At 33.6% G+C, this 144,179-nt stretch overlaps 10 protein-coding genes and 1 pseudogene across 50 annotated transcripts; 3 read left to right on the top strand and 8 right to left on the bottom strand.

The window, feature by feature from the left end:
• Positions 1 to 1,740: 1,740 nt before the first annotated feature.
• Positions 1,741 to 3,816, top strand: LOC137828253 (late embryogenesis abundant protein 47-like). Its single transcript, XM_068634736.1, has 4 exons — positions 1,741 to 2,312; positions 2,418 to 2,471; positions 3,099 to 3,404; positions 3,496 to 3,816. Exons 1-4 carry the CDS (start codon positions 1,989 to 1,991, stop codon positions 3,655 to 3,657), a joined length of 846 nt encoding a protein of 281 aa, XP_068490837.1. The 5' UTR covers positions 1,741 to 1,988; the 3' UTR covers positions 3,658 to 3,816.
• A 1,119-nt stretch (positions 3,817 to 4,935) lies between these two features.
• LOC137829881 (uncharacterized) lies at positions 4,936 to 50,182 on the bottom strand. Of its 5 annotated transcripts, none has more exons than XM_068636864.1 (44): positions 49,915 to 50,182; positions 49,205 to 49,390; positions 48,823 to 48,912; positions 44,615 to 44,688; positions 44,031 to 44,186; positions 43,749 to 43,869; positions 43,507 to 43,562; positions 43,154 to 43,208; positions 42,999 to 43,055; positions 42,782 to 42,883; positions 42,400 to 42,480; positions 42,244 to 42,296; positions 39,682 to 39,751; positions 39,392 to 39,455; positions 37,301 to 37,449; positions 37,078 to 37,205; positions 36,462 to 36,519; positions 36,256 to 36,353; positions 36,029 to 36,113; positions 35,817 to 35,882; positions 35,676 to 35,735; positions 27,259 to 27,345; positions 26,744 to 26,930; positions 26,490 to 26,533; positions 26,272 to 26,403; positions 26,061 to 26,192; positions 25,917 to 25,969; positions 25,789 to 25,837; positions 25,056 to 25,114; positions 24,402 to 24,541; positions 24,144 to 24,313; positions 21,738 to 21,866; positions 21,567 to 21,652; positions 20,736 to 20,851; positions 20,536 to 20,648; positions 19,960 to 20,083; positions 19,672 to 19,793; positions 17,886 to 18,033; positions 17,552 to 17,768; positions 8,833 to 9,154; positions 7,317 to 7,456; positions 6,762 to 6,883; positions 6,460 to 6,667; positions 4,936 to 5,709 (listed from the first exon to the last, which is right to left on the bottom strand). In XM_068636864.1, the coding sequence occupies exons 1-44, from the start codon at positions 50,017 to 50,019 to the stop codon at positions 5,604 to 5,606; spliced, it is 4,920 nt and encodes a 1,639-aa protein (XP_068492965.1). In that variant the 5' UTR covers positions 50,020 to 50,182; the 3' UTR covers positions 4,936 to 5,603. The 5 variants fall into 5 exon arrangements, with proteins under 5 accessions (XP_068492965.1, XP_068492963.1, XP_068492966.1 ...); XM_068636862.1 differs by having other exon boundaries at positions 17,865 to 18,033; XM_068636865.1 differs by having other exon boundaries at positions 17,895 to 18,033; positions 36,029 to 36,116.
• Positions 50,183 to 52,459: 2,277 nt separating this feature from the next.
• On the bottom strand, positions 52,460 to 60,730 carry LOC137829883 (cysteine synthase-like). 35 transcript variants are annotated; one of them, XM_068636892.1, is made up of 12 exons: positions 60,469 to 60,647; positions 60,273 to 60,375; positions 60,150 to 60,199; positions 59,954 to 60,063; positions 59,812 to 59,869; positions 58,266 to 58,529; positions 57,861 to 57,998; positions 57,681 to 57,732; positions 56,207 to 56,286; positions 55,330 to 55,381; positions 55,094 to 55,174; positions 52,460 to 52,677 (listed from the first exon to the last, which is right to left on the bottom strand). In XM_068636892.1, the coding sequence occupies exons 3-12, from the start codon at positions 60,186 to 60,188 to the stop codon at positions 52,664 to 52,666; spliced, it is 888 nt and encodes a 295-aa protein (XP_068492993.1). In that variant the 5' UTR covers positions 60,189 to 60,199; positions 60,273 to 60,375; positions 60,469 to 60,647; the 3' UTR covers positions 52,460 to 52,663. The 35 variants fall into 35 exon arrangements, with proteins under 35 accessions (XP_068492993.1, XP_068492983.1, XP_068492975.1 ...); XM_068636882.1 differs by having other exon boundaries at positions 55,322 to 55,381; XM_068636874.1 differs by having other exon boundaries at positions 55,322 to 55,396.
• Positions 60,731 to 64,923: 4,193 nt separating this feature from the next.
• On the bottom strand, positions 64,924 to 70,621 carry LOC137829886 (cysteine synthase-like). Of its 2 annotated transcripts, none has more exons than XM_068636904.1 (11): positions 70,318 to 70,621; positions 70,011 to 70,068; positions 69,772 to 69,881; positions 69,610 to 69,667; positions 68,666 to 68,932; positions 68,440 to 68,577; positions 68,291 to 68,342; positions 66,636 to 66,715; positions 65,587 to 65,646; positions 65,364 to 65,444; positions 64,924 to 65,274 (listed from the first exon to the last, which is right to left on the bottom strand). In XM_068636904.1, the coding sequence occupies exons 2-11, from the start codon at positions 70,047 to 70,049 to the stop codon at positions 65,185 to 65,187; spliced, it is 975 nt and encodes a 324-aa protein (XP_068493005.1). In that variant the 5' UTR covers positions 70,050 to 70,068; positions 70,318 to 70,621; the 3' UTR covers positions 64,924 to 65,184. The 2 variants fall into 2 exon arrangements, with proteins under 2 accessions (XP_068493005.1, XP_068493004.1); XM_068636903.1 differs by having other exon boundaries at positions 70,152 to 70,433.
• Positions 70,622 to 73,036: 2,415 nt separating this feature from the next.
• LOC137829895 (5'-3' exoribonuclease 4-like) lies at positions 73,037 to 88,090 on the top strand. 2 transcript variants are annotated; one of them, XM_068636916.1, is made up of 22 exons: positions 73,037 to 73,455; positions 73,667 to 73,769; positions 74,429 to 74,505; positions 74,597 to 74,788; positions 74,969 to 75,088; positions 75,183 to 75,245; positions 75,334 to 75,462; positions 75,555 to 75,719; positions 75,924 to 76,001; positions 80,228 to 80,314; positions 80,421 to 80,501; positions 80,730 to 80,825; positions 81,374 to 81,444; positions 83,717 to 83,845; positions 83,922 to 83,998; positions 84,091 to 84,131; positions 84,220 to 84,294; positions 85,020 to 85,171; positions 85,265 to 85,369; positions 85,453 to 85,528; positions 86,069 to 86,151; positions 87,259 to 88,090. In XM_068636916.1, the coding sequence occupies exons 1-22, from the start codon at positions 73,249 to 73,251 to the stop codon at positions 87,848 to 87,850; spliced, it is 2,799 nt and encodes a 932-aa protein (XP_068493017.1). In that variant the 5' UTR covers positions 73,037 to 73,248; the 3' UTR covers positions 87,851 to 88,090. The 2 variants fall into 2 exon arrangements, with proteins under 2 accessions (XP_068493017.1, XP_068493019.1); XM_068636918.1 differs by having other exon boundaries at positions 73,102 to 73,455; positions 74,910 to 75,088.
• A 1,195-nt stretch (positions 88,091 to 89,285) lies between these two features.
• On the bottom strand, positions 89,286 to 90,807 carry LOC137829896 (probable transcription factor At3g04930). Its single transcript, XM_068636919.1, has one exon. The coding sequence runs from the start codon at positions 90,615 to 90,617 to the stop codon at positions 89,472 to 89,474; it is 1,146 nt and encodes a 381-aa protein (XP_068493020.1). The 5' UTR covers positions 90,618 to 90,807; the 3' UTR covers positions 89,286 to 89,471.
• Positions 90,808 to 93,733: 2,926 nt separating this feature from the next.
• LOC137829897 (probable transcription factor At5g28040) lies at positions 93,734 to 95,433 on the top strand. The gene has a single exon (XM_068636920.1). It carries the CDS (start codon positions 93,734 to 93,736, stop codon positions 94,889 to 94,891), a length of 1,158 nt encoding a protein of 385 aa, XP_068493021.1. The 3' UTR covers positions 94,892 to 95,433.
• LOC137829898 (guanosine deaminase-like) lies at positions 95,285 to 97,731 on the bottom strand. Its single transcript, XM_068636921.1, has 5 exons — positions 97,524 to 97,731; positions 97,007 to 97,066; positions 96,732 to 96,922; positions 95,693 to 95,797; positions 95,285 to 95,596 (listed from the first exon to the last, which is right to left on the bottom strand). Exons 1-5 carry the CDS (start codon positions 97,555 to 97,557, stop codon positions 95,408 to 95,410), a joined length of 579 nt encoding a protein of 192 aa, XP_068493022.1. The 5' UTR covers positions 97,558 to 97,731; the 3' UTR covers positions 95,285 to 95,407.
• A 2,810-nt stretch (positions 97,732 to 100,541) lies between these two features.
• Positions 100,542 to 103,884, bottom strand: LOC137829899 (guanosine deaminase-like; annotated as a pseudogene).
• Positions 103,885 to 106,095: 2,211 nt separating this feature from the next.
• Positions 106,096 to 107,882, bottom strand: LOC137829900 (small ribosomal subunit protein eS24z-like). The gene is made up of 5 exons (XM_068636922.1): positions 107,625 to 107,882; positions 107,346 to 107,387; positions 107,051 to 107,221; positions 106,456 to 106,542; positions 106,096 to 106,363 (listed from the first exon to the last, which is right to left on the bottom strand). Exons 1-5 carry the CDS (start codon positions 107,694 to 107,696, stop codon positions 106,322 to 106,324), a joined length of 414 nt encoding a protein of 137 aa, XP_068493023.1. The 5' UTR covers positions 107,697 to 107,882; the 3' UTR covers positions 106,096 to 106,321.
• A 22,809-nt stretch (positions 107,883 to 130,691) lies between these two features.
• On the bottom strand, positions 130,692 to 134,502 carry LOC137829905 (probable serine/threonine-protein kinase WNK9). The gene is made up of 7 exons (XM_068636930.1): positions 133,946 to 134,502; positions 133,831 to 133,868; positions 133,394 to 133,621; positions 133,035 to 133,255; positions 132,700 to 132,857; positions 132,189 to 132,615; positions 130,692 to 132,103 (listed from the first exon to the last, which is right to left on the bottom strand). Exons 1-7 carry the CDS (start codon positions 134,018 to 134,020, stop codon positions 131,046 to 131,048), a joined length of 2,205 nt encoding a protein of 734 aa, XP_068493031.1. The 5' UTR covers positions 134,021 to 134,502; the 3' UTR covers positions 130,692 to 131,045.
• Between the last annotated feature and the right edge of the window lie 9,677 nt (positions 134,503 to 144,179).

Below are 144,179 nucleotides of genomic sequence, written 5' to 3' on the forward strand. Positions count from 1 at the left end.
TAATTTAGTGTAAGTTCATACACATAAACTACTTAAAATCAAAGAGTTATTGATAAAAGTACGAAAAATTATTCATGTAATTAATAACTTTATTCCATTGGGAACTTTTTTAAAATATAAGAAGTTTATATTAGAATTACAATAATATTTTATTTATGGGCAATTTAATTTGAGAGGAATATCAACTCTCATTTAAACTAAGCCAACTTTTTTACTTTCCATTATTACTTTTTTCCTCTTCATCTATCATTTTTATTACGCCAAGCACAAAGTAGAGTTTTACACCAATATATTTTATGTGAGATGTGATTGGAGTTAAAATTGACTTTAACTTTTATATTTAATTATAATAAATTTGATTGTAGAAAATTGGTAGTATAATTTTTTTTAATCATTTTAAAACTAAATTCTTATGTTTTTTTAAATAAAAATGACATAACAGTTTATTTTAATTTGAGAATTTTGTATTAATCCATATGTTTATTTTGATATAAATTTAGTAATTGTAAAATTTATAAGCAAAATCTTTATTTATATATATATATATATAAATATATATTAAAATATATTAAAATAAGAAAAATAAAAAAAAGTATAATAAGTAGTTTACTTAAATTACAATAAAAAGTAGAAAAAATAATTAATTTTATTGTTTTATAAAATGCTTTAAAAAATAAAAAATATTTAAATTATTTTGAAAATTTTAAAATAAAGTGAATGAAGTAGGTTTTATAAAATTGTAAATAAATGAAATAGAGTTTATAGAATTAAAAATATATGATTTATAGATTAATTAAAAAATAAAAATATAACAAAAAAATTAACAATAGCAAACTTTAACCCCAACTACACTGAAAAGATATTTTAATGTTTTATAAAGTGTTTTAAAAAATTTAAAATATTTGATCAACTGTGTTTATATTTATTTTTTTAGATTATAAACTTAGAATGAGAACATTTGTATTTTTTTTGTATTATAAACTTAGAATGAAATTGGTGTTAATGCTTGCTCTTGTTAAATATTTTGCTACATTTATATTTTTAAAATCGTGCTTTTAAAAAAAAAAAAATTTTATAAATCTACTTTTATTTATTTACAATTCTATAAATCCTACTTTACTCACTTTATTTTAAAATTTTTAAAGCAACTCATATATTTTTTATTTCTTAAAACACTTTATAGGTTAAAATGTTTTTAATTTATCTCATAAACTATTTTTTAACTAAATTTATTTAAAAATATTTATTATTTCATGTTAAAAAAAAGCACTTGAACTTAAGTCGTCACGACTCTACTCTAGTGTAAAAAATAACACAAAACTCTCCACAATCATGTAATTATATGTGATGACTTCATTTAAAAAAAAATATAATTATGTTTTAATTTTCAATCAAAATTTTATTTTTATTATGTAACACGAATTCAACCTTAATTTTTTTTTTATTCAAACTGATTTTTTCTATGAAAAGTAGGAATTCAGAACCAAAAAAGTCTTGTAACTTGAAGAGGACTTCGTTAAACATGTAATATTTGTTGGAATTTGTCCATTAGTGTAAAATTAGTATAAAATTACAAACATTTATGTAAATTTTGCGTTTAGAAGTATGTGTGGTTATATTTTCATATAGAAGTGATTGAATATTTGGTAATTTAAAAGAAAAATGAAAGGATTTGGTTTTGGTCTAGCAAATTCAAGCGTCATAAAGGAAGAGAGGACTTGGTCATGGCAGAGACGGTGCAGACGACACTTGTCTTTGGTTTCTCAAACGAACGTCAAAAACCAATGGTTGGTTGAGTTGAGCCACAAAAAACAAGTCCTACCGTGTTTCTCTCTAACCTTTGCCATGTGCCACGTTCATCACTGCATGCCCCATGCCCGCGAGCACAATTTGCCTTCATCGTACCTCTTATCTCACCAATCCACACCTCTTTAAATCAAAAAAATAATACAAAAAGGTTTCACTGAGATTGGTGTCGAATTAAAGATATGAGTCAGGAACAGCCAAGGAAGGAGGATCGTCAAGAAGAGGCTATCAAATACGGAGACGTGTTGGATGTGCAAGGAGATCTCAGAAGCAAACCGGTGGCACCGGTTGACGCCGCGATAATGCAAAAGGCGGAGAGTCAGATGTTTGGTAAGACCGAGAAGGGTGGCGCCGCCGCGGCGATGCAATCCGCGGCCGCGAAAAATGAGAGAGATGGGGTGGTGGGGCACAACGATATGAGTAACGCCGCCGCTGGCGGTGGTGCTAGTGTGACGGAGACTGGTACTCCGGGGAGGCAAGTGACGTCGGAGTCCGTTGGTGATCAGGTTTATATATTTTTATATATTATGCACACACGTGAAGAAACTTTGAATTATTTTAAGAACGGTGTTTTCTTTTGAATTCTTATTTTTGATTAATTTGTTCCGTAGGTTGGTCAGAAATCAGTAGAGGAAAAGGAGAAGAAAGTTAATAAATTGGTTGAGGTATTAATTAAATCTTTCAACACAATTTCCTATGTGTTTTACTAACAATTGATGGTTTAAAACTTGTTCTCTGGTAATCGACTTGAAAGTAAGAGAAGGAAGACATAAAATATATTCATTTTTTCATTTTCTCTTCTATTTTGTCATCTCTTTTAATTTCTCTGTTCTCTACATCATATTAGCATCTTTCATATTATAAAAAAAATTGGGTTGAATGTTTGTCATTAGTCTTCAAAATCTGATAAGTGAATAATGTAAATCCTGAGATGAATGTAAGTGGAAGAAATAATGATGATGAATAGTAATAAATAACCTAACAGAAAGTTTAAAAAATGGAATGAAAAATAAGAAAGTAAATACATGAATATAATTCTGGTAAAAATTCGGATAATAATACTTACAACTCCAATTTCTTATTAAATCATATTATAACTCCCAATACTCATTTATTATACATATTTATTTAAATGCATCAAACTATCATTTTCTTTTTTTAAAGCACAGGGAAAATGCCTCTTTTAATAAGGAATAAAAGTGTGTGTGTGTATGAAATGCATGAATTGATGTGTTAACTAAGTTTTTGACGTTTAAAATGTCACTAACATGAAATGCATGAATTGCTTACAGGTGGTGGAGCAATTTAGCAAAAAGGCGCCGGTGAATTCGATGACGTCACCTTCTCTTGTTCAAGACATGGGGGACGGCAGCGGTGGGATCACCATAGGTGAAGCACTGGAGGCCACGGTTCTCACGGCCGGAAAGAAGCCGGTGGAGTGGAGCGATGCGGCAGCGATTCAAGCTGCCGAAGTGAGAGCCACCGGCCGCACGAACATTGTCCCCGGAGGCGTTGCTGCGGCGGCGCAATCAGCCGCGACCCTGAATGCTCGAGTTACAAAGGAAGAGGACAAGACGAAACTGGCAGATATTCTGGCGGTAACCTGCACTTAATTAAATCAGTTGTCCATTAATTGCGCACAGCATAAGAAAAACAAATATGAATGTGGTGAGAGTTATTTTGTTGCAGGATGCGACTTCGAAGTTACCGTCAGATAGACCAGCGACTCGGAGAGATGCTGAAGGAGTGACGGGTGCAGAAATGAGAAATGATCCCAACCTCACTACTCATCCTGGGGGTGTGTCCGCATCCGTCGCTGCTGCTGCTAGGATTAACCAAACCAATAACTAGTTCCTTCATCTCACGTACCATATATGTATATATACTATCGCTTTTGCCTTTTTGTAAGTGATTCATTTTTCTTTCTTTCTTTCATGGAGGACTGAACAACTAAAAATGTGACTCAACAAATCGTCTGTCCAAATGTTCAGAGCTCGCCCAATTCTTTTATCTAACTGTGCCTACTTTTCTTCAAAGGAGTGCGTTCACATTTTATATCCTGCTTCCAATATGTAACTTCATGAAATTCTAATTTACAAAATAAATAAGAAATACGCCTTTACTTTTTTTTTAAAAAAAATATGGCGTTTTTTTTATTCAGACAAAATTTTACTTAATTTTGAGTTAATTAAAATGAACATGCCAGCAACAACTTATCATAAGGATACGATTAGAGTGTTAGTAAAAATGGTTTTGATCGATAAAACAAGCCTTGGTTGAAAATTAAGCGGTTAGTAAAATATAAAATAAAAAAAAATTGCATGATTTTTTTAATTTAAAATAATTTTTTTTTGTAAACATAAAATTATATTTTTACTATTACGATCTATGAAATTGTTAGACTAGGTATGATTCATCATACACGGATTTAGGTAAACCTAATACCCAGTTACTTCACATGACGGGGTTTAACATGAAGAAATCTATGTGTGCATTGTTTATGGCTATCTAATATTAAATAAAAACGCATGTTAAAAATTTATTATTTTTTATGCATGTTAGCTATTATTATGGTAGATGTAATGCCAACTTATTGTTTCGCTCGATTTAATTGGTGTACTGATCCTCATTATGCACACCTCAACTGTTTTTAAATTCTATAACTTTTAAAAACATTAATCACTGGGCATTTACATGAAACAACTAATTAGAGTTACTATATATAATTTGTTATACTTATCAAAATATTGCATTACTTTTATAAAGCAACTTGAGAAAGCTTTATCACCTTTCTCCAACCCAAGAAATGTACAAGTTGACCCTATAATTTCCTTTTAGAAAACATTTCAAATACCAGTGAGACCAAACTTTTGAGAGCAGCTATGCACCGATCGTAAGTTGCCAATTTAAAATAATGGTGATAAAAGTGGGAGAGCAACTCCTATTGGAGATGCTTTCAGTCTTTATGTTTTAGAAACCCCAACTCTTTTTCCTCTTTCTCTTCACCAGTGGCTTCAATTCTTTTTAGCAATCTATATTTTTTTACCAAAGCCTTCTTTATTAAGAAACATGATATACTGGTTTAAAGACACTAGCATCAAGAGTACAATAATTTTCTCAACAACAGCATTTAGGAACGTCGATAGAATTCAGACTATTTCTTCTCGAGGAGACATGCTCGATCCATGAATTCCGTATCCGTTTGTTTATCAGTCACAATAAAGGACATATTATACATATCATTAAACATTTAAAGGTGCAAAAAAGATTAGCATTAAGAAACAAAAAATTAAGGCCTGGGCCCGAGTTTAAAAAATTGGGCACAACATCAGACTCATTTTCACTGTGATTTTGTACAACAAAAATTGGCAAGGCAAGGGGCACATAGATCCTCTCACTAGGACCATTTTCACAGTTTCTTCCTCCTCCTTTGCTGTTCCTTCCTTTAGAATATCTGATTCTATAAACCACACACAATTCTCTCAGCTGCTCTGCTCCATTGATTTCCCAGATTTATAACTCTCACAGTTTAGACCCAAATAAATACATGGAGTACGGAAAACTTTGATCTGTCGTAACTTGAGGTAGGTCATGGGTACGTAGCTGATAGAGCCGAAAGGGTATGGATGACGATAATTTATGGCAGGCAAAAGAAGAGAAGACTGGGAAAACCTCCTATAAGTGGTTCTAGTCTAGTCTACAGAAAGAAAAAATATACAATCCTAGTACGAGGGTAAAAGGAGAAAAGCTTGGTATTTTCATAAGCTTAATTTTCAATGTAAACTTATAAAATTGGCTTATCTGGAAGTATTCTTTTCACTCGGTAAGCTGAGCTTTTCCAGAGACAATTCCTTGGTTATTAACTGAAGGAGTACTTGCACTAGCTCCCGTATTCTTAATTCTCTGTCCATCAAAAGAACAAAATTTAGACACAAGAGAAGAAATAACAGATGAAAAAGAGGAAAAAGAATCTATTTTCTCACTACCGGAAATAAAGGTCGTTTAGCAATAAACACTTGATAGATTTTAAAAAGATATTTTGGACACGTAAGCCAAAGTATGCTTTCTACCATTATGAAGTGGCCTAGTCTCTTTTGAACCAGCTTGTGCTCTTTGAAGGTCGTTTTGGGATTGTTCGACCGCTTTAGAAGATCTTTTTAGTATTCAGTATAGTATCAATATTTCGTAAAAGGCATGGATAGGATAAAAAAAAAGAGAACTGTGCACCTTTTGTTTATATTGTGTATATAAAGTTTTTAAGAAGTCTGTTTAATCGGTTCTGGAAGACAGGCTTGTATCTTCACCACCTTATGTGTTAAAACTAATGACGTCTTCTGGGGTTTTCTTTATTTGTTTGTCAAAGAGATTGTCTAGCACTTTTCTAGTTGATATATTTTTTTCTTGCACGATGATTACTATTTTGTGCTGCTGGAGAATATCGTTCCAACATACTTTTAGTAAATCGTTTTTTCCTTACTTTTTTCCGAAGATGAGAGAAAAAAAATTAGGGGATAAGTAAAAAAATCATCAAAGAATATTATGAAATTCCATTTCCAGTCCCAAACCAGCCCACGTAGATCCAATTGCAAAAAGATTCCACAAGTGTGCATGCCAAATATAAGGGATGGTAACTCAAGTTTATAGTTACTTTACCTTGATGTAACAAGCTCACAAAATGAAGATAACAACACAAACAAATGGGGTCGGTTGTTATGCTTCTCCTTGTCCTCTGCTAGGCCAGTTCTCAACAAGGGGTGTAAAGGGAGAACAGATACTGCATCTGGATGAATTACAAGATGTGCCAGTTCTTGGAGAACATAAATAATTTCTTCAAGTCTTGCTTTTGGTAATCGACAGTCACCTGCAGGGAAAAGAAAATAGTTAAGTAGGCAAAAAGTGGTAGATGAAATGAAGATTCCATAGGAAGTTGATTATCTTTCATAAAAAAAGCACACCTAAGCCGTTTTCATCTGTCAGAAACCTGCCCAAAATGTATTCACATCTGGTCATGAGCATTGTAATTGAGATTTTGCTGACTTCAGTTCTTGTCATATTCCAATTGTCTTCATTAGAATAACTAACAAAACATTATATAAATTGGTCAACATATCAAGATAATATATCTAGCAAAGACTAAAAAGCAGAGAGAAAGAAAATAAGGAGTTGAGATCAAAGAAAGTTTAGGAATTGAATAATTCCTTTATTCAGGTCTGTATTACAATGATACAGCAGGAGTTAGCAATCAGGCACCCAAATAATTCAAAATATTTTTCTTCTGATAAGACTATAAATCATGAATTCATTAGAAAAGAATGTCCTGAGAAAGCAGGCAACTGTATACAAAATTGCATGATAAAGGTAGATTACTAGAAGCATCCATGACAAGTACACCATCTCACAGAAGAGGAACAACTGACATCAAGTAAAAGATAACTTACACATTCAGAATTTGGACATTATTTATTGAAAAATTTCTAATTCGAAATAAATAAGCTTTCAAAGGCTGGCACCTGCTCAAAGAAAACAACTTCTGTAAACAAGTCAAAGAAAATCTGCTGCAGTGAGGAGGCATGAGCTCTACAGTCTCAACAGGTAATGAGCATGTGCGTGATGCACATCGGTCCAATGTGGAGACCAGCCGCAGCAGAATCTGAGAACATACACGTTGTTAGAACATATGAAAAGCAACCAATAGTATATTAGTTATCTAGAATATTTTAGAGTATCTAAGTTTATCTTTTGGATCAGTTTCCCTACTTCATATTTCATAATTTGTTTCTTATTTGATTAGGATTAAGAGCCTATTATTAGTATAAATATTAAAATCTCTTCTCATTTCCCTCCCACAAGCCTATAAAAAGGAGAAGTTAAATGTCCCACAATAACAAGAGTACATAATCCCGGCGTGCAAGAAAAGCTTAAAACAAGTCCAATTCGGTGACTTTTGCAGAAAACTAAGCAAGCAACTTTAGTACCAAGAAATAAATTATCAATAACCGAATTAATTATTACCCAAAAAAGTCACATAGGAAGGGACTAAATAATAGAGCTAGCTCCAATAAACAAATTATAAGAACTCTAAATATGTGGAAGATAATCCTTAATTTAGAAGCTGATTTTGTATAAGTTGAATTAGGTCAATAGTCAAATTCTAAAATGGTATCCATTAGAGTAAATAGATTGAAAAACAAAAAACCTTTTTCAGTCTTTCTACTCAGAGTATCAAAGTCTATCCTATGAATTGTTGATAAATTTATAAAAAATTGAAAATATTTTGGGTTGTAACTAGACCACCTATAAATATCTAATCCTATATTTTCAGATGTCTAGTCTTCAACGTCAAGAATAATCGATCAGTGATATGGTTGCTAAAGTAAATAATTGAAATTTATAAATAGTTTTAACTATTTTTATTTTTCATTTGTGGTAGGAATTTTCGGCATCAATTTTATTTCAACACATCTTTTTATAGCTTTATGTTTTATGACACAAAAAAGTTAGCAATGTAATTCTTTCACGACAACTTTTTAATTGTAAGTATATCATATTATCATTGTGGAGATAAGTTATATTTACTTTGAGGATATGGGTAAGTGACGGGGAACCTAATAGAAACTGATGCAGACTTATGGAACAATGCGATTAGCTCTTAAAACTGTATTCCTCTGTATCAAAACAGAAGAAATAAACGATACTATATATAACCTTCCTACCAAATACTCGTTCTGGATCTAGGTACCTCCCAAAAATCTTGAGTTCATATTTACTCCCTTTCCTAACCTTTCTATCTTCTATGTAGACATCATTTTATTCCTCTAGTTAAATTTCCTATAAGCTACCACCAATGCTTAGGTGGGTTGGTTCCATGATCCCCTTGTCACCCTTCCCAATGTACACCTTAATGACTCCTAACAGTAGCGCAAAAAACTATGAACGGTGCAATTACTTTTGCTTATAGATCCATGTGTGGTTAAATATCAAACTATTTAAATACTAAAGTATCTTACACATTGGTAGAGAACTTACATCCGTAGGTGTGTCAACTGGCAACTTAAGGACTGTATCACCAAGAATATTTAAGATGGACATCTCAAGGGACTCATCAGCCTCTAGCACCACGGCTGAGAGGGAATTTGAAGGAAGAGCTCGTCCACAATATCCAACTAGGAATATTTCATAAACATCTGCAATCTCCTTCCATATTCTTGTTCTGACAGGTTTACTAATGCTTGAATCTGGACCTCCATTGGTTAAATTGGTGATGTAGTCAACAAGAAGACGGTTGAATGCTTCAACAGCTAACCTCCAAAGTGCACTATCTGGATTGTCTCTTCTTGTTGTCATACATCTGAAAAGTTAAAATAATATTATTGTAGCAGCATACTTATGATTCTATAGACAAAAGAGCAATATATAAGTATATAAAGAGGTGGATATCTTCAATCCATTAGGGTTGCATATTTTATTGCATAAAAAATGAGCTGACAAAATGGTGAAGAGTTTACATTGGTCAATTCCAAGAGTAAATATTAGGAGGGGCAACCTCAAAAGTTGTTCATGAGTAAGTTGGAATGTACTTCTCTTTTCTTTCTCACTCTAACAAAACTAAATCTTACATAATTTGATTTCAGATTATCAACTTCTACTGTTTTCTCATTCCTTTCCTTCTCACTTTAACTCTGGAAATAGAAGAGTTACATGAATAAAAAATGCCAAAAATATTTTCAGTTTTGAAGGCATGCAGATTATAGTAACTCTAAAAATTTGAGTTTGATACTAAACTCGATCTTATACATCATTTTGTAAGATGAGGTTTGTCCAAACCTTAGAAACACTACATTGGTAATATCTCTAGTTGATATGATACCTAATCACATCCTCTCACAACACAACATGCGGGCCTATTAGAGATATAAATGTAAATATTCATTTATTCAACTTGTTGATTCCAATGAAGATAATTGGAATCATCAAGTTTTTTAGCTATAGAATTGGGAAAATATTGGGAAGCAGAAGGGAGAGAGTTTGAATTGGCCTTGCGGAACAACCCCTAGCTCACGATACCATATCAGAGTTTTACTTATGAAAGAAAACACAGAAAAAATTAACAGAAAGAGAATGGATTATTATTCAACTGAATGAGAAAGAAGATACAAGATGAGCATATATAGGCTCAAGAGGAGGTTACAACACTAACAAACTAATCATAGTAGAAAAACAGATAACTAACATCCAGTTGAATAATTGAATGTTTACATTTATAATAACAAAGTATATAAGTACTATTGATCGTCTCAAAGCTCGTCTTGTGGCTAAGGGTTATACCCAATTTTTTTTGTTTAGACTATGGTGATACTTTTTCTCCAGTAGAAAAGATGGTTTCAATTCGCTTATTCAAAGCCATGGCTGCTCTTCAACAATGGCCTCTTTATCAACTGGATGTCAAAAATTCCTTTCTTAATGGGGATTTGCAGGAAGAAATTTATATGGAGCAACTTCCTAGCTTTGTTGCTCAGGGGGAGTCTTCTGCATTAGTATGTTGTCTCCACAAATCCTTATATGGTCTCAAGCAATCTCCCAGGGCTTGGTTTGGAAAATTTAGCAAAGTTGTTCAACAGTTTTGTATGACTCGCAGTGAAGCAGATCATTCGGTGTTTTACCGTCACTCGAGTGTTGGGTGTATCTATCTTGTAGTATATGTTGATGACATTGTTATTACAGGCAGTGATCAACATGGCATCTTACAGGTAAAACAACACCTTTGTCAATACTTTCAGACCAAAGATCTTGGCAAACTCAGATATTTCTTAGGGATTGAGGTAGCACAATCAAACAATGGTATTGTTATTTCTCAGAGAAAGTATGCATTGGATATTTTGGAAGAAACTGGATTAACGAATTCAAAATCTGTTGAGACACCCCTATGGATCCTAATGTCAAACTCCTACTTAGTCAGGGGGAGCCTTTCTCAGACCCTGAGAAGTATAGAAGATTAGTTGGAAAATTGAACTATCTTACGGTCACTCGTCCAGATATTTCATTTGTTGTTAGTGTGGTGAGTCAATTCCTTAATTCACCATGTGTTGATCATTGGAATGCAGTCATTCATATATTGAAATACATTAATGGTTCTCCTGGAAAAAGGCTTGTTATATGGTTACAATAATCATACTAGATTGTATATTATTCTCTCAAGTTTAGAAGGAATAATATTTTCTTCTATTTAAATTATGAGGTCATTAGACCTATATATACATGAGTTTGCTAGTTATTTTAGGAAATATGGACAACTAATTCTAGAGAAACAAATCCCTATGATTGTGGGATTGTTTCTAAATACATAATCCTAATATTAATAGTAAGATACAGCTGTGATACAAAATAAAAATATAATAAGGATAAAATATAAAACTTCCTAAACAGTTTTGACACTCCCCCTCAAGCTGGTGAATAGATGTTCTCCATTCCCAGCTTGGATATAATTCTTTCAAAGTTACTGCAGTTCAGTCCTTTGGTGAGTATGTCTGCAAGTTGACTCTGAGTGGACACATATGGGGTGCAAATCAAGCCACTGTCTAACTTTTCCTTGATAAAATGTCTATCCACCTCGATATGTTTAGTTCTATCATGCTGTACTGGGTTGTGGGCTATGCTAATTGCAGATTTATTGTCACAATATAATCTCATAGGTTCATCCCACCTTATCTTCAAGTCTTCCAATATAATCTTCAGCCATAGAAGTTCACATATTCCTTGGGCCATTGCTCGAAATTCTGCTTCAGCACTTGATCTAGCTACTACACTTTGTTTTTTACTCTTCCAAGTCACTAGATTTCCACCAAGGAAGGTGCAGTATCCAGTAGTTGATCTCCTATCCACAACTGACTCTGCATAATCTGCATCCGTGTATGCTTCAAGACGAACACTTTTGTTTCGTTTGAACAAAATCCCTCTTCCTAGAGTCCCTTTTAAATACTGCACAATTCTAAGGGCAGCTTGCAAATGTGCCTCCTTTGGTTGGTGCATAAATTGGCTGACTAGACTCACAGCAAAAGCAATGTCTGGCCTAGTGTGAGATAAGTAAATAAGCCTGCCCACGAGTCTTTGGTACATTTCCTTGTCCACGGCATTATCCTCCTCCGCACTTCCCAACTTTATATTTGGATCAACTGGAGTACTTGCTGGTTTGCAGGCTGTCTTTCCTGTTTCTCTAAGCAAGTCAGTAATATATTTTTGTTGAGATATGAAGATTCCTTTCTTGGAATGGGCCACTTCAATTCCCAAAAAATATTTAAGTCTCCCTAATGTCTTAATTTCAAATTCCGTGGCAAGACGTTGACTTAACGTTTGCTGCTCCTCTTTGTCATCTCCAGTTATTATAATATCATCTACATACACCAATAATATTGTTACTCCTCCTGAAACTGAATGTTTGATAAATAAAGTGTGATCTCCTTGGCTCTGTTTGTAGCCCAAACTTGTCAAAACTTTGGTGAATCTTCCAAACCATGCTCTTGGGGATTGTTTCAGCCCATATAGAGCCTTTTTTAGCTTACAAACGGTTCCAGCAGCAACCTGTCCATCATAGCCAGGGGGCAACTCCATGTATATTTCTTCTTCAAGGTCTCCATGTAGGAATGCATTCTTCACATCGAACTGCTGCATATCCCAATCATGATTTGCTGCTAATGACAATATTACTCTGACCGTGTTCATCTTAGCAACCGGAGCAAATGTCTCCAAGTAATCCACTCCATAGGTTTGAGTGAATCCTTTGGCTACTAACCTTGCCTTGTAACGCTCAATAGTCCCATCAACCCGATACTTTACAGCGCATACCCACTTACACCCTACTGGTTTTTTTCCAGTTGGTAAGGTGACAAGCTCCCAGGTCTTGTTCTTGTTTAGTGCCTCCATTTCCACATCCATGGCTTGTTTCCATTTCCTGTCAGATAATGCTTCAGATACAGAGGAAGGTGTGGGTGTAGAGTTTAAGTTTGTGAGAAAGGTTTTATGGGTAGGAGAGAATTTTTCAAAGGATAGGAAATTTGATAGAGGGTAAGTGGCTGTTGGGTGCAGGTTCTGGTTCCCTTTCTAAGGGCAATAGGAAGATCCAGGTTTTGATCCTCCTGTGCTTCTGAATTTTCCAAAATAAACTCATTAGAATTATTGGAATTTCTAGGATTAGAAACTGTTACCTCATGTAAAGATGGTAGGTTGGATTCTTGGACATGGATAGATTCTGGAATGACCTTTCCTCTTCTTGAATATACCAGATTTTTTCCGAATTTCCCACCACCATTAGGTGCAGATTCAACTGCTGATTCAGGTGCTTGTTCAGGAGCTGATTCAGGTCTTGCTGCTGGTTCAGGTGCTTGTTTTGTTCTTGTCTCAGTTTCAGGGACAGCAATGCTATTTGTCCCAATTTCAGGTCCAAATGCCATATTTGGAAGCATGAGAGGCTCATCTTCCTCTCTTACATTCTCCCCCAGAAGATGAGGCTGGTCTTGTTCGTTGAATGTGACATCCCTTGACACAAAGAATCTCTTTGACGGGGGGTGAAAACACTTGTATCCTTTTTGTGTGGTTGAGTACCCTAAAAATACACATTTGACAGCCCTAGGGTCCAACTTTCCCCTTTCATTACTATGAACATGCACAAAGGATACACACCCAAATATTCTAGGTTGGAGTTTATTTGTAGGGTTTAGGTGTGGGTAGAAGGAGGATAGGACTTCCATGGGGCTTTTTGATGCTAAGATTTTAGAGGGTAACCTATTGATTAGGTAGGTGGCAGTAAGAAGGGCTTCCCCCCAAAATTTCTTAGGGACATGATTTTGAAAAAGTAGAGCTCTAGTTTGGTCTAATAAGTGCCCATTTTTTCTTTCTACAATCCCATTCTGTTGGGGTGTGTTAACACATGAAGACTCATGAATTATCCCTTCCTTTTGGCAAAAAGAGTTTAGCACTAGGTTAAAGTAGTCCTTGGCATTATCAGACCTAATTCTCTTGATATTAACTCCAAATTGATTTTTAATCATAGACACAAACTGAACAAAAATGGAGCTAACCTCAGATTTATGTTTCAATAGGAAAACCCAAGTCACCCGTGTACAATCATCTATGAAGGTTAAAAACCACTTAGCACCTGAGATATTAGGAATATTAGCAGGACCCCAGACATCAGTATGGATAAGGAAAAAAGGGAAATGACTCATTTTATTACTAATGGGAAAAGGTACACGCTTGTGTTTCGCAAGCTCACACACCTCACAATGGAGACTCTCCACATTTAAATTCTGAAACAAGGAAGGGAAGAGTACTTTTACAACTTAAAATGAAGGGTGTCCTAGCCGACAATGATATAGTTGAGCTTTCTCTTTACTGGTCATGGTGGATTCAGATATGAGAGAGTGACTATTGATACCAAGATTAGGATCCTCCATGTAGTATAGGCCATTCCATTCTCTAGCATGTCCAATCGTCCTCCCTGAGTTCTTGTCCTGAAATACACAATAGTTGTTATGAAAAACAACGTTACAAGAGAGATCTTTTGTGAGTTTCTGTACAGAAATCAGATTGGTGGACAATTTAGGGACATGAAGGACATGTTTTAATGTTATAGATGGGCTTATTTGGACTTCTCCTTGACCTGCGGCAGTTATACATGTTCCATCTGCTGTGGAAATTTTCTTGTTGCTAGGACATGGGATATATGTGGAGAAGTATTTAGGTAGAGGGGTCATATGGTCAGTAGCACCTGAATCTAGTATCCAGAAATGGGTAAAGGGTGTATCTGAAGCAGTAAGTCCAAAAGAAAATGGAAACTTACCAGAATATGTTAAGGAGCACATACCTGAGGGCTTCTCCAATTTACTAAGGAAGGACCTTACCCTTTCTATCTCTTCATGATTCAGCAGGACAGATTCTTCTCCTTGTCCATTAAGGATGTGTGCTTGTCTTTGTCCTTCCCTTTTTGGAGGGCCTCCTTTTTGGCCCCATTCTCTGCTTGGGGGTTTTCCATGTAATTTCCAGCACTTTTCCCTTGTGTGGCGCGGCTTGTTGCAGTAGGTACACCAGACTTCCTCCTTTTTCTCTATATTGGAAAACCCGCTTTTCTTCTGGTTAGTTATCATGGCTGTTCCTCCTTCAGCTTTCATTGCTGAGCTTTCAGTAGTTGGGGTCTCCAACATCAGTCCTCTCCTGCTTTCTTCACTTCGAATAATGGCTACCACTTCATTAAGCCCTGGGACTTTCTCTTTTCCCAAGATTTGGATTCGAACCTGATCATATTCAGGATTCAGGCCTACCAAGAAATCATAGACTCTATCTTGTTCAATATACTCCTTAAGGATTGCTGAGTCTTCTGAACATTTTGCTTTTATAACTCGGTAGTGATCCAATTCCATCCATAGGGACTTGAGTTGATTGGCATATTCTGTAACAGATTTGTTTCCCTGCTTGGCAGCCACAGTTTTCACTTTTACATCATATATTTGAGCAGCATCCTTGGCCTTAGAATAGGTTTGTTCTACTGCCTCCCAAATTTCCTTTGCTGATTTAAGGAACATGCAGGTATCACTGATTTCTGGGACCATTGAATTCCACAGCCATGCCATGATCATGGAGTCTTCTTCATCCCATGATTTGAACTTGGCATCCTGTTCATCAGGGGCAATATCAGTTAGGTGACTGACCTTTCCTTTTCCTTTCAAGATGGTTCTAATGAGTTGAGACCATTTGAGATAATTTTTTTCATTTAATCTATAAGCAGAATGAACATTCTGCAATTCTCCAGCAGTTTGGGATCTGTCCCCAATAGGATTCACGATCTCAGTGATCTCAGCCATCACAGTGATGAACAGTAGCGGCGGTGAACAGTAACCGTGATGAACAGTGGCGTGGTGAACAGTAACCGCGGTGAACAGTAGCCGCGGTGAAGGCTACACAGCAATGAAGGCTGCGATTAGGCCAAGGTTGTGCAGCAATGAAGGCTGCAGCAAGGCTCAATGTTGTGCAGCAATGATGGCTGCAACTTAGGGTTTTCAGGCACGGTCAGAGACTCCTAAAGATCAGGAGCTCTGATACCATCTCAAGTTTAGAAGGAATAATATTTTCTTCTATTTAAATTATGAGGTCATTAGACCTATATATACATGAGTTTGCTAGTTATTTTAGGAAATATGGACAACTAATTCTAGAGAAACAAATCCCTATGATTGTGGGATTGTTTCTAAATACATAATCCTAATATTAATAGTAAGATACAGCTGTGATACAAAATAAAAATATAATAAGGATAAAATATAAAACTTCCTAAACAGTTTTGACATATTCAAATGCTGATTGGGCAGGGTCTCGGTTTGATAGAAGATCTACTTCTGGATATTGTGTTTCTATTGGTGATAATTTAATTTCTTGGAAGAGTAAGAAACAAAATGTTGTGGCAAGATCTAGTGCTGAAGCAGAATATAGAGCTATGGCTTCAGTTACTTGTGAGCTTTGTTTGGCTTAAACAGTTATTCAAAGAATTGCAATTTGGAAAAGTCATTCAAATGACACTCATTTGTGATAATCAGGCTGCTCTTCATATTAGCTGAAATCCCGTCTTTCATGAAAGGACCAAACATATTGAGATTGATTGTCATTTCATTCGAGAAAAGATTGTGTCTGGAGACATCAAGACCGAACTTGTTAATTCTAATGATCAATTAGCAAATATTTTCACTAGATCTTTTCGGAGGCCTAGAATTGATTATATTTGTAACAAAGCTTGAAGGGGAGTGTTGAATGTAACGGGCTTAGCCCATAGTTTATATTATTTTGTTATTATGTTATTAGTTTGTTATTATTCTCATCTATAAATAAGGACCCCTATGTGTGTATCTTACACAAGGGATATCAATCCTAAATGCATTTTCTTCATTCTTAATAAAGATATTTTTCTATATATCCTTTGTTGAGGAATGGCTCCTGCAGTTATGTTGAAGATTGATTGTCACTTTGACACAGATAAAGTCATGTAAGGGAAATATCTTTTAGTTGGTCATTATATAATAACATATTAAGAATGAAGAAAATGTATTTAGGATTGATATCCCTTGTGTAAAATACACACATAGGGGTATTTATTTATAAATGAGAATAATAACAGACTCAATAGCATAATAACAGAATAATATAAATTATGGGCTAAGCCCGTTACATTCAACAATCTTAATTATATCTTAGAATATTTTAGGTTACCTTTTAGGATTAGTTTCCTCATTTATATGTAAAATTATTAGAATATATTGTATTGCCATATTTCCTTATTGTCATTTATTAGGATTAGGTTATATATTCTTGTTAGTGCTTGTACCTTTTGGGAATCATTGAAAAATATTCAGAATCCTTTCCTTATATTTTATAAGATAAAAAGAGGAGAATTCCTACCGGTGAAAAGAACTTCAAGGGGCACACAAGAGTAGCATTCACCTCAAGCTGCATTAAAAGTCATTTTTCTTTTCCCCAGTTTCCAATTTAATATTTTCAAAATTTCAATTTAGCAATTGTTACCTATAGATTCTTGAGTCCACTCTCCATGGAAATGGAATCTCAGCATTTCCTGGTTGCAGCGGAGAAAATATCTCTAACTATAATTTTTTTAAGAAAAATCTCAGGACCCTTATGTGAGTTATCCCATTCTACCCCATAACAGTGAGCAGATAAAATACAATAGACATTAATTAAGAGAAATTACTACCTTCCAAGACTTTGAATAATTTCAGGGTATATAATATGTTTTTCAACTGCAGGTGCCTGCAAGAATAGCTCTACCAGCACGGGAACTAGCTTTTCTGCAAATATGTAACTAGGAAGGCCCGTTATGGCTACTGTAGATCCAGAACCTGGAGATGCTGCTACTTCATTGTGAGATATTGGAGTAGAACCATTTGGTACATCATATTTAACCTGATAATCTGCAAACACAAGCATAAATGTTACACTTAGTAAAAAACTAATTTTTTTAGCATAGAAACAACCAGATACTTCCATAACTAAAATAAACTCAGAACCTCTAGCTTGATCTATTTTACCATCCTCACTATGTAAATGAGAATCCTGCCTAGGAAGATACTGTAGAAACTCTCGAAGAAGAACAGACCACATAGAACAAATGTGCTTTGTTGGACGTAACAGTGGCAAGATTTCCAGTATAGTTCGCAGCACTGGTGGGACATTCCCCTAGAAAAATGAAACATCACATTAAGAAAGTTCCTACTAAAAACGAATGTAGTTGCTTGATCTAGTGCTAAAGCTAAGTACAAGGCAACAAATTCATCAGTCACATGCGAACTTGTGTAGATCAAAAACAAGTTCTCCAAGAGTTGAAATATTTTGAGATTCAACAAATGAAGTTTTCTAACAATAAGGCAACACTTCACATTGCCTCCAATCTTGTATTCCACAAAATAACCAAAAACAAAATTTGATTGTCATGTTGTTGAAGAGAAGTTATTGTCCAAATAAATGAAGTTCTAGGTGTTTTGACCAAGTCCTTAAGGGGACCTCGAATTGAGTTCATATATTCCAAGCTTGATGTGTAACCTATGTTTTCCAACTTGAGTGGACGTGTTAGAAATGATTTATTATTGTCTTCTAGAATACTTTGTAAAGTTGTTGTCTTGACCTCGAATAGGCTGTAGTTTTTGTTATCAACCTTTGCATTTAAGTGTTAGATGGTTTTCTCTATTTAATAGATCAACTAAGAGAGAGATCTCAAGCTTTATTCTTCTCCTAATCCATTATTCTCAACTACTACAATTACAACTACTAAATATGTTCTTTGAATAACAATGCAAGATACTAGTTAGATGAAAAGTCATTCATATATGTTTCCACCGAGTTTATGTTGTTTGCGTAGTTGGTTGATGACAATTTTATCTGTAAAAGCAAAACAAGATTTGAGATACCAAATGCCCTTCTAAAAAAAGACTACAAAGAAGTCACTTGGGATGGGACATATTAGATTATTGGCATTAGTTGTATAATAACATGTACCTTCTCTTTTCTTGTTCAGATTATTCTTGTAGTTGCTATTGTAGTTTTTGTAGGACCTTGGGCCATCTTACTTGGCCATGTTGTGTCATCTATATATAGATGACTCTTCCTTTTGTGTCAAACCAATTCTTGCTGAATCAGTTAATATTCAGTAAGTTTGAGTTGTGATTTTCTCTCTACCTCTAAAACTCATCAGGAAAGCACACACTCATTAAACTTGTGTTATTTCTTCTAATGTGGTTGTTTGTTGGTAAAACCATATATTACTTTTCTTTTTCTTCCACTGTGAAGAACAAAATAAAAAAGTAGACAATGCACAGGAATACCTCAAGTTACCACTTCAAAGAATGCCTGTAGCGTTTTTACAACTAACTATGCTGCTATGTTAAGAATTACTAAGGATGAAAATAAGATTAAAGGAAGATTTTGAAAATATACAAAAAAAGCAATCACAAATACAAAATATGTCAAGGTCACAACTTATTGGTAACCATGTGTTAAATTTAAAGTGCATAACAGTTACAGTTTAGTGACAATAGCATATAATTGCATTGTTGATTTAACTTTTCCAAGCACACAATAGGTTTGAGTTTTCAACATTGAAGTTACATGTACTCTGTAAAGCATAAATGTGATAGTTGTAACATGCAGTGGATATATATATGATTCATGTTATGTATAGGATATTTGCTTGTTTAGTATTTCCCAGTTTTGTTAGAAAAACAAATGAAGATAATAATAACAGTTCCAAGTTCCAACTTACAAATGAATGAGAGAAAGCAATTAATAAATATTAATAAAGTTAATAGAAAATGGACTTACAAATTCTATTTCAAAGTTATCATTAGTTAACATGGCTTGCTTCACGGCCAGATCTATGATTGCTATCAATTGTGTGTATACGACATCATTGAACAATCCTTGAGCCTGCACATAAAGCTCTCCTGATACATGATCAAAATATAAAGTAAAATCAGTCTTATATGAATAATACTATCTAAAGCTACTTGACTGTGTATGGTACAAATAGAAACCTAAAAGAATTACTGTTAATCCATAAGCAATGTAGATAAAAAAAATATCTTAGTTAAATGAAAATCAATATATTACCAAGACAATGCAAAATCTCCTGCGTCACCTTATCAGCAGCGCTGCCATGGTAACTAGAAGGCTTTCTCAGAACAAGCTCGTAAACATTAATTACTGAAATAAGGTAAGGCATTGGCATATTTCCCTAATTCACAAACTTCTGTCAGTACTTAAAATGAGTATATTTCAACTACTTCAGCGTTATTGTTTTTTATATTTGATAATTGTTTAAAATTTTATTTGGATAAACTTCTCCAAAAACACTTATAGGAAAAAGAAAATAAGAAAGAAAAGTGAAATAAACATCTGTATAAGCTAAAATCAGATTATGCACAAGTTAAAAATTAACTTCTCAAAAAGCTAATATGAGATCATTTCTACAAATTATCTCCTACATAAGCCAATTGTAGCTTTAGGAGAAATTCTTTTTATTTTTCCTACATATTTTCGTCTTGTAGAAATGGTTTTAGAGGAATATATTCAAACAGACTCTAAAAGTCAACATGGCTAGAGTCAAAGATGGTTGAGAATAAATTCAGCTACCTATTCTTCATCCACAAAAAGAAAATCAGCTCTAATTCAAACCATTAGCCCTACCTTAGATGAATGGGAATTAACAGTTGTTTGCAAACAATTTATTGCTGCAAGTGCAACCTCTTTACTACCATTTAAAATGCTATTGTCAACATATTGAAGCAATGATTCCCAGCCTACATAAAACAAAATTAAATCAGGACTGCTTGTAAATTACACCAAATGAAAATACCAGATACATCATCTTTCAATAGTGAACCCACCAGACCAAAAATTACTTAAGCTTGTGAAAAAGGGGAAGAACATCCGTAATATACGTGCTATTCCACCAAAAACAAGCACAAGAGTTTCATCCCACTGCTTCTGAGCCGTGTTACGACTGAAAAATTCATTAGAATGCACCCATATATCAAGTGATTTGGAAAGTGTTAGGTAATTACAGTGCACTATAGTAAAAGGTGTAAGCAGTCATCATAGTATAAGCATAAAGAAAGGCATAGATGTCAGTGTAATATTCACCGTTTCAGTTGTGGATAAAAAAATCATATTATATCTTGACTTTCTTGTGCTTTAACACATGGGCCACCATCATCCATTGATTTCATGAAAGTTGTGGCCTGTCAAGTTTGTTAAGTTGTTATTTATTGATTTTGACATGTTCTTTGTTGAGTTTGTTACTTTATTGCTAATTGTTCTTGAAGCTCCTAAAAGTAGATAGAACTTGTTTTGGCAAAGTTTAAGTCTTCAATTTGACAGGTTTAGCTTACTGACTTTATTCAAAAGTGGAAAGCTTATGTAAGGTCCTGCTCAAGGAAGAATGTCACTAAATATAGGGAAATTTAGAAGAGTTGTTGGATTAGGAAAATAGGAAGTCCTTTGTGTGTCCAAACTATGGGTTCAAGAGCCATAGTTTATTCATATTATGAAATTATCACTAGTATAAAGATCGGGACTTCAGGAATCAGCATTATGCACACTGTTCCAGACTATTTTCAGTGAAGTCTAGTCTGCCCTTACTTTTTTCCCCACTGTTCATTCTCAAACAAATATATCGTTGAGGCTACAAAATGAGTAATAGTGTGAACGTCAAATACCTGTGATGTATGAGCATGTGAATTGCTTTTCCCCCTCGAGTTCCAAGTTCTTTCCCTTGCCATTCATCCTTTGAAGATGTAGCAGCCTACTTATAAAAAATCATATTCAAAGTACATCAGCTTATGATGAAAATAAGTTTTCATTTCAACTTCCAGTAGTTTCAGCTTTACCATATGAGAAGCACGGTCCAATGTAGGAAATACATAATTCCAAAGACAATCTTCCCACAAGCTCTTTGAAAGCTTTTGCCCGTGTGTTCCTAAAGTTTGGAACAGTGTCCTAACAGAAGAATTCCTAACCTAAAAAACAAAATTTTCAGTTCCAGAAAGCTTTAACATCTGGCAATAGTAGAGAGCAATTAACAAGTTCTGTTTTATTGTCCAAATTTTCCTAATTGGTATAGTATTAGTATAGAGCAATGGATGCTTGAAGATCTATTTAAATGGTTGTAAGTTCTAACACTATTTAGGAAGAAGAATAGACAATGATTAATGATCTGTTCTTGGTTAGGCAAGAAAACCTAGTTGTGAAGCACAAGACACTAGGAATAATGCATAGGTTTCCACTATTTTATTGTGATTTCTTTAATTTTCTCTGCAACACTTGCAATTTTTATGGGAGACTACAGCAAAAATTCAACAATAGTTGTTCCTTTCCTTAAGTTAAACCCATCAAAATCAGAAAATTAATCACTTAGAGAATGTTCACTGCTCCTAATTTCACCCTCATGTCTGCAAATCTCCCGTACTCTCACACAGACCCTCTAAACCTTAAATTCTTATTTCCCACCCTTCCCATTTCCAACCAAAGAGTTCTGTTCAGCTTTCTATAACTGCATGCGATTAATTTTTTTTATAAATATTGATGATACTCTGATGATTCATGGTCGTGGCAACAAATGCAACATCTAAATTTCACATCTAACAGTAGCAGCATTCTAAGCAACTGAGATAAAAAAAAATTAGAAGCAATAAATGAGTGGTTCCAAACTTAAAATAAAGAAGTCAGTTTCTATAGCTTTATCAACCTGGGAAAAAATGTATGTCAACATTTATGCAACTACATGAAGTCTCATCTGATAGAGCTAGGGTCACTCCCTTGAATTCGAGGTCAAGGGAAGAAACCTCCAGAAAACAGATAAGAGAGAAGATAGGAAATAATTCTTTTTCTTGTTCTTATTCCTTTCATCATAGTAGTATTTAAACAAATTATCTAACGCCAATCATTGGCAACCCGCAATACAATGAAACAGCAAAACAGAATTGGATTGCATATCTACCCCTATGACTCAGCAGAAAAACAGAATTGTATATGACTCAGCATAATTCTCCTTCACACATAGTCACTTAGGTAAGTGGGTTTTCGGGTCATCCTAATGGGTCTGGACGAGTGGGCCTCTGCATTCCTATCACTTTTCACAAATGATTAAGAGAAATGTTGCGTGTTCCTTTTCAAACAAAGAAGAGAAACATCCCAAGTACCAAGCCCTAGACGAAGCATGCTTCCATACAAGAAAGATAACATTAGGATTTAGATGTGACCATTCATGTGCTTTCACTCAATAGCTTAAGATTTTGGGGTAGTTGATTCAGGACATAGTATTAGATCCTTGTTGCACATCATTGTAAATAAAAGTTAAATTTCAGCATAAGGTTGCGTTAAGTCCAAATGGTTCTGATCGGTAAGGATATGTTAGACATACAACCTATCACACAATTTCCCCTAACAAATTAAACTTTTGGGATAGTGTGACCATGATAGGTATCTTCAAAGAAACATCCACCAGGTGAGCAGGCTAGGCTTAGAATAAAAGAAAAAATAAATCATCTGAAAAACTAAACAGGGGGAAAGAACCTCTTCAGTCTGTCCTCTTCAAAAATTGCTCATGACTGTCCTTCAGCCAATGTTGTCACAATACTACTTATATCATCTTAGAGCAAGGAAGAAATTGGCTTTATAATAGCACTTTCGAAGTGTATCAAAAACTAATATAGAGTAACCAAGATTCTAAAATGGGCCAGTAAGAAAAAGAGAGTGGGAGAGATTCATATCCACATAAGTGGTACTCTCAATGAAACTTAATTGCTAAAAGAATTATATATCTAAAGAAGTAAGCATTATACATTTTCTGAAAATGTAGCTTGTGTTTTTATTTCTTGTATTTCTCAAATCTAATAGAATCAGATTATAGATACCACTGAAACTTACAAGATGGCTTAACTAACCAGCTAACAGAAAATCAGTTGTCTAATAAACTGTGCTAACTGAATACACAACAGAATGGTTAACTAACTTCCTGATATAGAAGAGACCACTAAGTTAACAAGCAGAAAACCAGTTGTCTAATAAAACAGAATATATCACAGAACAGCTAACTAACTTGCTGATGTGGCAGAGACCACTCAGTTTAGAAAAAAAAGTTTTTACTCTTTTTCTCTGTTACTCTGTTAATTGCTAAATAGAAAATTGGCAACATCTTAGCACATAAGATGTGTTTTATGAAGTCCTCCAGGTAGAAACAAAAAAAAAGTGGAAAATTTAAAAGTAAAACAAGATTAGAAATATATAAATTGTACCTCTGGTCTCTCATCTGCCCCAAGGTTTTGAAGTAAGGAGAAAACAGAGAATAGAAGCTTCTCGAAATCAACACCATCTATAGAAGAAGTCCTATCTCTCACAATATTAGAAAAAAGTGTAGGATCCTCCGTCTTTTCATTGTCTACCTGCTTCACTATAGAATTAACACCTGAAAGGTAGAACCATCATAGAAGAGTTTGTATAATTTCAGAACATCGACAGGTTAAAAACAGAAGGCTTGACAACAGAATATGAACCTGTTTCCTTTTCTTCAAAAGGTCCATTGAGAAGGCCCTTTGCAATGAAATCAGTCATAGTCCACAGAAGTCCAACTGCTGTCAAGCTTATGTTCAACTCGGTCTTCTGAGCACTGTATGCTCCAGTCACATCAACACACCTGTAATATATGTATAATACATATTGAACAACAGAAGGAGCCATACTAGGAGCAAATATACGTGTATTGTGGGCACAGGTATGCACATACATGCATCCTAGTATGTGTAACATCAATGCTCTAGAATTTGAGCTAGGCTTAATTCAACACACATTCCTCATACCCAGGATTTAACATCTGAATGGTGGAGGTTTGCACTAGAAAAACCATAGGGCCCATTAGATTTGTGGACAGCTAAGGGTGGCCAATATCTATGATAAGCTAGGATACCATATTCAATTTGGCCTAGGCCTAACTCAATTCCAAATTAAGAGACGAAGATTGTTCAAAGCCTTTATAAGCTCTTATTTAGTCATGTCTATCGTCAATGTGAAATCTCGACAACAACATTCAGTAACACCAAATCTTATTTTTTCTAAGGATTGCAGCCTGCTATGAAATCTGAAAATAAAAGAAATCATATATACACATGCATGGAGTATGCATGTAGGTAAGGTGGAACATGGGATCTCACACTTGAAGGCAGTCCGTAGGTAAGGTGGACAGTCCATCGTTCATTATCACTCTTAGGTTCTAGAGAGAAACAAAATCAGGAAAATTAGTACATATGATAATGTTAGAGAGAAAGAATAATACTAAAACCTTTTTAAAAAATGGAGTATATGATCACTAGATCAGATGTGAAGCTATAGCTTGTCTTACCGAAAACTTAAAATAAGCATAAAGTATAAAAAATGAGATTCAAGACATGGATTCGTGACTAAGATTAAATCAACATGATAGTTGTGTGGAATAAATTCATAATAGATGATAATTTGAAATCCTTCCTGCTTTTTGTAGATTAAAAAGTAACAAAAACTGATGTGATGTTTTGTCACATATTGGGGTGTCATCCTAGAGGGATTCCAATCCATGCTGTGATGTTTTTGCTTATCTATTTTCATTGAAAAGAGAAAGAGGAAAATAAATTGAAGGAAGGTATAAATAAAATTAAATAGAAAAAAAAAATATAAATAAAATGGTCACAAGTTTAGAGGGAAAATTTGAAGGAAATTGCAAGACTAAATGGAGCCAGAAAGCCCAGAAAGACAAGCAGTATAGGCAACATTAAGTTATGTATTCTCAGGATTTAATAACGAGTACTTTCCATAATCATGATCACAAAGTAACAGGAGAAGTACTAATAACCAACTCAATATACCAATAGCCCTGTTGAGCAATAAATGCTGCAAACTAAATCAGTATACCTGGAAGCCGAGAGTAACAAGATCCTTCTCCGAAACATCTGCTACATACCTTACAATAAGACAATGGTACATTGATTAATCAAAGGATTACCAATAGAGAGGTACATTATGGGCATAAGAAGGCCAACCTCAACATTTCAAGTATATTAGGCCAGCTGTAATAAAGTTTCTCTCCATACCTCTGAAAGAATTTGTATAAATTAGTATCATGTAAACAATCAATGAGGAAATAAAAATAACAACAAAACTTGACCAACTAGCAACAGCATTACCTCCAAGACATGCAAAAGTATTTTCAAAGATCCAACACGAACATCTACACTTTGTGTAGAAAAATAAAGAACCTTTAGTGGAGATATGACTGAGCATTCAAGAGACTTCAACTTGTCGATATTGACTTCCATCTGCATATTGTGGACAAACATTAAATCGTCTTTTAATAAACTATGGGTAGCTGGCAATAAAAATGGTAGAAGGTCTCACTTCCTGTGATGTTTCAAGAGACTTGGATTGTTTGTAGTCTTGGAACCTATCAGAACCTAAGACTGCAGATATAGACTGATCAAGTGCATCAAGTGCCATGTTTTTCAAATGTGGATTAGAATTATCAGCTAGCTGAAAAAGCATGTCAAAATATCAAGTCGGATGAAAATGAAACTTCCATTGCCACATCATAGAAACAGTAAGAAAAAAAAAGAAACCTCAAGAAAGTGACAAGTGACTTGATCCCAAAATGGCTCGACTCCTGTGGTTAAAAAGGACAATATAAAATTTTAATACCTTCACTCAACAAAAAATCAAGAACAAATATTCATAAAATCCAAATTAGTAAATGGAACTTAAATATCACAACTTAGAAGTATCTACCTAGGAAAAATATGACATGAGAATGAACAATTAAACAACATCCAGAATACAAGATTTACTATCATGTATAGAGTTATTGTCTACATACGGTGAACATTATTCACAAGGATGGATATCATTCTTTCCACTGAAAAGCTGATGCTTCCAATTTTTTGACTAGTTGTTGGTCCCAAACTGCTTGAAGTACCGGACATGCATTGATATGAAAGTTGACACAATGCACAAAGGAGAGACTTTACAGCAGATATATGCATCAGAGCAGAGCTCTCAAAGAGCTTCCAAACAGAAAATAATAACAGGTCAGATCAACTGGCTTGTACATTCCCCACAGAAAAATGTAGAAAGAAACCAAATAAACACTTAGGTACTAATAAAAACAGAATCAAAGCTTAGATAGCAATAAAATCAAGCTTGCATTCTCATCATTGAACATGAAAAAGAATTTAAAAAAAAAAAAAAAGATTTAACGAAAAGAAAAGATATTTTGAAAAGGAGTATCATTAGGACAATTATAGTGACATCCAAGCTCATCATAAATTGAGTGTAGCAGTTGAAAGTCATCTTTTAGGTTGATTTCCAAAGAACTAAAATAGGATTATTCACCTGAGAGTTCAAAGACGAGAGTATATTGAAGTCACTGTATTGCATAGACAACTCCCTTGTCAACTTTGGGACAGGGGTGGAGACCTCCTGCAGATTTAATGGTCACGTACTTTGTAAATTTCTATATAAGACACACCCAAAAGAAATTTCCAACAAAACTATGCAGCATATGAAATTTAATTTGATTAACATTTGGGAAAATAAAAAGTCATATTAGAAGTAAGAATAAAGAGAGTGCATGAAGAAAATAAATCCTCATTGCAGAGTCTTAAGCAGTGCACTTTACGTAATGTAACCTTACAAAACCGGCTAGTAAAGTGAGGCTTACACTTATTTATATACTATGAATTGATCTTATTTCTAGTCGATATGGGATCTCGAACACAAAAGCACAAAAAAGAAATAGAAAAATCAAACAAACAAGTTAGACAATAAAGCTCTCTAATCACTTCATGTATTATTTGCTAAACAACACATTAGGGAGACCTTAAACCAACAGTAGAGAAGCCAAAGAAAAATCACATCCTAAAAAGAATCATTACTTGTTAGAAGAAAAGCTTCTTTGACACTCCACAAAACAGCCTAAACAACATATTAATATGGACCTATTCTATTATTTGTTGTACAAAACCCCGGAATTTGAGTTTTGTTGTCTGTAGCTCTCCCAACTTGCAGCAAATCATAAGAATATGATTTTTTTGAGATTTTGGAAGGTTACAAAACAAGCATTGAGCTCCACTTTTTTAGAGGGGTGGATTTAGAGAACATGATTTACGTGAATATTCACCAGGACTATCAAGAATCCACTCTATTAAGGTTAAAGAATGTTAGATATTATTAGATATAATTAGATATTATTTGATATTATGAGATATTATAGATATTGTTAGATATCTCATATTTATGTAATGGGCTTAGCCCATATGTTTCTTTTTCCTATATAAACATAACCCTATGTGTTCAATATACACAAGGGATTTACCCTATTCTTTCTTTTCCTTTAATATGGTATCTAGAGCATAAGGTTAGAGTTTAGGGTTTAGGGTTCAATTTTTATTGGTGAATCCACTATTCACTGGAATTTTCCAGCCACCACCCCACTGTCTCGCCGTACCCGCCTCCGGACCTTCGCCGGACCTTCACCGGAACTTCGCCGGACCTTCGCCGGAGACGCCACCGGAATCTCGTCGGAATCGCTGTCGGAGCCTTCATCTTTGTTGCTCCCGCCAATTAACCAGTGACTGGATTTGTCCTTATCTTTTATGGCTTCTTCTGCTTCCGCTGCCACTATGGCTTCTTCTTCAGTCATTATGCCGGATTCATCTATTTATACTAATTACGTCAATGTTCATCTTTCCATTGACAAATTGGATGGAACCAATTATGACACTTGGGCATCAGATATTAAATTATGGCTTAAGAGTCAAGGTTATGTTGATCATCTTACTCATCCTACTCTTGCTGAAAATGAGGTTGTTCGTTGGTCGAAAATTGATGCTCAATTATGCATTGTTATCAAATCGACCATTCACTCATCTTTAAAACAAATTTTTCGTACCTATGAAACATGTTCAGAAGTTTGGGAACAAGCAAAATTATTATACACAAATGATACTCAACGTCTTTATGGTGTGTGTCAAAATCTTCTCACAATTGTTGCTCCCAAACGTCTTGATGGTACAATGGCAGAATATCTAGGTAAACTTCATGCTCTTCTTCATGATTTTAATGAGTTATTACCTCCTGCCTCTACTCCTTCTCAAGAACTAGAACAAAGATCCAAGTTCTTCATGTTATTGGGTTTACATGGTCTTCCTGATGATTATTCTCACGTTCGTGATCAAATTTTGGGATCTCCTATTGTGCCCAATTTTACTTCCACTTGTTCTACCCTTTTGCGCGTGCCAGGTAAACACACCGCTGATATAACGTCTCATGTTGATGACTCTTCTGCTTTAATATCTCAGCATAATGATCGTACTCGCCCTCACAAGCCGGGCAAAGGGCGTCACAAGTGTGACCATTGTGGCAAACTTGGCCACAAAATTGACAGATGTTATGCCTTACATGGTCGTCCTCCTAGATCTGTTGCGGTTGCTCAAATTGCCCCTGTGCAACCTTCTACCATGGACCATACTTCAATTGATACCCCAAGCCAGCCTGCTATTTTCAATGAATTTCTTAAATGGTATGAGGATCGTCAGAACCCTAGTTCCACGGCTTCTGTTGCACATTCAGGTACATCTTTTGTTGGCCTCACTCACTCCACTTCCCATGGCCCTTGGGTTCTAGATTCAGGTGCCACTGATCACATTACTGGTAATAAATCTTTTTTCTCTTCCCTATATACTACGGGTTATTTACCTTCAGTTACCATGGCCAATGGATATAGGGTACCATCACATGGTGTTGGTACTATTAATCTTTTTTCATCTTTATCTATTGATAATGTTCTTTATGTCCCTGGGTCTCCATTTAACTTATTATCCATTAGTCGTCTCACTCGTTCCCTTGACTGTGTTATTTCTTTTACCAAAGATTCTGTTACTTTACAGGACCGGAGTTCGGGACGGATGATTGGCACCGGATGTGAGCCTCATGGACTTTATCAACTACAAATCTCTGCACATGTTGGCGCAATTATGGATTCTCCATCTCTCATTCATGCTCGGTTGGGTCATCCTAGTCTTGCCAAGATGCAACAGCTTGTTTCAAGTTTGTCTAATGTGTCTACTTTATCGTGTGAGTCGTGTCAGTTAGGGAAACACATTCGTAGTTCTTTTCCTCGTAGTGTCTCACAACGTGCTTCATCTCCTTTTGCCTTAGTTCACTCTGACATTTGGGGACCAAGTCGTATTAAGTCTAATTTAGGATTTCAGTATTTTGTTACTTTTATTGATGATTATTCAAGATGTACTTGGGTTTTTTTAATGAAAAACCGTTCTGAGTTGTTTTCTATATTTCAAATATTTTACAATGAAATTAAAAATCAACTTGGAATTTCCATCCGAATTTTGCGCAGTGATAATGGACGTGAGTATCTTTCTCATTCTTTTAAAAATTTTATGGCTTCTCATGGTATTCTTCATCAAACTTCATGTGCTTATACACCTCAACAAAATGGGGTAGCTGAGCGCAAGAATAGACATCTTGTTGAAACAACTCGTACTATTTTAATCCATGGTGATGTTCCTCAGCGTTTTTGGGGTGATGCTGTTCTTAGTGCATGTTATCTCATTAATCGCATGCCATCTTCAGTTTTAGATAACAAAATTCCTCATTCTATTTTATTTCCACATGACCCTCTCCACTCTTTACCTCCCAAAGTTTTTGGGTCCACATGTTTTGTTCATAATTTTAGTCCTGGTCTTGATAAATTATCTCCTAAGTCACACAAATGTGTCTTTTTAGGGTTCACTAGATCACAAAAAGGATATAAATGTTTCTCACCGTCTTTAAACCGTTATTTTATTTCAGCAGATGTCACCTTCAGTGAATCTTCCCTTTACTTTAAGTCTTGTCCTTCTCCTTCAATTTCTTCATCTAATCAAGTTAATATTCCTCTTGTTGTGCCTAGTGCTCCTAACAATTCACCACCGCTGCCAACTCTTCAGGTGTATAGTCGTCGTCAACCGTCTCATCGTCCATCAGCAGACTCTATTCTGGTGCCAACACCTCATCCCCCTCCGGCTCCTATAGTTGAACCTCCGACTGTTGAACCTGATCTTCCTATTGCTATCCGTAAAGGTATACGTTCTACTCGTAATCCCTCTCCACATTATACTGCTTTGAGTTACCATAGACTATCTCAACCCTTTTATACCTGCCTTTCGTCTATTTCTTCTATATCCATTCCAAAATCTGTAGGTGATGCCTTAGCCCATCCTGGTTGGCGTCAGGCCATGCTTGATGAAATGAATGCGCTTCAGAATAATGGAACTTGGGAACTTGTTCCTTTACCATCTAGGAAATCTGTTGTTGGTTGCAGGTGGATTTTTGCTATCAAAGTTGGTCCTGATGGTACTATTGATCGTCTCAAAGCTCGTCTTGTGGCTAAGGGTTATACCCAAATTTTTGGTTTAGACTATGGTGATACTTTTTCTCCAGTAGCAAAGATGGCCTCTGTTCGCTTATTCATAGCTATGGCTGCTCTTCAACAATGGCCTCTTTATCAACTGGATGTTAAAAATGCTTTTCTTAATGGGGATTTGCAGGAAGAAATTTATATGGAGCAACCTCCCGGTTTTGTTGCTCAGGGGGAGTCTTCTGGATTGGTATGTCGTCTTCGCAAATCCTTATATGGCCTCAAGCAGTCTCCTAGGGCTTGGTTTGGAAAATTTAGCAATGTTGTTCAACAATTTGGTATGACTCGCAGTGAAGGCGATCATTCAGTTTTTTATCGTCACTCGAGTGCTGGGTGTATCTATCTTGTAGTATATGTTGATGACATTGTTCTTACAAGCAGTGATCACCATGACATCTCACAAGTAAAACAACACCTTTGTCAACACTTTCAGACCAAAGATCTTGGCAAACTCAGATATTTCTTGGGGATTGAGGTAGCACAATCCAATACTGGTATTGTTATCTCTCAAAGAAAATACGCATTAGATATTTTGGAGGAAATTGGGTTGATGAATTCGAAATCTGTTGATACTCCCATGGATCCCAACGTCAAGCTTCTACCCAATCAGGGGGAGCCTCTTTCAGATCCTGAGAAGTACAGGAGATTAGTTGGAAGATTGAACTATCTCACTGTTACTCGTCCTGATATTTCCTTTGCAGTCAGTGTGGTGAGTCAATTTCTTAATTCTCCATGTGAAGATCATTGGAATGCAGTCATTCGTATAGTGAAGTACATTAAAGGCTCTCCTGGAAAAGGTTTGTTATATGGTCATAATAACCATACTAAAGTCGTTTGTTATTCAGATGCTGATTGGGCAGGATCTCCATCTGATAGAAGGTCAACTTCTGGTTATTGTGTCTCCATTGGTGATAACTTGATCTCTTGGAAGAGCAAGAAACAAAGTGTTGTGGCAAGATCTAGTGCAGAAGCAGAATATAGAGCTATGGCCTCGGCTACTTGTGAGCTTATTTGGCTTAAACAGTTACTTAAAGAATTGCAATTTGGAGAGGTTACTCAAATGACACTGATATGTGATAATCAGGCTGCTCTTCATATTAGCTCAAATCCAGTTTTTCATGAAAGGAAAAAACATATTGAGATTGATTGTCATTTCATTCGAGAAAAGATTATATCAGGACTGAGTTTGTTAATTCAAATAATCAATTAGCAGATATTTTTACTAAACCCTTACGAGGACCTAGGATTGATTACATTTGTAACAAGCTGGGTACATATGATCTATATGCACCAGCTTGAGGGGGAGTGTTAGATATTATTAGATATAATTAGATATTATTTGATATTATGAGATATTATAGATATTGTTAGATATCTCATATTTATGTAATGGGCTTAGCCCATATGTTTCTTTTTCCTATATAAACATAACCCTATGTGTTCAATATACACAAGGGATTTACCCTATTCTTTCTTTTCCTTTAATATGGTATCTAGAGCATAATGTTAGAGTTTAGGGTTTAGGGTTCAATTTTTATTGGTGAATCCACTATTCACTGGAATTTGAGTTTTGTTGTCTGTAGCTCTCCCAACTTGCAGCAAATCATAAGAATATGATTTTTTTGAGATTTTGGAAGGTTACAAAACAAGCATTAAGCTCCACTTTTTTAGAGGGGTGGATTTAGAGAACATGATTTACGTGAATATTCACCAGGACTATCAAGAATCCACTCTATTAAGGTTAAAGAACAAAATGAGAAAGATTCTAGTGCTGCAGGAAGTGCCTCATTTAGGACAATGGTGCCATCTAGCAAAAGCAAGAGAGATTTCAACAGAGATTCACTATTGGGTATTGTCATCACACAAACTCCTAAGGAAATAGAGATTCGAGTGGAGATGGATAAATCCCTAATCCGAGAACGATACCCATAAAACAGCCACACTGTGCAACATAGAAGTACAACTTTAAGTTATATTTAGAACGAAAGAAAAGATGTAATGCTAAAGTACAACTAGAAAAAGGATAAGATATCCTCCAAAACAAAGAACATGAAAAGCAAAAAGAAACATCAAAAGCCATATTGGTCACCAATTGAATGGAAGAAAACATTAGAACTAATATTTGGGCAACAAAGAAAGGACAAAACAGCACTCGCTTGTGTGCATTGGAAATTTTAGTGTTAATAATGGTAGCTCTTAAAAAGTAGACTTTAAGCCTAACTCAGCCTTATAAAATCGGCTTATGAGGTGAGGTTTATACTCACTTATATATTATGAAATATCCTTTTCTTTGGTCGATGTGAGATCTCTAACACCCCCCCTCGCGCCAAGACTGCCAACTCGTGCGTGGGATTATATGATGGGTGGTCCGATAGCAGCACAATAGCAGGTGGCCTGATTAGCCCAACAATATCTTGCTACGATAGACTCTAAATGGCTTTAATACCATATTAAAAAGTAGACTTTAAACCTAACTCAACCTTATGAAATTGGCTTATAAGGTGAGATTTGCGCTCACTTATATACTATGAAATGTCCTTATCTCTAATCTACGTGGGATCTCCAACAGTAGCCAATAGGGGGATATCCTAGTTTCTAAATATGGTGTGGGTTTTGGGGAAAGGCAGATCCAGCAGAAATTCCAGTCCTAGTGGTGGAGAGATCTGTCAAAGGTGAGTGGGGAAGACGATGAAGCAGGATGGGTCCAAAAAGCTCTGTGTTGGAAGGTTGGATCTGGAAATAAAGCAAGATTTTGGGAGGACACGTGGGTTGGAAGGAATAATCTCTTATCCCAGTATCCTAGACTATTCTCGCTGTCTCTGGATCAGGGCTTGACGGTGGGTGAGGTAGGAAGTTGGGAAGAATCAGTGTGGTGCTGGAGATTAAGGTGGAGGAGGGAAAGGTTTGAATGGGAAACTACACAAGAACTTGAACTTCTTAGGAGTATATCCATGAGTTCTCTTAATAGGGAGGAACAAGATGTCCTTGAATGGGGTGGGGATCCTTCTAGTGAGTTTATGGTTAAGTCTGCGTACAAATGCTTGGAAAACCATGCGCCAATTTGGCCTGAGGGCTTTTTCAAACAGTTGTGGCAGGTCAAAGCACTCCCCAATGCTCTGACCACTGCATGGAGGGTCTTGTTGGACAAAATGCCAACTCGTAGTAGTTTGAGTAGAAGAGGAGTGTTAGTTGGAACCACGGGATGCGCGTTATGCCAAGGCTCGGTAGAAACCTCTCACCACCTTTTTTTGGAATGCATAGTAGCACAACAGGTGTGGTTTTTGTGTCTAAGGTGGATGGGGATTTTGTTTGTCCAACATAAGGACTTGAAGGTTCACTTTGAAAATTTTCACCTGGTACACTTGAACACAAAGCAAAACCTTGTGTGGAAAGGTTTGTGGGTGACAGCTGTGAGAGGAATATGGGAACAAAGAAACCTAATCATTTTCAAGCAGGGGAAGCCTGATGCGGAAGAGATCTTTCACCGGGCACAACTCAACTCTTGGCTTTGGTTGAAAAACAGAGTACACAATTTTAACTTCTCATTCTCAGATTGGATCTTAAACCCTGAGCTATGTGTAAAGAGTTATAGATGAAGCACTCTGCTGTCAAGAGGCAATCCCTGGATCTGTGGTAGTTGCTCGGTTACAGGCATGGAGTGTGGAGTTTGTTCGTTTTCAAGGTGGTGTTGTTGAGGAAGCTTAGAGGCTTGTTTTATCAAAGCCCGGTTCTGCCATTGTAAGGAGGGGTGAAGGTATAGGTGACAGGCAGGTTACCCTTGGCTTGGTTGAGCTGGTGGTTACTATACTGGTCCAGGTCATCATGGCTTGTGATTTTGCAATAGCTCTTGTATGAACTTTGGAGGTATTGGCATTGTTGATATGCTGGTTTTGCTATAAAAACACTGCACTCGGTTTTATTTCTTTGGTTTGAGGCATATGCTGCTTTCTCTAGCAGTTCTCCCTCGCCACCAGGCTTGGTTTTGTTGTGTGCTGGTTTTATGCAGATTCAGGTTTTGGGACTGAGTATCTTTAACTAGTTTAAGGTTTTGAGTTAAACGGTGTAGCACTTAACTTTGATCTAATTGTTGAATGCTTAATTAGGAGTTTTTATGTATAAGGGTTGGAACACCCCTTAAGTGTTTCTTTTAAATTCTATTAATTCATTGCTGATAAAAAAAAAGAGGGAAGTGAAAATCAAACTCATAACCACTTGAGCAAAAAAAACTCAAGAACCAATTATTATGTAAAAAGCTTCATGGAGAAGGGCCCAAAATGGTTTTGACCTATATCTGAACCCAATTCATGAGTAATAGAACAACAGAAAAAATTACCTGAGTACTGGCATGTGGAGAATGAATTGCCCGATCTAAAGCTGCCAGAGTTTCCAACACCTGCAAGTATTCATGATGACCATTCACTCAGAGAGGGGTAGAAATGTACATAAAAGAAAACTGCAGAAAAATAGAACATACCAGAACCCAGGATGGGCCGAGAACATTATGCAGTCGATGAGCAATGTTGAAAAGAGTTCTCAAGGCCTAGTTCACATGATCAGTGTGGATGAAATGAGTAGTGGCAATGACAATATAATATACAAATTCAGAGAAAATGAATAGTTAAAAGACCAAATTACAGACAAGTGGGGGAAAGTACACATTGTTATTCAAAGAACTAGAAGGACCACCTGCACATTCTTAGGAGTAAGCACAACATTATCCCTCTGATCAATCAATAGTTCTGACCGTTTTGATACAGGAGACGGCAAAGCACTGCTAAAATCTCAAATTTAAGCAAAAATCTCAGTACTCTAAGCTTGAATTCATCAAAAGCACCCTAATAAAAGAAAACAAAAACTACTAATCTTAATAAAAGAAAACCAAAACTACTAAGAACAGATTTAAAACATTATACCTCCTTCTTTCTGTTTCAACAGGAAAATTGATTGTAAATTTGCAAAGGGATGCAAGAAAGGAGTTTAAAGGTTCAACAGCTCGGAGAATCCCACAAGCCTGTTAAATTGTTCAATCAAATATCCTTTTAAGTTCAAAAATGATTTCAGATGTTATGCAAAATAGAAAAAATTAAAAAAAAAGAGTTAAAGGCAGAAACTGAGTTACCTGAGTAAATGCCTGGTATCCCTTTAATATTTCCAAAACAATGGCCTCTCCAAGTGACCTTCAAAATAACCTCAAGTCAAATGTTAAGGAATATATTGAAATCAAAACAAACAATATACAGTTAATTAAGAATAATTGTAACCAGGATGGTATAAAAATCTTAGAACGCTAAACTATGTTTTATAGAATAAATTACTCATAAAATCCAAGTTAAATGTTAAGGAATATACTGATGTCATAACAAACAATATATGGTTAATTAAGATTAATTGTAAACAGGATGATATAAAAAAATCTTAGCACACTAAACTATGTTTTATAGGATAAATTACTCAAAATCCAGCAGATTATTGAGATCTGACCATGCTGTTCAAACATAAAATTTTCATATGAATCGGAGAGAAGTTTAGGCATTTTATCTGTATGACTAAATACTAAGATAACACCAACCATGCTTATTCGTTTCCAACTGTCCTAAAATTTTGCATGCAAGATCAACATGATTACTTAATCAAATTGTACATAAATGTTAAATGCTATGACTTGGTTAATCAATGGTGCAAGACCTTACCACCAATGTATTTTTTTTTAATTTTGTGTACGTAGAAAAACAAACCTTGATAAAATAAGGGATAATGCATCAAGTATTGTCAACCACAGTGAGTCAACCATTGAGATGCAGAGAACGGCAGTTTTACCAGACCATTTCACAGGTGGATCATTATCACATCTAGGAGACTCAAGCTGGATGGACATATAAGAAGTAGGTCATCAAGTAGCATACCCAAAAGAAAAAAACAAGATGGAAATGCATAAACAACAAAAATTATAGAGATTACCTCTCCAATATCTATGGCTTCGTCTGTTAAAGTTGCAACAGTGAAGACAACCCCTAACAGGCCTTCAACTGCCAAAGTTATCGCATGTGCTTCACTGGCAACCAGAACTGCAGCATTGGATGCATCATTATCTAGACTCCATTCAATACCTGCCAGAGTAAAAACATGTCACCCATGAGTAAAAACATAATTATCCAGAATCCATTCAAATACAATTCTGTCCCACATCACTACTACACTTAAATAACCACAAGGGTTATGTAAAGACAAGACTTCTAGTAAAAATATCTTCAATCTCTCTATAGTAACCAGGAGAAAAATATCTTTAGAATCTTCCTATTTATTGTAGCATATTTAATTTCCTTCCTTTAGTATCAGTAAGTTCAATTGTTACAAATAGAGGTGATAAGAATGAAATTTGTGCAATTGTTATCAATACAATAAATCTTTATTTCCTTGCATAGTTCAAGTTTATATTTGAGTTCCCAGTCTCGAGAGCTTTGTTTCTAGTGCCATGTAAATAGTTGTCGTTGTCAACCGCTGTCACCCCTTGAGGTAAGTATCAAGCAAGAATGATGCACCCCACACCGACAATCACAACGTCGCCAATAGAGTCACCACACACATTACAAGCCACCAATAGTATCAATGTGTGTAGCCTGTGCGTCTAGTTCCAAAAAGGCTTGAACTCGCAACCTTCGACTGATAAGACCAAATGTCTGAGGTGAAATTCATCCCTTTAAGCCCTAATGATCTTCCAGATGTGATGGATCCCAACCGGTTTGATGTCCTAAATTATTTGTAGTGGAGATAGTACATTCAAAGAATTTTGAAGGGATGGTCAAAATTAGACCACATCGATGGTCGAGGACCAAGGTCAAATGAGTCTAATTTTGTGATTTGAGATAATGAAGATTTTTTTTCGACAATCCATCTTCTAAACTAGAGCTCGTTCGATGATTCATCTTTATCTCTAGCGCTCATCTTTCCTCACTTTCTTCATGACCCTGCTTTCATATTCGTTGTTCTTGTTTTCGTGTATTGTTCTTCGTCACTTCATTTTCATGGATTGTTCTTCAAGGTTTGCATTCATAAATTGTTCTCTCTGGTTTCGATTTATTGAATTACACTTTTGCGACATCTTTGTTCCTATGGCTTCCGCTTTGCAGTCGTTTCCAACCTCAATCGCTGAAAAACTTGATAACTCTAATTATCTTTAATAGTAACAACACATTGAGCCGATAATCAAATCACAAAGTTACAAAGATTTGTTGTAAATTTGGTTGTTCCGCCTTGATATCTCACTTAAAATTATCGTACTCCTTACAATTTTAATCTTGAATATGAAGCTTAGGAAGTTAAAGACCAAACATTACTTGTTTGGCTTCAGTCTGCTCTTTCAAAATTCGTTCTCTCTCGTGTGCTTGGCTCCAATCACTCGTACGAGGTTTGGGAGAAGAAAAAAATTCAACTCTTTTGTTTAGGAGGATACTTTTATCCTCCTCCCCTCTTTACAATTTTCCTATTAATATATTTCTTATTTTATAAAAAGTTTTCATTTACACAAAAATCATTCTAGAAAATTAAACTCGCTGATCAAATATGATGTCATAATCATTAAGTCAAATAGGTGTTAAAAGTTTGAGTAATTTGTTTAAAATTAAATTAAGAATTCAAAGGAATAGAAGAGGATACAAAATAGAGGAAAGAGCAGCCTCTTTGAAGATGTCAATCAACAAAATATACAAAAAAAAGAACATATACAACACTAGCACATAAGAGCAATCAGCTAAGACGTGTTAACAATAAGAAAAACCACACTCTAAAATAAAATAAACCCTAGGAGCAGAAAAATCTAAGAGTTGGCATAATATCTTACAAGCATTTTATGGAAGCAGGAAATGATATTAACAAAGTATCAATTGAAAGAGATAGAACAATACAAAACTATCTACAGAATTAGTATCAGACTACTTGGAGTGCAATATGAAGCTCTTGGGTAAATAAAGGCGTCAAAACAAATATTGACTTCAAAAAAGAGATAAAAGTGACAATTATTCTTGTTCAAAACTAAATACAATAAAAAAATACCTTTGACTTTGCTACTAAACATTCCAGCAACAGCAGCCAAGCTCTCCTCACTTGATTCTTGAACCTACAGAATCATTTAAAGTTTCTTCTAACCATAAAATTTATTTTCAAATATAGAAAAAAGAACAAGACACCAAACCAAATATATTAAAGTTTAAGAGCTAGATGAAAACATGTATTAATTAAAGTTAATTGAAGGTGACAATACCAAAGCAATACAGTTATACAATGACCATAAACCTTACTCAAAAGTCAGAAATAAATAAAAGCATATGCAGTTAAAATCAAACCTGTACATTTGAAACAACCCTAGCAAGTGCTTTGACCATTCCCTCCACAACATTTGTATTCTTGGGGTGCCTGTGATGCCAATGGATGGCAACAACGAATACATAATATTGAACTTAGGTCATTTTCTAGTAATTCATGTATATTTATTACACAAAAATTTGTCAAATGCAGTCATTATAAATGTGGTAAACATGGCTTCATCAATGCCCAATTAATATTTAAAAGGGTTTGGATATAGTACTAAACTTTAAAATATTTGCATTGGACCAAGTGGCTAGGACAACTCATCTAAGAAAGCACAACTAATATTTATTGATGCCCATGCTATTGATTACTACTGAAATGTAGTATTGAACTTGGGCCATGTTTTACCATAATCATGTCTTAGTTCATGGTTTTCTTTTCAAACAATGCTTTCTCTCTCTGTTGCTGCATAACTTCAAGTTTTTAATGCACAATTTCTTTGGTCATCACCTTTGTTATCATTTATTAGTTCTAATGCTGTTTCCCATGATTGAAAAAAATAAATATAATTTCTAAATTAGAAATAAATACTACATATCATTCAAGATAGAAGTTAAACGCAAACATGGCCCAATTTTCCCCAAAAAGTTAAACGTAAAATAAAATAGCAATTGATTACTTTGACAATATTTTAAGTGTTATGATTCTTTATTTTTATCCTATTTTCAATTTTGGGAAATTGATTAATTTTTTTAGAATTTAAATTAGGTTCTAAATTAAATTCATATGAAATTATTATAGGGATGAGTATAAATTTAATATGTTTTTAGTCCCTACACTTGTCCAAAACTCTTATTTTTAGTCCCTAATGAAACCACATTACTTAAAGTAAACATAAGGATAAAAGACATTGAATTTTTTAAGGGACTAAAACCAACTTTATGAAATATTTTGCGGGACCAAAAACATATTGTACCTCATTTTTCATCCTATATCAAGTGCAAAGAGAGACTTTTACCTCTTGATCTCTCAATTTTGATGTTGACCTATAATTGTCTGCTGTTCAGTTATATTCTTTCCAATCTTCCTCCACCTCTAACCATAGGATTATCTATCATCTAATCAACCCGCCTTATTAATATATCTACATGTCCTCTATACACATGCTCAGAACCATGTAAGATGGTACTCTGTCTTGTCTAATGACAGTATTCCATACCCATCATAACATTCTCATTTCTCTGACATTAAGCTTACTTTTTTGTCCCATATAGTATTGCAGATCTTATAGTTGCACAGCCAAAATTTTGTCCCATATATCATAGCACGTTTTATATAATGTACAGTAAATTTTTCAAAATGGTTACTTTTGTATCGCATATCACACCCAAAGCAATCCTCCGTTTCATCCATCTTGCCTGATTCGCAGTTGACATCAGTCCCTATGTCCCATCACTTCTATATACATCTAATTCTATAAAAAAAAAATTACTGGTGGGGCCAATAAGCAATAAAATATAAGTTATATTGGCAATACTCATAAGTAAGGGTGGTCATGGATTGGATTTTGGGTAATCCAATCCAAATCCAAATATTTGGATCAGATTTATAATCCAAATCCATATTTTTAATAAAAACAATTAGGATATCCAAATCCACATATTTGGATTGGATTTTAAGTAAAAATCCATATTTTTATAAAAAAAAAATTATATTTTAAATCAAAAATCATGTTTTCTTAAAAAATTAACATAATATTAATATAATAATATATATAAAAAAGTTAGAATATTATATAAATATTAAGAAAATATAATAAAGTTATAATTTAATAAAACTAAAAAAAATTAAAGATAACATAATATATACATTTTTAACATTAAAATATACCTACCTATAATACTTTAATTAAACTTTGAAAATATTATATCCATTTATTATGTACAAAATATTGGAACAAATAAAATTATAAAGAAAATGTATAAAACTTGATTGCATAATAATGTAATGTGTGTGTGAGACACTAACTAAAATTAAAAAAATGAATAAGAGGTGGAACCAAGAGGTGCAGGAGATTGAGAGAGAGAGAGAGGTGGAACCAAGAGAGAGAGCAACTAAAATTTTAAAAAGTGAATAAGAGGTGCAGGAGAGAGAGAAAGAGAGAGAGAGAGAAATAGAGAGAGAGAAAATCACAAATGAGAGGAAGTATAGAAAGATGGTTTGGATAGAATAGAGAATTTGGATTGGAAATCTGAATTTTCTAATTTTGAAGATCCTTATAAACAAAATGGATATCTGCTCTGAAAATATAATAAAATATGGATCAAACTAAAAACTGGATTTAAATAAATGGATTTTTAATGGATTAGTGCAGTGCAGAAATGGAGCAATATAACAAAAGTGGATTTTTTGCCCAGCCCTACTCATAAGACACACATACTAGTTGGACAGAACTAGAATTATTAAGTACAATATCATTAAATTGAGAAAACAAAAAGTTGACTTACATAGAAATAGTTACAAGGCAAACCAATATACCAATGTCTCCTAGAATTATGCACAATATCATTAAATTCATAAAAGAAAATTGAACTTACAAATCAAAATTTTGGAAAAGAATCCGCAATGTCCGTGCCTCAACACAAAACCCCTAGAAACCACCATGTCTGGTTGTTAGGTTAAGGACTTACTGATTAGATAAAAAAAACTTACGAAAGAAAATTAAAAAGAATAATACAACAGAACTACATTACCCTTAAAATCTCAAGAACAAGAATGCGATGCCATAATGGCAAATCAAGAAAAGTAACCTTCAGCAACATACTGAGAAAAACCTGATAATTAAAAGAAAAAGTCAGCATCTGTCAATTTTGTTGAGATGTGACAAAATATATAAAAGGAACTGACACCAAAGGACAGCAAAATATAAGGTTGGTATCTTAGATTACTAACAAAGAATTAGCTCTCAGTTGAGAAGAAACTCTTCACAAGCATTATGCTTATTGTGCATTACATCATACAATTACAAAATCTATCCCTCTCACTCAACCCGAAATGAAAATCTGCACTATCCATTTACTTAGCTTCAATGATTTGAGCTGAGTGGCTACATGGAAAAGGAAATAAGAAACTAACCTCACATTCAGTTATAAGGGAAGAACTGTAAAGTCTTATAATATGAGCAACCGAACGCAAGACCAAACGACGAAACGTAGGTTCACCAGTTTCTCCTTCAAGCTAATTAACACATTAAAGAATTATGAAAAGTATGATTAACACTTCAAAAACAGGGAGAAAGAATCACAATAGTTAGACAATATCACTATACTAAATGTTTCAGGGAACTAATTACCTCAGCATTGGTACGAAGTGAAGTCATAAGAAGTGAACAAATCTGTCGTCGTAAAGCCTGAAAAATTACAAACAAATACATTTAAGATAAAAGAACAAAAGATATGTCAGTATGGTAGGATTCAAGTAAATAGCAGTAACAGCATTCAGAATCACCTGTTCATAGGGTAACAAGGTTCTGAAGACAGCAACATAATTGGACAAAATGAACCTGTAAAACATGTTTGGAATATTATAGTGAAGATTGAAAAGCACTGCAAACTCATGTTTCAGTAGAACAACTAAATTAAATTCACATTACTGTTGAGGCATTAGCATGATATAATTTGTAGAATATAAATATATGTGTGGGTGTGTATGTGAATGTTCTTCACTTAAATGGCATTTTAGCTGTAAGATAACAACAGAAGAAATCATCAATTCCAGGCATCTCAATCAAATATCTGATTGCAAATAATCTGCAAAATGACATTAACCAGTAAACCACACATTGCAAAAATATTTCTTACTCAAGAATATCAAGTGCAAATGTCCTCTGAAGAATACTGACACGTAACCAATTTGCCTGTAGAATAGATGGAGGTTAATGTCATCCAGGAAGAAATGGCATTTAATGAATATCAGAATCACTATTAGTATAGTGAATAAACAACGAGAGCACCTAACAGGTTTCTAGATACTAAGACAAAATTCCAACAAAATGGATCTAATGCTACATGAAGAGAAAAAATGGTTCCAAATAAGCACATACAGATCCACCTGCGGCAAGAGAAGTCAGATCTTCAAGCAAGCGCAGCCCAAGTTTTCCGGTTTCAGATAAATTCTCCCTCATCACAGGGGGACTCCCAGAAACAATTTCATAATCTAATGAGCTGTGTAGGATTATAAACACCATTAACAAGTGATCTCACTGGAATTGTATAACAGCATGATCTAATGATCGTAACCATAAGTTCAAATTCTGAGAATAATGGGTATACTTGAGACAACACCATTAATAAGCAAGTCTCTAATAACAAGGGGGAGAACATACTTGGACAAATTGATGCTACGGTTAACATCACCAGTAACCGATGTTGTCCTAGGGAGCTGACCTCCAAAACCAAATTTGCCTGCAGGAAGAGACTCAGCTGAAACTACATGGTCAAAAATCAGGGCCACTGCTTGCCTGAAGGTAGCTGCTGCAGTACTGCAAAAGAAATACACAAGAACACATACAGATAAAAAGGATAAATATATACAACACATAAAAGCATAAGCAACTAATGATGGATATAATATTAATATGGACAAAAGGTTACCACAGAGAGAAGTTAAATGAATCTGTTAGAAAATGTGAGAAGAAATTGCTGAATGTGCTTTAGTACTTTTACCACTCAGCAGATTGATTGATTTATAACAAGAATGATTACAAAGATAATGAATAACCACTACTAGTTTCAAGAGAATTAAAACATCACAACATCCTAAGGTACATTTAACTATGCCAATATTAACTGAATTACTTGGAGAGATAATAAACAATAAATACTACTATTTCCGACAGAATCACAACTTATTACACATCAATATCTATCTATATACATAAATACACACATAGAGAGAGGGAGGTCATACTTCCGCACACTATCAGAAGATCGGGTGTTTTCAAGAAGCCTGAGACAGATACCAAGAGCTTGAGACATGGTATCCTGAAATTAACAAGATACAATTGTAACTGTTATAATTATGGAAATAAGGAACGCATCCTATATAATCAGGAATATTGTTATAATTATGGAAATAAGAAGTTGATCCTCTATAATCAGGAATATCTAAATTATATATGTATTATTCGGAACGCTTTAATTTATTCCAATATGATATCTTTGTTATTAGAGAATATCAAATCTCATCTAGTTATTGCTTTGATTCCTTTTCCCAATATAAACAAGGCACATGTGTTGTCTCGGAAACACACGGTTTCACCTCAATGTTTTCTCTCTTCCCTAGAGTTTAACAATAACTTATATTTATGTTAAAATGTAATGTTATTTTATTCCTATTTCTTTTATAAGTACCCAACTTTAGGATTAGGGTTTAAGGTGCCTTGACTTATTTAATAAGTCCTATCTATACATCAATAAAAAGCACAATAGTGTAGGATGAATACACTATTTTTCTTCCATCTTATTTATTCAAGTTGGTATCAAGGCAAGCATGATCCTGCTCTGTCTTTTCCTTCATTGTCTTCAGCAATGTACGCCATCATCATTGGCCTTTCACGACATTGCCGCCACCATCCGCCGTTGTCATGCATTGTTCTATTGGAAGAAGTCAAGGTTAGGTACGCCTCGACAAGCGCCACCCAAACCAAATGGTTGTGTGACCAACCGATCATCCATGCATCATCATACGCCGATCTATATGCGCCAAATCTCCAACATGTGTCCTCCACACACTGCCTTCCCATTTCGAAATCACTTAGCGACACCTTTGTCTATATTGTCGACCTTTTCAGTCTCCATTTCCGACCTCATTTCATTATTCCAACATACTTTGGTGTTGGACATGTTCTCCCTCTCACAGTCTTAGGGTTCCTCTTCTCTCTTCGTAGGTCTACTTGTTGTTCTTGATGACTTCAATAGTTTTTTCTCCTTTATTTTTTACTACTCCTACCATTAAAAGTGCAAGACTCAGTTGGAAAAATTAATCGTTTTGGTCTGCTGCCATGGAGTTATGGTTCTACTAGATTTTAACTTAAAACCAATTGGCATTAAAGCTACGCAACAAATATATAAGTCGCACTCCAAGACTTGAGGCAGGTGATGTGGGACTTCCCAACACTACCACTCCACAAATGCATATTGAACCAAATGAGCTTTGAAAACCAAGAGACTACCAAGATGAGCTATAGGCTCTCTGATACCCTATTAGATTTCCACTTAAAACCAATTAGCATTCAATAAAGTTGTCCAACAAACATATAATTTGCACTCCAAGACTTGAGGCAAGTGACGTGGGACTTCCCAACAGGTTCCTTGGTCAAGGATATCATGACCATTAGCAACTGAAGTTCGATCTATTCTTGATGCAAACAAATCTTAGTGGCAAAAGATTCACTTCTAACTATGTGTTGTTTTATCGCAATTAGTTGAGCCTGATGTTTTAGAGATACTCGTATCTTTCGAAACATGTTTCTCTTTTAGGAAGAATGCACAAAACATTTTTACTAATGATATTCAGCGTCTCTTAGATGGAAATGAATGGGTAACTTCTCTCAAACAAACCAACTATGATATGATCTCACATATCGCAAAGGTTAGGACTGCAGTAGAAGAAGTTAATGTCATTGAAAATCACATGTTCTCACACTCCTTAACAAAATGGTATAGCAACAAGGAATAATAGACATCTTATTGAAATTGCATGCTTTCTAATAACTACTCCTGCTTCCTCTCAAACTCAAACTCAGTGCAGATGACATTGTTCTGCCACCTTTCCTTATATACCATTCGTGCACAAATAACTCTTTCATCCTTGCTTGAAGATCCTCATGACTGAGATCCTCCACCACTAGATTCAAATACCATGTACTTTTCATCCTACTCGCCTTCTCTTGACTCTAATCATGCTTGGCCTATTGCCCTTAGAAAAGGTATTCGACATATTTGTCATCCATATCTTATTTATAATATTTTAAGTTACTATCGTTTGTCTCCTTCATATTCCTCTTTTGTTTCTCCTTGTTCATCATTAATATTCCTGACAATGTTCATAAGGCTCTTGGTCACCTTGGACGGTGACAAGCCATGATTAATGAAATGTATGCACCTGAACATAGTGATATTTGGGAGCTTGTCCCTATTCCTCCTGGTAAGAAGCCGGTGGGTTGGAAATGGGTCTATGCAGTTAAAGTTGGTCATACTAGTGAAGTAGATAGTCTCAAAGCTCTTCTAGTAGCTAAGGGATACACTTAGACTTATGGCTTCAACTATATAATACTTTTTTTCTCCTATGGCTAAGATCAACAGTGTCCATCTTTTCCTTGTTATGGTTGTCATTCGCTATTGGCCTCTTCACCAACTTAACATTAAAATGTCTTTCTTCATGGTGATCTAGAGGAGGAGATTTACATGGAGCAATCTCCTGGATTTGTTGCTCAGGGGAAGTCTGGTTTAGTTTGTAAATTACATCAGTCTCTATAACCTCAAGCAATCACCCCAAACTTGGTTTGGTAAATTTAGTCATATTATGCAGATTATTGGATTGAAATAGAGGGAGGCAGATCATTTAGTGTTTTATCATTATACTTCTCTTGGGAAGTATGTTTATCTTATGGTCTATTCTGACGATATTGTTATTATAAGGTATAATATCACTAAAATTGCTCAATTAAAAGAGCATTTATTTAGCCACTTTCAGATGAAATTACTTGGTTGGTACTAAAGTGGCGCAATCAAAAGAAGGTGTCATCATTTCACTAAAAAAAATGTCTCATATTTTGGAGGAGATAGGCCTAACATATTGCAAGCCCATTGATAGTTCTATGGACTCAAATCAGAAATTAAATGAGAGACCAAGGTGAACTTTTCGGAAAACCCAAAGAGATATAGGAGGTTGGTGAGAATACTCATTTATCTCACTATAACAAGACCTAATATTTCTTATCCAATGGGAGTTGAGTCAATTAACGTAGAACCCTCACCATTGTGACTTTCATTCTCAAACATGTACAAGGGACTCCAAGACAAGGATTGTTGTATGAGAACAAGGGAAATACTCAAGTCTTAGGGTATTGTGATGTCAATTGGACTCGTTGTTCCATTGACAAGAGATCTACCACAGGATACTATGTATTCCTTGGAGGAAATCTTTTATCACGAAAAAGTAAGAAACAAAGTGTTGTTGACCAATCTGGTGTAGAAGTTGAATATAGATCAATGGCCCTAACTACATGTGAAGTTGTGTGGATTAAACAACTCCTTCAAGAGTTGAAATTATGTGGAAATGAGAAGACTACCTCCAATCCAATGTTTCATGAGAGAACTAAACGTAAGGAGATTGATTGTCATTTTGTTAGAGAAAAGTTTTTGTCCAAAGATTTTATTACTAGGTTTGCCAATTCTAATGAGCCACTTGTAGACATTCTAACTAAATCTCTAAATGGACCTAGGATTCAATTTATCTATTCCAAGTTTGGTACATATGACCTACATATGACCTATATGCTCCAGCTTAAGGGGGGATTTTAAAATGTAATGTTATTTTATTATTATTTCTTTTGTATGTAACCCAACTTAATGGGTTAGGGTTTAAGGTAAGTGCCTTGTCTTATTTTGTAACTCCTATATATGCATCAATAAAAACCACAACGGTGTAGGTTGAATACACTATTTTTCTTCCATTTTATTTATTCAGGTATTTAAAACAAATATCTTGCTCTACAACATTCATTGATCCATGTAGCCAATCTAACCTAGTGTAACAAGGCAATGTTGTTGCTGTATTGACTTATAACTTATTATATATTCTGATGAGACTAGTAGCTAAGCAGCTTTAACTCCATAATCCCAACATGTTCTTAATAGTTAAAATATAGGATAAGGTTCAAACCTCCAACAAGGAAATCATCCAATGTGAATGCATTAACTGGTACAGTCCATGTCACACTATATAATCCTTATTTAGGTCAATTACATCTTTTGTTGAATAAAATCAATACATTGTATATTATATTTAACAGAGTACAGTCAGCTTACCATTCAATTTCGGGGTCCAGCTATAATACAGTTTATATACAGCAAATAATATTATATATAGTAGTTCATGTAGTTGAAACTTACCTCATTTTCAGGGTGCAATCGTGATTGAAATATTATTGATGTTGTTTGAAGGGTCTTGAGCTGAACACCCTCATCCGCCATTTCAGCATGCTGCACAGGCCAGTAATTATAGGCAGGTTATTGATGCATGACTTAGCCTTTGCACTAGAATGAACTAAAGTATAATGTACTAGCTCTGACATAAATCTACAAAATTAAACCTAAACATAAAATTTAAATAAATAACAAGATTTGAAAAACACCGTATCCAAACATAGCAAGGCGACGCAAAACAGACATTGTGATACAATCGAATATTTCCAAAGAGTAGAGTCAAAAGTAAGGACCAGCTGAATGTTTTTAAACCATCATATGATTCACCTGCTTATCTAAATAAACTTACATCTTTCAGGGTAGATAAAATCTCGCTCAGGGCGGATGGAGAAACAGCATCATGGGATATCAGTTTCTGAAGACACGAAAGTCCAATGATGCTAAGCTTGACTGTTCGGACCTCACACGCCATCAAAAATATGCGTAATATATCCTCATTATGTGCAATTTCACTAGGACTTGACAAAGTACGAAGCTGCAAGTGAATAATAAGAAATGTAAAGACTTCATATAATTGCCATTTTTTTATCTAGAAGATAAATTGAACAAAACGCCCATACAGGTCTCCTTCGGAAATTGCTTATTATCAGTATTATTACACTTCTACATCTAACAGAGTCAATTCGGAACATTGTCAAAGAACTTTCCGCAGCTAAAGCTTCTTAAATATTGATTCTAGCATCATGAAAAATAAAAAATAAAAAAAAACATTGAGGTTACTTCAAACAGAATCCAACAATTCAATCCAGTCAATCCATTTCAATAATTGTGATGATCTACTAGCTGACAAATGGAAGCTTAAAATTGAAATCCATACAGTCACATTTTCTTCCTTTAAAATCAGCTCCTAAAACAACGAAACACCACAGCACAGCACAACCTTCCTATTTGCAAAATCGAATCGCAATGCAGCAGAGTTTCGGAGGTCACAAAGAGCTCAAACCAAATGTAATTCAAAATCACTAATGCGAAACGAAAACATAAGCAGCGAAGAGTAACCTTGAGGATGGCGTGTTCTGCGCCGTCTTTGACGGCGGGATAACGACGGCGGGCTTCGGCGGAGAGAGCGCGGAGGTCGGACTCCAAGACCGCCATGAAAGCCATCTCGGATGTTCGTCGATGGAGTGAAGACTCTCGTCACTGTAATCTGTTGTTATGAAGTTTCACCATACGGGAAAGGAAATGGTGCTCGTAGATCTTGAGCCCGGGAGGGAGGCATAGATCAGCTACGCAGCAATTCACACGTGTGAAGGACATGGATCGATGCAAGAATTATTAACTTTTGGGCTATTTCTATATCCACCCCCATGGTTTCTTGGGGTTTCTTTTTGTACCCCAATATTTTTTCCTGCACTCTTACAAATATGAAAATTTCTACATTGTCCTTGAAAAAATGACTTCTCAAATTTGCAATTGATAAGGCAATTTTTACTTTCAGGTTGTGTAATACAAATTTTTCTTTTACTTCCAGATCACACTCAGAAGTCATTTTTTTGCATGAATGTAAAAGTTTTTTTACCTCCGAATTATGTAATACAAAAGTCATTTTTTACATGAAAAAATTTTTTTAGATTGCACAATCCATAAGTGTCTTCAGAATTATACAATTTGAAGTTTTGTATGTAAAAAATGACTTTTAGATTATACAATCCAAAACGTTTTCTTTCTTGAGTTCATCCATGACATAACACATGGATAATAGTAGCAACAATAGCAAACAGATGGCAATAACAATAGGGTAATTTAATCTTTTAACCACCACATGGGGTGTACATGAAAAGTATGGGTGAAAAAAAATGTCATTTTTTCATAAAATTTCATTAAAAAAAAGTCTAATTTAGATTTTTAAATTGCAAAACTTATAAACATGTTCTACATTATGCAATTTGGAATATATTTCTAAATATAAAATTACATTCCAAATTATGCAATATGAAAATGTATTTCAAATTACATAGTTGAAAATGCATTTCCAAATAAAAAAAAATATTCTTGATTTTCAATTATACATTCTAAAATTTTCATTATAGATTTTACAATTCAGAATGCATTTCAAATTGTATAATTCACAATATATTTTTGGATCTAAAATACATTTTCAGACTGTGTAATCCATAATATATTTTAAGATTATGTAATCCATACTATAATTTTGAATTCTTAATTATATACTTCCGTAAATTTCTAGATTATGCCATTAAAAATGTTTTTAACCACACCTATGAAGATGCGAAACAAAAATATGGGAATGTTAAAAGAAATTGCCAAAACATTAAGATAATGCAAGTTTGAAGTTCGTTACCCATCAATAAACATGGGGCTCTTTCTTTCAGCGTCCTATAGTTTCCTTTTACATCTCCATAAGTGCAAGAGAAGTTCAAATTGTCCATGGATTGGAAACATTCTACATTTTACAAATCGAAAATGTATTATATTTTGCACTTGAAAATACATTATGAATTGCATAATCTATAAATATATTATAAATTATGCAAAATATATTTTAGAAATGTAATTTGTATTGCATGATCTGAAAATATATTTTATAAATATATTTATGAAAAGATGAAATATATTATGTTGGAGAATATACACCCTATATCTTTTTCAAAAAATAAATTAATTAACAAATAAATTTATCTTGAGATTAACGTATTTGTAATTTTTAATGTATTTATTCTGGAAAATAAGGGGTTCTACGTTAATTTCACAATTTTTTAAGTATAATCAGATTATCTTTGAATTTTATTTCATTCGTAAACTTAATTTTGTTCTACTTATTTTTGTTACACATTTCTAAGTAATTCTTAAACTTTATTAGTTTTTAAAATTGTCATATTGAATTAATTGCATTATATATATTTATTTATTTATTAAAAATAGTTATTTATATTGAGTTAGAGGTAAGTATTTGTTCTTAAATATCAATAACTAACTAACTAATATTTTATAATTTTCTCGTTACAATTTTTTTCTTATATATTAAGATACAATAAAGATATAAATTTAGAAAAAAGATAGTAACAAAATAAAGGGGGGTAAATAAAACTAATATAATTTATAAAAAAATTAGTTCTAATTTTTACTGTGAAGTGATTTATAAAAACAAAAATTATAAACAACTATGGTTTAAAATAAGTTAATAATAGTTTGACTCCAATTTTGTATAAAAAGCTACTTATAAATTGGATAAATTTTAAGAATTAATTAAGATAAAAAAAATAAAGATTTATTTGTAAAATAAGTGAAATTTTAAAATCAATTAGAATAAGTTTCTTATGTTTCCTAGTAAAGAAGTTAAAGCGTATAAATCACTCTCTAAAAAATGCATATTATTAGGATAAAAATAAAATTTAACGTGTGTATTTAATTTTTTTAAAAGAATAGGTACTCTTTTCCCTTTATATTATAAATAAATAATTTATTTTATGTTATAAACGACTCTTCATTTTTCAAAACGAGCCTTTTTAAAAATATCTCAACTCGTTAAACATTTGTTAATTTTTTTATTCCTTTTAAAAGCGTGTTAAGTTAAACACGGAGATTTCTATGCAAAATTCGTATGCATTATTGAAGTCAAACAAGTGGATCCTCCTGAACAGGGGATCATTAGACAAAAAAAAAACACTCTGATATCGTAAAATTCAGAGAGCAGAAATACATAGGACTATCTTAATGGAATGTCATTTGTTCAGCTTCATGCCTAATGGATTCGAACAATGGTGATGATAAATAACGCTCTCCATAACTAGGAAATACCACCTGCACAGAAACGGGAGCAAATGTGAAAAGACATGATTTAGCATAAGCAAAAATCTCTTTTACCACAAGGAAGAATAATCACAAATTCACACAGTTTCAAACATTCAGTGACAGTATTTTCGTAAGATTAATCTTCACATCCTTATCTTGATCAATCGTTTCAATAAATTAGCTTGATTATAGTCCAAACTACAGGCTATAAACCATGACCTCCCCTTTCTATTCTGTGCATGTGGGAAATCGTGTGGTATTTTAAGAAAAGATTTGCATGACTAGGAATTAGGGAAATCTCATGAACTAAGGGATTATTCAGTGTTAATGCAATGAAATCAATTCATTGAACCTTTATTTTCCAGAAGGTGTCAGAGCTTCCCGATTTTGGAGGTTCTATTTGCCAGATTGTAGCCCTAGAATAGCAGCAGCCTACATCGCTTTGTACCTTGAATTGCATAATTCTTTGCTATTCTGGTTTTTCTCTACCTGTTTGAAGAGTCTTTTTTTTCTAGTGTTTATCTTTTAATTAACAGTCCTTTGTTTGCATAGCTCCGTTTTCTTGTGTTTATCTTGCTTTTCTGTCCCTATAATGTAAAGGGGAGAAGAATTTGTGAATCCAACCCACTCCTGAAACAGAGGTGACTGGACCCAAGAACCTGGCCAATAACATTCATTCAACATATAAGTTGAATGGAAACAGTTATCCGAAGTGGGCCACAGTGCTGAAAAGAAAGGAAAAGTTGAATCACCAAACAGAGGAAAAACCTAATAAAAGGGTCTTAAGTTTAATACATGGGACGAGGAAGACTCAATGATCATGATACAGACCGCAAAATCCTGGAATTCTACAAAGCAGTGTCACTTCCATATGAAGTAAACGTAAAGACTTTGGCAGCAAAGCAGGGACGAACCGAGTAAACTAACAGCTTAAGTCGGTTTGTATTAGAAAGTAAGTTTAAACTTAATTCATTCTTACAAAACCAACTTTATATAAGATGAGATTGTTCTCACTTATATATATTCTAAGTTAGCCTTATCGATATAAGTATGGATGGAACTGGACCAATAAAGATCAAATGTTCTAACGATGCAACAGTTATAAAGAAGTTTTATTAGGAGGCTACACAGAGTCCATGAACACCTAGTTGGCTTGAATCCTAAATTTGATCAAGTCAGGATCCAAATATTAGCAAAACAAGAGCGAAAAACCTTTAATGAAGCAGTGGCTGTTGTACTAAGTGAAGAGTAGGAGTCAAATGTTAGATTTTCCGACACTGAAAACTGAAAACCTTAGTTATGGTCTTTGACCACTGGAAATTAGACTATGGTCATGGTCATGAAATAGAAGACATGAAGATTGACAAATGTGGAGAAGAAGGGTGGTTGTCCATGTTGTACTAGTACCTAATGCAATAAGCCTTGCTATACTAGGGAGAAGTGGTACAGACTTTATGGAAAAGCCTCCATGTTGAGTGAGAACAGGGGAAGAGAACAAATTTGTCTTTCTCAACTAAGAGGAAGTAGACTCGTAGAAAAAATATTAGAGTCTTCCTAAGTAAACTAGAAAACCTACGTGTATGTATTCTGTGCCATACGCAACTAAGCTTTCATTTTCTTCTGGATTAAATGTATCAGAACATCCCTTAACATTATTGGATCCTAGACTTTAGAGTCACTAACAATATGACAACCTTAACTAAAACTTCTCCGCCTATACCCTATAGCCCATCAATAAGAAAATTGACATAACACATAGAATTTTTATAACTGCAGCAGCTCAGAGAAGTATTCAGTTAATTCCATCAATAATCTTGAAAAAGTTCTTCATGTTCTAAAATTATCCACCAAATTTTGTATACAGAAACTTACTCAAGATTTGTCATGTAATCTCGTTTTTCACAACAATAGTTGTTTTTCAGGAGAGGAATTCGAGGAGGACAACTGGATATGTTCGAGAATGTAACGAATTTATTTGTCTAGAAAATCTAAATCTGCCCAACAGGAGGAGCCTTTCCCTCTCACTCCTTCGTATACGATTACATGACGACTAACAATACCCTCCTTTATCATTATCGATTAGGACATTCTTTCTTCCGAATTCTAAAAAATATTCTTCCATATATATCTCGTACAAATTTGAAATTTTCAGTGTTAATGCAATGAAATCAATTCATTCATGATTCATCCCTAATTATCAGAAGTGCAAATGTTCTTCAGAGTTGGCACATTCCCATAAACCTCAACCGAATTCCTTTACATACTTTCCTCATGGTCAAGTGCCCTCTCACTCCCATCACCTCTCTTCTATTTTGTTTCTTCAGACATCTTTCATTACCGATCCGTATTTAGAGGAAATTTTTTAGAGTATAATAATCTCATAATTCCTGTTAAATAAATCAACTTGTCAAAGATTAAAACTCACAACGATGAGTTTTCCGGCATTTTCTAGTCTCTTCCCCAATTTTATTGCAGCGGCTGCTGCGGCACCTGATGAAATTCCCATCTGCAAAAGAAGTAATAATATCATCAGCATGAAAACCAACAATTTGAATAATTGGAATTAGAGAAGAATAGAGTTCGCATTTTACAGGAATATCCATATAGAAACTACTGTGAATTCAATAAGAGCCACAAATTATCATTGTCATACCAACAAACCTTCTTTTAATGCAAGCAGCTTAGCAGTTTCTATTGCTTCTTCACTTGATATCTGCAGTTTACAGACCTTGTTATTGTTAGTCTTGACAGAATGCATTGTAATAGCAGCTAGCTAAGCAAACATTACACATGTAACGTGCTTATACTAATTGTATATCATTGTGTCTTAGTCTATACTAGGAAAGTTTGTATAGCAAGCCCAAGATTTGTATAAAAAAGGCCAGATCCAAGTTTGCTTTTAAAGCTCTGTTTTGTGATTCTTTTGCTTGTAAATGCACAAGGCAGAGAGGATTTTTTTGCTAGCCATTCAGTGGTAATTCTCCTATTTTTTCACGCATATCAATTCATATATTCTTATAAAATATAAACATGTTTTATGAATCATAGCTCCAGAATCAGTATGTCTCACTTTGAAATGGCCAGGACCAGATTAGTGGTGAGAGATTGGGATAGTATGCACGAAGTCTAGTAAGCTCAGTACAATCATTATATAACTAGCATATTGAAGAGCATTAAGTATAAAAATTAAAAGAAAAATGATTAAAAATGGCTCCACAAGTGCATATTGCTTTGACTTGGATCTTGCCCTTTTGGGTTAAGATTACGAGACAAAAGTAACAAAATAAAAACCGTTTTCTGATTTTTTCCTCATATATATACACAACTTTTTTTTTTATTCCTATTCATGATCATATATCCCGGTAGAAAAGAAACTATAGCCTAAAAAATAATGCCAGCCGTTTTAAAATTACTGGGATTTAAGTCAATTTAAAATATTTAGATTATCTGCAAAAACAAAAATAACAGATAGTGGCTACACTCTGGCTTAAGAGATAGATCGAGAGATTGCAGCAAAATGAAAGGAGTTGTGATCTACCTGGATGACTTCATCTAAGAGATTAACATCCAGTACATTCGGAATGAGACCATTACCAATCCCTTGGATTAGGTGATCACCTGAATGTGTACAGATTTATAGAAAAGTCAGTAAACGGTCTCATATTGTTGTTTGAGGTCTTACTAGAGCTGAAAGAACAATTTATGAGTTGATATATGCATCTGAATGAAAATGTTTACAAGTCAATTAATAACAAACATTTAGCAGCTAGATTAGATTGAAGTCGAAATAGTCCGTTTTTGAAGCCTTGTATGCACAGCAAAGGACTGTTTTTTACCCTATTGTATAATTTATAATCCAATTCACCTTAAGCTAAATTATGGGTTCAACGTCTCCATTGCACAAATATGGTGTGTTAGGGTCCGTAAATAACCATACTGCTTAAATATTTATATATGATATTAAATTATATACTACAATAACAGTGTTTGCAGCACATACAGAATTTTTTCTTCCTCCAGAATACCGAGTATCTGGCATAACAGAGAGCAGAGGAGTGGAAAGGAAAACAGTATTTAAAATAAGAGAAACGAGAATATAATTTAAAGATTTATAAGGATAAAAATAATACATTAAATATTCTTAAAAAGGGTGGATTAAATTTTTTAATTGAGTTTTAAAATGGGTTCAACCAAATCCAACATGCCTTTTGAGCTAGATGAAGGCAACTTAGGTCAAAATTCATTGTATGGACTTTCTTTTCTTTAAATAAATAAAAATCTTCTATTTATTATAACCCACAAAGACTTATATATAATGCTAGATTTATTGGTGTTAGTGAACTAGCTTTTTAGTTTTAATATTTTAGGAATGAATGTTAATACAGGTTGAATTCAATGTGTTAAACAAGTCGACTCATCTAAAATGTGTTAGATTGAGTGACAAGACCAAATCTTTCGAATTGTAGTTGACTCATTAGATTGAAATTTTGTTTTTCTATTTTTTAATTCTCAAATAGAGATATTAGAAAATTTATCATGTTATCACAATTATTTTTTTAGTTTGTTTTATTTTTAATGTATATATAGTTTTTTGTTTTTTATATTTTTATTTATTTGGTGGGTTAACCCAATTTGTTTTTTAACCTTTTTATTTACTTTTTTAACAAATTTTGATGATTCAGCGTAATAAAGCCTAATTTCTAACTCAGTAGTAGATTGCCAATCTATTGAACCCAATTCAAGCTTGTGTAAATTGGATTGAGTTGAATCAATTGTATCTTAGGAAACATAAATGTGTTTGATATTACACATTGTCTTGATAGATTATTACAATTATATTTGGATGATTTATGTTTTTTTATGACCATCAATGAAAAATATAATGCCTAGAATTATAATAAAATCCACATATCTTTTAATTATATGTCCTAACTAGCTTTGTTTGTAGAATAAACACAGACTGAATGAAAAGATAAAAAAGAATGAGAGCATATGTATAGTGGTAAAATTACCTGGCGGTCCTCCACTAAGAACTGCACTTTCAACTGGTTCTACGCCGTACAACTGGACCAAAACAACCAAAACCAAAACAGCAATTCAAACGTGAAGTTAGCATAAAAGGAAGATTTGGTTCCTTAATACCTATTTTATTGAAAGCATGGCGGGTAGGGTAAAATGGTAAACAAATCCACCTTGACATTGGGGTTTCTCTCCTTGAGAAATCTGCCAGCACCCGTTATTGTACCCCCTGTTCCTACCCCTGCAACCAAAGCATCAACTTTCCCTCCCGAGTCTCTCCATATCTCAGGCCCAGTACTCTCATAATGAACCTATAATTCAGAACAATCATTAATACACAATCAATGTAGCACACACAATAAAAACAAGTATAATCAATAAATTTGAGTTTTTAGAAGTTTTTTTTTGTTTTAAATTGTGTTGGATTCCTACAAGAATTGTGAGAGGAAAAAAGTATTTTTCGAATTCAACATTTCACCAAAATTATCATGCGAGTTTCAGTTTCCTATACGCAATACTGATACTAGGTTAAAATCAAATATATATATATATAGGTGTGAATATGGAATAGATGGTACCTTTGGATTGGCAGGATTATCAATCTGGCGGAGCATGTAACTGCCGGGGGTGGTATTCATTATCTCCTCCGCCTTCCTAAGAACTTCATCGGTTCCTTTGGCAGGGTCTGTGAGATGCACCTCTGCTCCGAAGGCCAGAAGCACAATTTTTCTCTCCAGACTCACCGAAGCTGGCATTGCCACTATTACCTTGTAGCCCTTCAAAGTTGCTACGAATGCCATTCCAATGCCCGTGTTCCCACTTGTAGCCTCCACAAGAACACTCTTCGTTTTCAACCATCACAATCAGGAAAACAAAAAACAAAAACTCAGCAATAAAACATCAAAATAAGTACTTGAAGAGCGTATGATGGAATGATGGAACCGAATTTGAAATAGATTATTGCCCAAGTAAAGGCCATATCAGACCCTAGACGAGGCTCTCGCACCTCTCATTGAAGGTACTCATTTATCTCCTTCAGTCACCTTGTAATATTAATTTTTTTATTTACAAGAATTTAATCTGTAATACACAGATTGATGGCATTCTAATAATATAGGACCATTTAGCGTTTTTTGGATTTGTTTATATTTTAGTTATTACAGTTAGTTTTAGTAACTTCTTAAAATATTTAGATTTTTAAATTTTAAATTGTGTTTACTTCATAACTAATAAAAATATTTTGAAATTATGTTGTATATTTAATAACTGTTCTGAGTTTCAAGCAGTCCTAACAAAATAATTTTTATTTAATCATAAGCAGTAAAACAACTGTAACTTAATCACATTGAAGAATCTAGAGTCACATGCACAACCAACATCATACACATGGTTATTTCTATATACATATATATATATATATATATAATTTTCTAACTAATTGTTTGAAGTAGTAAATGCGTTACAAACTTCTTCTAAAAATAAAAATAGTAAAATAAGACCATTTGTAGTTAATTAGTCCCACATTGTTGATGTCATAAATTTACAATTTAACATAACTAAAACGTCTTTAGCTTGATATTCCATTTCATCATTATAAACACGTTAAAAAATACCACTCCAATAGAGTTTGGTAGGGGTCAATAATACTATTAGATTTTATGAGGTTTCGACTTGATTCAGTTTAATGTTAGAAATAAGGATAAAAATTGTTCATCGATTTGATATTTTTTTTATCAATTTAACATGTTGCACTTTGGACATATATATTTGTAATTGATTAAATTTTATTAAAAATTATAAATATTATAAAAATTATTTATTAGTTAGGTCATAGTTTTGTAATTTTTAATATATCTTAACTAAAAACAAAAACTGTCTCAAGGAATATCTTGTACTGCGATCACTTCTGTCAGAACAACTTGGTTGGTTTTAAAAACTTGGTGTGTATGAAAGCTTCTCCTTAAATTTTAAACACCCACCACCACCAAGGAAAAAAACAAACATGTAGATAGGTTTAACATGGATCCTCCCCAGCAAGAACCGATGAATTAAGAGTTGATGTTGCAGTTGGAAGGAGAGGATCCAAGTTCATGCCTAAACTCTATATATCAGTGACTCACTCACCTTTCCCGGGGTAATGAGGCCTTTTTCCTCAGCATCTTTGATCATGCTAAATGCTGTCCTGAGTGCAATAAAAGAATATCATAATTAAAATTTCTGAAACTGAAATTCCAATTGCAGTTTGTAAAATAGTGTCATGCCATGCCTATCTTTGATACTGAAGCAGGGTTGCATGGACTCTAACTTAGCAGCAATGCGAGCTACACACCCCTCCACTATGTTGTTCAGATATACCATTGGGGTATTACCTATTAGCTGCACAAGAAAGATTCCATAAAAACACTACAAATTAAAGCATGAAAGAATAGCTAAGATTGTAAAAGATTGACAGAATATATTACTTCCGTGGCATCTTTCTTGATTGCACACTGTGGCTCCATGTCAAGAAGGTCTGCAAGCTGAACCAGTTAAAGAGCTTTAGTTAAGAGAACAAATGAAAAGACAAAGAGATATTTAAGTAGGACCTCTAATGACCGTATATGATTGTTCACCAAAGGGGTGTGTGGAAAATTGAATAAGAATGATTATCTGTGCTTGTTTGGCTCGCTTTACAATTTATGAAGAACCCTGTCAAAGTGCGTTCTCAGAGAACATTGGTTTGGTATAATGAGCCAATCATTTTCAAGAAAACAATAAAGAATTCATTGTTTGTGTACGTACAAAGCAACTGCACAATGCAAGAAAATACAAAAGCAACGATCTCTTCGGGGTTTGGGCAGAGTGGGACAACTTGTTCATTAAAATAGTTTATCTTGGTTTTATTAATAGGAGGAACACTGGTTCTCATGGACATGGCTACATACGTTGTTGTTTCGGATAAGGATTATTTTAGTGGCTACAAAAAAGCCTCGAAAGAGTGGCATAGGACCTGCTTTGTAAAACTAATTTAACATTCTTGCTTTGGCTTCATACGGCACAATTCAATTGTTACGTCCTTAATCTGAACCTAATTAAAAGCGTTGTTCTGATGATAGATGACCCAAGCAGAAATTCCGAAAAGCAAGAAATTGCAGCAACAATTGAACAAGTTGCAGAAGGAGAGTAACATCATAAAGAGGTGTTTTATGTTAGTGATACACACAATAATTGCACCACCACCGTGATACCAAAAAGTAGTTTTTGTATTGTTCTTTGGAGCTTTCCTTTCTAAAACAAATATCATTGGCACAAGAAGAATCCAATATGTACTTGAAAGATAATCTTTTCTTTGTCTTGCAAGCACAGGAGTTGCGTTGCGTTGTGGAAACCAACACGACAACAACATTAATAACGGCTCCTTCTTGCCACTTGGCTTACGTCCCTTCGATGTTTGGTTTAGCTTTTTAATTATGTGATTTTCTTACTTGATGTTTGGTTTAGCTTTTTAATTATGTGACTTTCAAACTTTTAGTGGCCCATTTAATTGCAGTCTATTTAGTAAATCCCACAAACCAAGATGGGAGCAAAATATAGGAATGACAATGCGGCTCCATGTTTGCCCGTCCGTGTATTCAATCACAAAATGTAAGTTAAGTTGGTCCGTCCGGTTAAATAATGTAATCAAATCTATTGATTTTTCTGACAAAATATAAGTCGAGTTAACCCGTTTTACTTAAGCAATATGAGTTGATCTATTGAGTAGTTTCGTATAAGGGATAATCTGCACCACATAAAATACTAAAATTTTATTAAAAAAAATATTAATGTGTTTGTAATATATATAGAAAACAAAATTGGATGAATCAATTTTGTATTTTTTTATTAGAGTGTTTCTTCACGCATCAAATTTCTTCTTACACATCATCAATATCAGAATTTCATTTCAATAACATAAAAGTCAACTCCAAAAAGGGAAATTTATGAGAGAAAAAAAATATATATTTCGTAATAACCTTCTTGGAACAAATATTTTATCTTACAGTATCTAGAACAACTATTTTTACTTTTGGAATTTAAAATCTAGAATTGATGGGGTGCAAGAAGAAATCTAAACATATTAACAGGCTAAAATAATGAGTTCACTTCACATTTTTTATAGTTTGTTGCAAGTCAGTCTGTTTCGCGTTATCACCCTTACAAAATGATTAATAACATGTATACATTTTTGATGAAAGAATAAAAAACAAATAGTTTTAAAGTATGGTTCTAATATTTTTTAGTATTTTTATTATTTTTTTTCATTTTTTTCTATGAAATTAAACAAATTATATAATTTTTAAAATATTTTCTCCACCTTTTAATTATATATTTGTATTTCATTAAATTACTAAATATTTCATTTTGTTTTTAGTTATGTATGCCTTTTTAATTTATTTTTTCTGTATTATCCTCTCTTCTTCTCTCATCATAACCACCCTAGAAAGACATGATTCATACTCTTATTTTTAAGTAAAAACTAGCATATCGATATAATTTTGTCTTTTGGATTCCAAACAAATCATATGTTAAATGTGATTATTCTATTATCAACTTCATTGTACACCTATCCGAGGTAAATTTCATGTTTTTTGGACCTAAAATTTTGTGTAAATACAATAAAACTTTCTATCAAAAGAACTTACTAATCATACTTAAATTTATCCAAAATCACACTTAATTACCATTAGCGCAGGAAAGTGATGCGTATCCAAATAACGCCACGAAAAACATGTGGACCAAAATAATATTTGCATAATTCTCAACAATCTAAAAAGGAAATATCTCATCATCATACACACACACACATCATATTATTATTATTATTATTATTATTATTACTATTATTATTTTTTTTATTATTATTATTATTATTATTATTATTATTATTATTATTATTATTATTATTATTATTATTATTATTATTATTATTATATATAATGGTTAGCCAAACCTTATTTGTTTGAATTAGACGACCAACGTGAAGAGGCATATTCTTGTAATAAATAGATTTGGGGACTCTCTCGGATGATATCTCCAATTCTGAATGGACATAGAAAAATATAAAAACTGAAAGGGTCTTTTCCATTTCCATTTAAATGTCTTTTCTTTAACAAGAATAGTGGAGGTCTATTTTTTAGCATTTTTTTTGTGGATATGGGAAAAATGGACCCACGATTTTTATTTTCATTTTTTAGAATGCTTTTTTAAAAGAAAAGGCGTCTTTACTAAAATTATATTTTTTTAATGAATAATCATTAAGGTTTGATAAAATTGCTAAAGGAGAGCTATATCATAAAAGAACACAAGAAAAATAATAAAACAAATTTAACTTTAATTGTATGTATTGAGTAATTTTAATGGTGGTTCATTTCGTTTAAAGTTTTCGAAGTAAACGTTATGGGCGAATAGAGGTATAATATAGGCTAGCATAGTTAGTCCTTAATACTTTTAGAGAAAATAATAATGAATCTTAACATTAAGAAGGTTAATTAAATAATTTAATCAATTTGCATGATCAGTAATTATATTGTTCAGTTAAGATCGGATTAAATTCGATCATTATGAGTAGAATCTGATAGTTAATATGAATCGAATATAATAATTAATGTTTTCGTGAAAACGTATATTATTTATTATATTTAAGTCTCTTTATTTACTTGTTCATTTTAAATACATGTCTCCACCTTTGAATAGTTAGGGATTTAAAAGGTAGTTGAGAAAGTTTTGTTAAAATTTTTCAAAAGAAAGAGGGATCGAAAAACATTAGAAAATGACAATGAATCTCCAACTAAGTTAAGCATGATTCTATGCTATATAGATACACTACACTAATATTTATATTTTTCCTAACTTGATCGTCGAAGTTTTGTTAATAAGTGGAACTCCCCTCATCCCATTATAATTTCAAAGCAACTCATAACTACAACTGCAGAAGATTATTTCGGAGACCACCTTAATTCTCCGACCTCGAATTTTAACGTGAACAATAATTATTTAAAAAAAATAAGATAATACATGTTCACTATACTCTTGACAAATTCTATAAATATATAAACATAATCTCATGAATTTTTTTTTTTCTATTGTTTTACTACTTTGAACAAAACAATGACTTAAATGGTAGAATTTTTTTTGCATGTATATTTTTCACTTTTATTAAGAACATTCCAGAATACTAAAAAACCCGTGAAGTATTTGATCAAGATGATTTGAAGACCATTTAAGAGTAGAATAGTCTTCTAAGTTCTATAAGTGAACAAATTCAAATAGTTTTGAAGTTTTTTAATTTCAAAATGAAGAAAAATTCATTTTACTCTATTTTATCATTTTATTTGTTTATTTATTCAAGCATGACTTGGGAAGGTGTTCTAGTTTATGAGAAATAAGGAAATCAATAACACTCGTGTTCATCTACGCAAGCCATCTCAAAGAGTTGTTTGGAAAAAAGAACATAACATTTCATTTGTCCGTCATTTCAATTCTAAGTTTGTGTACGAATTTTGATAGATGCACTAATGTAAGCCTCTTCATAACATTTAATTATTTTGAATTTAAAAAATAAGATATTTTTTTTCTAATTTATTGTCGACCAAACATTTTATAGACGTGAAAATAGTTGCCCATACAAGAGCTTTTTGCTCTTCCAAAAACACACAAAAAAACGCTGAGTAACTGCTAATGGATGGAAAAGAAGTTCGTTTGTGCAAAATATCCTGCAGTTTGATGTAAAGTTTGAGATTGCTACCTTTTCTATGACCCTATTCATACCCTAAGGACATAAAATCAAACCTCAACTTGCATGTTGTGTGGTCAGCCATATGAAGAGCCAAGACTTTGTTTTGGAATTTGACACAGATTGATCAACAAGGACATTATAGATGCCACAAGAATAAGATCCAAGTAAAATTCCATGAGGTATCAACAACACATCCCATCAAAAACCTTAATTTAATGAATATATAAGTTTTTTTTCTTATATATTGTTCAACTTTCTCTGATCACACTTGGATTTTTCTAACATACGTAAACCACTAGTAAACTGTTTTTGCTTGGGTTAAAATTCCAAACTCACAATAACTAACATTGCTAATGTTTATGGTTTTCTAATTAAAGCTCTGGTAGAAAGAATTTGGTTTTTGGTTTTAACTTATTTGGCCTTACTTTTTAAAAGCATTTGAGTAGAGTAAATAGTGTATATACTGATAGTATAATAATAGATTTCTACATTGTTATACTTACTATGATTTCTGATTGGTTGAGTTGAGAGTACAATTTTTTTAAAACTGATGCATAAAAGTTAACCTGTGATTATTTTGATTGTACTTAGATGATCTCAAAACAACCTTTGAAACCTCATATAAGTGTCGTTGGGCTTATTTTGATTCTGTTTTCAATCCAGGGGTTCATCCACTTATTTTACACCAACAACTTTGCTAAACATGTACTCGATGAGTACTAACTTCAGCTATTTTGTGCACCTTAGTCAAATGTCATTTGTTCAGCTTCTTGCCTGATGGATTCAAACAGTGGTGAAGATAAGTAGCGTTCTCCAAAACTGGGGAAAATCACCTGCACGACAAAGATTAAGCATTGACATTAACTAATAATCTTCCATTCAATGCAAACATTACGCAATTTTCAGAAATTTACAAACTTACAACAATGAGCTTTCCTGCATTTTCTGGCCTCTTCCCAACCTTTATTGCTGCTGCTGCTGCAGCTCCCGATGAAATTCCCATCTGCAAAATATTTGTTCATATAATCAACATGAAAAATAATTATTTGCATACTTGCAATTACAAATGTACAGGTTCACATGTATCAGGAAGAACCGTATGGAAATTACAGTAAAGGCAACAGCTCTATCACAAATTACCATACCAGCAAACCTTCTTTCAAGGCAAGCAACTTCGCAGTTTCAATAGCCTCTTCACTTGAAATCTGCAGTTCATAAAACCTTGTTTAGCATCCCTTAATATAAGTAGCTAGAAAAGGAAGCATTGTGTAATTTGCTTAAAATCTTAGCATGTTTCAAGAATAAAAAATCTAGCATTAATACGCTTCACTGTCATTGAAGATTGATAGATCGCATATAATAGCTAATATATGTCAGAAAAATGTTGAAAGAACTATCTATAACAATCTCATTTAATAATCTTCTTCTGATTTAGAAATAAGACCCGCCAAAAGTTGTAATTTCAATAAATATCAGTCAATGGTAAAGAGAGTATTAAAGAAAGAGTGAAAGAGAGAATATTGGTAGCATTCCTTGTACATGCCAAGTATGTTGACTGCCAAAATTGACACACATCCAAGCATGCAAAATCAAGAAACTACTTCGAGTGTCAAATATGAGAATGTGAAACAATGAAGGTCTGAATTTAGGCTGAGTACGCTTGGAGTGTGCATGACTCAATGTTAATTCGACAAGATAGTAAGTCTATTTTCTCGACTTAAGATGGCTCGTTCGTTCTAAACTCATGAGCTACTTTGGCTCAACGAGTTTTTCCTGGTCAGTTATCATACAGAGAAACAAAATGATAAGTTAAGATCCATTCTTTTTCCTTGTATATGTTTTTCTACCCATGTTTGATTAATTAATCTGAAAAACTTTAAGCATCTTCTTCAAACAAGGATCAGAAATATATTTTCTCAAGGAGACAACAACCTGTGTATTACTAAAAAGTTACTAGTCCTTTAAAAATTATTTGGCATATAACAATTAAGTAGAGTGCATTATGAAATATTTGAAAAATACAATCAATACCCATTACTAAACAAATTATATGGTTTGGTCATTCAATGGTTAGATAGATATTCATGCATTATTCAAGTGCATTCATAGCAAAATTGATCTATATAAAAGGAAGTAGCCAGTTTTTGGACCAAAATTGAAAATTGAATGCCAATGTGTTAGTGTTGAGATCTACCTGAACAACTTCCTCTAGGATATTAACGTCCAGAACGGCGGGAATGATACCAGCACCAAGTCCTTGGATCAGGTGCTTACCTTTGAAATTTGTGCAAATTATAAAAAAAACAGTCAGTAAACAGAAGCCTCTAGTTAAAGATAACTTTTTAAGAATTTACGCATGTGAAGGAAAGACACATTTTAACAAATAAAACATTTAGTATCTAGATTACAATTAAAGTTAAATGATAAATAGGAAAACTGAGTCCAGCTGATAGGTTAAAATATTCAATACCTCTTTTACTTGTCCTTCTTTAAAATGTCAGTATCGGTTATAATAAAGATTACACGTATCCAGAGAGAGTTTATGTGAGGTTGGGGGAGTGAAGGAAGGAGAATAGCCTGGGTCCATTGGGATAAAATATGAAAACAGAAGACCTAGGAGTCAAGGATATAAAATTGTTTAATGAAGCTTTGTTAGCAAAGTGGAAATGGAAGATGGCTACAGAGAGCAATGGGTTGTGGAAGCAAGTCTTGGAATCTAAATACAAGAACTGGATAAGTCTTAAAAAGGAATGCAAAATGAGGCACAAATCTAGGTGGTTGAGGGATTTAAGGAAGACGTTTGGATCTACTGATCAGATGAGTTGGTTGATATATGACATGAAAGATTGGATGTGGCAAAAATATACAATTTTGAGCTGATAGGTGAACTGGGGAGGAGACATATGACAAAAAGTATTTGAGGTTGTTTATGAATTCTAACCTTAAAGAGGGCTTAGTGCAGGAGATGGGAAGATGGAGGAATGGAATTTGGAGTGGAGCAATTAAGACAGGAGCTATTAGGTATTAGTCCAGTGAGAGATGGTGGAAGGGAGAGAAATCTAGATCTTTCTCGGTAAAGTTGGCTTAGATCATGTCGCAGGATAATCTTACAAATGAGAATATGGAGTTTTTTAAAAAAGTTCTGGAAGATTAAGGCGTTGTTACTAGCAGCTCATCTTTTTGTTTGGGGACTTGCTCTAAATAGAGTTGAACAAGGACATGCTACTACGTTAAATGGTACAGGTGTACAAGAACATTTGCAACATTCTGATTATCCGATACAACATTTGCAACAATACTCATTGTTAATAGGTGTACAAGAAGGGTAATTTGGAATGGAAATGCATGTTGGTGGCTGCAGTATGGTCAATATGGAATCAAACAAAGGAATGATGTAGTGATCAGGAAAGGTAAGGTGGATGGTGATGAGATTTTGGGATGGCACAACTCAAAACATAGACTTGGATCAACAATAAGTCGCCTAAAGCCACTTTCTCATATTTTGATTGGTGCTTGTCAAGCATATCTTTTTAGTGTAGGTGTTTGGAGGGTTTAGGAGAGGAGCAGTGTGGAGGATGAAGTAGGGATTTGTGAGTGGGCGAAGATGTCCAATTTAGTATCCAGGGAGAAAAGTTAGGTGAAGGAGGGTGTTGGGTGAGAGTGCAGGGCCAAATAACATATATAAGAGAGATTAGAGAGGGTGGACAAAGGAAGTTGTTGGATGTGAGTGTGAGGCTAAATTATAGCAAAATCACTTTAGATGAGACAGACTTTCTGCAGTACAGCAGACTCACCAAAGCAGTTTGGAATAGGCAGATCAAATAAAGTGGTGAAAGATGGTAAAATCACCTGGCTTTCCTCCATTCAAAACTGCACTTTCAGACGGTTCCACACCATACAGCTGGGGGGAACGAAGAAGAATTTATAAAGTTAGTATAAGAAAACTTGTCACATCACATGATCACTGCCAGCAAAGTATGCTCTATAAAAAAATCTACCTTGATGTCTGGGTTTTTCTCCTTGAGGAATTTTCCAGCACCTGCTATTGTTCCACCAGTTCCTATCCCTGCAACCAAAGCATCAACTTTCTCTCCTGAGTCTCTCCAGATCTCTGGGCCCGTTGTCTCATAATGAATCTACAACAATGGCAAATTAATCAGTTGCAATTTTTCTTAATACAAGGCAACCACCAAACTAGAAATGTGTAGTGAATAATGAGAATACATTTGGATTGGCAGGATTTTCAAATTGTTTGAAAATATAACCACCATCAGCCGCCTTGGCTAGTAGTTCTTCTGCCTTCTCAATAATCCCAGCAATTCCTTTGTCTGGGTCTGTAAGATATACCTCAGCTCCAAAGGCTCGCAGTATAATTCTTCTCTCAAGACTCACATAAGATGGCATAGCCACCTGAAGTTTATAGCCCCGCAATGCTGCTATGAATGCCAATCCTATGCCCGTGTTACCACTTGTATACTCGATCAGGACAGTCTTTTCAACCATCAGTAAAAAAATACTAAATTCAGTATCTTCAACAATACAAACAACATAATAACTGTCTGAGGAGTGTGGAAAGGGCCAATTCTTCAGCATTATAAGCCAGCAATATTGGACAATCTCAATAAACCATGTTTCCTTACTATGATTTGAAAAACATTGTTGCCCAAAACTCAAAAATAATATTACTACAGGCCAAAGTAGAAGAACATTTAGAACTTGTTTGATTCCTTTCTCACTCTTGGTTTTAAAAACTGTTTTCTAAACCAATTATACACTACTCAGCAATCAGTTTCTTTCCCAAATCTTATTTAAGTTTTAAGAAATATTTTCAAAACACGGAACAGCCTAGAGATGTTTTGCTTTTTTTTCTTATCTTCAATTTTCATCTTGTTCAACTCTCTCAATTCCACATTCTACTCTCTGGTAGCAGGACTTCGAAAACTAAACCATTTTTTAAAATGGAAATCAAAAACGCCCTTAGTGATTGGAAAAAACAATTTTGTCCAAATAAAAGCCATGTTTAGAAGTGCATGTCTGTTTTGTCACATGCCCGAGGCAACACAAAATTTTGTCCAAATAAAAGCCATGTTTAGAAGTGCATGGCTGTTTTGTCCAAAGAATCTCCTCACCAGAATCCAGATATGTAAATGAACTTTAACACAGCTAACCTTTCCAGGGGTAATAAGACCTTTGTTCTCAGCATCCTCAATCATGCTCAATGCAATCCTGAGTGAGAAAAAGAAGATTATCATTCACAAAACCTCAAAGATAAATCTTAAAACCTTACAGATCCAAATAGCTCTAGTTTGTGAAATCAAGGGATTCCATGCCTATCTTTGACACTGCAGCAGGCTTGCATGTACTCCAGTTTAGCAGCAATGCGGGCCACACATCCTTCCGCAATGTTGTTCAGATACACCATTGGGGTATTCCCTATCAACTGCACAATGAACAGAAAAAATACTTCATAATTTTCAACAAAATGTAAAAGGAAAAGAAAATACCACAAACATGGTGGAGTAGAATAAATCAGTTTGAAAGTAAAAGGAGGACAGAGAAATAGCTCTACTTCAGTGACATCCTTCTTAATCGCACACTTTGGCTCCATGCTATCAACTCAAGAACACCTGCAAGCCAGACGAAGGCTAATTACATGTAGAAAATGAAAAGATTTTAGCTTGTCATATAATTAGTCTCCAACAATGACAACCTGTGCCTATTGATTCCTTAAACAAGTTATGTTATGAACAACCCAATGAAAATCTTTCACAGACAAGAACCACCAACTAAAGAAAACACCATAACAGTTGACCCATCATTGAGTACAAGATCAGAACCAAAAACTCGCAGCACGAAAATATGGAGATTGAAATTACCAAGTAGAACTTCAATTTTATGTTTTCAGTGACAGGAAGCAAAACTTTGAATACAAGGATGGTTCACTGTTTCAGACTCACAAAAGACAGAGAACTGAAATATCTTGGATTGGTGTAAATTTTGGCAAGCAATTCATTGTCTTTTATTATATCAATGGAATATGATAATACAGTGTGTTGGCGTCTTCTCGCTAAGATCCAAAAGTTGCAACATTATGCAGAAAAAAAAGACTTTACACATCACATCTGGAGTTTCTCCCTAGGTAGTTTTTTTCCTGGCTTAGATAGTTTTTTCCTTCCTCAAGAAAAACTTTGCACACCCTTTTTCAAATAATTTCAAAATTATCCTTACCCATAATAGTAATGATACAAATATGGATTTTCGAACACTTTAACTCTTTAAAGAAGAATATTTTTTTTCAACACTTACCCATAATCAAAATACCATAAATATACATTTTTTTTTGCCTAAAACATTCAAAATAAAAATGAAGATATTCAAAGCTCCTATTCTACCCTAAATATTACATTTTGTATTGGTCACGTAAGGTGTGGAGGATTGATTTGTACTGATTTAAAATGATTGTTAGATTGTGAATGAAAAGTCTAGTGGCTTGTATTAATTGGTAAAACAATAAATTTTAGATGAGTACAGGAGGCCATCTGTGTGGTCCATTACTAGAAGAAAGATAATTGTCTAGCAGGAATTCAATTTTACTATTCATGTCGATGCTAACATAGGAAATAATGAGGAAGGAGTTTCTACGAGATGTAAGGTAAAAGATTAGACAACAATAATCTAGACACTTGTCAAAACCCTTAAGAACAAAGCTATCATGAGAGCTAAGTGTGTGTTAAAGAACAAGTTAGATGAACAAGATAAGGTCGTAAGAAATAATGCTAGACTAATAGTCAAATGACACTTACAATAGGAAGGTATAGACTATATTAAAACTGTTTTCTCTTGTAGCTCAACTAGAGGCTATATGAATCTTATTGTTATTTGTTCTATTCAGTAAAATAAAGTTATATCAGATGGATGTTAAAAGTGTTTTCTTAAATAGTTTCATCAAGAAATAAGTCTATATAGAACAACTTCTTGAAAGTTATACTTTTCCATATCAAGTTTTAAAATTGAACAAAATTTTGTATGGACTCAAACAAGCTCCTTCAACATGTTATGATACTTTAAGCACATTTTTAATTAAAAATTATTTTAAATGTTGCAAGTATTCTAATTTTTACATCACATATTATTTGAAATGAAAAGATTTTTTGATTATGTATTAATTTGTTTTTGGTAACCCATATTACAAATACTTTCAAAATAGTTTCTTAAACAAATTCGAAGCAAATTTTTCTTTGAAAGTTTGCAAATTTAAGTTTTTATTTTGAGCATTTATCACCAAAAGTATGAAGACATGAAAATATTACAAAATCTAAACTTAACCAATCCAAACTTATCCAAAAGCTAAATAAAGGGATTGAAGATGAAAAATAGAAGGAGGGGGCAAGCCAAGCAATTCAAGATGTTCAAGTGATATTGTTGAAATTACAATAATTATAGTAAGCGTCTAATCAAGCTATTAAAGTGTTTAATCTTTTGGATTGTGTGTTAAATCATTGTAATTCTTCACACTATGAAGTGATATCCTTGTTAGCTTTTTGTGTGCTCTCTTTGAGAGTGTTCTTTGTTTTCTTAAGAGTTCTTAATCTTAAGGGAGGTTAAAAAGGTGTAACTTGGAGAGGTGAAAGTACTTGTTGTTACATGAAAAAGTTTCAAATACTCGTTGAAACGAAGTGTGTTGATTACTGGAAACTCTTAAGCATATGCTTAAGGGAACTGGATGTAAACCGAATTTGGGTGAACCAAGATAAATTATTGTGTTTGACCTATTGTTACGCTTGTTGTTGCTCATGTTTTGTTGTTTTGTTAGACCAATCTGTTAGATGGTTTTCCCAAAACATTTCTACTAGACATTTGGTTAGATGATAAGTTAAACAATTTACTAGATAGTTTGTTTGAATTTTCAACCCCCTTGCCAACAACCTCGTTTGCTCCAATGTTGTTATCATTAGACGATGAAGATATGGAGGATGTTGATTGATAAATTGGTCCACCCCATTTGATGCTAGTTAAAAAGGAGGATAGAAGTAAAGATAAAAAGTTGGCATGAAAGCATGGATCATTGAGAGCTCAAGCTCAGGGGAAGCAACTGAATATGATAATCAACATTTATTGTTTTTCCTTATGTTTTCTTTGTAACGTAGATATGAAGTCATTTCTTTCAGGCAAAACATGAGCCTAAAGTTTCTTTCAAGCAAATTCGAAGGTACGTCATGCTTCTGGATCCACCGTGACCTCCATTATCGCAAGCACCGTGACCTCCATTATCGCAGGCAGAGCATCAGATTCGAAGGTACGTCATGCTTCCGGATATTTTTTTCCATAAGTGAGTGAGAGTTGCAGATATTTTTATCCGCAAGTGACTTTTGAGAGGTGCAGATATTTTTATCCGTAAGGGAGTTTGGGGTCCGGATATTTTTATCTGTAAGTTTGTTTTGACTTACGAATATTCTTATCCGGAATATAGTTGGGTCCGGATATTTTTATCCGTAGACAAAACTGTGGCTGGCTTCCGGATATTTTTATCCGTAGGCACAACTGTGACTTCCGGATATTTTTATCCGTAAGCAACGATCAGTTCTGGATATTTTTATCCGTAAATGAAGAAGACAAGGCATTTTAGGATTTTTAAAAGTGTGTCGGTGTCAGTCATAACTGATAGGGTGCAGGAAGCAATTGCCCGAATATAGATGTCTCTGATCGGATGAACAGAAAAGGCAGTGGGAACGACTCAGATCCAAACTTTTCTTCTCTCTTTCCGTCGTTTGCGAACCAACCAACCCACCTCAGCTGTTACTGTCACCATGGGAGTGCCAGCGTTTTACCGGTGGCTCGCCGACCGCTACCCGCTCTGCATCGCCGACGTAATCGAGGATGAACCCGCCGTCGGCGACGACGGCGTTCCGTTGCCTATCGACGCGTCTAAACCTAACCTCAACGGAATGGAATTCGACAACTTGTACTTGGACATGAACGGCATTATCCACCCTTGTTTTCACCCCGATGGCAAGGTTAGTACATAGCGTTTCTTATTTCCTCCTCCTTACTCCGAGCCTGGATGGAATATGAAGTTCCGAATTTCGGCTTATACTTCACGTTTGAAGCTCTGGTGCTGATTTTCTTAATTCAATTAGCTACTATATAGTGGATTGATGTGATGTTATGTTTCTGTTTGAGTTGCTAATTGGTTTTGCTGAACTTCCGTTAAATCTTGGAATGCAGCCGGCACCTGCTACCTATGATGATGTGTTTAAATCTGTATTTGATTACATTGACCATCTCTATTCGTTGGTTCGTCCAAGGAAGCTTCTCTACCTTGCAATTGGTATGAGTTAATACATTTATGGTTTTTTTTTTTCTCGTTTTCGTTGATTTCCAGTACCTTTGTTTCTACAAGGATGTCTTATCCCTTCTGATGTACTCTTCTCTTCTTTCTTAGTAATTTTCGTTTTCTAGCAAAATGAACTTGACTCACATGACACAAAATGACACAACTGTTCTCCTCTTGGCAAGTACTCCCCTGCTAAACCTAGAGTATTGCTCTAGGATGGAGTGCTCCTTGGACTCATTTTCACATTTTATGAATAAAGAAAACTCAATGTAATGTAATAGTAGAAAGATTATCTATATCTATAGACCCAACAAAGCCGAACGTCCTAATAAGCTATTTCTATTCTAAGCTAGAATAGGATAATTTAACATAGGAAAAGGCTAAAGAGTTCGAATGTAAATAAGTAAATGTGCAAGACGAAGGTCAAGACCTTTGTTTACCTTAATGTAATCCACATTTAAACTGACATTGGGAAATCAAAAGCTTACATTGGTGTATTCAATTTTCCTGAAGCTTACAATCTTTCTGTGTGTCTGTAATTTTCAAACTGATAGTTCCTGGCTTCTGTTTTTACTTTGAACCAACGTTATCATTTCATTTGTTCCTTACTGCTTCAGCTTTTGCATCTTGTTTTCTTACTTTGTAATTTTCAGATGGTGTTGCACCAAGAGCCAAAATGAATCAGCAACGTTCTAGGCGCTTCCGAGCTGCAAAAGACACTGCTGAGACTGTAAGAATGTTAATATTGCTCATATGCATGCAAGAGACTCCTACGTTTTTTGTGGTGAAGTTTGAGTTACTGTGCTTATGTGACCTTATAGGAAGCTGAAGAGGAAAGGCTGAGGAAAGAGTTTGAGGGTGAGCAAAACATTTTGTCTTCTAAAGACAAGCGTGAGACTTCAGACTCTAATGTCATTACCCCTGGAACTCAATTTATGGCAACCCTGTCAGTGGCTCTCCAGTATTATATACATACTAGACTGAACTACAATCCTAGCTGGCGGAATACAAAGGTGCAATTGACACCTTATCCAATTAATTCCTTATGTTATGTCTCTTGATACCTTGAAGATGGATCATTCCTTTCTGTGGAGTAATCCCGTATATTTTTTTCTTTACACATCTGGTTTTCAGGATACTTTGTCTCTATATATTTATTTATGGGGCTGCATTGGGTGATTAATTATTTGAAGGTTATATTGTCTGATTCAAATGCACCCGGTGAAGGAGAACATAAAATAATGGAATACATCCGGTTACAACGCAACCTTCCTGGTTTCAATCCAAATACTCGACATTGTTTGTATGGATTGGTGAGTTTTTGTGCTGTTTTTGAATTTTCATTTTATGTGTATTTGGTGTCTTTATCCTTTCCTTGATATTTGTATGATACAATCCTTAAACCAGGATGCTGATTTGATTATGCTCTCCTTAGCTACGCATGAGGTTCACTTCTCAATATTGAGGGAGGTTAGTTTCCAATGCATGATTTTTTATGATATTATTAGCTCATTGATCTCTATGGATTGTCTCAAATGATTGCTTAATGCATGAACAGGTGGTTACTTTACCTGGTCAACAGGATAGGTGTTTTTCGTGTGGCCAAGTTGGGCATTTTGCGGCTGATTGTCAAGTTGAGGACTTTGATACTCCTGATGATAGCCCAATTCACAAGAAGAAATATCAGGTTTGAGAATTAAAGTCCGACAAATTGATGTGAATTTTTTATATTTCTATGCTGTTTGTTTTCAATTTTAAGTTAATTCATATTATTTACAGTTTCTTAACATCTGGGTGCTGCGTGAATATTTGCAATTTGAATTGGAGATACCCAACCCTCCATTTGAGATTGACTTTGAACGAGTTGTGGACGATTTTGTATTTCTATGCTTCTTTGTTGGCAATGATTTCCTTCCACATATGCCAACATTAGAGATCAGGGAGGTAAGCATCCAAAATGCACCATGTTACACTGAGCTGTGACGGCTGGAAACAAAAAATATCACATTGCCATTTACATTTTATTACGACTATATTTGGGATGTGTGGGATCTAAACATTCTTTGGTTATGACTTATGTTCCTCTCAATATTTGTCTCTTTCTATTTAAGAATGTTATTATCTTTGATAAACTTTGTACTATTTCAGGGGGCTATAAATTTATTGATGCATATATACAGAAAGGAATTTTCTGTCATAGGTGGTTATCTTACTGACGTGGGCGAGGTAAATTTATTTTCTGTGATCAAACTAACTTATATAATCTTTCTGTTTTGTAGTATGGTACTCGGTTATAATTTGTTCTTTAGCATGATCAAGTCTTCTCTAGCAATATCTCTTCACGTCAGTTGCTTGTTTTGTGCTTTGGATATGTTAGAATTGTTTAACATGTTTGAATAGGTTAACTTGTTAGGATAGTTTAACTTATTTATGTAATACCAATCTCTCACCTAGGTGTAGTCTTTTCAGATCTTTTTTGTGTATCTCTAATGTAAGGACTCTTGTAAATATATGAATAAGCTAAGAGATGCATTAATCTCTTGAGCATTCTTTCTCATATTTTTATTCTCAAGTTGGTATTAGAGTGGGTCAATTTTGCTCTCTCTATCATTGTCTTGTTGGAGATCTCACATTGACTGGACATTTCATAGTATGTAAGTGAGTGTCAAGCTGATTTTATAAGGTTGAGTTATGATGTGAGTTGATTTTAGGATTGCACATTTTTAGAGGTTGCACTTTTGTTTATGATTTTTGGATTAGCAAATATGGTGATAAGCTCAAAGAAGATTGTCACTAGACACGAACTTAACCAAGTGGTTAAGCAAGTGTGAAGGTTCTCTTCTAAAGAGCAAAAGAGAAAACACAATTATAGAGTGAAGATGATGATGTTTGCGGAATGGAACAAATAAAAAAGGAAACAATGTATATGCATTATGACCGAAAAATAAAAGAAGAAAACAACAACACAAACGAAATGGAATTATGGAAGGTGTAATGGAAGAAAACAAAAGAGAAAGATGAGAGAAAGCTTATGGAGTGGAAGATGGGTCACGCCACTTGGAAGAATGAGAGCTTCCAAGATGAGTGGTGAAGAGTTGCCACTTGGAGTACGCTCTCACAAGATAAGACCCAAGAACTTTTAGGAGAACAAAACTCACTAAACACTCAAGCAGAGTTTCTTTTCTATATTTAAATTCAAGGTGAAAATGCATGAGGCTAGACACCTTATTTATAAGAGAGGGTGCCTTGGTGGGCAAGAGTGAGAGGAGAGAGGAGAAGGGGGCAGCTAGGGTTAGGCCTAGGTGAGGTGCCTCCCAAACAAGCCTTACTCCTTCTATAGACTAGCTTAAGGGGTGGTTCAGGGAGAGACTTTCTAGAAGCTAGGTTTTATGTGTGTTTGACACAAGCCCAATATACTAAGTACACTCTCTTCTAACTTATTGTTCTAGTTGAAGTCCAAAGCGAGCCCAATTTATTTACTTAACCTGTCTTGTAAGAAGACTAGAAAGAAGAACAATTGGTATTCTGGTTCATGTTCAGTTCTCCCTCGGTTAAGGTTCTTCTGAGGTTTGGTGGGGCCTTGTCTTTGAGATGACTGACCTAGCTGTGAAGATTTTGTGGTGTCCTTAGTCATCTGCTTGTCGAGTTGGGTTATATTAAGTTAGGTTTAAAGTCCAGTTCTTGAAGTGAGAATACCGCCACTTACCATTGTCAGACCACTGTCTTTTTTTATCCTCTACCAAGCACCTGGTCATGTTTGTCTCATCAAGTGTCGGAGAATCCATTGTTCACAGTTAACATCTGCCACCATCTTCTGCTGTCCACCACTGTCTTCCGCTGTACATCACCACTCGGCCACTGCCATTTTCTCTGGTGAGTATTAGATTTGGTTCCTTTCGTTGTGTGATAGAGAATGCAACCAATAACGGAGGCTGGATTGTCTCCATGTTCCCTCAAATGCACCATCTTTGTGCACCCAATTAGGTGTGGGAAAGCCAAATGCTGCACGGTCCATAGGGTTTGTTGGCCTCCCTTATCAATGTTTCAACCCTCAATTCTTGTTTTCCACCATTGATTGTTTCAACCCATAGGTTGCAGCCACTTGTCCCCCTCAAATCCCTTTTTTTACGTTCTTCTTCAAAATGTCTTCAGAACCTCCCACCTCTTTTTCGGGGACTCTCACAATTGATTTAGAGAAGCTTAATGGAAAGAGTTACCTCTCGGTGTACATTTCTTGAGCTTTGGTTTTTTGGTCAAGGATTTTATGACCACTTGGAAGAAAGTGATAGTAAAATACCATTAGACAAAGTTGAATAGTGGAAGAAGATGAATTTTCAGCTTTGTGCTTTGTTGTGGCAATTTGTGGAACCTAATATATTAGGATCTTTTAAACTTGTAACCCTTTTTTGGAAAGGCTAAAAGTAATTTTGCGAATCATATGCAACGTCTTTATAGTTCTTCCCATAAGTTGACATCTCTTAAATATACAAATCACAACATGACTTCCTTTATTACTAAAGCCTAATAAGCTACTTAGAAGTAGATTTGTTGGAAAAAATTAAGAAGTTGGATAAGTTCTATATGGTTGTCAATGTCATCCTTCGTGTCTTGATCCCAAATTTAATCATGTTCAAATCCTACATGTTCAAGAGGTTCCTCAATGGGAAGTCTAACAACACGACTGGTTTGTGTTCCCATCCTTACCAGTAGAAATTTTCATGATTCTGTTGAATCATCTTCCATGTTGTCTACTCACGGAAAGGGAGGTTGTAACAATCGAGGAGGAAGAAGTGGTCATATTGTATCCTCAATGCTCTTATTTTAATATAGTAGTCCATACTCAAGAGAACAACTTCTCTTTACATGACTTTCTTGACAAGACAACCAATATCTCCAAATTTGAAAAGGTTGAACAAAGTTTTATGATGAAAAATATCATAAATATCTACGACTAAAATCTAGCAGCCAAGCACAACCTCCCACTCAATCTGGTTTGTCAACAACTTAGATTTCCAAAACCATGCAAAGTCAAAGTTCACAGATACTTGATTCAAGAGTGTCTTCCTTCATGGTGATCAAGAATGTCTTCTTTCATGGTTATCTAGAAGAGGAAATCTACATGGAGCAACCTCCTAGCTTTGTTGCTCAGGAGGAGTGTGTGTTAGATGGTAAATACACCAATCTCTATGATTTTAAACTATCTCTAGATGCTTGGTTTGACAGATCATTCAGTCTTTTATGTCGTGTATGTCCTAAGAAACTTGTGTACTCATTTGTGTATTTTGATGACATAGTCATTACATATAATGATGCCACTAAAATTTCTTAGCTAAAGAATCATTTATGGATATTGAAGTAGTTCAATCAAAGGAAGGTATTGTAATTTCTTAGAGAAAATTTGCATTAGATATTCTAAAGGAAATAGGTGTGATTGATTGTAGACGTGTGAACAGTCCTATTAATCTAAATAAAAGAGCAAAGTGAACCTTTCTCAAAGCTAGAAAGATATAGAAGACTTTTTGGAAAACTTATTTATCTCAGTATTACTAGACCTAACTTTTTTTTTTTGCAGTTGGAGTGGTTAGTCAGTTTAGGCGAGTTTTTTTGTCTTAATCACTAAAATGTTATCATTTGCATCCTTAGATGCCTCAAAAAGGCTTTAGCACTAATATTGCTATACGAAGACAAGAGAAATAGTTAGATGTATGGGCATTGTGATGTTGATTGGGCAGGATCTCCTATAGATAGGCATTTCATTATTGGATATTGTGTTCTTGTTGGAAACAATATTATTACTTGGAAAGCTAGAAACTGAATGTGGATATTCAATCTAGTGCCAAAATATAATCACTTATGAAATTGTGTGTGGATAAAATAATTCCTCTAAGCGTTGAAATTTTGTGAAGTTCAAAAAATGAAAATGTATCATGTTAACCAACAACCATTCACAGTACTTCCAATCCTGAATTTCTTGAAAGAACCAAACCCGGAGAAATTGATTGTTATTTCATTTGAGAAAAGTTGTTGTCTAAGGAAATTTGCACGGAATTTGTCAGCTCTTAGGATCAGCTTACAAATATTTTGACTGGGTCCTTGAGAAGACCTTGAATTCAATTTATATGTTCCAAGTTTAGTACATACAATTTGTATGCTTAGACTTAAGGGGATGTGCTAGAATTATTTAACTTGTTTTAATAGTTAACTTGTTATGATAGTTTAACTTAATTTTTGTAATACCTATCTGTCACCTTGGTGTAGTCTTTTTAGATATTTTTAGTGTATCTCTTATCTAAGGACTCTTATAAATACATGAATCAACTAGGAGTTTCATTAATCTCTTAAGCTTCTTTCTTATATTTTCATTCTCTAGTATATATAACTCTTAAATTACCAATCTGGAATTCCTTCTTTCTCAACGAGTATTGCAATGTGAAATTGTTTATACCTCACAGGTTTTCTTAGATAGAGTGGAACGATTTATCCAGTTCATTGCTATTCATGAAGATAAAATCTTTCAGAAAAGAGTTTGCATTCGGCTGGTATTCTGCTTTCTAACAAATTTCATGAACTGATATTCCTTAGCTATATGTTCTTTTAATATGCTTTTATATGTTACTGCTTCCTGGCATGTAATTGTATTTACAGGCTGCAGAAAATAATGAAGAGATTAGAGCTAGGGCAAGAGGAGAAATGCCTCGAGAACCCCGAGCCTCACTTGTGGATAAGGTTAAATATTAGGATATATTTCCAGTTTATTTTCTGTATTTATGTTTTGGAACACCACCAAAATTGCTTTTCAGGATTGCAAAAGTAATTCTACTAGTGCTCCCAAAGAAACACTAAGGGTAGCATGTCTGTGATAGTGAGGCTACACCAATGTTTGACCCATCAAATCCAATGAGCAATTTATAAATGCTTATCAATTTTAGAACTAAATGATTCTTATTTTTTCAGGTTAAATTAGGGGATCCTGGATACAAGGAAAGATATTATGCTGAAAAGTTTGGTGTATCAAATCTTGAGCAGATTGATAAAATTAAGAAAGATACTGTAAGTTCTATGTCTGACATAAGACTAATCTTGTAAAAGATTTTGCAGTTCTTGGATATGCCCTAATATTCAAATCTAATGCCCACACGTGATTTAATCTTATAAATGCTGACTGTGTCCATTTACATGCATTCTGACTTAGAAGGGAAAGCATACAAACATATTTCTACATTTCCTTTTTATTTGATGTGGCTATACTTATAGGGTCTTGATTCTTGAACTTTGTGGTACTGTTCCCTACCTGTGTTCCAAAGGAGGAAAGGTAGTCTATTTATGCCCGCCAACTGCATGTGTTCTTCAAATGGGTTTAGATCTGCTGATACTGGTTTAAACAAAATTCAATGGTGCCCTGAAGAATAACTTCTTATTTCATAAATATTTTTGCAAAATCTAATGAACTAGAAGTGGACATCATGTGCATTCGTAACAGGGATAGACAATATATTGATTCTGAATATTTTGCTTTCTTGTGAATATTATCCTTCTCATTCTCATTAATTTCTTATATTAGAACTGGAATTCAGCTCATTGTTTTAGTTGTCTTTTAGGTCTTGAAATATGTGGAAGGCCTTTGTTGGATTTGCCGGTATTATTATCAAGGTGTCAGCTCATGGAAGTGGTTAGTGATGGTTTTTTATTTATTTATAGGTTTTAGTTATTTTTGTTTATCATTTTTCAGTGATTCACTTGGCAAGTTGGTGTGTTTACATGCATGAAAGAGAGAAAAATAGATGGAAGAGATGTTGAAAACTGTGTGCATGGGCTACACAAGTATCCAAATTATACAAGTTGATGACAATAAATATATAAAATGATATGCTTATAAATCATATTTTAATAAATGTAATTCTAATTAGATGTTCCTGGAAAGATCCTGATTAAGTAAGGAAACAAATCAAAGATTCTAAGATAACATCTTTATATATTTGTTTTATTCTAACACTCCCCCTCAAGCAAACTAAAGCTTATTAAACTTTAGCTTGTTATGAAAAGTATTTCACTTTGCCACAAATTAAGAATAATTATGTATTAGTGGCAAACCAAATTAGGACACGGTGGAAAAGTGACATTAGTCTTGGAAATAAAATATCCAACGAAAGAAGTGACTAATTATAGTTGTATATTTTACCTTGGGGAACTCACTAGAGGAATAGTGACAAAATATGTCATGGAGGATGGTACCACTCTAATATAGCTTTCAATTAGTTTTGCCAAACACAGGCCACGTTGAAAGAGAGAAAACAGATGAAAGAGATGATGAAAACTGTGTGTATGGACTACACAACAAAGTCATTTTATATAAACTGATGACAAAAATACATGATGTGATTTGTCTATAAATCAATATAATAATATATCTGATTCTAATAAGGTATTCCTATAATTGTAAATATCTTAACTAAATAAGGAACCAAATTAGGACACGGTGGAAAAGGGACATTCATATTAAAAATAAGAGATACAACAAAAAAACTGACTAATTAGAGTTCCATTTTTGTTTTGTTTTGGGGAACTCGGTAGCATAACAGTCACAAAACAGGTAATTAAGAATGGTACTGCATTGAAAGAGAGAAAACAGATGAAAGAGATGATGAAAACTGTATGTATGGACTACACAATAAATTCATTTTATATAAACTGATGACAATAAATACGTGATATGATCTGTCTATAAGTCATTCCAATAGATCTGATATTAATAAGTTATTCCTATAATTATAAAGATCTTAATTAAATAAGGAAACAAATAAAAATATAAAAGAAGAATAAATCCTAAGAGAGTATCTAAGATACTTTCAAATATTCTAAGATAAAAAATTTAGATATTATATTTCTTATATTTCTAACAGTTAGTCACAACTTTGGTGTAAAGCACCACTGTTGGTTTCTGAGAAAATCAAATGCAACTACTTGTAAAGCTAGAAAGCTGTCTGTCTAGAGGTTTTATCATTATTATTATTATTTGCTTAATGAAGTCCTAGGGTAATGAATGAGCTTGCATTAAGATGATCTGAATATTATAAGATACAAGTATGCACTTCAGATATGATGACACTGTTAAATAATGTATCTTTACTTTTTTTCTTGATTTATTGAATTAGTTGAGTGAAACTTGATGAATGTATCTGTTCACACTCCACATCTGTTCTTCTTTGAGCAAAATTTCTAGGTTGCAGATCTTTCCCTTATGTGTTAACTTCAATGCTACAGTTCTCAACTTTACCATAGTGGTTTGAGAAACAACTTAACATAATATAGACTGGATGCCTTGATGAGGCTGAGTTGCTTAATAGAATTGACTTGAATTGCTAGAAGTTGATAAGATTCCAAATAGAATTGACACAAAATTTGAGAACTTAGGGGTTAGAGATTGGAATCAATTTAAAAGTTAGTAACTGAAAACAAAACAAAGAAACCTAGATAAATGAAGGTGCCACAAATAAGGTTTGATATGCCTAAGGATAAGTGCCACAATTGGTGAATAGTTGATAAGATTGCAAGATGCAAGGAAGAACCCTATATTCTCACTGGTTTGTCAACATCATCCGTATCCATTTTCTGAATTTCAAAATGTTTTAATACAAATTTAGTTTTAGAGTTTTGCCAGTAAAGCTGATTTGACCCCTTGGTTAAGTGCACACATACTAAACTTGTGATTCTCTGTTCAAATCCTAACTGCAAGCAATATATCAATAATTTTATTTTAGCTCTCCAGAATGCTATAGATATAATCAGCCTAGTCTCCTCAAAATGTTGGGCCTTGGTCATGATCCTTCTCATCATGGCCTTGGGCTTTGATGTCAACATCAGAAGTGTTCCTTCATTTGAGTTGAATTATCATTCATGACTATGTTCAATCTTCTTACTATTTACTTTAATTATTTCTTCAGGTACTACCCATATCATTATGCTCCCTTCGCTTCTGATTTTAAAGATCTAGCTGATCAGGAAATAACTTTCCACTTTGGAGAGCCATTTAAACCATTTGATCAGCTCATGGGTACCCTACCTGCTTCAAGGTTTCTTCCTTCTCTTATGGTTAAATTAAATTATTCTACCATCCTTTCTGTTTCACTTATTTATTTTCTGTTGCAGTTCAAGTGCACTGCCTAAGAAATATAGAGATTTGATGACTGATCCTTCATCTCCTATTTTTCACTTTTACCCTGCTGGTGAGATAATTGTCTATTAATTGTTTATTATTAATTCTGTTAAATCTGACATATTTTCTTTATCTGATATTACATGGATACCTATTTGACAGACTTTGAGATTGATATGAACGGAAAACGATTTGCATGGCAGGTATTATAGCATGTTTACAAATTAGGAATGCTTTAGAATGAAGTGGGAGTTAAGTTGTTTTTTAACTACTGCTGTGGGTGCTTTTCAGGGTGTGGCCAAGCTGCCATTTATTGATGAGAAGAAATTGCTTGCTGCCACAAGAAAGATTGAAGATACATTAACGGTTTGGAACTTTTAAGTGAATGTGTGTATGTGGAAGGGGAGGAATTGTTGTATATTTATAATTATTGACTAAGAATACTTGTTTCATGAAAATTTTGGTTGTTGAGTTGCATGAAAGACTAAACTGTAAAATTAAACCTTGTGGTTCTTCTTGAATCCACTAGGAATTTGTTGTGACTAGCGGATTATTAGGATAAAAAATATTCTCAATATTTCCATAGAAATCAGGAAAAAATATCTTTATAATCTTTTTATTCATTGCGGCATATCTTTATTTCCTTTTCTAAAAGATTTATTTATTACAAATAGAGACGATGAGAATGTAATTGGTGTGATGTCAATAAAATAATTTTTTTATCTTCTTGCATAGTTCCAAGTGAATTTATGTTTAAAATAAGATAAGAGTTGCATAAAATGTGTTCAGGATTCTCACAGTAGGAAATGCAGCTGCCACTCTTTTACGTAGGAATTGTCGAATGTTGATTGACTGTAGCCATTTTTATCTAGATAAATTTGTTGAGTGTTAATAATCTTCTTCTGTTCTATTTTTGCTACTCAATTGCTGGAGGATTTTTTTTAGATATTTACTTTAACAGATATTTCAAATAGCTAGATAACTTTTGACAATTTTTTCGTCAGAATTGTCCATGTTTTACACCAAAAGAATTCATGAAAGCTTCTAATTATTGTGTCTTTAGTGCTTAATTTCAGTTTTCTTATATGCAGGAGGAAGAACACTTTCGGAACAGTGTGATGCTTGATTTGCTATATGTCAATTGTGCACATGATTTGGCTTCAGATATCTTATCTTATTCCCGTGTTTGTAGTCAATTAGCCCCACATGAAAGATTTGTTCGGCCAATTGACACAAATGCTAGGTTGGTGAATGTGCTAGTGGTCATCACTCATCGTTTTGAATTCTGGTAGCTATTTAATAGGCTCATATACCTGTTTGTTATCCTTGTTTGTAGTGGTGGGATGAATGGATATCTTTGGTTTTGTGAAAGAAATGTTTTCAGCTCTATTGTATCTTGTCCCATCAGAGGATTGCAAGATGTTGACTGTAACCAAGTCTTGTAAGTTTTGTCCTCTGTGACTACACCTATGGAATAATTTAATCTTCTCTACGGAACTCATGTTTAGTGTTTTTGTATTTCAGAAATATTACATTTCTTAACCCACAAAGACACAATCATATCCCGAAACTTCCAGATGGTGTAGTAATACCCAACAAGGTTTGTGTTGTGACTGACTACTCTTAGCATCTGACTTGGAAAGTTAATCAGTTCATCTGATGGATGGAGCTTCACATCACAACTGTTTCTTATTTATATACTCATAGAACCACTCCTCGTGTCAAACTATTAACTAGGTTTGGGGAATTAGTTCAGACAGACTTATCTATATTTTGACCTTATTATGTTTTTTGTTCTTTTTAATTAGATGGTGACGCATGTTTGAAACAATAACTGTAAATGTACTTAGGAAATATCATCTTCATTTATCATTTGTTTAACTGCATTTAGTGTTCGTTGGTTGGTTTCTAGGAATTTTCCTCGAGAGTATCCTTGCGAATAGTCTCCACAATAAGGCTATATACATATCTTACATAACCTGTTTACTACATTTAACTAAATAATAAAGCATTCTCATTCTCTAAATTCTGTCTAAAATATTCTGTTCTATCTCTCTTCCTCTGTAAATTCAACAATACCTGCTGTTTCCTTCTCGGTTCAATTATATTGATCTCACTTTCATTTTGTTTCTGTTTGCAGGTGTTAAAAGCCACTGATGTTAAACCTTTTCCTGTGCTGTGGCATGAGGACAATATTGGTCAGCGACTGCAAACAAGAGAAAGGTGAGAATCTGTTTCCATGAGGATGTCAGGTTTGTGCAATATATTTCATGTTCTTGTTGGCTGGGTAAACATACAATATTGCAGCGCTGCCCAAACTGATGGTTTAGTTTAATATTTCAAAGGTTATCAAATCTTGAATTTTAACTAATTTTTGAATCATAAACTGAAGATCCTATTGAATTGTAACATTCAGAGATGATTAAAAATAGCTTGAAATGTATCATATTCAATAAAGGATGCAATAGTGCTGAATGTAATACTTTTAAACAAATAATTTACCAAACTAGTTAACCACAAGTCAAACAAAACAATTGAGTCTCACTATCAACCTATGTAGAGGCCAATATATAAAAAACCAGTAACACATAATTGTTTGCATGTTTTTTCTAAATGGTATTTCGTCCTTAGAGCAGCATCCCATAATGTGGTGTGGACATTGGATAAGAATTACATTTTATTTGTAGTCTTTTGTTGGGAACAATAGATTGTCCTAAGACCTAAGGAAATAAACTTCTTTTCAATGAGAGCTACACATACGTACTGATTGCATGAAGCTTATGTTTTAGCATAGTTAGAACGGAGCCCTTATATAGCAAAATAACGTTCGTATAGAGTGAAAAATGTAACTGAAACAGAGCCCGCCAATGGAATAGCTACCAAATAGGGTGAGTGTGTGACTGTGAAGTCCATATTTCAAAAGAATGAAAACATAGCAATGGATAAATAGTGTGCATTCAATAGTGCTCCTCCAGGTCTTTTTCATTTAACATTTAAGCATATCCAAATTTTCAGCTTTTATGAGAAATCAATGAAAGATAAGAGAACAAAAGTTAACAAATCATTGAATCATAATAGTGATGTATGGAATTGCAGCTCATTGTCTTGTATAATTATATTTACAAAATTTCGAGAAGTAATTATTAATTAGTGTTTTCTTAAAGTAGTATACTTGTGGAATATTTGAAAAAATCAATGTTGTGGAAGTTGAAAAGTTCTCGGTGACTTTCAATCCGAGCATGTAATTTTCTTGATGCATGAAACCTGTCATTTATTCTATTGGAGATACTTGACATGCCTGACCATTCTGTATATGATGCATCCACACAGGCCACAAGTACCTGGAGCCAAAGCTGGATCTCAACTGGGAGAAGCAGCTCATCGACTTGTTAAGAACACCCTCAACATTAAATCAAATAACAGATCCCATGGATTGCTGGAGCAACCTCCAGTCCATCATTCAATGAACGGGCTTCGATCGCCTGGATATGGAAAATATTATGGTGAGAACGCAAGTGGATATAATGGACAATATAATCACCATGGCGTAATGACTACACCAAAATATGGTGGACATAATGACAGACAGAATTTTAAGATACGAGATAGGTTACAGTGTGAAGAACAGTTCCACAATATGAAAACTGAGTTTTCTTCTTTAACGACGGAGGAAAGAGAGAGACCTAGGTCATTGAGGGTTCCAAGTTCAAGACCGATAACCAATTTACAACCCCGATTTGTGCGGAACATGGATCCTTCAATACCATCTCCAAAATGGATGACTAAACCACAACCTACGGATGGCATGCCTACTAGGGATCAAGAAGCTGCATTGGGGCCAACAACTCATGATAAGCAGACCAAGAAGGTTTACCAAGTTAAAATACGTCAGCTAGATACACCAGAATCTGGGAAGCAATAGTGGTTGTTGTGGAACTGATTGCGAGTTGTTAAACACAATTTGCGGCAAGGAATCAGCACAAGTGTTGCTTTGTTCCATAGTATGGAACTATGTTATTGTGCTGTATGTAAAATGATGTACGGCTTACTAGCTTTGCGTAGCAATTAACCTGTATGTACATACATACCTGATGTGAATAGAATTTGATTAGTTTAATGGGAAATGCAGGATATTTGTCTGGGATTGTCATGCCCAGTAGCATCTGTATGTTGTATGAGATATAGAAACTGTTGCATGGAGGAAGCTGCTCTAATGACTTTCTGACAATTCTGGTCGGCTTTGTTTGATGAAAGGTCCAAGGGGCTGTAGGAGGGGGTGCACTTTTCTCTTATGCATGTTTTCCTCCTACCTAAAGGATTATGCTGACTGCATCTTTTCTTCTTTTATTATTGGGGCATAAATACAATAATTTAATTCTAATATTCAGGAACGGTGCTGTTCCTGGTTTGGTGACTATTTTTTATTTTCGGCCACATTATGTCAATTTGTCGGGGTTCACCATCTTAAAAATTCAGTATAGTACTCTTTATTTATATTTTGAGCCACATTATCATCTAACAATTCGATATCATCTAACAAAAGTTGTAAAGATAATATCACATGATTAAGTCTATATTACAATATCCTACAAAAATAACTATTTATTTAATATTATAGTCTAAGTTAGATCTATGAATTCGAGTCTTAGGTATATAGTTGTGTTAAAATCTGTTGTCTCTAATAGACATTTCACCTAAAGCATCCAGTTTAAAAATCAAATAATGAAGTTTTAGTTAACAAATAGAGGTAAAAGTGAATAGATCCATGAATTCGAGTCTTACTATATGGTCTTCCAAAATTCTCATTTCCAAGTAGCCTTTGAATAAAACTGTATAACTAATCTTTCAATATTGAATGTTTTATATTATACTTAACGTTTAAGGAGAAATTTAAAAGGTTATGCAATATTTTTTAAGGATTATTTAACGTTTTTTAATACTTAAGGGATTACTCTTAAATAAGATAGGAACAATTCAAGAACTAAATTAATGGTTCTCTCTCACACACAGGCACAGTTCTCACCGAATATAGATTTTCTGTTTGAGTTTTTGGTGGCGTGCCTCTACGATGGCACCAGACGCAGAAACCAAGAGAGATATCCGATAATTGAATTAATTTCAATAAATAATGTCTTTCAACCCAGCAGCCTCTTTCCAAATACCAAAGAATCCAAATAATCGAAAGGCAGAATGTAGAGCAACTTTCCCAGAATCAAATAGTAACTCATTCATGAAAAAAATGACTCGCAATTTCACAGCAGATCAAAGTACAAGGAAGCTCGTCTTCCGCCAATTCCCTCACTCTATCTGTACATGTAAATTATTAATAAGCGTAAAAGAAAATTTTACAGAAGACAGAAGAAAAACAAGAACACTTTATTAAACAACTGGTGTATGCAGTAATAAAAATCTAAACTATTAAAAAAAGAAAAAATAAATTACTAGCTGTGTAACTAGCCTATAAACGATGGGTGGATCAACAATTAGCGTGGAAACCCTTATCCTCACCAAGTAAACACCTAAAAGCTTTGATTTATTTTGAGTCATCCTCCACCAGTTGATCGCAACTCCTCCAGAGCAACCTTGATCTCATTCTGCACCAATTCCAAACGCTTCGAATATACTTCCAGCTCCAAAATCTGTTGCTTCCTCCACTTCTCATCCATCCCCATTTCCCCAATGCCCAAATTCAATGGACTCAATGTCATTGGCATTTGCAAGGGATTCATTGAAAACCCTCCTCCAACTCCAAAACCTCTTCCCCCAAAACCAAAACCACTTCCCAATCCCATGCCACCAATCACCAACTCCTTCAACACCGGCGACACGCAACTCCTCACTGTCTCTTCAATCACACCCTGTAAGTTATGCCTATGGTTACAATTTTCATTATCTTTATTACTATTATTGTTACTGTTGCCAATACAATTAGTATCCTTGTTCAACGCTGAACCGTCGTTGAACTCGCGCTTCTCCGATCGAGGCCGCGACCGCTTCCGCGACAGCGGCGTCTTCGCCGATTGGCCGAAAATAGGGTTGGGATTTGGATTAGAATTAGGGTTAGGGTTGATTTCGTCGTCGTCTTCGACGGGACCGGTGATTGGAGCGGTGTTGCTCCAGATCCTCCGCGAGATTTCGAAGGTGGCTTTGTCGTGAGGGCTCTTGAAGGAGACTTCCTTGCCGTCGCTGATTTTGGTGACGACGTTGCGGTACTTCTTCTTCAGCCTCCGGAGCTTCTCGACGAGCTGGTTCTTGTTGAATCCGAGTTGAAGCTTCGACTTGATCTGGTCGTAGAACAAAGCGGTGTCGTTGTGGTGAGAGGATCCTCGCTGCGCCGTGTAGTCCAGAAACCCCTGCAAGAGCCCAATTTCGTCCTCGTCCGTCCACAGACGCTGGAACAATCTCCGCGAATCGTCCAGCGCTTTTTTCTCCTCGATTTGCTCCGTGCGCGGCCTCTTCGGGGAGGAATCGGCGACAACGATCGCAGTTGATGCGGTGCCGAGTGTTTGGGAGACGGTGGAACAGGGGGCGGCGAGGCTTACGGCGGCGAGGACGGAGTGAGGGGGTTCGTCATCATCTAAAACGTCGTCGTCTTCGTCATCCTCCTCTTCGTCCTCTTGAGTTTCATCGTCATCATCAAGATCTTCTTCGGGGAAAACGGCGTCGTTTAGATCGGATGCCATGGGCATTGGAGTTGAGTTTCGTTCTTGCTTGCTTTCACGGGATTTGGTTGTTTCCTTTAGAGGCTGTCACTGTTTTTTCACTCACTCGCTGCCAATAACAATTACAATCAGAATCTCGGAGCTGGTTTATTAGGTAATGTACCAACCAACTTGCCCCACATTTTTTTCTTCATTGCTTAATTTAATACTATTTTTTCTCAACTTTTTATCCAATTCTTCACTCAAATTCTACTATTTTTTAACATTTAATTATTAATTTTATGGAATTATTATTCATTGTTATATACGTTAGAATCGTTCTTTTATATTACTTACCTTAATGATCCAACGATGAATTTCTTACAATAAAAAACTATTTTTTATCTTCTAAATATTTTTGTTATCTTTATTCTTGTAATTTTTCCTAAAATATTTGTTCTCCCCACTTAAGAATAAAGTTTCGTGTTTCTAACAATAATTGTTTGAGGTAATATGATTATATATGGGATACATTATATTTATAATATAAATCTTTTTTTTATATAATTTGATTGAATGGTGACCCATAAAATATAGAGTAAAATTGATATTTTGAACTAGAAATATTATTTTCTATTTTATCTTTGTACTATTTAATTTTTCCTAACTATATATTTCTTTTAGTTTAAAATATTTTATTCATATATCGAAACTGAATTTAAATATTTTGGAAATATATTGTTGTAACCGATAACATTATATTGTAATATAAAAACTTATTATATATTTAAAAAGATTTAATTATTATAGAGAAAAAAAAAAAGCATCCTAAAAGGTTAAATAGTAATTGTTGGGGGATTTGGGTTAGAAAAGAAATGGTTCCTTGAAGTTGAGTGTGACGTGAAGTGAAGATGGATAGAAGAAGAAGCCTACGAATTCCATGATTTTAAAATTGTTGCTTCTCTATCTCTATCTCTATCTAAATCCAGCTGGCGCCTAGATAAAACTTCAATCTTCAAACCTTCAATCTTTCCCCAAATTCAAACTCTTGCTTTTACACTTATTCACAACCCATTCACATGTTACGTTCACGTAATCATTTTTTTTTTCTAATCAAAACCATTTTCCAACATGTGCTATGTGGGATAAAAGGAGAAACAAATAAAAAAAAAGTTGCTAAAAATGAGAATATAAGTAATATTATTCTACATGTGCTCTTATAGAGATTCTAAATTTAATTAATATAAAAAATCTGTTAAATATTAAATGTTTCAATATTATTATGAACGTATATTCAAAGTACACACTTTCTATATTATATATATATATATATAACATTTGTATATTCAACATTAATTATTAACATAGCTAATTATCAAATATGTTGTACCTATTTCTCAAATTTAATGTCAATTTTTTACATTAATTATCGTTATAACCAACATAGAAAATAATTTGTTTATAATGTGTTATCTATTTTTTGAGTCATTTCAACTTGTAATATAAAAACTTTTGTAAAGTAAAATATAAATAAATACTTAAACTGTATATGCTTGAAACATTTTAAATAGTGTAATACCATTCTAAGATAAAATTTTCTAAAAATATTACATTTCTAATACTTCTTTTTATTGTCCTCACAGACAATAATTTTTGTTCTAAATACTTACAACATAAAATGAATTATGAATATACTCTAATATAATATAATGCATATAAACTCTTAAAGTAATAATAAAAATTATCTTACATAATTTTAAGAATTTCTATTGTTGCTTACAAGTTAGTAATTCCAATATATGACATATTAGTCATATTCATAATTACCAGGTTTTTATTACACTAAAGTCGAGTATTCATTCATTATGGGTTGTAACTTTCAGTTACATATTTTCCATCCAATGTATCACATGCCTTGAAAAAACTAATTAAAGATAGAAAAATATTAATGTAAATGAAAGTCAATAATTAGAAAATATAGTTAAAAAATGACAAATACACACTCATTTACTATATTGTTTTATGCATTATTATGTTTATGATGGCAAAATAAATAAAAAAGATATTGTCCTTAGAACCAAAAAACTAGAAGTTGTTTATAATGTTTGTATAATTTACAACTTTTTCAATAGTAGTTGAATACAATAACAATATAAAAACCTATTTCTTATAATTGACTTATTAAAACAAATAAGTATCAATCTAAACATTTTTCCTTGATTCTATAAACTATTTTTTATTGTATCTTTTAAGTTTATTCATGTTCATTTCTTTGTTTTTTATATGGATTGGAGCTTCAAGAAACCACACATACTAGGAGTCTCTTTCTCCTTAAATAATTAACTTTAAATTCTAAAATAATGAAAATAATTGCTAAAGATACCTTAATTATAGCTCTAAACCATGTAAGTACATTTTAACTATTTTTTTCTTGATGTTTATATAATTTACACTTGGTCATGATAATAATTAAATAAAAAATATATAAACATATATAATTATTGTGATTGACTTATTAAAATAAATAAGCATTAAGGTAAGCATCTCTACTTGATTCTGGGAACCATATTTTAATGTATCTTTGAGGTTATTCTATGGTAGTTACCAATATATAATTATGACCAAAAGAAACAAATAGTCCTTATGTGTATTATTCCTCTAAAGAATGCTATAACACAATTGAAACCATGACGATAAAAGAACAAGGAAACCTCATGTGTGAATATAGTTATTGAAATAATTTTTGAGTTTAATATGTAGATAAACTTACAATCTTTTCAACAATAATACTTGCCTCGTGAGAAGTAATCTCCCATGTTAGTTTTGTGCATACCCTTTTCCATTTTCCATTTTCCACTTCTCACCATATTTTGCAAAAACAATGTGGAAAAATGTCATATAACTTACCCCAAGTGTAGTTTTCTTCGCTATTGGTCATATAACACAAGTTTTATTGAATTTTTGTTAGAAAAGGAAATAAATAACATATTTGACTGCTTTAGTTAACAAGCAAGTTGTTTTTGCTTAAAAAAAAGAAGCATGAAAATGTGATAATGTATTATTTTTTAAGCTGAATTCGGATTATACGGAGGAGAATATACAGGAAGATATTTGTCCTCTTATTAGAGTGGAGGTTATAGACATATGCATTCTATTGATAGTAAATGCACAGGTGCCATGAACCAACCAACGGCTACCTTCATACTCTAATATGCGGAAAAATGAAGTGTGGTGTCTCCTCAAAAATGCTTTCCCCTTTGGTTTCTTGGTTCTTGTCCCCCTCCTCTTCCTCCTCCTCTTCCGAAGAAGAACAAAACCTTGACATCAACACTCATCATGAAAATCACCAAAACTTCAATATACAAGATCACGAAAACGACCAATATCTTAGCTCATGCGATGTGGATGACACCATTCCCCTTGCTCTCGCCGTTCCCACTGCCTCCCCGGCCGTGACGGTGGCCTTCCCGGCCGACGATGAAAGAAGCATGGTCCCCGGCACCACCACCACTGCCACCACATTTGTAACACGCTCCAAAGGGCAGTGCTCCAACAAGTATTCGGGCGTTGTGAGACAATATCAGAGGCTGTGGACGAAACAGGACGAGATGGAACTGCTGAAGGGATACCTTGATTACATGAAGCAGCATGGGAGGGCAACCACCACCCTCCACAACGACGTAGCCTCGTTGTATGATCACGTGAGGCCCAAACTGAACGTCGATTTCAACAGGAATCAGCTTGTTGAGAAGCTGCGTAGACTAAAGAGGAAACACAAATTGGCTTTGGACAAAGGCAAGGACAAGGAGGTTCCTAAAGGGAACCTCCAGGAACAGGCCATTTTTGAAATTTCACACAAGATCTGGGGCAATGACACCGATAACCTGTTAGACCAAGATTCTTTTGATGGTGCGTCAGGACGCACTCCTGAAAGCCGTTACCTTGGTGGCAACGTTAAGGTGAAGATTGATCAACTTGATAACAGTGATGAAATAGACGAGAGAGTGCCAAAGCGGTTGCGGCTACATGATGCAGAAGATGAGAACAGAGATTATGAGCAGAACAATGGTGGTAACATACAGGGCTTCATTGAGGAGACCATGAGGTCCTGTTTCTCCCCGTTGCTGAAGGAAGTGTTGGATGAAGCACACCAACAGCCACCTCCTGAGTTGGTGCCAATCCCATTGCCGCTATGTCCTGAAGATGTGGACCATGCGCAATGGACAAAACGAGGGATTTTGGAACTGGAGATGTATTTGAAGCGGTTGGAGTTGTTGCAGGATCAGATCAAGGCTAGATTGGAGGAATTGCGATCTAGATGAAGATGACGTATAAACTAAAACTTCTCCCAGATGTGCAGAAACAGTTTGTGCTTTATCCAACACCAACAACTTCAATGAATAGTAATAGCTCTAGCAATTCTGTAATGTTTTTGTGGTAAACAAGAAATTTAATTATATGTATCTGTGAAATATGTGGATGACAAGCTTAGATTCTTGTGCATGATAGGGCTGTCATTTGTATATTCAGTGCATTATAAGCCCAATTACCTCGTCGCCCTCCTCCTACGCAACTCTCCAACAATCGAACATGTCATTCATAAAGTTAACATATATAGAGTCAATTGCAGTGCCTTAAGCAAACAGATCATTCAGAAATTTAACATATCAATGGCCATCTGCAATGCCTTTAAGCAAACAGTATGAACTAATGAATGCCTTCATAAAGTTATGTAAACTTTGTATTTCTTGAATTTATGAATGTAGTTATAGTAAGAAATTGAATTTTCCTGAACAATTGTATCTTGTGTTCACTTTTAATTAGAAGACAAAAGCAAATCAGTACAGAGTAAACTTCTCTTTTGTCTTCTCAAATACTTGTTCTGCAATAACAGCACCGCTACCATCAGCCTTTTTTATCTCTAACTGGGCCTTCTGATAAAAACCCGTGCCCCTCAGCGCATCGGCAATGAAATCATCGAATCCAATTGCTATTGCAGCTTCTGCTTTAGCTCCGTAAACCAATCTCTGTCCGATGCAAACAGAATGAACAATGCAATCATTTTAATAAAAACTACGGAAACATGTGGTGAGAGGAAAATATTAATGATGTAGCTGGCTCACCTTGATTCTTGAAAGATGAATTGCACCAAAGCACATTGGACAAGGCTCACAAGAAGCATAGATTTCGCAGTCAGCAAGTTCAATTTGATTCAGCTTTTGACAAGCCTACAGATGATATCCAGTTATAACACGAGGTCCTAAATGATGTATATTAAGAAAGTAAGTAGATAAGTGAGATACGGAGTTTGTTTGGAGGAAACTTCTTAATGAACACTTTTAGGAGACAAAAAATGGAATTAATTTACTACAACCTAAATTTACTTGTGTATAAGTTAAAAATCAGATTTTGGAGAAGCTAACAGAAAATAACCTATAAATTAGTACATGCATAAACTATTTTTCACTTATGGAGAAGTTGATATAATTTTCTTTCACATTTTTCTCTCTCATAAGAGTTCATAAAAAAATGTTTCCATGCAGACCCTTGATCAAGGAGTTAAAAGTTGTACTGGATATAAAAATAATCAGAACCCTCTTATATACCATGATGAAGGGAGTCAAATGACATGCTTTTAATGTTACAGCAAACAATGTAAACTCTCAGCAACTTGAACTCACACACAATCTCTTCAAGGTATCAAATGGTGTATTTTTAAAACTCCCAGAGTTTGAGATCCAAGTATGTCTGAGACAGCTAGAGCCAATGATAGATATTGCAATATAAGATTAAAGAATGCTCAAACTACAAGTTATTTGTTATGATACTATTATTGGGAAAGAAAAGGAAAACACTCATAACTTTATCTGTTTAACAAGCACATGTTATACAGATCCAGATAACACGATGCCTGTTTAAACAGTTTTTTGCCGCACTTAATAAACGTAGGAATGGACAAGGAAAAAAGTCAATCTGACTAAATAACTTCAGGAATAGTACAATCAACTCCTCACTTAATCCGTCCTCATACTGGAAGCCAAATGGTAGAATAACAAAGTTACAATTCCTAGATCTTTGTTTCATCCACCACTGTTGATTCATGATATAGACCTCAGGTTTCAAAAATCAATTAGAAAGTTTTAAATGGAAAGAATAAGAAACCTCTCTTATAGCTGTAACCTCAGCATGGGCAGTTGGATCAGTGTTTCTTAAAACCATGTTATGACAGCTTACAACTATTTCATCCTTTCGAACAACAACAGCACCAAAAGGGCCTCCATCGCCACATTCAACCCCCTTATATGCTTCTTCAACTGCCTTTGTTAGGAACTTGTGGTCTCTATCCTGTACAGCTGGTATACCAAGAGAAAATAATATTTGAAAAAAAAACGCAGAAGGGAGCTGGGGAGTAGCATCTGAAACAGATAAGATCATACCTTCTTGATGACCAGGAAATGCCGAAGCAACAGAAATAGTTTCATCTTTGACTTCCAACACTAAATATAAAAAAAAACAGTATCAAACAGTCAGATCCTTCCAGCTATAGAAGCAAAATCAACAAAGAGCATTACATACAAGTGACAAGCCCGTGACTCCCCCTGAGTAGCTAAATCTGAGTATACTTCAAAAATTACAAATTAACAACCCCACTAGGGGTCAATTTTTTTTGAAGAATATTTCAGCTTATACATGCACCCCATCTCTCCTATTAACTGAATTGAACATGTTTGCAATTTGGATTAGAAAAATTGGATTGTGTTTGAAATTGGTTAAGTCATGTTCCTTCCTGGGTTTTAGATTATAGAGAGCAGCTTCCCGGATTAATGTAAAGACCCAATCTGGTTTTACTTTATCCCCACTGAAAGGAGGATGTGTTGGGTGTATGTTTAATTATTAAGCATAATAAGGGAAACAGAAGTAGAAGCAAAAGGCCATAACCATGAATAATCTTACCATTGGCAGTAGCAGCAGAAGTAGCGTCGTCCATGATGGTATTGGGATCTGAGGAAAAGGAGGGAATATAGAAAAGAGGAAGAGAAGAAGTGAAGAAGAAAGGACAAGAGAGAGAAAGGAAAAGACTAAACAGTTAGTTTTATCATCCCATCTCACCGAACAAAAACCTTACACGCAATCAAATTTTGCTTCACTAGATGGATCCATTATTGCTCACCTCCAACCCCTTTTTGTCTACTTTTCCTAGTTTCTTTCTTTGGTTTTTTTTTTTTCATTTCCTTTTCATATAAATTTAGTTTTTCTTACAATTATTTTGTTTCTCTAGAAAAAAAAATACTTAATTAAGTTTTAAGTGCGCAATAAATTTGGATTTTTTAGTTAAATTTTTGTTAAAAAAAATAATTTCTTTAATGTTGAAAATTTTTATATTTTTCAATTGAGTTATTATGGTTTAATTTTTTTTTAATTGGGTGATTTGATTGTGATCTTGATCCATCACCTTACTTAGTTGTCTTCACTTGATATTTTGTGTTAATATTAAAGGATGCATTCTCTTAGTTAACCTAACAAATGACTTTTATTATTGGAGATAAGCGAAAAGAAAAAAAAAAGAAAATCAAATATGATGTTAGGAGAATATGAAACGATTATGATGGAATAAAGATTATGGTCACTAAACATATTGGTTGTAAGTTTTTATCCTCCACAACCTTCATATGCAATCTCAATCTCATCCTTGTTCCGTTATCTATCAACATCGTATTTGTATTTCGTATTCGTTTATCTTCATTCAACATATGTTTGTGTTTCACTTCCTTTTCAATCTCGTCTAAACAAGTTGTTCATTGTTGTTTTGATCAAAACAATAAGAATCACATGTTATTGGATGTCCCACCAATAAGTCTTGTTATTAGATATCTTTCATGCACAACTTCAACTTCACTTGTTTTGTTCTCTTATTCAATCTCACGTTTGTTTCACATACTCCCAAAATAGTATTTAGGTCTTTTTTTCTTTCTTGTTTGTTTTAGTTTATTCTCATCCAACATTAAAAATAATATGATGTGTTAACAACAAAATTATGTCCTTTTATATTAACACAAAATAACATGCAAAGACAACTAAGCAAAGTAAGATAAAGATCACGTCACCCATTTAACAGTAAGATTAACAACAATAACGCCATTGAAATATAACTTTTTTGGAAAATTCAATAGAAATTTTTTAAATAAAAATTTAATTAAAAATAATTAAATTTATCGAGATTTAAAAAAATAATTAAACTTTTTTTTAATATTCATATAAGAAACGGACAAACTAAATAAAAGAAGTTACTTTTACCACTTTTTCTAAAAATATTTAAAAATAAATAAATAAGATGATACATTTGTAATTAAAATTTTAAAAAAAATATAGATGGAAATGAAAAACATAGTAGATGGAACGTCTTAAATTTCACTGCTAGATTGATATTCATATCTCAGTTTTTTTTTTTTCTTTTATTATTATATAATAAAAATGGACAATATTTTGTTCTCCGTGTAAAGTCAACTATTATTGAATAGATAGCATTGAGTCTTCGCAAACGATAGAAAGTAAAAAACAAGGAGAAAAAACAGTGAAAGCAAAATATTAGGAAAACTAAGCAACAAGTTTGCATAAAGAAGGAATACAAACAAAAGAAAAAGTACTGATATCTTTGTTTTCACTTCTTCAAAAATTTTAAGCACATCCAACAAAACCAACCAGAATTAGTCAGAGCTAATATTTGGTCCAATTTTTTTCATAAATACTATTAAGAAAATTATGCATAAATTAATTTATAAAAAGTTTAAAGATTTTTTCTATTTTTTTGAATCTATATATGAATTAATTTTAACTTATAAAAAAATTAAAATATTTTTTTATATTTTTTTATTAAAAATCTCTGTAAAGAAACCCTTCATTAATTAGATGGAATTTGTTTTGAGAAAGTATTGATACAATATTTGTATCGTTTCATATTTTTAAACAGAGACTAAGATATAAATAACTTTTTGTCTCGTATCCGTGACCATCAATTATATATTTTTTTTATAATTTTTTATATATAATAATAATAATCTACATTTATATATAAAGAATATTTTCCTCGTAATATACGTATTTATTTTTTCATTTCTTCCTTATTTTATTATTTTAGAAATATATAATAAAATATTTTTTGTCATTTTATTATTATCTTAAATATTTCTTTCATTTATTTATTAGTATTTATTTATATTTTTATAATTCTATCACCTAAGAAAAAAAGTATTTTTTTTCTCTATTCTTATTTTTATTTTTTTTCTATTTTTTCATAAGAAACTACAACTATAAATTTAACCACGATTTACAATCATTTGAAAAGAAATTTAAGTTTATTTAGATGTTTTTTTTTGTTTTTTTTTCTAAGAGGAGTAAAAAAAATATAGAGAAGAAAACACAAAAAGAAAAAAACTAAAAATAAGAGATATTTTACAAAATAATTATTCAAATTTTAATATTAAACATAAATATATCTAAATATAAAAATAAAAATACGAATAATTATTTATGTTAGTAAGAATAATGAGATTAGTTTTTACCTTTTTATTCTTCCAATTCTTATATTAGTTAACCAATTTTTTAGTTTTCATAATTTACAATTAACTAATGAAAATTTGAAAATTTATTATTATATACTTATAACAATTAATAAAAAATAAATTATTTTTTATATTTTGATTATACTTTTCTTTATATTTAGGTTATTACTTTTCATTATAATAAGTTATATCAATTTTTAATGACATACAATACAAACGCGACAATCTCATGTTTCTCCTCGTATATATAAAGTTTACGTAACTTTTGTAGTTATTTTTTTAAATATTCAAATAGTTAAAATTATAATATTAATAATTGAATAATAAAATTATAACTAAAAGCATAAATAGTTATTCGCTTTTATTTTAATTAATTATTGTTTTTATATAAATTCTTAATTGAAATATAAAATACTATTTAATATATAATTTATTTTAAAATGCATGGGTAAAAGAAAATTGTAAAAAGTTACAAAATACAGTACTCATATTTTTCTAAACACGCTAAAACCTAAGCAGCAAGTTTGGATGGAACTTTATAGTAAGAAATTGAAGTTTTCTTGACCTTTAACTCACCCTTGTAACTTGAACTTGAATATTGTAACTGAAGTTTTCTTGAACAACTGTAACACCAAATGAGATGATTAAGCAACTCAGGGCACAACAAACTTGTCTTTGGTCTTCTCAAATACTTGTTCTGCAATTACAGCAACACTACCTTCAGCCTTTTTGATCTCCAAGTTGACCTTCTCGTAAAAAGAGCCAGTGTCCTTCACTGCATCAGCAATGTTATTACCAAATCCACTAGCCACACCAACTTCTGCTTTAGCTCCATAAACCACTCTCTGTACCAATGTGAGATGAATGAGAATTGTCACCAATTTAATACAACTAGAGAAACATGTGGTGAGGGGAAAATTTGAGTAGTGTGGCGAGGTCACCTTAATTTTGGAAAAAAGAATTGCCCCAAGGCACATTGGACAAGGCTCACAAGTAAATTTCACAGTCAGCAAGTTGAACTTGATTCAGCTTTCGACAAGCCTACACATGATATCATAATCCAAGAAAGTAAGCAGAATTTTTTGTTTAATGGCAAAATGTTAGTTTTTGTTAACTAAGCATTTAAACTCAACCGATCTCTCCCTCCCTTCTACTTTTTTCTGGCAAGCAAACTTTATATCTATGTTTTAACCAAGAGATATGGTGACTTTAAGTGATCGCTTAGGTTATGAGTATTCTTATCATTACACAACCTTTAAGTTTAGGCTAAGACTTGTGTCGAAATGTAATCTATCACTACACAGTCTCCCAAATATAAATGAAGACTTACTTAACATGAGTCGAAATCCTACATATTCTCTTTTGACTTAGAGATTATAAATAATTTCATATATACTGAATAAAATAATATATTTAAAATATTGTTACCTTTTGTGGTATGCAGGGGATTGGAATGTGACTTATTTCATCCACTTTTCACTTGTAGATTATAAAATTTTATCCGTTCTCTTTCTATGTTTAGGAGATCAGAATGCGGCCTTCATAATTTGCTTTTAACTTTACAAATTATAAACTTTGGCACTGAAAGAGAATGTATTTATGATTTTGTCACCTTTTTCTGTATGTAGGGGATTTGATGATATTGTGATAAAGATCACAAAAGCGAGAATTCATCATTTCCTCGTGTGTTGGATAAAGAATCCTGCAATGATTGTCCATCCTTTCCTTGGGGATTTAATCATTAGCATAAAAATCTTTGGAGGGATTGTTCATGCATTTCCTCATATGTTAGGGATTTAATCTCTAGGATAAAGATCCCTATAGCGGTTGTTCGTCATTTCCTCATGTGTTTGAGATTTAATGTCTAGTATAAAGATCCAAGATTGATTGTTCGTCATTTTCTCGTGTGTTGAGAATATGATAATTCCTAAGATAAAAGATCTTTGGAGCTGTCATTCGTCATTTCCTCGATTTTTTCATTATTATAGTTATGCAAAAGATTCCATAAAATTTATTGTCTTGTTAAAAAAATGTCATTTAAAAACGCTAGATAAAACAATAACTTAAAAGTTAAATAAAACAACAATTTAATTGTTGCATTCTACTTCCTTGAAAATGAGTTTCTCATCCAATGTCAATGTCTCCAAGTGATATGTTGCTTTTCCAATCACCTTTCTAATTTGATATAGATCGATCTATTTTGAAAATATCTTGTTCTAAAAATTCCTCCATCCTTAATAATGATTAATAATGATTGTGCTCTTCATTGATTGTGCTCTACTATCTTCGCAACTTAAGTGTTAAGTGACTAATTTTACATGTCCCACTTGAATACTAAATGTTCTAATTAAGAGAAATGGTGACGTCTTTTATAAGAGTAGTCAATTTTTATTTTTTTCCTAATAAATCTTGAGCGATCGGATATTTCATAATCCCAAATAAAAATGAATATTTGCTTAAATATGTTAGAATTATGTTATACCTATCACTAAAGTTTCTAAATGGAAAAACTAATATAGTTTCCAATGTAGAAATAATCATAGCCCTTGTACATGTAGACTAATGTCTAATATATATCAGGATGAAGGGCATTTGGAATGATATTTAGAATTTTTCTGTAATTTCTGCTAGCCACAATCCCTGTTAGTTGATACTTGGACTGTGATAGAGAAATGAAACACTGATGCATGTCTTACGTACTATGTCCTATGAGACTCGGACACTTCTTCTTAAATGGCATATTTGTATCAGACACACGTATTTGTGTCGATACTCGTACGACACTCGTAGGATACTTATCGGTGAAATGTTTAATTCAAAAAAATATTTGTTGGATTTTTTAAAATTTTAACAGGGTTCTAACACAATTTTAAAAGCTATAAATACAATAACTTTCTAAAAACTCAAATTTATTGTATACATTTTTATTATAATTATAAAAATAAGAACAAATTCTTTTGAACCAGTCATGAAAAATATTTTTCTGTTACTAAAAAAATCTGAAATATACTTTTGCACATAAATATTTATTTTTAATTTATATAATTCAAAATTATATAATATATAGATCATCTCCCGTATTTTACATTTTAAAAATTATACGTATTTTTGTGTTTGGATCCGTGCCGCCTCTTTAACAATGAAATTGAAGACCGAAAAAATAAGAATTGTTAATCAAACCTCTCTTATAGCAGTAATCTAGCATGGGCAGTGGGATCAGTGTTTCTTGAAACCATGTTATGACAGCTCGCAACTATTTCATCATTTCGAACAATAACTGCGCCGAAAGGGTAACCATCGCCACTTTCCACCGCTTTATATGCTTCTTCAACTGCTATTGTTAGGAACATGTTTTCTCTATCCTCTGCAGCAAAGCAACAGAGATATTAGAAGAAACTCCAATTAGATAATAAAGTGATATAAAATCACACATTATGGCACAAATTTACTGCATAGTCAAAGCACGATCTGTAATTATGAAGGATTTAACATTATGAACACACTAACATTATATGAAGAGGGACAATTTTTTACTTCATCCTTAAGCGCAAGGGAAACAGAACTAGAAGAAGTTGTAATTATGAATGATTTTACCATTAGAAGCAGTAGCAGCATCCTCCATCATGGTGTTAGGATCTGATGAAAAAGAGGACAAGGAAAATTGAGAGTGATGGAAGAAGAAGAGAAGCGCAGAGAAACTAGACCAAGATTTTCCCTTGTAAATGCAGAGTTATCAATGACCTGTTTCTATTGTGTGTGTGTGTGTGTGTATATATATATATATATATATATATATATATATATATATATATATATATATATATATATATATATATATATATATATATTCCACCACCGACAACTTAATATATTAAAAATAGTGTATTTAAATATTTGAAGCGTCTAAAGTATTTAGTCGTTGTTTAAATGTGTAGGGATGCTGAGTTTAATGCTTTGTTTAGATTATAAGGAAATTAAAAAATGAAAAGCAAAGAAATAAAAGAAAAATGATAGGGAGTGGAGTTGTTTACATTATGTCGAAAGAAAATAGAATGTATTAAAAGTTTGTAATAGAAGTAATTGATGAAATAAATATTTTTTTGTATATTTAAAAAAATATTTTTAAAATAGTTTAAGATATAAATAATTTAAAAATATAAATTACACTTAAAATATATTTAAACTAAAATAAAAAGTATCATTAAATCTTAATAAATAAAAATATCATATTTTAAAATAATTATATATTAAAATATATTACTTTATACAATATTAAAATTTCTTTTATTTTATTTATTTATTATTTTAATTAATTATTTTTAATATAAAAATATATTAACACAACATTAAATTTATTTATTAATTATTTTAATATTTGTATTTTAATTAGAATAAAATATATATAATTTTTTACATTAAAAATAACTTTTGGTTTAGAGAAATGTTTATAACAGTTTTTTAGATTGAAGTGTAAATAACATTATTAAATAAGTATTAAATGAAATTTTATAAGATTCTTAGAAGAAATCTTAAAAACAAAATAAAATAATAAAAGTAATAAAAAGTAAATTAAATCATTGTAAAAGTTTGAAACCAATTTGATAGGGAGAATATACTATGTTATTTGTAGGAGTTAAGCATTGTTATTGCTTTCAATTATCTATTTGTTGTCATTGCCAATTTTGCTATTCTATTTCAACAGATTTCGTGCATACAATAAATGTGAGCATAACTTGACATGAATAAAGCAGGAAGGAATTTAGTATTATTCGTTATTTTTCTTAGTTTGGGAGGTTGTCCTTTTGTCCTATTATTCACGGTTTTTGTTACTCTCTATTACTTTGTTTGTAACTGCAAACATTTTGTGTTTTCATCTTAGCGTACACTTTGTGTGTCAGATACAACTAACAGAAAAACTAAAAACAAAGAGAGGCCTTCGTTTTCAATCTGTAAAGAGATGTAGTATACTTGCGTAACGCCAACAAATTACTTATTATAGATTATTATTCTTCCCATATTTGAATTTATTTTAAAAGTTAACACGCCTAATAAACAATATTTGAAATATAAAGGTAATACATAAAAATATTAAGAAAATTCATATTATAGGTAAACCAAATATTAAATTGAAACCATTCTTTACGTTTATGGGTGCCCAACAGCACGAAGTATAAGACAATACCTAATAAAATACCTTACATACCAAAATCATAATAACTTCATAATTCTAGATGTTAATTTTAAAAAATACATCCACGATGATATTCAGATAAATATTTATTTTCAACTTAGAAAGTTAAAACATTAAATCCTTTAATTTATACTAAGTATTATAAGAACAAGAGTTATACCTCGCTTTCAGTACAAATTTGACATTGAGCATCAAATAAATTAAGTTCATAAATTACATTTATCTCAAAATAGCAAAATGAACAAATTAAATTCTACACTTTCCATCAGATCATTCAACCCATACAAACCCAATTTTCAGAAAGAAATAGCTCTAACGATGTAGCTTATCTATTTTTACTAATTTGATTGTAGTGGATTTTTCATTAAATGGCCTCAGAGTAACTAGGTATATAAAGCTGAATCAAAATTTCATTGGTTTAGGTTTAGTAGAAGGCTGAAACAAAATCCAAAATTATCTTAAATCACAGCACCAAAATTGTTCTAAAATGAATCGAAAAATCTGTTGTCTACTAGAACCAGACGTCGACCATACAATTATAATCACAACATCTCACCAAATATACACTATCTATAGAACGTTATGGACATTGCGAATGCAGCAGAGCACATTCGATGTCAATTAACAATACATGAAAAGATCTTCAATAGTTCAATTTAGTTATTCTCCGAAACCAGTTCAATTTTTCAAATTTTTCTGTAGGTTGACAACTATCTGTCACACCAACCAACGATTTCATTGAAGAAATTAAACCCCTTTTGTATCAATTCCCAAGTCAACCAACATCGAATTCATTATCACAGAACTAAATATTTGAAAACAATGTGTTCAACTGAATTCTCAAAATTGATCATGCCATTGTAACTGAACATCAATTAATGTAGGATCAACACTAACAGGAAAATATCTCATTCTAAGAAACTAAACGAAAAATAAAATAACCATTAGAAAATATCAATAGCAATACAACCTTAAAATCAGAACACAGAATGTTTGAAAACTTATTTCTTTTTTCCAGCCTTGGCAGCTTCGGAAGCCTTCGTCTGCAAACAAAAACACACCAGAGGTTATTCTTTTATAAAACCAAAAATGATACAACAGATAAACAGTGGTCAACAACACACAATTGTATTACCTTCTTTACACCACGAATCTTCTTAGCTCTATTCTTTCTCTCCTTCATTTGCTTCCTTGATTTCTCTATCTTAGTATCTAGTCCATTCTGCAAAAGAAGAGATTTTGTTCAAACAAAAAGAACCAGGCATAAATAACAGAGTGAAAGGATAAAATGTTAAATATCAGACAGAACAAAAGCATTCCTTACAAAATATTAAAGGATGCTAATAAAAGCATACGAGCAGTTGATTTTGCAAATACAGAACAGCAAAACACTTATAGTTGGAGAATATAATGTATATATATCTATAAAGGAACTATTAACACCCACAATACAATCTGAACAAACCATAAAATCATTTCAGTTTACAGCGGTCTTACCCAGCTAAAGAGCATTTTATGATTCTTCAGGACTAAACTTTTTTCAAATTATATTCCCTAAATTAAACTGACTCCCACCCCCACCCCCTCCAAACAAATAATGAAACAACTAATAAGGAATGTTAAAGTATAAATAATGATAATAGATATGGGTAGCCACTTAATTTATAAACAGATGAACCAATAAAATAACATTTGCACAAAATCAAGGCAGAAAGGTTCAGTTAACTGACCCTGATAAGCCTGTACTTTGGCTCATACTTCTTCGCATTGTCAACTGAATCATAGATCAAACCAAATCCAGTGGACTTGCCACCACCAAAGTGAGTTCGGAACTTGAACACAAATACAGTGTTAGGGTCCTTCACATCATACATTCTTGCCAATTTCTCCTTCAACTCAGCCTTTACGCAAGCACAACAAATTAAATAAATCAAAACGCGAGTTAACACAAATTCAAACAAATAACAGTTTAAAAATGTAACATTCGTCTACTTACGAAAAAATAAGCATCTTAAAAGACAATACCTTGGAAACATTGGCCCTCCCTGGGTGAAGGACGTCAACAACCTGAATCACATGACAAAAATATACTGATAAGACCGTAGGATTCTCTGCCATTTGGGATCATGATGTTCAAAACATATCACAACTAGAAGATTTCACATTGGCACAACTCATCTACCTATTTGATTAAATTAAATTTACATTATTCTGATGAAAACAGAAACCTAATCGGGTCACCACTGAAAAAATTGTTTTCAGAATGAAAAAATGTAAAATTGAACTGAAAAAAAAAAAACTTACGAATTGTTTTCGTGAGAGGAGCCTGTTTGTCATGAATTTTCTGGTTCGGATGGTCACTGCTTTGTCCGCCATTTTTGTTGAGCGCCGGCTATTGGAGCAACTGATATTCTCAGCTCGACGACACTGCAACGGAGGGGAAGGAGAATAATGTTTAACCCTGCCTTTTTAAAAACCCTAGTTCAGTTATCCTTTTCGCTTGGGCTGGTCCAATCTAAGCCCCTCTTTCCCGCGATTAATTTTTAGTCCACAATGTTTGGGTCCAATTCTGACCACAGGCCCATGAATATATAACGAAAACAAATATTTAACCCCCCCCTTCTATTTCTCTTTTTTGCTGCAAATAAAGATTGTAATTTTAATTTTATCCCAATATAATCAAATTTTATATTGTTTCAAAAAATACTATTGAATTTTACTTTTATTTTAATTGATCCTAAAACATTACTTTTTTTATAAATAAATACTTACAAAAATTATATTATCTTAATTAACACGTAGAAATTTTCATTTTCTTTATAAATAGTATTTCTAACATATTCGAATTAAATTATTTACATTAAATGTGAATAAATTATTAATTTTTCTTATTTTGGTTAAAAAAAATATTTCATAAAAATAATAAATTTTAAAGACTAAGTAGAATAAAATTTAGGTGTTTTTACAAAGACATAAAATTTAAGGATAAATTAGAGAAAATAAAATTCAAAGTACGGAGATAAAATAATAATTAATACAAAAACTAAAGTCTAGGATATCTGTTTTAAAAATATAAAGTTTAGGAGGTTAAATATTTTATTTTCAAAAAAAATATAAAAAATATTTTAAGTACAAAATTAATACTTTTCGTTTTTATATGTGACATACCTCTGTTTTATTTATTCAAAATTATAGTGATAGTAGTCCAAATTTGAGGACCTGAGAAATAGATCACGACTTTTTCCGTTAAAAACGAGTCCGCCTAAGTTGACCCGTTTAAAAAATTAAATTATTTAGAAAACTAATTTAAATAGGAAAATTTAGTCAATAGATGTAAAATATTTTAATAATTTAGTTTCAAATTTTTATATATTTTTTATTACTTTTAGAGAAATTAATTTTATATAATAATTGTATACTTTGGCTTTTTTAAGATCAATAAAGTTTTTTAAATATATAATAAAAACTTTGAATTTGAATATATTTTTAAAAAAAAGACAAGTCGAACCAATAAGTTGACGTACCAGAGAAGGAAAACTGCAAAGCAACAAAGCTAATAAAGTTTGACATGGTCGCAAATAATTTTCATAGGAGGAAGAAGTAAACAGAGTTAACAATTTTTTTAAAACAGAGTATAAAACAAAGCAAACAAAGTATAATTTATAATTTTGCTAAAAAAAAGTAGTTTTTAAGGTCGTTTAAGGTAAATCTTTAATATTGTAAATTAGTCTAAATCTCTCTTCATAATTGATAAAAAAAATCATTTTAAATGATTTATACTAACTTTTTTTATATATAAAACTCATGTTTAACATTATCATAAAATTTCACGTTAAGTTGATATTTTAAAATTTACCAATTATATACTATCACATTATTCATATTATTAAAAGGAAAATAAAATATACAAAAGTATGAGGATCACACTAAATCTATGTAAAAACACACACTTTGAATAGAAACAAAACATAGAGAATTGGGTCTTCTATAGGAAACAAAATTCAAATTAATAGTATTATTTAAATTCTAACTTATTTTTAATCTCAAGATTAACTAATTTACAATGATTGTACTCCCAAAAAATATAAGAAATCTTGATAAAGAGAAAGTGATACTGGTAAAAAAAAACTCTTATAGACTTAAGAAAAGAAATAAGACGAAAACGAGAAATGTCAGTAAAATCAAAGAAATTTTTTTGGAGTCAAGTCAAAAAACACACACAAAAGAATAATTAATAAACAAATTATAAATACTCTCATTTTGTTCCCTGCACAAAAAAACACATAAAGCATAACACTACCACCCTCTTTTTGGACATCCTTATCAGTAGGAAGCCGATTATGCAAGACTTTTCAAAGGTTAAGGATTTAGTAAGAGGGATGGAATAAGACCGCACTAACTTCCCTCATCCACAATAAGAAGAAAAAGAAGAAGAAGAGAAATTTATCTTGCTACTTTATGAGTAAAGACCCCACAATCATCCAACATCTAGTTAGGAAGATCAGACATATCAGAGAGAACAAGATTGTTCATATGATAAATATTAGACAACCTACAAAAAACAAAATAAATGTTCCAAGCAGAACCATTCCAACCATCTACTACTTTAAATGAAAAGTGAATCTTATCTTGATAAGGACCCCTACAATCAAGGATATACATGTTTGGAGAACACCATAAATCATTCCAAAAATTAATTTGATATCCCTTCCCACAATTCAAAAAGTATTCTCCAACACAATATCATAAAAGTCATGTATGTCAAACTAAACAAAAGAGGAGTGATATGTAGGGTGTTTTAGATACTTGGTTTAGGGAACTTGACTCTCATTAAGCCAAACCGAAGCATATTATTGTATGAGAATTTGTTAGCACGATTCGTTCAATGGTAGGTGTACCAATCACACAATAACAAGTAGTAAATAATTATCGTTCTCCTAAATGACTTGAACAATACATGGAAATAATCATAATTAATAACTAATTTAGATAAAAGAATATCATTAATTGTTTTGATGTTCAAAAAAATAAAACTCTTTTTAGATTTTATCTAACACTTAAATTGCAGAATATATTAGAAATTATATGGTATGTTATTGTTAGGGTTAGACTTCCCCGAACGTCACTCTTATACATATAATCACTCAACTTCTTCCCAATTTAATGCTAAAGTCAACCAACAAGTATAATCAAACCCTAATCCTTAGTAGAAAGAACTTAAGTTTCTCCAATTTCTTGAGAACTTAATAAGAAAACACACTTTACAACAAAGAGTTTAAGTTAACTAATAATTCAACTCACATTCCTAGATATAAGATTCATTAGGTATTTTGCTTCGGTTCTAGATTACAAAAATATTTTCCTACACCTACTGACTCAAATATCAAGCTATGGATGATGAAACAACAAGAAGCATTAAGACTAAAAGCAAAATACTAACATTGAATGGAAAGACACACACACATATATATATATGTATATATATATATAAATTTAGTGGTTACATCTACCCCAACAAAAGGGGTTTAGCTCTTCAATGTCATGAAGAAACAAAAAAAAAATGAACAATGGAGGGAGATGGATAACCAAAGAGAGGAAATGAGGACTCCAAGAAAACCCTAACAGAGCCCCTAAGTCTTCAAAATTGCTTACTTCCTTCAGAAAATTGAAAATCCCCTTTTCTTTAGAAGAAATAGAGAGAAATAAGTTAAGGATGTCATGTCAACAAAAAGTGGCACTCAACACCACATGTTACACGTTGCGTGAATCATTTAAACTAGCTCTTTGTCCAACTCATCCCACATTGGGCTCATGCACTCAGCTGCAAGTGGCACTAAGAGCAAATCACCACTAAGAGGTGACACTTAAACCTTGGTGACAATATTTTTCTCTGCCTTCATGATGTTGGACTTGATTCAAATGGCACCCAACACATTTAATCTTGTGAAAATTTCAAATTTGTCCTTTCATTTCCACTTTCACATATTATAATCTTGTTTCATTTGATACAAGGCCTCATATTCAATTGTTAGACAAAATTAATGGGTTTAATGATATAATAAGATTATGTAACCAAAATCCAAATACTTAAAAAAAATATTAAAAAAATTTCTATGTAAGTTAAAAACTAAAGAAAATAACTAAATATAATGGAAGAATGGAGGGATGCGAGATACTTACAAGTTAGAATGGAAGAATGTGCACAGGAGAAAAACACATAGAGAGAAGAATCATAAATTGAACGCACGCAGAGAATAACCCTAAATTTAACGCGTAGGAGAACGGGAGATGAAGAACTATAGGCAGAGGAGAACAGGAGATGAAGCCGCACACAGGAGAATAAGAGATGAAGAACGCGCACAGGAGAACTAGGAGACCGCGCAGGAGAAGGAGAGAATGAAGAACGTGCACACAATTTTATTTATTTTGTTTTATTTGGCACAATGTCTTTTTTTTAAAAAAATCACATTAAATAGGATAGTGTCCCTTAAGCTGACATAAATGTGGACTGCAACATTGTGTAAGTTTTGGGGACACTAATTCAAATAAAATATAATTTATTAATTTAATTCTTAAATTTTGAAAAATTGTAGTGTATGCTAAACCTACACTTAATATTTATTTTTTATTTTGATAAATACATAGTTTGTGTCCCTTCTAGGGATACTACCTTATCATTATATAAATATATATTTTTATGATTTTAGTGTGGGTTAACGTTTTTTGGCTCACACTATAATTAATATTTACTTTTGTGTCTCAATTGTGTAGGGTTTGGGGATGCTAATAATGTCCTTTACTTCACCGCTACTTTTTTGGTAACTAATTCCAACTTTTCTTGTAGTGCATGGTAGTTTTGTGAAGATCAACATAATAGGTGATGTGAACCTACAGTGCGATACTTGATATGTATTGTTGGATTAGGTCTTCATCAAAGAGCAAAAATTTAGTGTTAGTTTCATCACATTCTTATGACAACTTCAAAGTTAGTTTCTTGAGCATAAAAGGAAGGTCTGACGTTGTCTTTGGTATACTCAAACTCTTTGTTTGAGTGGTAAGACATGGCATTGTTCCAGTAAGTCTTTCCACCTCACTTAATGTCTTGATGAATCGTTGTTTATTGAATATATTTGTCTAATCATATGTGGGTTGTTTGAAGGTAGGTTTCAGTGGTGGTGGTTTAAGACGTTTGATGGGCAACTTACATTTTACGGGTCTTAGGTCTAAATGGGGTAGATGCGGTGGAATTCGGGCAGGGTTTCAAAATAATGTAGTTTTTGGGGTCTAAAGTCTTACTATTTAATTCAAATTTGAATAACGTAACGAAGATCATATGCTACGTGATAAGTGTCATATTTTAGTGAAATTTCATATTAAAATATAGATACTTATGGATATTTATTGATAAAATAACTATAATTTAACCCATAATTTATAATTTTAAACTTTTTTTTATATATTTTGTGATTATAATATGAATAAGAACAATTTATTCTCAAATTTGTGTTAATTTCATGACGCTAGGAAAAAATGGAGATGAAAGGACAAAAACAGAATATGCAAGATAAAAAGAAAAGGTTGGAACGCTCCAACACTCGCTCAAACTCGCCTAAGTCAGAAGCCTCCCAAGGGATCTCGCCTAAGAGAGCCCAATCTCACCATGGCGCGATCATTCCAGTGATGTTGGGTTTATTTTCGTCCAACTCACCCAAGCGAGCCCAATCACGGCCCAGACGAGAAGTCACTTAGCCAAAGCCCAACTAGGTTAAATATGAGGCGTGAGACACAACCCTAGTCATTCATTGGGAGAATAAGAGGTGATAGAAAACCTTAGAGGAGGAAGTCGTCATGGAGAAACATCATAGATCTTCTTTTCTTGCTTTCCATGCTTGTAATGGCTAACATGAGTGACTAATTATACCTTTTGGGATCGAGAGTAATATGCTCAAACTCTTATGTATTTAGGTGATATTTAAATATAATTTTTTTTTCTTCGATTTATGATTGGTATTGTCATTTTATTCATAAATCTAGTTTACCAGAATTTTGATCCTTAGATTGATTAACATATTTGAATGCTAGGAATAAATTTAAAATGTTAATTGCTTTCAACATCTAATCGTAATGATAAAGAGTTTTTATAAATATGCGAGGAATCAATACTCTTTTAATAATTTTACATGTGAGAAATTCATATAAATAAATTTTATATGGGCATCAATATCAATCAAATGATAGAATATTATTATGCTTTTCAAAATACAAAAGAGTAAGAAAGATGAACTTCAATCCCAATTTTCTCAATTGAATCAACAACTCTTTACTTTAATTTTATTTAATTTTCATGCAAACCATTGTAAATATCAAATTATTGTACATATTCTTATACTTATGAAATGTTACTATTAGGATTTTAAACAAATGTTCCTTATGGGTTTGATATCCATCTTAGAGACAAATTATTACTTCTTACTTAATACACTTGTCGTATAAAAGACTCATTAATATGCTCTATAAATGAATTTTATATGGGCATCAATATCAATCAAATGATAGAATATTACTATGTTTTTCAAAATACAAAAGAGTAAGAAAGATGAACTTCAATCTCAATTTTCTCAATTAAATCAACAACTCTTTACTTTGCTTTTATTTAGTTTTCATGCAAACCATTGTAAATATCAAATCAAATCAAATTATTGTACATATTCTTATACTTCTTACATGTTACTATTAGGATTTTAAATAAATGTTCCTTATGGGTTTGATATCCATCTTAGAGACAAATTATTACTTGTGACTCAGTACACTTGTCGTATAAAAGACTCATCAATATGCTCTTTTATCAAGTGCTTCCTTAAGAAATCATTATCAATATTCAATAAATCCACATTAGTATAATGCATGTGTGTTAACATGTTAACCAAAGCATGAAACTGAAAACAACCGAATGATCGTTACCTTGAGTTCGTAAATGGGAGATCCCATTATGGACGCTAATTTGTTTTTCCCTTGACCCAACCCAAAATAAAATTCGATTCCTTTTACTTTTAATGATATTGCATTTTATAGATGATTTAGGCCTTAAATGAAATATGGAAAATTTATGTAACAATCAAATAGATTGACTATAATTCGAGAGTTAGTGACAAATTTTAGCAAGAATCTCCGTATTAGTGGATTGTTATTTTACGAATATAGTTGAGATTGAGTGAATTTTACCAAAACTTAGCTGTTTGAGCTATTGAATCTCCCATGATCTCTTCGATCTGATCTTGTCCACGGGAATGAGTTAAATCCGAGTTTCATTTTCACACGGATTTCTTTCGTACGTATGGATAGTCATGAACCTTCCCACATTCCAACTAGTCCCAGTACGACACAGTTGTTATCAATTGTTTCATTTCTGTGTCTAACATGTTGTGTTGTACCAGGGAGAGGAGTGAAAGGTCGAGGGAGAGATATGATAGACGAAGGTTGGATGTTGCATTGTTGTGGAGGTGGGAATCTATTTAAGGGTTACACTTGACGTTTTCCTTAGGCTGTGTTTGGTTCGGGACGAAGAAATGAAAGAATTTACTGCTTTCGAAGAAAGCACAAATATTAATACACATAAAGACAAAAGTACATGAAAATAAAAAAAAATAAAAAATTTGTTCAAAACTTTATTCGCTGGATTGCGAAGAAAGTTGCAATTCACTAAATAATACATATTTTTTAATTGTAATTTACTTTCTTAACCTTTTCATTTTACATTTAAACTATTATTCTTTTTATTTAAAATAAAATTATAATTTAAATATAAAATATAATCAAAATTATAAAAAATAACATAATTAATCATATTATATATAATAAATTATAAATATAAATAAGAATAAAATTTTTTTTTTTAATAATATAGAAATAAATTTATATAATAATTATATTAATTACAAAAAAGTAAAGATAAAAATAATATTATTATTTAATATAAAAATAAGTTTTTATCAAAATATTTATAATTATTAATATTTAAATAACATTTTAATGAAAATAATTCTAATTTATAAATAAATAAATAAAATTAATTTTTTAACAATTTTTAGATATAAAGGGTAAATTTGTAAACTTACATTCTTATCAATTAAAAAATATATAATTTCAATCATACCTATCACATCACTCACAAACTTTCATAAATTTTCCCTACACTTTCCACTCTATTTACCTTAATCCAAACACCCCAACTTTCTTTACACTTTTCCTTCAAATCATCTCAAATTCACTCCCTCATTTCCAATCCCTCATCCAAACAAAGCATTAATCTCTAGAAGAGGAAAAGTTAGGGTTTTATTTGACAAGGGGGGTTAGATGACACGTGTTGTCGTGGTCTATTGTTAAGAGTTTTGGGGATTCCATTTTTTGTTCTTTGGATTAGGTTGGAAATTGAGTGGGCGACGTGTTGATGTTTGTTCGTTGTATTGATGGTTGTCAGCAGTTATGTGGATGGTGAATGTTAATCAAGGATGAAGTTCTAACTGGTGGCCTTGGTTCGTCCTCCAAATTATTTCCCTTGCTAGTAACTAGGTGTACCTGAGTGGAGAGATGGGGCCCAGGCACGGTCGGTTGACGTGGTGTAATTGCTGACGTGTTGATCTTCTTCTCCTCTGGTCGATTGTCCTTTCTTGCTGTCTCCTTTGGTCGGTCGTCCCTTCGTGCTATCAACTTCGGTCGGGCGGGGGAGGGTACCTGCGAAGGCACTCCGACGCTCAAGTAAGTATGAGATTCTAAGCGCAGTTTCGTAAGTGAATGAAAACGTACCTTTCTCTGGCTTGAGCACAGTATTTATAGGATTGCCTAATGGGCTTTCTATCCCTTGGGCTCAGGGTGGTTATGGATATGTCTTGTCAGTCGTGCTCCGGAATACCCGGGGAACATATCTTCTCTAAACGCATATTCCTTATTCTTCGGAGGTGTATCTTAACCACCTTAGCTTGTCACATAAATGCCCTTACATTTATTGTGTACACGGCCGGTCGGCCACGTGCGTTCGTTTCCATTTAGTGTATAAGGCCGGTCGGCCACGTGCGTTCGTCCGGTGCCTACCAGTACACTTGCCCCCCAGGCTCGAGGTGAATAAAAGCCGAAGAGTCGTAATAATTGTTGTGCCTTTCGAGTTGTCAGACATTAAACTTAACGGAATGGCGGGACGTTCGCATTAGCGAAGAATATTTTCGGTTAGGCATCGGACAAGCGGCCTGCCTGCATGGAGCACCCCTGGAGGACGACCAGTACGACAGAAAAAATAATAGTTGATGGAAAGCTGGTGCCGATCAACCCCGATGATAATTTAAATGAGGAGGCCGAGGGGGAGACCCCTGGCCCACAGCCTGACGCCTCTTTTGAAGAGTTAATGAACAATGTGGCATAGAAAATTGTTGGATCCGACATGTGGGCAATGCACACTTGCATAAATAATTCTGATTACATTAAAGTAATAAGATAATTCTGATGCCGGACGAGGCATAAATAATTCTGATTACATTAGTAATAAGATAATTCTGATGCCGAACGAGGTATAAATAAGTGACTAATTCTGATGCCGAACGAGGCATAAATAATTCTGATTACATTAAGGTAATAATATAATTCTGATGCCGAACGAGGCATAAATAAGTGACTAATTCTGATGCCGAACGAGGCATAAATAAATGAATAATTCTGATGCTGAACGTGGCATAAAAAAGTCTGATTACGTTAAGGTAATAATTCAGATGTCGAACGAGGCATAAGATTGAGTAAATAATTCGGATGCCGAACGTGGCATAATAATTTTGATTACGTTAAGGTAATAATTCAGATGTCGAATGAGGCATAAGATTGAGTAAATAATTCTGATGCCGAACGAGGCATAAATAATTCTGATTACATTAAGGTAATAATATAATTCTGATGCCGAACGAGGCATAAATAAGTGACTAATTCTGATGCCGAACGAGGCATAAATAAATGAATAATTCTGATGCTGAACGTGGCATAAAAAAGTCTGATTACGTTAAGGTAATAATTCAGATGCCGAACGAGGCATAAGATTGAGTAAATAATTCGGATGCCGAACGTGGCATAATAATTCTGACTACGTTAAGGTAATAATTCAGATGTCGAATGAGGCATAAGATTGAGTAAATAATTCTGATGCCTAACGTGGCATAAATAATTATGATTACGTTGAGGTAATAATATAATTCTGATGCCGAACGAGGCATAAATAAGTGAATAATTCGGATGCCGAACGAGGCATAAATAAATGAATAATTCTGATGCCGAACGTGGCATAAAAAAGTCTGATTACGTTAAGGTAATAATTCAGATGCCGAACGAGGCATAAGATTGAGTAAGTAATTCGGATGCCGAACGTGGCATAATAATTCTGATTACGTTAAGGTAATAATTCAGATGTCGAACGAGGCATAAGATTGAGTAAATAATTTTGATGCCTAACGTGGCATAAATAATTATGATTACGTTGATGTAATAATATAATTATGATGCCGAACGAGGCATAAATAAGTGAATAATTCTGATGCCGAACGAGGCATAAATAAATGAATAATTCTGATGCCGAACGTGGCATAAAAAAGTTTGATTACGTTAAGGTAATAATTCAGATGCTGAACGAGGCATAAGATTGAGTAAATAATTCGGATGCCGAACGTGGCATAATAATTCTGATTACGTTAAGGTAATAATTCAGATGTCGAACGAGGCATAAGATTGAGTAAATAATTCTAATGCCGAACGTGGCATAAATAATTCTGATTACGTTGAGGTAATAATATAATTCTGATGCCGAACGAGGCATAAATAAGTGAATAATTCTGATGCCGAACGAGGCATAAATAAATGAATAATTCTGATGCCGAACGTGGCATAAAAAAGTCTGATTACGTTAAGGTAATAATTCAGATGCCGAACGAGGCATAAGATTGAGTAAATAATTCGGATGCCGAACGTGGCATAATAATTCTGATTACGTTAAGGTAATAATTCAGATGTCGAACGAGGCATAAGATTGAGTAAATAATTCTGATGCCGAACGTGGCATAAATAATTCTGATTACGTTGAGGTAATAATTCAGATGCCGAACGAGGTATGAATTGAGTAAAGGACTAGGAGATTTGGATTTTAATTTAGTGCCTCGTTAAAACCTTCCCGGTCGTAAACCCTCCTTAGGGAAAAACCGACTGAGCGAGGAAAGAATGCACTTTTATTATTAAAGTTCAACTGTAATAAAATTTGAGATGTGTGGCATTCCACGTTCTCGGTATTTCCTTCCCAGATAAATATTCTAAATAATAGGCTCCACCGGCTGCCGTATCAGCTATGCGGAAAGGTCCTTCCCAATTGCTGGAGAACTTGCCTCCTTCCTTCCGTGCGCTGCTCCGCATTCGCCATACTAAGTCGCCTTTGTGGAACAATCTTGGTTTAACTTTGGAGTTGTATCGTCTGGCCGCCCGAATTTTGCATGCTTCTTCTCTAATTCTACACTTGTCCCGGAGTTCGTTGATGAGATCGAGACCGACCGAGAGGCTTTCCTTGTTTAGATCAAGATCAAGGGTTTGCCGGCGGAGAGAGGGTTCGCCAATCTCGACGGGGATCATAGCTTCGGTGCCATACGTTAGGCTGTACGGCGTTTCTTGTGTAGTCGTCTGAGGAGTACAGCGATATGCCCATAATACTTCTAAGAGTTCTTCAGTCCAGTTGCCCTTTGCTGGGCCGAGACGTTTCTTCAGTTCGTTCAAAATAACTTTGTTTCCAGCTTCTGCCTGTCCGTTTGTTTGCGGATGTTCGACTGAACTAGCGATGTGTTTGATGTGGAGCTTCTCGTAAAATTCAGCTAACGTTCGGTCGGTGAATTGCCGACCGTTATCGGTGATGATGATTTGTGGAAGCCCGAAGCGGCAAACGATATTTTTCCATACGAAATTTTGAACATTGCGGGCGGTGATTGCAGTCAGGGGCTCGGCTTCGATCCACTTGGTGAAGTAATCAATGCCGACTAGTAAGAATTTACACTGGCCTTTACCGGGGGCGAAAGGACCAATGATGTCCATACCCCATTGGACGAACGGCCAAGGTGATAACATAAAATGGAGTTCCTCAGGCTTTTGATGGGACAAAGTGCCAAACTCTTGGCATTTAAGACATTTTTGTACGAAATTGGTGCAGTCACCCTGGACGGTCGGCCAGTAGTATCCAGCCCAGAATACTTTGGCAGCCATTGTCCGTGCGCCGGAGTGAGTTCCGCAAGTTCCTTCGTGCAACTCTTGGATGACATAGGAAGCTTGGTCTGGTGTCAAGCATTTAAGGAGTGGTTGGGTATAACCTCGGCGATAAAGGTCGTCGCCGATTAAGACAAAACGAGCGGCCTGCAGCTTCATGGTTTTTTCGCCGAGAGGACTACATGTGCCGTCGAGTAAATATTGCTTGATTGGGGTAATCCAAGTAGATTCCGTGTCAGTCGTCAGGCATTCCTGTAGGTCGATGCTTGGGCGTGCAAGCGTAACATGGATGACCGACCAATGCATTCCTTTACACTTCGTGGTTGCTAACCGGGACAAGGCGTCCGCGCGGGTATTGTGATCGCGTCGAACGTGCTGCATAGAAATTTCAGAAAAGGTGCTCATCGACTGTTTGACTAAGTGATAGTATCGCTGTAAAAAGCTTTCTCGGACTTCATATTCGTCGTTAAGCTGACCGATGACAAGCCGGGAATCACTTTTGCAAATTAACTTAGTGATTTCTAATTCTTGAGCGAGACGTAGACCGGCTAATATGGCTTCATATTCGGCCTGATTGTTTGAAGCTTTGAAGTCGAATTTGAGGGCTTGCTCGATGACAATCTCGCCGGGGCCTTCCAAAACAACTCCAGCGCCGCACGACCTCTCGTTCGAGGAGCCATCAACATATAAGATCCATGATGAATGTTCGGTCTCGGCTGAAGAAGTAGTGAGTTCAGCTGCGAAGTCGGCGAGAGCTTGCGACTTGATCGCTCCGCGTGGTTGGTACTGAATATGGAATTCGGATAGTTCGATCGTCCAATCGATCATTCGTCCGGCTAAATCTGGTTTAGTGAGGATCTTTACAATAGGGTAATTTGTCCGAACAATAATCCGATGATTCTGAAAATACATACGCATTCGTCGGGCGGTAATGATGAGGGCCATGGCTACCTTTTCGATCGTCTGGTATCGGATTTCGGCGCCATGAAGGGCGCGGCTGACGAAGTAAACCGGCCGTTCTTCAAAATTAATTTCTTGCACTAAGACTGAGCTGACGGCTTCGTGTGAAACGGCGAGGTAGACTATGATGGGTTCTCGTGCGTCCGGTTTCTGGATGACCGACGGGGTTGATAAAAAAGTTTTCAAATCGAGGAAAATTTCCTCACATTCGGTCGACCACTCGAAGCGGAATGCTTTTTTCAGTAGTCGGACGATTGGCCTCGTTCGTTCGGCGAGTTTAGGAACAAATCTAGATAGTGCGGTGAGTCGGCCGATAAGTCTCTGAATTTCCTGAATGGAGTTGGGACTTCGCATTTCGGAGATAGCTTTGCACTTCTCGGGGTTAGCTTCTATGCCTCTATGAGTTAGCATAAAACCTAAGAACTTCCCCCCTTCGACGCCGAACGCACACTTGTCCGGATTGAGTCGCATCTGGTGTTGGCGGAGGGCCTGAAAAACTTCTTTTAGGTCGGCAATATGTTGTTTGCATGAGTCGGACTTGACGACGATGTCATCGACATAGACTTCAACATTCCTACCAATTATGTCGTGGAATACGTGGTCCATTAGTCTTTGATAAGTGGCTCCGGCATTTTTGAGTCCGAAGGGCATTACTTCATAGTAGAAATTGCCGGAATCAGTCATGAAGGCCGTCTTCTTCCGGTCGGCCGGGTGCATTTGGATTTGATTATAGCCAGAGTAGGCATCAAGGAAGCTGAGGATGTGATGCCCGGCTGCACCGTCGACGAGACGATCAATGGTAGGCAGAGGATACGAGTCTTTTGGGCAAGCTTTATTGAGGTCTGTGTAGTCAACACACATACGCCATTTTCCGTTCGCTTTCTTCACCATAACCACGTTGGCTAGCCATGTGGTGTAATGGGCCTTCCGAATGAATCCAGCCTGTAACAATTTGTCGGCTTCCTCACGTGCGGCTTGACGTCGTTCCTCGCCTATATGTCTTTTCTTTTGAGCTATTGGTTTAGCTTCTCTATACAGTGATAATCGGTGAGTGATAACCTGTGGGTCTACGCCAGGCATATCAGCGGCTGTCCAGGCGAAAAGATCGGAATTTTTAACAAGTGTCGTCCCGACGGCCATTCGGTCGTCCGGTTTCAGCGAAGTACCGATGTGCGTAGTGTGGCGATCATCGCGAAGCGGGAATGGATGCAAGTCTTCTCCTGCTTCCATACGGGGATCGTCCATGCGAGGGTCGAGGTCAACAAGGGCTATCATTTGACGACGGGACATGTGTCGTCCGGAACGCCGTGTGGGGGAACGTCCTCGTTTTTGCGGGACTCGGTCGTCCGTATTGGTTGTATAGAGTCGTCGAGTTGGCTCACTTTTCAAACTTGCTACATAGCATTCCCTAGCGGTTTTTTGATCGACATGGATGGTTGCAATGTCGTTGTTAGCCGAGGGGAATTTCATGGCTAAGTGTGGAGTGGACACAATGGCTTTTAATCTGTTAATGGACGGACGACCGAGCAGGATGTTGTAGGAAGTTTGTGCGTTAACCAGGAGGTATCGTACGTTTATTGTTTTATGGGGGCCGTCTTCCTCACCAAAGGTTGTGTACAAGTCTATGTACCCCTTAGTATCGACCCGTTCACCTGAGAACCCTACAATTTGTTCGTTATAGGGCTGAATATGTGCTTCTGGGATGCGCATTTTCTTGAAAATGTCCCAATACAGTATGTCGACCGAGCTACCCTGATCTACCAAAGTCTTGGCAATTGCGAACTTGTCAATTTCTACAGTGATGACCATGGGGTCGTCCTGGGCTGGATCTATGGCTGTAAAGTCTTCGTCAGTGAAAGTAATCGGAGGTATATGTGGACGCCTCCTCGTGGTAGCATGAGCGGACTGGATGTCACGAAGATGTTTCTTTCGGGCGGAATTTGAGCACCCGCCACCGGCAAATCCTCCAGCTATATAATTTGTTTCGTGGTTCGGTTCGCCCAAGTTAACGGGTCCAGCAATCATGTTGATGACTTCGCGGACTCGTTGGCGAGGTCGGGCGTTTCGGTCGGGACTTGTGCTACGGGGGCGTGTACGCCGAACGGGGCTTTCGCTGCGTTTTCGCGAAGTCTGGCTACGGTCAGTGTGGCGTTTGTAATCGTTACGGTACGACCGGTCGACACCACGGGAAGGACGGTCAGTATTCCGTGGTGGGGATCTTGAACTCCTTGTCCTCTTGACGAACTGCCGTAAATGGCCAGCTTGGATGAGTTCTTCAGTTTTATCCTTCAAAGCTTGACATCCTTCGGTCGTGTGACCGAAATTCTGATGGTATTGACAACGCTTAGCAGTATCTGCATTCGGTGGTGTTTGATACTGCTTCAATGTCGGGATTAGGTTCGTTTGTAGTGCTTCATCTAGGGCTCGTCCCCTCGGCACAGTTAAAGGGGTGTAACTGTTAAACCTGGGGATTCGGCCTCCCCTATTCCGGTCGGACCATGGAGTGGTTCGGACAGTTCGTTCGATCGCGACTTCTCTTTCTTTGCTCGGGGTTTGGTCTTTGAGGACTCCGGATCCGACGGTTTTGAACCGTTGGTGGTAATCAATGTGTTCCTCGATTTGCATGAATTTGGTTGCTCGAGTTCGAAGGTCTTCCATGTCTTGAGGCGGCTTCTTGATGAGACTTTCAGTAAAACGGCTCGGCCGGATGGCCGAGACCAAATGGTGCAATGCAACCTCTTGTTTGAGCCCTCGGATGTTCATGCATGCTTTGTTGAACCTATCTAGAAAGGTTCTAAGAGATTCACCTTTTTCTTGTTGTACCGCTAGGAGAGACATGGAGGACATGTGATGCGGTCGGCTAGTGGCATATTGAGTGGAGAATTTTGCGGCTAGGGTGTCAAAATCGTTAATGGAGTTTGGAGGCAGCTCTGTGAACCAGGTAAGAGGTTCTCCCTGGAGCGACGTGGGAAATACTTTACACCACACATTGTTATCTGTGGTATACAAAGTCATTTGCGTCTTGTAGACATTTAAGTGTTCGTCCGGGTCGGTCGAGCCGTCATAGAGTTTAATGACGAGGCCTCTCCATTTGTCAGGAAGTGGAGTGGTGATAATTTCGTCTGTAAAAGGATGACCCCTTTTCCTTGACTTTCTTTCGACTGTTTCAGCTCTGGAAGCAGGATTGGTATTGGCAGGTGTAGGTATGCGAGAGGCGGTTCGGTCGGCCATATGGGATTGGCCTTCTCGTTCGGGATTATCGACCTGTTGTTGGAGTCGTGCATTCTGCTCTCTTAATAAGGCGATTTCTTCTTCTTGGCGGCGTCTATCTTCTTCTTGGAGGCGTCTATCTTCTTCATGTTGACGATGGTCTTCCATCCCCTTTTGTCGCAGTTCCTCCATCTGAGCTTGGAGGATTTGAATCATAGTCATCTGTTCTGCCATAGCGTCGTTGTTGTTTCTTGTCGCAACCATTATAGCTTCAAAAATTGAAGATTTGCCTCGGCCCCACGGTGGGCGCCAATTGTACCTGAGTGGAGAGATGGGGCCCAGGCACGGTCGGTTGACGTGGTGTAATTGCTGACGTGTTGATCTTCTTCTCCTCTGGTCGATTGTCCTTTCTTGCTGTCTCCTTTGGTCGGTCGTCCCTTCGTGCTATCAACTTTGGTCGGGCGGGGGAGGGTACCTGCGAAGGCACTCCGACGCTCAAGTAAGTATGAGATTCTAAGCGCAGTTTCGTAAGTGAATGAAAACGTACCTTTCTCTGGCTTGAGCACAGTATTTATAGGATTGCCTAATGGGCTTTCTATCCCTTGGGCTCAGGGTGGTTATGGATATGTCTTGTCAGTCGTGCTCCGGAATACCCGGGGAACATATCTTCTCTAAACGCATATTCCTTATTCTTCGGAGGTGTATCTTAACCACCTTAGCTTGTCACATAAATGCCCTTACATTTATTGTGTACACGGCCGGTCGGCCACGTGCGTTCGTCCGATGCCTACCAGTACACTAGGTAAATTGTTGAAACTGACATATTGCTTGAAGGATGTATAGTGGTCACAAAAAATGGAACCCTTCTTGAACCTTCATGTTGGGTCAATGTTAGCGTTCGAAAGCAAGAGATCATGAAAACCTAAATTTTACGTGGAAGAGATTTGTTGGAGTACGTATATAACATTATTGGAGAATAATTTTCAGTAATAGATGCACACGATTGCTGTAATTAATGAAATGAATATGAATGTGAAGTGAAGCAAATCCAAGAGAAGTAGAACAGCGGGTTCCACCAAATTATAGGTTTTGGAACATAAAATCTTGCATCTTATCGAAGGCTTTGTCCACTGCAGCTTTGACACTATTATTTGAGTAAATTGAGTGACATATCAACAAAAAAGATGCAGATTCTTCTTCTGTGAAAAATGGGACACTGTCACACTGATAGCAACTAATTAAGTTTGTTCCATCACTACATGTTTGTCTGTCCTCTGCAACCTAGTTGATTAACTTATTAAGACAGTCGAGTATCAAGACTTTGCTTAAAATTACTTTATGAGGAATACATCAGAAATAAATAAATGGAAGTGCAGAGAGAACATTTTACATTGTATTGTAAAAATTACTATTCCTTCTGTTCATACTTTAATATGTATGATTTAGATTACAGATTTAAAGGATGACTTAATGATATTATGAATTAAATATGTTTTTAGTTTATGATAATGAATTAAATCTTATTTTATTATTTCAAAAAATATTGATCTTACTAAAAATAGTTTTGACACCTTTTCTACTATGCAATTATATATATATATATATTACACTTATGTGATTTGTATAAATATCACTAAAAATGTTATTTATCATTAAAAATGTTATTTATGCAGTGAATGAGGTTTTAAAACGAACAATATTGATTGTTCGAGGTGTGAATGATCACTGTTCGTAAGATTTTATCGCGGTGTATTGTGCAAATCTTTCAGGATATAACAAAACAGAAACTTCTCGATAACTTCTGAGGATCAGAACTAGCAAGTTACTATTAATAGAGTAAGAACCCAATGTACTCAGAAAAATAAATATAATAAATTAAAATAATGAATGAAGAGAGAGAAAGAGAAAATTGTGAAAAGGTGGAGGAAGAAGAAAGGTTGCATGTTGGATTGCAGAAGATGAGAGACAAAGAAGGTATGTTTCTGGAAGAGGGAAACCCTTGTTTATATAGGAGAAAAAATAACAGTCTCAAAACTGTCATAACCCATGTTTCGGCCATTGGCGGCACTATTCCAGGTCCCAGCTGCACAACCTCCCGAGAAGAATGGAGTCTTCGAAGGTCCGAGTCTCACACTTTGCCCTTGCACAGATCGTGAGTGAAAATAAACGGAACCCTTGCACGAGGGTTTTCACGAATCGTGCAACAAGAAAACTGAATTCTGATAATCAGGTTTGTGAATCAAAACCACATTAGGTTCGTGAGTCAAAACTGTATTAGGGTTCATGAATCAAAAACCACATTCTTTATTTTTTAATTTTGCAAAATCGAACTCTTTTTTTGCTTTGCAATATATATAGTTTTACAACAATTCATGTGTTGTTTAGTTATGCTAAGCTCTTTGGAACAAGATTTCATAGTTTATCAACTCATTTCTTTTATTTTTTTTACTTATATATAATTATTTTTAAATTTAATTAGGCAAAACATACTTATGAATTTTTATAAGAAATAATTTATTGTAATAAACTCGCGGTAGTAATTTTTATACAACTACTAGAAAATTAATTTAACTTTAAATAGGTTTAAAATAAAAGTCGTTTTCCTATAAACCGTTTGTTTATCCTTCTAATAAATTATAGTTAATTTAATATTAAAAATATAAAAAATTAATTAATGTAATTAAGTTAACAAAAATATTTGAAATTAAGATAATTAATTTTTTTTTCACATATGTAATTTTGTTAAGTAATACCTTTTTTTATATAATACTAATAAAAAAGGCATTTTGTGAAAAATAGTAATATTAATAGTGGTGATTACATATAATTTATAACAGTTGTTTTTAGTATTTGAATAGTTTATTTTTAAAATATAAAAAAAATGTTAAAGGTGTAATTTTTTATATATTATTATAGATTATAGATTGTGACACTTTTATATTATTTGTGCTATAAAATTTCCTTGACTTAGGTTTATAAACCATAAAGACTTAAATTTAGCAAGGTGTAAGTCTTTGGGCATTACTAAATATGAATCAATGGGAAGATGTGATATTATTCTCAAATCATTGAAATTGGAATTTGTAAATCAACAATGCATTTTTTTTTATCAACGATAAAATAAATAAATAAATAGGGACCACTTTAAGGGTGGTCCAACTCTTATACAGAAATACTTGACACCAATCTCCTATTAGAACGCCTACCAAATTAGCAAAGGGATAACCATACCAACACTAACCAATTAATGAATCAACCTTATACAAGCCAGAGGATTTAAAACCCAACTAGAATAAGGGAAATAAGCATAACGAGATTTTGCATAAATCCAAGACCATACCTTTACTTGCACCGAAGCGAACACTTCAGACACATCTGCCACACCTCTATTGAAGATGACCGAGTTCCTATGTTTTCAGATTTCGCTCACAATGCCAACCCAAATTGTACCCCAAACTTCGTTAACTGAAACTGAAGCCTGACTCATCCTAAATTGTGAAAAATTTGACTTAGGTTCCTTGTGAATTACAGACGACACACCAAGCCACTTAAAGCAGAGACACCAGACACGCCAAGCGAACCTGCAAACAAAGAACAAGTGACAAGACGACTCCTCCTCCTCCCCACACAAACAACACAAGAGATTTTCTACCGCCACTCCGCGCCTTTCCAAGTTAACCCTAGAGGCAATCCTATTCTCCAACACCCTCCAAGCAGTGAACAAAGCAGATGGCAAGGCTTTGCACCTCCACAACTTACTATACACAGGAGAATACTCCCCTCCCCTAACCCGCCTTACCTGAACATAGGCAGAGTTGACTGAGAAAGTTTGACTCTTCCCAATCTTCCAGACCCAACTGTCCGCCTCCCCAAAAACCAACTTCACCTCTTGCAGACTCTGAAACAACTGTTCCACCAAAGACTTCTCCCAGTCGAAAAAGGATCTACACCAGACCAAATTTCACACCCATTCACCATTATACCAATACCCAAGCTCAGCCATTTTTGCGTTTTTAGCCAAGCTTAGAGAGAAAAGTCTCGGAAAAACTCCCTTCAAAGTACCACAACTCAACCAACTGTCCTCCCAGAAAGAAATCTCCTTACCATCCCCCACTTTCCACTTAAACCCATCTTCAAAACTTCTACCCCAACCCTCTGCATCCCACACCTCCTTCAAATCTTTCCACCAAAGAGAGCCCCTTCAACAATGCATAAAATAGATGAAAGATACTAGGTTTGATTTTTGGTTTGAAACTATGCAACTTTATGTGTTATATGTATTATGATTTATGTTAACTTACGTTCCATGTGGTTTCGATGTAACTTTCTTGTTATCATACGTTATACATTAGCATATAATGTTATAGGAGGTTAATGTAGCAATGCTAGGCAAGTTAAAAGGACTTGCTATATGTTTTAATATTTTACATTCTTTTGATGTATTTTGATTGTGTAAACCTTTATTAAATAAGATATTTAAACTTTGTCAAATCATGTATGACGTTGATCTATTACATAAATTGTAACCTCTTAGTAAAATATAATTATTTGTAAAAAAAATATTATGTTAAAAGTAAGATTATTCAATGAAAAGTAAAATAACATACAAAAGTATCTTATTTATATTAAATAATAAATATGCTATCCAAATAAATTATGTGTCCAAAACAAATAATGCCATAAAAATAACTCCGGTCAATGTTTGTCTAACTGTACTTATTTTGATCATCAATTGAGAAAAAAAAATCAATACTAATTGAAAAAAATATTGATTAAGTTTGAATAAAAAATAATATCAATCAACATCAAGTAAAAAGAATAGGAAGGTAAAATATTTTTGAAAAGACGTTATAACAAAATGGTGAGAAAAGAGAAAGAATCAATATTAACAATTTAAAATTCAAAACTAATATGTTATCAATTATAAAATATACAACAACTCAAATAAAATAATATGTTAATATAAGAATAAAATAAAAAAAAATTATATACCAAAAATGATTTTAAAGAAAAATTGTCTTTATATATAAATATAGATTAATATTTTGAATTTTTAATAACTATTTAATATTTAAATTATTTTTAAGTTGACGGTATTGAAATACTTTATAAACAAAATTAAAATATAATAAATTCAAATTATTTTATACAAAGAATATTTTAAAAATAATCAACTTAAAATAATACAAATTTAAATTATATATATTTTAGTATCTTAAAAATTATTAAAATCTGTATCCCAAGCTAAAGTTTGGTATTTTTAATTTAATATCCTTTAATTAAAGGTCAAAGTTTGGTATTTTTAATTGAATAGGCTTTGATTGGAGGTCAAAGTTTGGTAATTTTAATTGAATATCTTGAATCAAAGGCTTGACCTGATATATTTCATGGTCATGTCTGGTTTAAATTAAAAGTTATATATATATATATATATATATATATATATATATATTAGTTCATAAACTCACATGGATCATCTTAACCTATTTTACCTCTAACTTGATACAATGTTTGGAGTGTTGCACTCATTTACTCTCTTCCACAAGTCACCAATAACCATATGTTGCTCTTCAATTATGCTACATAAGAATATTCTTATAAAAGATTGAACCGAACACAATTGTTGAAAAATGTTTCCATAGAAGTATTTGAAAAAAATAATTCAAGATGAAAAGAAGCTTAAAAAATAGTAAGTTAAATACTATTTAAAAAATAAATTATTTTTTATGCACAGGCAAGAGTAAAAATTATTATATTATTAATTAAATAAAAATTATGCTAATATAAAATTTTAAGTTAATTATTGTATAAGATAACAAAATTATTATTTATGACAAATTCTAATTGTTTAAAAAAGTTATACTCAATCTTTTAGGTATAACACTTTTAGTTGATTAATAAATATAAAATTTTATAGGTGAATCTGTCTAATTGTTAAGAAAAGGAAAAAGTAGAGACTTTGACATTTTTTATATCAAAATAAAATATGTATTTAGTTTATCATCTTAGTGTTTTTTCTTACATAGTGATGAGGACAAATTTATCAATGATTTGTACTATGATTAATGAGATTTTAAGTTTTTTCTTTGTTTGTTTATTACTGAATCCAAACATATCTCTAAGCTTATTATAATATTTACCTCTTTTTCCTCCTAACAAGTTACATTTATTATACAATTAATCCGTCTGTTAATTCGGATTTCTGTAGATATGAGATTAATAAATTGAGTATATGAGTTTTCATGATGAAGAAAATTCGAAAACAAACAAAAATTAAAATATTTGCAGAGAGAAGTCAGATGGAATGAGGTGAGTAGATGGATTGATGACACTATCATTGGTTATTATATTAATAATATTAGTATGCAATTATTTATCTTAACATAAACATGGAATTTGATTCTTGTGGTGGACCTTCTTCCTCCTATTCTTGGTTTCTTCTTCTATCCAATTAATTGATTGCTTTTAGAAAACAACCTCATCATCTATGATTGAGTAAAAAGCAAAGGGCCTCACTGAGGCAGAGCAAAAGGTTCAGAAAAGCACCCCACAGTCAGAACTGTCATGCCAAATAATTTATCCTCTAAAACAAATAATAATTGATTTTCTTATCAACTTACCTTCAGCTCCATCCCTTCTCAACTCAATTATCATGCTCATGCATATAAATATACTTTAACACCACACAATATGCAGAATCATGATGTAACCTATTTAGTTGTTTTGTCCATTAATAGCTGAGTTGGAGGAGTATTAGGGTATATCAATGTTGACTATGCTCTTTGGTGTAATCTCTTGGAGCCGTGCCAAATGGAAGAATATCCCACACGCTTTGTTTGGGTCCCGCAAACACATGGTTTAAGTGTAAATTTGACCTAGTTGTCACACTCAATTATTGCATATCTACTCAGGTAAGAAAAATAAAGCAAACACAACTTGAAGGTCTATCAATACTTGTTTCATTACCTGGGAGATACAATAAACTTGGACAGATTTACAAACTCTACAGTTTTCATATTTTACATGCCTCAAATACCAAATTCAGGATGACTAACATTTGTAACCAAAATCTGTTTTTTCTTTTTCCTAGATAAATAAACACTCGAGAGTATGCTGATGCCTTTTGTGGGGGGGGAAAGGATTTTAGCTAGTAGTTACTGATTTTCATGTTCATAAATTGAGATTCCTATGAAAAAAAGGTGGGAATGATGTAGAAATAGGATAGCCTCTATATGGGGGGATTTATATTATATATAATCTACAAAAGAATCCAATGACTGCCTCACAAAATTATATATCAACAGCATCAACTGGGAGGGAAACTGTCCTGTGCAGAGAGTGTGGAAGCAATGAGCCAGTATAAAAACTCTTTGCAGTAACCATACCTTTGCCAGGGGATTCCATCGCCTCACAATTTTGGTCCCTTGGGGTGTCAGAATTGGGGCTGCTTTCATGGACATGAGGGTTACTGGAACCACAATGCCACTTATTAGTAAAGGGTTTCAACTGAGTCCCATTGTTGCCTTCTTTTAATGTTTCTGTCAGTGAAGGTGACAAGAAGCCATTTTCTGTTTTGTGCTCTTTGTTAGTACTGTGTGCAGATTGCTCAAACTGTCGGTCCTTATGATCCCTTAATTCCATTTGGTACTTGGCTCTTAGCCATCTGAGTTCCTTTTGGATCTCTTTCTCATAGTCATCTTCTAGGTCACAATACGCAGATCGGATGGTAGAGAAGTCATGACTTCCTGATAAATTTCTAAGAGAATTTGCAGCATTGAGTGAAACCTTGCTTTCCCAAACACAATGTTCTTTATCCTTAGCTGGAAGTGATTTATCTAATTGTTCGTATTGTTCGTCAGAATGGCTTTGATCAGATTCTACTGGGCTCAGTTCACGACTTTCGTGCTGATTCCATAACTCCTGATACTGCAAGCTGTCTAACTGGCTTGATATGTTCAGATCCCCTCTAGCATGGTTGTCATACTCTTCAGATTGGAAGGTAATCTCCTCAAACCGCCCATGCATTGAAGCACATCCATGCCTACAACACTCAAGTTGCAGGTTCTTGTCACCTGGATTGTGTGAGAGAAACTCCAGAAAAGAGCCGCTAGAAGTATGATTAGACACACAGTTGTGACAGAAACCTTGATTTGCAAAACGGGGAGTTTCATCAATTCCTGGTCCTGGTCTCCATTCAGGTACCAAGGAAGCAATTTCCCCATCAATCATATCAGCTATTCTGGTAACATCCTGATCAGTAATGTCGAGCTCTGCAACCATTTCAGTTGCCACACTTATTGCTGTGTCCATCTCTATGTCAAATGGGAAATAAATATTTCGGATGCGACCTGTGACAAGCAAATCATACTATTAGGCTTAAATTCTATGGTGAAATATACAAATAATAAGACACGGTAAAAGCGGCTAGCCAACCTTCTTTATCAGCAATTCTTAGTCTCAAAAAGATGCCACCATCATCTTTCCTCTTCCCCTTGATGCTTATGTCAACATCTTCAGAGGGTTCATCATGGTACTCAAAAAGTTCAATTCCACTCGGTTCAATCTCAGCCGGATGAGGACACCAGTCTCCTTCATACCCAAAGCCATTTGAGTATTCATTACTGAAGTTACTATAGCTTCGATGAAGATCAAAGAATGGCTGTCTCATGAGAGGACCAAATTCATCCAATTCACCATTTTCTACAGTTCTCATATCATATTCATAATCATCAATTCGAAGAAATGAATCATCTAGAAGCTCCCTAGCAGAAAGCCTAAGAGACGCCGTGGCCAAGCATTTTTCAACAAATTGTCGCACCTCCGGATCCTTCACTCTATACAAAGCATCTGGCTTTTTCCCCTGGAGGTAGAAAATGCCAATGAAATTTAACCACCAATGAAAATTCCCTTATCAAACAGGCATAGAGAAAGGGAAGATACTTACAGAAACAACTTTCTTATAGATTTGAGCCGGATGAGTACATTCACTATAAGGATATTCGAATGTGACCATCTCTAGTATGCACATCCCAAAGGAATAAATGTCCACTAGCTCATTATATGCCTCTTCATATACTTCAGGGGCCATGAACTCGGGCGTTCCTATGAAAACAGAAGAGACACAGATGAAGCCCCAACTAGAATCACTTATTCTTGTTATTACCAAATCATTTTCAAAAGACATCAACTAAGGTGAAAAAATTGTCATTGGATTATGAGCTGGCCTCATCTATTCTTGACAACTACCTACACCATATTGCTGAAATTAAATAAACATACCTACACAATGAGCTGCATGAGATTTCCGGAGAATTGCTGCCAAACCAAGATCCCCAATCTTCACTTCCCCTTGGTTTCCATTGACAAAAATGTTATCACATTTTAGATCTCTATGGATCACAGGCGGATCGTGACTATGAAGATAGAGAAGTCCACTCAAGATCTGTCTACACCAATGCTTCACTGCTCTGATGTTAACTCTCTTGTGCTTTAGCCTATACCTATTTGACAATTAAAACAAGCGAAAGTCAGAAAGAAGAAGAAAAGATCCCACTATACAAGATCTAGAATGCACAAAGATGAATGATGAACAGAAATAATGCAGTTGCCGAGATAGTAGTGGCAACTAAGGAACTTACTGTCTAAGTGTACCGGAGGTGAACATTTCGGTGACGAAGTTGATATTCCTATTCGCAGTATCAACCCAAGAAGTGTAGAATTTCATAATGTTCCTGTGTTTCAACGTTTTCAGGAGATGAATTTCACAATAAAGTCTCTCAAGATCTTCAGGACTTTGCAGAAAATCATACAGCTTGACCTGGTTCCAAGCAACTTCAATCCCTTGATACTCATCAAATGCCCTATATCTGCATCAATTAGGAAGCAGAACCACAAACAAAGAAAAAAAAATAGATTTATCAGATGCCCTTCTCTACAAACTCAACAAAAAAATAGAGAAGTTCGATTTCCAAGGAAATCAGAACTAGGCCAGGAATATAATAAACTTGAAAGAAAGAAAAAATCCAACTTTGAGAAAAATAATGGTAAATGAAATAGGATGAGCTTGTAAGCATACACTGTCTTTGAAGCTCCTTTTCCAAGGATTTCATTGTACTGCAAGAAACATGGAGAATCATCATGAAAGTGAGGCATAGGAGGGATAAGAGAAAATGGGGAGAAAGAGAGTATACTCTGCCATATCTGCCAGTTGGATCAACTTCAACAAACTCAGAGTCATCTGGTTCAAGGTGTGTGACCCCATTCATCGTCTGAATTTGCTGCACTTGATGCCTCTTTTCCTATGCTATGATTAGATTTCTCTCCTACGCCCTTCCTCTTTTGTTATGACACGAACACAACCCAAAAGGGAGGAAGAGGGAGGAATAATATATGTTTTTTATAAAATAATACTTTTTCCGCAACCTTTCAAGGAGATTTTTTTAACAAAAGAAAAACATAGAAATAACTCACGAGAAAGAGAATAAAAACAGGGGGCAGAGAGAGAGAAAGTTAACCATAAAGAGAAGGGAAAACTGTATGTGTGCCACAAATTCTGAGGAGAATGGAAAACAATACAAACATACAGAGTCACCCAACCCATGAGGGAACGTGACAAATAGACAAAGGAGAGAGACGTGCACAGTCATCACCTATGTTTTTAATCTAAACCATAATCATCTATTTTTTTAAACATTTAAATTATAAGAACTATGAGTTTCACCAATTGAACCTATCGATCCATTCTAGCATTACTGTTTCAAACTCTGATTTTATTCTTAAAAACAACATTAATTAATCATGACAACACGACAAACACAGCACGGACAGAGCTGGCCTGTAAAGTAAAAAGGTTAAGTGAAAAACAACGCCGCGCTCCGTACCACCTACCAGACTCATGCTCAAAACGCAACTGCCACAAAAAAATATTAATTAGTAACCTTTTTTTCTTTATGCCACAAAATTTTGAAGACCCACCCAAAGTTTGCTTTGTTGCCTGTGTAGGTGAAACTTTTAGGAGGCATGACTCACTGCTGTGTGAAACAAAGACCAACCATGACAAAAATATATCATTCTTGTAATTGTGAAATTTTAATTAATTGCATTCTAATTATATTAAGACTTGATTACTGTTGTAGTTCTATTATTTAATTTGATCTTATTATTATAAAAAATTAAACTGAATCTTTCATTTTTTAAGAACAAAGCCCAAATAAGCTACCATTCACATTTACGACATAAAGGACTAGAAATTCTGCTTCCATGCAACTTTCCTAGAACAGTGACGGATTGATGTAGTAGGAAACGCATTTATCCATTTTTGGTAAAAACATCTCACTTTTGTCAGTTTCTCATAACACAACACAGCACATATATATCCTTCTCTTTGAAATAAACAAGATTCTGAGCCTTCCATAGCCACTATATATAAAATATACATAAAATGATCCCACTACTTTTTATCCATTCTCTGGTCATTACTAAAAAAAAACTCCCTGGTTAACCCAGGTTTTTTTCCACATTAAACTCTTGTTTGGATATTCACTAAGACAGTGAGTAATATCTTCAGTATTAGAACTGCATCTCTTACATGTTGGAGATTGGAATAAGTGTCTATGATGAAGAATTGCACATGTGTGACACTGCATCTTGCCCTAACTTCTATCAACTAGCTGTTGCTCAAGATTGAACCATTGAATTTCACAGTGCAGTGATTAAACTCCATCTACACTAGTTTTACAGATAAATGTATCCTTAAACTCTTTGTGTAGAAAAGGTTTACTCACAAATCTCATTAAATGAACATCAATATCTTGAATATCCATGTATAACAAGCATGCAGTAGTCATGAAGGAACATATTCACTCCACACTCAAATGGATTTACAAAAATAAGTAACTTGTGTTACAAGTATAACTTCAACATATAATTAAAAAAGAGTCTTCCTGCACAACTTCAAATCAAACAGGTATAAATCTATTTTCAAAAGACTATTTCTCCATTCTTTTTTTATTACTGAAGGCTCTATTTCTTTTAAATTTGTGTTAGTGTTAGATTGAGTTTTGATTTTTATTTTTGAAAATCTGTACTGTTTTTTAAGGATTCACCTCGATTATTTTGTTATGCAAATATCGATCTTCAAATTTGTCTTTGTATACATTTTTGGTTCAAAATTATATTTAGTAGTAAAATTAGTTTTTATACAAGTATAGACGGAATTTAATATCTAATTGACATAGCTGTTTTTCTATTTTGATAATAATTTGAATAGAGTCTTGTTCATGTATTTCTTATTAGTACAATACATTTCTTATTAAAATCAACTTAAAGCACATTTAAGAGCTAATATTTAACCGTTTAGGATTAAATTTATCTCAATAAACTATTTTGTATCGGTAGATAGATAACTCAGAAAAATCACAAAGAATGAAGAAGCAAAGATAAGAACATATCTTATGCTGTGACAACATCTCTTCTCATCATTTTCACCGACAAACTATTCATCATAGGTCGTAATCATGGGCACACAGACCGGAGTCAATTCACAGGGTCGATAAGGTTTAACTTCAGCATTTTCATCATTCAATGTTGTTGTTTTCAATAATTTTAAAAAAAGTATTCCAACAAGTTATTTATAAGAAAATATTTTAGAAACGAGGTTGCCTCTTAACTGTTTTAAATATATTTTAAAATAATTTATAAATAACTAAGTGTTTAAAAAAATAAAGAATTGGATTGTTGGAATCGGATAGGAGATTACATTGTAACAAAATATTAGTCAAATATAAGAATAACATTATTGAAAAGCAAAACAAATAAAAGTAATATGGTTGGTGGAAATGAAGTCTGTTAAGTGATGATAAAGACTGATATGATGAGTTTTATACTTGCTTTAGACACATGTATATAATCTTGGAATCTTCATAACCTAATTATGAAAAATGACTTAGGATTCTGATTGTGAGGCCTGCAGAATTTAACGCCAAGTGCCAAACACCTATCTACAAAAATAATATATATATATATATATATATATATATATATATATAAACAGATATAAGGACTCATTTGTGTATCAGTAGGATATTATAATAATTATAAAAATAAAGAGTTAATCTCAAAAATCAATCCAAAATATTCATCTTAAAAAATATAATTCAAAATTATCTTAGACTACTAATATAATTCAAAATCATAAAAATGCAAATTACTATTTGAAATAAACTTATTGAAGCCTTGTCATTTTATAAAATAAAGTTAAAGTCTTAAATGAAGAAATTTAAAACATTAATTTTTAAAAAACCTTCTTTATATTTATGATAAAATATTAACTAATATAGTGAAAGATTAAGCAATAAATGATATTAAATTAATTTCATATAGTTACCTATTACTTCAAAATCGTGCAAATTATTTTTAGTTAAAATAAATGCTTCAACATTCTCTGGAATAATGAGAACCAAACTTAGTAACAAATGAAAACTATGCCTAAATACAAACTTATTAATAAATGTTAAACATATCAGAAAACATCTTAGACATGTTTAGATAATGTTGTCGAAACTATTCTTCTGATAACTCAACATATTCAATTCAACTCATTACAAATATTTGGGAGGAAAATTCCCTTATGCTTTGTTTGGATTAGGAGTGGAAAAGAGAGAGTGGATTTGAGATGATTTGAAGGGAAAGTGTAAAGAAAGTTAGGGTGTTTGGATTAAGGTAAATAGAGTGGAAAGTGTGGGGAAAGTTTATAAAAGTTTGTGAATGTTGTGATAGATGTCACTGAAATTATATATTTTTTAATTGATAAAAATGTAAGTTTACATATTTATCCTTATATTTAAAAATGGTTAAAAATTAATTTGATATATTTATTTATAAATTATAATTATTTTTAATTAAAATATTATTTAAATATTTATAATTATAAATATTTGATAAAAATTTATTTTTCATTATTTTTATCTTTCCTTTTTTTAATTAATATAATTATTATATAAATTTATTTTTTAATTATTAAAAAATATTTTTTTTTTATTATTATTATTTATATTTATAATTTATTATATATAATATGATTAATTATGTTTTTATAATAATTATTTTTTTATAATTTTAATTATATTTTTTATATTTAATTTTAATACATTTTAAATAAAAATTAAAATAATTTAAGTTTAAAATAAAAAGAGTAAAAGAGTAAATTAAAGTTAAATATACAACTTTCTTCGCATACTTCGCATATTTGCGAAGAAAGTTTTGCAAGCAAGTTTTTTTTTTATTTGCGTGCTTTTTTGTCTTTATTATGTGGATTCATCTTCATTTCCCCGTAAACAGTGTTTACTTGCCTTTCCACGCATTGAAACAAACATAGCCTTAATCTAAATAAATTGATTCAAGTAATCAACATATTCCTAAGAGGTGATAGAATGTTAATATGTCATTTATAATTAAGATATAAGATGTAAATAAAATGAAGTAAGCTGTGTGGAATGGAAGATTTGAGAATTAAAAATTTACAATGTATGCATGACTTGCTCATCATTGTTAGAAAAGGCAACTTGTAGTGGAGAAATAAATTGAGAAATTGAAATATTTAACAATTCTAAATTTATTTTATATTCTTCAAATAAATATTATACATCTGCTCTTTTAAAATATATATTTTTTCACATGTAGAAGAGTCAAATTTGCTTGAAACTTCCTTCATAGATAAGAATAGTCCCTTACAATAATGATGATCTCAATACTTATTAACTTGTTACTCATACTCAATGTCACATATTTCATAGTCAGATATTTCATGATCAGATCATAGTTCTTGTATTTTTCCTAAAAAAACATTCAATTTTCTCAAATTTCATGAAATAAAGATTAGAAGTTGGATAAGATAAACTTGAAATCAAATTAGTATCATGACATAAAATGACTTCAAGAAGTGAGGGGTATGTCTGATGCTTGGGCTTGTAGAGCTTTTGTACATTGTGATAATGCTATTCAACATTTCGAACAAATAGGTTTTACGGGTCTAAACTACTTGGGAAATTGTGTTTGGAAATGTATGTGGATTTCTATTATTTGGAGAATTTGGAATCATAGGAATAGGATAATTTTCAATAATGCAGTGGTGGATCCTGTTGAAATTTTTGCTTTGGCCCAAGTAAAGGCGTGGGCATGGGTAAGTTATAAATTTCCAAAGTCAAATTTCTCTAATTCTGATTGGTGTATTAATGTATATGAATGTTTAAAATCAATACATTGATGATTAACGTCCTTTCTTTGCTTTTGGTTGGATTCTTGGTTTGCATGAGAGGAATGTCCTTGGGATACAACTATAATCATAATGGATGCTTGGAAAATGCAGTAGATAGCAAGGAGACAAAGTCTTTCTTTTGAGCTGATACGCTTATAGTCTGGAATTGGACTAAGTTGCAGGATTCCTTGATAGCTAATTTTGATTTATGTATTGACATCTTGTTGTTTTTAAAGAGGTTAAGATTAGCAGATATATGTGTAGAATATGTCTATGTTTAGGCATGTTATCTGGAAACCTCATTTCTTTAGTATAAGGAATTGTGTAAATGGGTTGGAGTACCCCTAATACTTCTATTTATTAAATCTTTATTGCTGATTAAAAAAAAAGTGAGGAGGAAAAAACCTAGAGAGAGAATAACTTGTAAGAGACATGATGAGAGTTGGAAAAAAGAATAAAATCTTGTAAATCATGTATATTTGTCTTTTTTTTATTTATGTTAGATTATGTCAATGTATTTTTTTTTAATTTTTTATAACAAATTGGTGAGTTAACTTAGCTGTCCACCGATCCAATTCAGATGAATCAGGTTAAAGTTATAATAATAATATATTTCATTTTTAAAGAGACAAAATGAAATAAATTATTATTATGTGGTGAGTGTGGATGTCTAAGTATGGAATGAATTTATTTTTTGTAAGAACAATTTTTAGTGTGTAATTTTTTAAAGAGTAAAAAAATGGCTATTGAAATGATCTTAGAAGTAGTTGGTATAAAAATATATAAATTCATCATAGACATATAACCTAAAGCTTATTTTATGTGTTAAAACTAAAAAAAAAATAACTATGTTTATATAGGTGAATGAAGTTTCACATCAAGTAATGAAATAATAAATGAAATGAATATATGTAAAGATACAAATAAAATGTATACAGAGAAAACTAAATTCCTAGTATGAATTAACATCTTTCAAAGTAATCACACAGATAGAAAAGAAAAACTTGGACCGAAATAATAAATTAATATTTAAGATATTGGCTTTGAATGTGTTGAAATGATCTGAAGTGTGAGATGACACGTGTTGTGTATGGAGGTTAGGGTGCAGTTATTATAAACAGCAGCACATGCGCATCTTAGTGGGATCCCATGCACCTCTTCACCCAATGTTTTAATTTTTATACTAATTTAATTAAATATTTAGTCACTCACACTAAAATATCTTTTTATCCTTTGTTTATTTGGTAGAGGATTTTGGGGCTTCATTGCTGGAGGAGAAGATCTCATTAACTGGCCTCAAAATTGATTTCAAGTGTGTTTTCACTACTATATAATTTTCATTTTTTTCTTTTAATCATAACTAAATTTGTACTAAGGGATTTACCATTTCATACTTTTATCTCAAAAAGTATTATTTATGATATTTTAGATACACAAATACTTCAAATACCATGCCATGAGTCAATGTTAATATTATGAATTACAAACATAAATTTGTAATAAAATGCGTTATATGTATAAATTTATACATTCTCCTCCCAAAAAATTATATGTATAAATCTTTAAAATTTAAACTATGATTAAAGTTGTAAAAATATATCATGTGTAAATATATTGAATCATGTATGGAAAAACAGGTCAATTCGTATAAAGTATTCACTCATACAAGAAAATGAAACAATGTAGCCTGAACTGTGTTAATCATAAATTGTTGTTATAGGTGAAGTAATTATATTTTTTACACATATTATATCTATTGTTAATGAGATCAATATAATATCAAATTATTATATTGTTGATTTATTTTTTTAATAATCAATATAATAATTACATTTTTTAATGCAAAATATTTTAATAAAAGGTTTTAAAATAAATAAATAGAAAAAAGTTTATAAACCAAAACATTTATTCTAATTTTTTTAGTTTTAGAAATATTTTTTTTATTCTTTTTAACTCTAAATGAGTTTTTGGTCGATAAACTCTTTGTCCGATTGAGATTCTATGCTGTACGCGAAGAATAGATTAGGTTAGAACAATCAAAATTTGGTTTTGTAAGTATATTCAATCATGTTACTATTTTAAGTTCATTTTTTTCTTCTGAATGGTTGGATAAGAGTAATGTTTTCCCAGGATTGTTGTTATGGGAGCTTACCTAAATTGTGAGGTTGCTTCGAAGAACTTTCAAACGGTTGTTGAATAGATACACACATCAATACAAGGAAGTTAATAATACATTTATACAATGTATTGATTATTAAATATGGTGTTGGAATGATAGTATAAAATATGAATATAAAAGTTGAAAATATGAAAAAAAAATATAAAGTTTGGATTGGGATTCTGGATGTGTTTGTTGTAATTTTCCATTAAAACATGAAACAACTTTATTGATGAATGTGAAAAAGTGAGAAACCAAGTTGGAATAATATAAAAAATATTGTGTTAATGTTGTTTTGGGTTGCTCTTAGACTAAATATTGTTTGAGAGATGTGTTGTCATTTAGGCGAGGTCTAAATAATGTGTCTTTATTGTACTAATTGTCTTAAGTCACAATGTCTTAATCGTTCAAGTGCTATGTGTATAGCTCAATCAAATGATTTGTAGTTTGAGGGAGAGAGAGAATAAGAAGTATTTCTTTCCTCTAGAAGCATATCACTAAAGTGCTAAGTGATATGACTTGTGACTCAAGCATTGATCCTAAACGTTTAAGTGTGGCATAAAAATGGTGTACATGTGTCTTGGTGTTATAGGTATTCAAGCGTTGTATGTTCCCTCAAGCATCCTAAGATAGTGGAAGATTCTAGAATTTGTTGGATTATCCCCAAAAAGAGGTGGTTGTTAAGTGTTGCCTATAACACTAAAATGACAAGTTGGTTGTTGGAGTGAGAGAGACCCAAAGAATGTTACTCTCGGGTTATGTTTCACTCAAGCAAGACACTACACAATTTTTCACTTTAGGTCACGCTAACATGTCAGCGGGTGAAAAAATGTTGTTTGAAGTAGGTATAAGCAACAATTTTTTATTCTTATCCACATAATAGGGTTTATTTTCCTCTGACACAAAATATTTGGAAAAAATGTTGCCTATTTGTTTTAAGCAACAAATTATAAAATGTAAACTAACATTAAAATATTATAAGTACTTTAGACAATTTTTTTAAAATTGTAGGTTCTTTAAATAATATTTTAGACCATGTTTCTTAAATTTTAGGCAAGTAAGATCATATTTATTAAGTGTTACCTTTAATATTTCATATACTTAGCTATTCTAAGTGGTCAATTTCACCTGACTCCACCGATTTCAAGACATTCCAACCTAAACACATTAAAAAACCTTTAAAACTTATTTCTAATACCTGAAAAGACTTCTTGGAAAAACTATCGGACTCCCAAATTTCCTAAATACCGTCATTCGAAAAACAAAACACATTGATACTCGTGAAATCAAATCGCGTTCTTTGAAATTCAAAAAATTCAATAAGACAAGCGCATACCCACTAATACTCGTGGTTCCAGTCCTACTCGTGATTCTTCTACAGTCCGTTCTTCCCATTTACCATTGATACTTATGGTTGCAGTGCTACTCATGATTTTTTTGCGGTTCATTCTTCCAATTTACAACTAATACTCATGGTTGTAGTGCTAGTCACAATTCTTTTGTGGTTTATTCTTCCAATGTAATAGTTCAGTTATGTTTTTTCTTCGATTTTTGATGATTTGTTTATTTTCAGTAAAAACTTATTATTTCTAAGAATGAAGAGAAAACTATATTTTGTCGCATAAATGATGCATGGAGGTGGTACAAATATCCTAACAAGAGACAATATTTTTTAAAACATCCCACTATAAAGGAACGACTTAAATATAGACCACTGCTTATTCCTGACCATCATTTCAAGAATTTGATTGCATATTGGAAAATTATTTTTATCCAGGTGGTGTGACATTGTTGGTCTTTGAAATTTTTAATTCTGTTTTATGTTGTTTCTATTTGTTTAGTTTCAATTTATATTTCTATTTTTGGTTCTGTTTTTTTTCAACTTTTGTTTTTGTTTTTGATTTCAGTCTCTGTTTCAATTTTTGTTTTGTTTTCAGTTTCTGTTTCTGCTCATGTTTTCAGTTTTTGGTATTGTTCCAATTTTTTTGTTTTGTTTCTATCTCTATTTTTAGTTTCAAGTTCAGTTTTTTTTACTAATTTCTGTTTCGGTTCATGCTTCTATTTTGTATATTTGTTTCTATTTTCTATTTTTTGTTTTCTATTTCTATTTCTTTTTCTTCTTTTTGTTTAAAATCCTAGTTTTGTTTATATATAGTCAAAGTAATTTTGTTGATTAAGTTCATAATATATTTACATATTGGTTAAAACTCTTGTTTAATATACTGCCGATTTTTCTTGTCCTAAAATACTGAGCATTAGTGAAAAAAATGCAATGAATAGAAGAAATCAAAAGTATATGCATTGAATGAGACCAATAAACTTTGCTAGAGTTCGAGCTCAATTGATATCGTTTTAATTTCTTCCCTTCGTCTTATAAATCTACTTATATCATTATTTCTTGCAGCTTAAAATTACAAATATTCATTATTAATTTTAAATTCATATAGATTGTTGGGAAAAAGGATGGTGAAGAAGTCATTAGAGTTACAATGTTTATAAAAACATATCAAGGTCGTCCTACTCGAAAAGGAAAAACAGTGGATGACGAAACATTATATGCTATTTTAAGTTTATTCTAATTTGCAAAATATGTTTATGTGATTCTTCTTTTTAATCATTAACTTTAATATATGTACATATATTTTAATCCATGCTTGAAGGTTCTATGTAAAATGGATCAAGTGAAACTATGGAAAAAACATTTGAATCAATGTTTGGAAAAGAAAGGCATGGTCGAGTTCGTTGTTATGGAAAGAATGTTACACCAATAGTATTAAAAAATAATCAAGAAATTGTCGTTCTCCATAAATGGTCTGCTATTGAAGTGAATTGTCTGGCCAAAAGTATCGAAGGTTTAGAAGCAATGATGAAATTCATGTTTAAGCAACAAAACTCATATTTAAATTAGGAGAATATAGAACATTAATGACTATTTTACAGCAAGTGAAACTATGGAAAAAACATTTGAATCAATGTTTGGAAAAGAAAGGCATGGTCGAGTTCGTTGTTATGG

Source organism: Phaseolus vulgaris, chromosome 7 (genome assembly GCF_000499845.2).
Source record: "Phaseolus vulgaris cultivar G19833 chromosome 7, P. vulgaris v2.0, whole genome shotgun sequence".
Lineage (NCBI taxonomy): Eukaryota > Viridiplantae > Streptophyta > Magnoliopsida > Fabales > Fabaceae > Phaseolus > Phaseolus vulgaris.

What these genes read in the sequence shown, in the direction of transcription:
- LOC137829895 (XM_068636916.1), top strand. Translation starts at nt 73,249, where the DNA reads ATGGGAGTGCCAGCGTTTTACCGGTGGCTCGCCGACCGCTACCCGCTC. An exon ending in ACTTCTCAATATTGAGGGAG is followed by an intron (nt 75,246 to 75,333) that starts GTTAGTTTCCAA and finishes ATGCATGAACAG; the next exon opens with GTGGTTACTTTACCTGGTCA. An exon ending in ATAAAATTAAGAAAGATACT is followed by an intron (nt 80,826 to 81,373) that starts GTAAGTTCTATG and finishes GTTGTCTTTTAG; the next exon opens with GTCTTGAAATATGTGGAAGG.
- LOC137829881 (XM_068636861.1), bottom strand. Translation starts at nt 50,019, where the DNA reads ATGGCTTTCATGGCGGTCTTGGAGTCCGACCTCCGCGCTCTCTCCGCC. An exon ending in CTTTTCCAAAATTTTGATTT is followed by an intron (nt 39,752 to 42,243) that starts GTAAGTTCAATT and finishes TTGGCATCACAG; the next exon opens with GCACCCCAAGAATACAAATG. An exon ending in AATATACTTGAAATGTTGAG is followed by an intron (nt 25,838 to 25,916) that starts GTTGGCCTTCTT and finishes TCTTATTGTAAG; the next exon opens with GTATGTAGCAGATGTTTCGG.
- LOC137829883 (XM_068636866.1), bottom strand. Translation starts at nt 60,546, where the DNA reads ATGAACAAGTTGTCCCACTCTGCCCAAACCCCGAAGAGATCGTTGCTT. An exon ending in TCTTAGTGGAGGACCGCCAG is followed by an intron (nt 56,287 to 57,680) that starts GTAATTTTACCA and finishes GTACACATTCAG; the next exon opens with GTGATCACCTAATCCAAGGG. An exon ending in ATGCCGGAAAACTCATCGTT is followed by an intron (nt 52,678 to 55,093) that starts GTGAGTTTTAAT and finishes GTTTCTGTGCAG; the next exon opens with GTGGTATTTCCTAGTTATGG.
- LOC137829900 (XM_068636922.1), bottom strand. Translation starts at nt 107,696, where the DNA reads ATGGCGGACAAAGCAGTGACCATCCGAACCAGAAAATTCATGACAAAC. An exon ending in TCCTCTCACGAAAACAATTC is followed by an intron (nt 107,388 to 107,624) that starts GTAAGTTTTTTT and finishes CATGTGATTCAG; the next exon opens with GTTGTTGACGTCCTTCACCC. An exon ending in CAAAGTACAGGCTTATCAGG is followed by an intron (nt 106,543 to 107,050) that starts GTCAGTTAACTG and finishes CTTCTTTTGCAG; the next exon opens with AATGGACTAGATACTAAGAT.
- LOC137829905 (XM_068636930.1), bottom strand. Translation starts at nt 134,020, where the DNA reads ATGAATGGGGTCACACACCTTGAACCAGATGACTCTGAGTTTGTTGAA. An exon ending in AAAGGAGCTTCAAAGACAGT is followed by an intron (nt 133,622 to 133,830) that starts GTATGCTTACAA and finishes TAATTGATGCAG; the next exon opens with ATATAGGGCATTTGATGAGT. An exon ending in TCATGCAGCTCATTGTGTAG is followed by an intron (nt 132,858 to 133,034) that starts GTATGTTTATTT and finishes CTGTTTTCATAG; the next exon opens with GAACGCCCGAGTTCATGGCC.
- LOC137828253 (XM_068634736.1), top strand. Translation starts at nt 1,989, where the DNA reads ATGAGTCAGGAACAGCCAAGGAAGGAGGATCGTCAAGAAGAGGCTATC. An exon ending in CGGAGTCCGTTGGTGATCAG is followed by an intron (nt 2,313 to 2,417) that starts GTTTATATATTT and finishes TTTGTTCCGTAG; the next exon opens with GTTGGTCAGAAATCAGTAGA. An exon ending in AACTGGCAGATATTCTGGCG is followed by an intron (nt 3,405 to 3,495) that starts GTAACCTGCACT and finishes ATTTTGTTGCAG; the next exon opens with GATGCGACTTCGAAGTTACC.
- LOC137829897 (XM_068636920.1), top strand. Translation starts at nt 93,734, where the DNA reads ATGCACAGGTGCCATGAACCAACCAACGGCTACCTTCATACTCTAATA.
- LOC137829896 (XM_068636919.1), bottom strand. Translation starts at nt 90,617, where the DNA reads ATGCCCATGGCATCCGATCTAAACGACGCCGTTTTCCCCGAAGAAGAT.
- LOC137829898 (XM_068636921.1), bottom strand. Translation starts at nt 97,557, where the DNA reads ATGGACGACGCTACTTCTGCTGCTACTGCCAATG. An exon ending in AGGTTACAGCTATAAGAGAG is followed by an intron (nt 95,798 to 96,731) that starts GTTTCTTATTCT and finishes TATCATCTGTAG; the next exon opens with GCTTGTCAAAAGCTGAATCA. An exon ending in TTCATCTTTCAAGAATCAAG is followed by an intron (nt 95,597 to 95,692) that starts GTGAGCCAGCTA and finishes TGCATCGGACAG; the next exon opens with AGATTGGTTTACGGAGCTAA.
- LOC137829886 (XM_068636904.1), bottom strand. Translation starts at nt 70,049, where the DNA reads ATGGAGCCAAAGTGTGCGATTAAGAAGGATGTCACTGAA. An exon ending in AGAAAAACCCAGACATCAAG is followed by an intron (nt 68,343 to 68,439) that starts GTAGATTTTTTT and finishes CGTTCCCCCCAG; the next exon opens with CTGTATGGTGTGGAACCGTC. An exon ending in TTTGAATGGAGGAAAGCCAG is followed by an intron (nt 66,716 to 68,290) that starts GTGATTTTACCA and finishes CAAATTTCAAAG; the next exon opens with GTAAGCACCTGATCCAAGGA.